At 45.2% G+C, this 138,309-nt stretch overlaps 2 protein-coding genes across 17 annotated transcripts; one reads left to right on the top strand and one right to left on the bottom strand.

Annotated features, from left to right (window-relative positions):
• Positions 1 to 30,402: 30,402 nt before the first annotated feature.
• Positions 30,403 to 85,896, bottom strand: LOC309648291 (uncharacterized protein; the record flags this gene model as incomplete). Its single annotated transcript, XM_082436794.1, has 6 exons — positions 30,403 to 30,909; positions 32,862 to 32,920; positions 34,517 to 34,612; positions 81,303 to 81,749; positions 83,867 to 83,961; positions 85,803 to 85,896. The coding sequence occupies 6 exons, from the start codon at positions 85,894 to 85,896 to the stop codon at positions 30,807 to 30,809; spliced, it is 894 nt and encodes a 297-aa protein (XP_082292920.1). The 3' UTR covers positions 30,403 to 30,806.
• On the top strand, positions 81,478 to 108,554 carry PSEN2 (presenilin 2). 16 transcript variants are annotated; one of them, XM_082470738.1, is made up of 14 exons: positions 81,481 to 81,558; positions 82,438 to 82,582; positions 86,527 to 86,611; positions 87,186 to 87,221; positions 91,406 to 91,566; positions 93,620 to 93,834; positions 95,110 to 95,251; positions 97,821 to 97,888; positions 98,586 to 98,806; positions 99,828 to 99,926; positions 102,441 to 102,524; positions 102,894 to 102,995; positions 106,419 to 106,537; positions 107,832 to 108,554. In XM_082470738.1, exons 5-14 carry the CDS (start codon positions 91,426 to 91,428, stop codon positions 107,985 to 107,987), a joined length of 1,347 nt encoding a protein of 448 aa, XP_082326864.1. In that variant the 5' UTR covers positions 81,481 to 81,558; positions 82,438 to 82,582; positions 86,527 to 86,611; positions 87,186 to 87,221; positions 91,406 to 91,425; the 3' UTR covers positions 107,988 to 108,554. The 16 variants fall into 16 exon arrangements, 14 of the variants coding, with proteins under 14 accessions (XP_082326859.1, XP_082326864.1, XP_082326865.1 ...); XM_082470739.1 differs by having other exon boundaries at positions 81,489 to 81,558; positions 82,459 to 82,582; XM_082470740.1 differs by lacking the exon at positions 82,438 to 82,582 and having other exon boundaries at positions 81,542 to 81,558.
• Positions 108,555 to 138,309: the final 29,755 nt, after the last annotated feature.

Genomic DNA, 138,309 nt, shown 5'->3' on the forward strand with positions numbered 1-138,309 from the left:
CTCTTGCTGCAGTATGCAGTCCGTGCAGACTCCCACCTCTGGGAAAGAGAGGCTTGCCTCAAGTGCACCCCAAACATGTTGGCTTCCTGCCGCAGGCGTCTCCCACCCTGGATACCAGTGGGGCACACATAACAGCACCTGCACAACTAGGAAGTGGAGGCGAGTGTAGCGTCTGGGACACTCCTGCCCAACAAGGAACCATGGATAGATGCCTCTCATTCTTCATGTGGGATTGAGCCCCAGTTACTATTAGTTTTTTCTCTTTCTTTGCTTCACTCTCTGTATTAGTCAGGGTTCTCTAGAGAAACAGAATCAATAGGAGAATATATATGTTTTATATATATATAATTATATAATATGTAATTATAAAATATATACTAGAAAATATATTATTTTATATTACGTATTATATAATAATATTATACAATAGAATATATATTAAATATATATAGAGAGAGAGAGAGGGAGAGAGAGAAAGAGATTATTTATTATAAGAGATTATTTATTATTGCAGCTGAGAAGTTCCAAGGTCTGCAGTCAGTAAGCTGGAGTCCTGGGAGAGCCAATGGTGCAGTTCCATCCAAGTCTGAAGGCTGAGAGGCGGGAGAGCTGATGGTGTTTCAGTTTGAATTCAAGTCCAAAAGGAGCAGAAGGCCAATGTTCCAGCTCAAAGATAGGCAGAGAGAAAGTTGGACCCAACCAACTCAGCCTTTGTTCTCTTCAGGCCTTCAACAGATTAGATGAGGCCCACCCACACTGAGGAAGGCAATCTGCTTTACTCAGTCAGCCAGTTCAAATGTTAATCTCATCCAGAAGCACCCTCACAGACACACTCAGAATAATGTTTAACCAAATATCTGGACACTCCATGGCCCAGTCAAGTTGACACATAAAATTAACCATCACATACTCTTTGCTTCCTGAAATCACCTCCTAAATAAACCACACATAAGCCTATACTTCAAGATCTGCTCTGGGGACAACTCAAACTAGAAGAACAGGATTTTTACCAACATTGATGTCAGATAAGACATACACAGGTCTTGCAGGACTATAGACAGTTCTCTGCTGTGTGGAATATTCTACACATTGCAGAATATCTAGTATTCCTGGCACCTACAAACTAAATGCCAGTAACACCTAACATCCCCAAGCACTATGACAGCTGAAAGGGCCTTATACATTTCCAAAATGCCGCAAGGGGTAGTATTACCCAATCATCCCCACAAACTGAGAACCATTTGTCTGGAGGATGTGAGCTTCAGATAAAGTCACTTTTCTGCCCCAATTGATGCTTTATTTGGAGTATGGAATTTTTAATGGATTTTTGGGGGGCCAGTCATGGTTCAGTTTGGATTGGGAGCTGCAGATGGAGTCAGTCTCCCTGAAACCCACGGGGTGTGCGTGGCTGATATTGTAATAACAGTTTGAGCCTTGTTAGGAGGGGAAAGGTTACTGGATGGGGAACCAACAAATGCACACAATAGGCAATGTGGTACATCCATGGAAACGCAAGTTGTTTGGTGTGACTGTGGTGTGGGGAACAGGAGTGAGAAGATAATAGACCATTTAATTTAATGAATGTGATCCGTTCCCCTTGTTCCTCAGCCATGTTTACCAAGCAAAGTCCCAGTGACACTTTCACTTCCCACATCACTCACCCATCAACTGGGAATGCTCTGACTGGTCCTTCCGGTGACTGTATTCTCACTTTGAATGAGGGCACTCTGGTCTATACATCAGTCTCTGTGAGCCAGGTTAGTGTGAATTGGCCCTTGAGAAAATGGGCACACTCATTGTGACTGACATTAGATTCTTGAGCCTGAATGATTGAACCTGACCTGTGGCGAATTTGCCAAGTTAACTGTGACCCCAGGAGACCTCCTGCTGTACACTCACACCCACATGGACATATGCACACTCTATCTCACACACACACCACCCATCACAGCCCTGGAGGAGGGAGCCTATTAACAAATAGGGGAGGGGGAGGCTGACCTGGCCTGTGTCTAGGTGCCTGTGAAGGGCCTCGAACAAGCCCTGACTGCACTGGGCAAGTTGGCCTGAGAAGCTCTGGTCTTCATCAGGCGGCATCCATCCATGCCACAGCGCCTGCCATAAACCGTCCAGCTGTCTTTACCCCTAAGCCGGAACAAGTGGAGTCACGAATCTCTCTCTCAGTCCCTTAAAAACAAGAGCTCTCTCCTAGGCACTTATAACAACACCAGGAGGTTTCTGGGGAAGAAAAGACTGGCCAGGGTGGTGAAATCCATCGATGGACATCCTCATAATTTGGAGGCTCTCAGGACACAAAGCCATCTCCTGCCTTCCTGCCTCTGTCACAGACACCACAGAGCAGGTTCCGTCCCCAGGCCCAGCAGCTGAGCCAGCCTCCCCCCAGCTGTGATAAGGGCTCCAGCGACGCTGAGGACCAGGCTAGGACGGCAGAGCCCCTCAGACTTCACGTGTCCACAAGACGAGGTTCAGCTTTCTCCATTCTATTCTCCGAAAGCTCAGCTGCCCAGACTGTGGAAATTTCGATTCCATTTCCTGCAGCTTCTTGTTCATCTCGTCCTAAGAAGGTGCTATGGATTATCTCAACAGTGTCAAGATGTGAAATAAATTTTCATGCAAGCAAAAGGCCAAAAACCCCAGGGCTGGGGGTGGAGTGGGGGGGATCGGAGAGGGAGAGGAGAGGGAAATGGAAAGTCTGAGGCTGATATTTTGCAGACCAAAGGAGCATCGTTTGCTCTTTTCCGGCCCTAAGAGTCAAGACTCCCTTAAAGCGCCGCTCTCCTCTTCCCTATTATGGAGATGCAGTTTGGGCTGGAGGAGCAGTGCTCCCAATAAACAGATGGGCAGGCCGGCTCTCCCTTTCTTTTCCTCTGGGAGTCATTCAGGCTCCGTCTGTGGCCCTTGAACCACTCCCTGCCACGGATTACACTGTTTAAATTCACAAAACCTTGTGGGGTTTATTGCTGTTTTGAGGGCCCAGCTCCTTTTCTGGTCTTTGGAAGAGGAGTTTTCCTGCGGATTCACAGCCCTCCCATCGTTCCGGCACAAGGAGGAAGCTGTGAACGAGGGGACACAGCCTCGCTGAAGCAAAGGCTTGAGATGGGCACGCGCGTCCGACCTCTGTCCTTGTGTTGTTCAGCACGGTCGCTCATGTGAACACAGGGACAACTTCTTTCACGGGAAGGGGGCTTGGGAGCCTCAGAGTTTGTCCTGTTAAGGCATTGCTCACGTCAGGAGAGGCAGGGTGGTGATGATGGGAGACTTGTGTGGTCAGACACATTTGGGCTCAACTCTTGGCTTCTCGCCTATTGGCTGTGTGCCCCAGGACAGTCGTTTAACTTCTCTGAGCCTCTGTTTCTTTACCGGCAGAATCGGACAAAGACCACTGCACAAGGTGGATGGCCAATGAAATATGGCAGTTTGGAGAGGGGTCACGAGGTAGTAGGGAGAGAGCAAGCACGTGTGTGAGTTGATCTATCCTCGCTTTCTTCAGGGCGCATGGCTAAACTGTATTTCCCCACCTCCCTTGCAGTTAGTATGCTCATGGGGTGAAGTTCTTGCCGATAGAATTTGAGCAGAAGTAATGTGTGCAACTCCTGCTAGGCCTCAAGGCAGTAGGCTTTCCTCCTGCACGCTTCTTCTCTCTTTCCACCAGCTGGCCAGTTGGAACTCGCAGCAACTAAGCTTTGACATGCAGATGACAGCAATGTCTCAGTGATGACACAGCAATGACTAGGAAGGAGCCTGGGTCTTATTTTTTTTTGTAAATTAATTTTTATTGGAGTACAGTTGATTTACAATGTTGTATTAGTTTCTACTGTACAGCAAGGTGAATCAGTCATACATATACATATATCCACTCTTTCTTAGATTCTTTTCCCACGTAGGTCATTACGGAGTATTGAGTAGAGTTCCCTGTGCTATACAGTAGGTCCCTATTTGTTATCTATTTTATATATAGTAGTGTGTATACGTAAATCCAATTTATCCCTCCCCGCAGCTCTCCCACCTTGGTAAAACCATAAGTTTGTTTTCTACATCTGTGACTCTATTCCTGTTTTGTAAATAGGTTCATTTGTACCATTTTTCTTTGAATGACCAGGAAGAACAAAGATGCCCACCAGCCTAGAATGCTCACGTGAAACTGTACAGGAGAGAGATTTAAATGTATTTGTTCTTTTTATTTTTTTTAATTTTTAAATTTTTAGAAATTTTCTTGTTATACCTCCTACTCCCTCACCCCTATACTGCCTCTCCCCACCCCCCACTGGTAACTACAAGATTGTTCTCTATATCTGTGAGTCTGCTTCTTTTTTTGTTATATTCACTAGTTTGTTGTATTTTTTAGACTCCACATATAAGTGATATCATACAGTATTTGTCTTTCTCTGTCTGACTTACTTCAGTTAGCACAATGCCCTCCAAATCCATCCATGTTGCTGCAAATGGCAAAATTTCGTTCTTTTTTATGGCTGAGTAGTACTCCATTGTATATATGTACCATGTCCTCGTTATCCATTCATCTGTTGAGGGAAACTTAGGTTGCTTCCATATCTTGGCTATTGTGAATAATGCTGCTATGAACATTGCGGTGCATGTCTCTTTTCGAGTTGGTGTTTTTATTTTTTTCGGATATATACGCAGGAGTGGAATTGCTGGGTCATATGGTAGTTCTATTTTTAGTTTTTTGAGAAACCTCCATACTGTTTTCCACAGTGGCTGCACCAATTTACATTCCCACCAGCAGTGTATGAGGGTTCCCTTTTCTCTACACATATTTGTTCTTCAAGCCAGCAGTCCTCAACTTTTTGGCACCAGGGACCAGTTTCGTGGAAGACAATTTTTCCACGGACGGCAGGGGGTCCAGGGGATGATTCAGGCGGATGGTTCAGGCGGATGGTTCAGGCGGTAATGCGAGCAATACGGGGCAGCAGATGAAGCACTGCTCGCTCGCCCACCACTCACCTCCTGCTGTGCGGCCCAGTTCCTAACAGGCCTCGCTCCAGCCCGGGGGTTGGAGACCCCTGCTTTAAGCCACTGACATCTTGGGATTTCTGCTATAGCTGTCTGGCCTCCACCCTAACTAACGCACATAGGAAAGCTCTGCTTCCCCTTTCTCTCCTAGAGACAGGGGAAAAGCACAGGCTCTGGTCTATTGATGGCCACTGTTGCATGGAGACTTTGTTTTTGATGCAAAGAGAATAAGCTGCCTAGCAGAAAAAGTTGCAAAAGATTCAAAAGAGCTCTGAGCCAGTTCATTTGTCCATTCATTCATTCAGCCCACAAACATTGCCTAAGTGCCTCTACGTGTAAAAGGCATAGTGCTGCCTGCTTCCATTCAGAACGTTCTCTGCCCACCCCACGCCCACCATGTCCAGGATGCCATCTTCCCAGATCTACAGGAAGCAGGATCCGCAGAGGTGAAATGGGAATTCCTGCTCAAATGCTTTGATGCGTGGGCAGCAGATGGAGAACAGCGAGGATGGAGTGTTGGATAGAGAAAGGCATTCTCCGTCCTCGGTACCAATGTCATTCCTGCTCTTACAGAATTGCAATTGTTCACTTCCATTCATTTGCCACCAGATTTATTCCTGACACGCAAATCTCCCTCCCACCCAGGTCTTTGTCTTTCACTGTGGTTATTGTTAGTGGTAACCGTTTAAAGGAGGTGAGGGATAAATTTGATCACAAGGACTGGGTGTGCCCTGACAATGAATATTTCCCAGCCAGGTCATCTGACTTCTAGTCTCTGGAATTCAGGTCCCTCATCTATAAAACGGGGATAAGCTTTTCTGTCCTGATTGTCTCACATAGGTGGAAAGTTGGGAAGCAAATATGGAGTAGAATTATAACGAGGTTTTCTGAGTCCCACCAGTTATACCCCAGGGGCACTTGAGTGCACTAGACACTCCCAAACTGAGAGTGATATGGGCTGACATGGTGACCCTAAATGAACCGCTGCCCCCTCCCTATGAGACCTTGTCTGTAAATCCCAGATCTGCAAATCTTTCCTTTTATAGGTACCTTGCCGAAAGTAAAGGTCCATCAACAGATGAATGGATAAACAAATTCTGTTATATACATAGGATGGAATATTTTTCATCCATAAAGAGGGAGAACTAATACTTGCTACACTGTGGATGAATCTTGAAAATATTATGCTAAGTGAAAGAAGTCAGACAAAAATGTCACATGTTATTTGATTCCTTCTTTTACATAAAATATTCAGAAGAGATAAATCCATAGAGACATAACACAGATGGGTTGTTGCCAGGGGTTAGGGGAAAGGTGCGATGAGGTGAAACTGGGTGTGGGGCTTTACTTGGGAGTGGTGGAAAAAGTTTGGAGCTACTTAGAAGTGGTGTCTGCAAGACATTGTGAATGATTGGATGCCACTGAATTGCTCACTTTAAAAAAAAGGCTAATTTTTTATATCATGTGAATTTCACCTCAGTAATTTTTTTAATTAAGGGAGACAATTAAATGACAGTGTTTCACAATGGAACCTCAGCAGTGGCTGCCTGAGGAGGAGTTATTCGTTAAGCTCTCTGAGAAAGCCTCTTCCATTCTCTCCACTCAAAGCCTGTAATACACTAAAGCCTCCTGTACTTATCATTTCTTTGATGCAACAATGGTCTTTTTCAGGACTTGGCTCACTTCACCAGCTGGCTGCCCACCTCAGCTTCTGGGTCCATGCTCAGGGCAGCTTCAGTCAGAACACTCTGAAATGTATATATCTTCATGCATTCTACAGATATTGGGATGGCCATTCCAGAAAAATTAGACCCAGATTTCCAGGTCAGAATCAAAAAAGTGAAACCTATATGTGTGACTGTGTGAGGATGTACACTAAAATATTAAGAGTGGTTCTGTCTTATCTTTGGATTGTGGGATTAAAAATGGGAATTTTAATTTCCTTTTTTGTGTTTACCTAGATACTTTATTTTTTAAAACAATTGGCCTTTCAATGAGCTCAATATGGTTATTCTAGATTTACAACAACTTATTTAACAATTTATTTATTTATTTATTTATTTTTGGCTGTGTTGGGTCTTTGTTGCTGCACACCGGCTTTCTCTAGTTGTGGCCAGCGGGGGCTACTCTTTGTCGCAGTGCGCGGGCTTCTCATTGCGGTGGCTTCTCTTGCTGCAGAGCATGGGCTCTCAGCGTGCGGGCATCAGTAGTTGCAGCACGCGGGCTCAGTAGTTGTGGCGCATGGGCTTAGTTGCTCCACGGTATGTGGGATCTTCCGGGACTGCAGGGGCTCGAACCCGTGTCCCCTTCGTTGGCAGGCGGATTCTTAACCACTGCACCACTATGGAAGTCCTTACTTAGATATCTTAAAATAGTTCTACAATAAATGTGACTTGTTTATGTAATTTTAAAGAAAATATTAAGTGGGGATGGTTCATTAAAAGATGTAGTATGTACACTCATAAAAAATTATATTCATTCATGGTAACTTTAGAAGCTCATGTAGGCGTGGGGCTTATAAAAATGAGGATGTATCACCCTCCTGTGATATTAGAAGCATTCACAAAGCTATATGGACTTACTTCACTTAGTATGATAATCTCTAAGTCCATCCATGTTGCTGACAATGGCATTATTTCATTCTTTTTTATGGCTGAGTAGTATTCCATTGTATATATGTACCACATCTTCTTTATCCATTTTAAAAGAATATAAAAAAGAATGTATATATATGTGTGTAACTGAATCATTTTGCTGTACAGAAGAAATTAACACAATATTGTAAATCAACTACACTTCAATTAAAAAAAACACACACAAAGCTACACAGAAACATAGCTATGTGGAAAGATGGATTAATTCCACCTGGGGAAGTCAGGAAGGGCTTTACAGAGACGTCATTTGAGCTAGACTTCTCCCCCAGCCAACTGGTAGACCCATTTCCTTCTTTTCTCTAGCCTTCATTGTCATTGCTCTTTTTCCTTTATCAGAACTGTATCCTTCTTCCAAGGACTGTAGTTGCTCCCTCTTCTGAATTACCTTATCACTTGCTGATTGCATTGTTCTTATGACACATGTTGTATGCTACTGATCTTTTCATGTCTATTGCCCTAATTATATCATAATTTTTTTTTGAGGAAAGGCACTGCTATTCTATACCTTTCAGTAACCACAGCATCCTTAAAAAAAAAAGGTGTGTTATTGATGGTTATATCATACATATATTCTGAATCCATCAATAATATAATGGACATGCCAGAAAAATCTTTACTATTTGGTTTTTAAAATACTTAAGACATGTTCTTAAAAGAACCACTGTCATAAATTAAGAGTTGGTGGGCACCAAGCTAGTCTGCTCATAAATGCTCTTTGGGGGAGACAAAAGCAGACTAAAGAAGTGGCTGAAAAATGAGAATTTCAAAAAGTTACCAAGTTTATTAGTTGTGTCAGAAAATGGAAACTGAATAAAATATGTTTCCACACAACTAGCTTTAAAAAAAAAATACTACGTATATGGTTAGGCCCTGAAAGAGTCATCGCCTAGGTCTGAAATGATTCTTTCTCTAGAATGAAAGATGATTTCTGAAAACTCTTCAGATAAACAACACCATTTTCGATTTATCTTCAGAAAGCCTTGCTGCATTAGTTTGGCTTACGCCTAGTGGCAAGTAACATAAACCCAGAATAACAGTAGCTTAAGTAAACTACAATTTTATTTCCTTCTCATATGTAAGAAGTCTGGAGGTAGTCATCCTAGGGCTGGTGCAGCCTTCCATGCTGTCAAGGAACCAGGTCTTCTATCTTGTTGCACTGCCATCTGTGCCTTCCATTCCCAAGGCCCAAGATAGCTACTGGAGCTCCAGCCATTATGTCTGGAATCCAGGAAGCAGAAGGGAGGAAGAGAGAAAGGATATATTCCTTCTTTTTAAGGACTCTTTGAGGGAATTGCAAACACCATTTCTATAGCATTACACTTGTCAGAACAAACTGGAAAGTATATCTCTATTCTACACAGCAACATGCCCAACTAAACATCAAGGGTATAGGGATTTTTATCCTTTTGTTGTTGTTGTTGCCATGGATCCCTTTGGCAGTCTAGCGAAGCTTTCGGACACCTTCTCAGAATAACGTTTTTAAATGAATAAAATAAATACATAAAACTACAAAAGAATCCAATCATACTGAAATATGGTTCTATTGACAAACCCTTTAAGGTCTGTAGACCCCACGTTAGGAATCCCTTCTATTATTTAGAAAAAGAGGGATGGTTATCAGCCTCTGACACTTGACAGAGAAAAACTCTACAGAATGGCTTTATTCATCCATTAAGCAACTGTTAAGATCCTATTTTAAGCCTCGCTCTGTGTTGTAGAGTATGATGAATACAAGAGAAATCTGGCCTCTCCTCTTGGTCATTCTCTAATTCATCTAAATGCTTAATACAGTGGAAACCTTCAACTTATAAAAATGGGTAGTCATATCGGCCAGGTTTTGTATATCAGTGTTAGAGGAGTTCAAAATAAGGGGGAAATCATGTGGAGTGGGCTTGGAGAAAGGGAAGAAAGAAAAGTACAAGGTTTATTCTGCAAGAAGGGAGAGGCAGCTTATTGGGGGAGGGGCAGGGGACTGTGAGGGGAGGTAATGGGAATGGCAGGAGGGTCCCAAGGGGGTCTAAAGAAAATGGCTGAGGACACATGGTTGGCAAGGAGAGGGTTGTATTTGAGCTAATTTGAAGTAGAGAATTATTAGTTCTTGAAACTAAAAGGATGAAAAGAAGTCAAAAAAAGGTCAAAAATGTATATAGGTTGGTATGTAAAAATATTTAAAATGGTCTAGAAAGACAGACTTCAAGTTTCTGATAGTGATTGTGGTTGCTCCTGGGGAATTGGATGGGGTGACAGTCAAAAGGACTGAAGTTTTACATACAGTATTTTATTTCTTTGAAAATAAAAAGAGATGGGACAAATATGACAATATATGAAAAATTAAGAATAAGTTTTTGTTATATCATTCTTACACCACCCCACCCCCTGGCATTTTTAAACATTTCACAAGTTTAAAAAGGTAGTCATCACTTTAAAACGTTTAAATGCATTTTTACTCTGTACTAGATGTGATTTAACTTACCCAGTAAGTTCTGGCTACACGTATTCTAAAGTTTTATGTTGACTTTGAAGAGGCTGGTCTCTTCACATCCCCCTGAAACATGTCATGGTAGTACTTTCCTCAAGTTCTTTCCTTAGTCTGGAGTGTATTCTCACCTCCTCCCGGCCCAGCCATTGTGTGACTTCCTTTCAGGACCTCCCAGCCGGTTTTGATTTCTCCCTCACGGGAACTCCAGTAATAGCACTCATTTTAGCACATATTATTTGACTTTGAATTTAATTTGCTTTCACCATAGAATCATTATGCTCCTTGCAGGCCTAACCATCTTATAATCAGGCTGGCAAAGGACATTCCATTCCCCATCCCCATTCCGTTCCCATGGCAGACATAACTAATCAACCACATGACTTTTTCCCAGTGAACTTGGACGTGACTCAGAGTCCTCCTCAGAGCACCTGCAGCTGCAGTCACCAATTGTATAGATTGAGCATGCAGATGAAACCTCTTTCCACCCCTGCCTGTGCTTCCTTTGTGGCTTCCAAAGGACCAGTGTTGTTCCCAGGACAGACTCAGAAAGAACAGCACCATCTTGAAAACCCAGAAATTATAAATGTCTTAGGCAAGTAATTTTGAAGAAACTTCACAACTCATTTTAGTGACATGCTGACGGCTGAGTCAACTGTTTGAAATGTCAGCTAGTCTGGAAAGGGACAGAAAAATTGGAAAAGAATAATAGTGCAAGAGATTAACATAATGCCAAACACCCATACACCTGACACCCAGCACCAGGAGAGCTTGGCTGCCAGCTACAGGGGAAAAGCTCAAGTCCAAAGTCGCTTCTTCATTTCCATCATTAAGTGGAGGGCAGCCTTCCCAAGGCTCGTCAAGGCCTTGGGATAGCGCTAGGACTAGAGCAGGGGAGAAGGGTAAGGAATGGTTCCCTGGTAAATTGGAGAAATGGCTGTGAGTGAGGCAGCTGGGAAGGAGGCCTGAGAACAAGTCCTGAGGCCAAGGCCTTTGAAATCTTATTCTGCCCCTAAGAGATGTCAGAGTCCTGAAGGAAATACACCAACAAACTGACTATTGAAGCGTCTTCATGATGGGGTCATGAGTAATTTTTTTTCCAGCTTCTTTATGCTTTTTTCTACTTAAAAAATTCCTATAATGACCATGTTTTATTTTCATGGCCAGAGGCTGAAACAGGAAAAAAAAGAACAAAAAAAGATTCCAGAGGAATACCAATCTTTTTTTTTGGTCCAAATTTATTTATTTATTTATTTTTATTTTTGGCCGCGTTGCGTCTTCATTGATGTGCATGGGCTTTCTTTATTTGCGGCAAGCAGGGGGTACTCTTTGTTGTGGTGAGCGGGCTTCTCATCGTGGTGGCCTCTCCTGTTGCAGAGCACGGGTTCTAGGTGCGCGGGCTTCAGTAGTTGTGGCTCACAGGCTCTAGAGGGCAGGCGCAGTAGTTGTGGCACACAGGCTTAGTTGCTCCGTGGTATGTGGGATCTTCCCGGACCAGGGATTGAACCCGTGTCCCCTGCATTGGCAGGCGGATTCTTAACCACTGCGCCACCAGGGAAGTCCCACCAATCTTTTTTAAAAGTGTTACTATTACTCTACCTTTGGAAGCAGAGGGAAAGAGAAAAACATATCATTTCACCCACCGAGAAAGTGGACATTGGAAAACTAAAAGCAAATATAAAACTCCTTTATCAAAGTGCCCAGTTTGGTCACTGATCACTTTTTCCCTCATTCATTCATTCTTTCATTCGTTCAATGGTCATTTGTGGAGTGACTTCTAAGTGCTGGGGATACAAGACAAAAAAATAGGGGAAGGATACATTGGGAGATAGGGATTGACATATATGCCCTACTATATATAAAACAATAACTAATAAAGACCTACTGTATAGCACAGGGAACTCTACTCAATACTCTGTAATGACATACATGGGAAAAGTATCTAAAAAAGAGCGGATATATGTGTATGTATAACTGATTCACTTTGCTGTACAGCAGAAAGTAACACAACATTGTAAATCAACTATACTCCAATTAAACAAAAAAAAAAGACAGAAAAATATACAACCCCTGCCGCCGCAGAGCATTCAGTCCGGGGGTGGGGGAGGGGAAGGTCCACAGACCTTCATCAGATGACCACACATGGAGGTTAAGTTACCACTGGGCCAAGTGCTGGGGAGGAGGGGCTGTAAGTGGCCCTGTGAACGTGGGTGATGGCCTGGGCTGGGGGTGGGGCTAACTTCATCGTCAGCCCCAGCTCTGGGCTGTCCCCATCATCACCGCATTGGCTGTGGGCTGTGACACGCCTGCTCCCAGGCTCTCCCTCTCCAGTGCATCCGGCAGCCCCTCTCACTGGTGGCTTCCCCCAGCCTGTCTCGGTACTCAGTAGCTCCATGACACACAGTGGCTCCCTATTACCACCAATTGTCTCAACATTAAACAACTCTGTCTGTCTAGCTTGCCCAGTCCTGGGGAATCTCACCTCTGAAGGTCTTTCCTCGTCCACAGAGTACCTTTGGTGCAAGTTTTAAAAAGGCGTCTCTTCCAACCCCTACCAGGGCAACTGCTACTTGGAGAGCAGAGCTCAGGCTGCATTTCAGTCCCTACTCTGTTTTCTAGCTTTATCTCCACGTGTAGACCACATACCTCTTGAGTAGGAATTTTGTTCTTTTGTGTTTTAATTCCCATGGTGCCCAACTCAGCACTGGACACATGGTGCCAGGCCTTCTCAGGGACAGACAGGCTGCCAGATTGAGTCTTAAATTATAGAAACTTTCCGGCTAACCTGTCTTCTATGATCTTGGAAAGTGTCCTTATGTCCTGAAGACCTCCATTTCTTCCTCTTTTTAAAAAAATATTTATTTATTTATTTATTTTGGCTGCACCAGGTCTTAGTTGTGGCATGTGGGATCTTTGTTGTGGCACGCATGTGGCATCTAGTTCCCCAACCCGGGATCGAACCCAGGCCCCCTGCATTAGGAGCACAGAGTCTTACCTACCGGACCACCAGGGAAGTCCCCCGAAGACCTCCATTTCTTCATCTGCAAAGTGGGAGGACTCACTGGGCACTTCAGGCATGCAGCGAGCTGGGAAGAGAGAGCAAATCAGGGCTGAGGGGAGACAGAATGAAGATGGGGGCGGGGGTGGGGGGAGGGCGGAGGAGCAGGAGGAGGTGACGGGTTCCTTCTCCCTTGATCTTCTCGAGTTTACCACAGGAGCTGAGAAGTAGTTGGGGCCGCCTGCCCTGGGGAGAGCGTGTCTCTCAAGGGCGCCTTTGCAAGAGGCGCCTCCTTCCTGGGCCCCAGCCACCTGTGGTTGACGGGAGCTCGCACGTGAAGTTGAACCCAACCAAACACCCACCTGAAGACCACAGGAGGGACTGGATTTTCCAGGGAAGTCCCGATTTTGAATCTTTTGTCTCACTGTCTAAACATGATATATTGCACCACGTGTTCCAGTTCGGGGCCCAGAAACCTGATCAGCGATGGACTGGGGGGTCCCTAGATGGAAGATGGAAGTGGAGGCCTTGCACGTCTGTACTCACCCACGGGTGCTTCGAGCTGCCCTCTCTGAGCTGCAGCCACCTTGCCTGCTGGCCCTCTATTGCCTTAGCGCAGCCTTGATGCCATGAGCCTGGGCCTTCCCTCACACCGTCCCAGGACCCACCTGGCCGTCAGGCCAATGGCGGGTTCACTGGGTCCTGCGGGAGACCGGGGCCCTCCTGTCTGTGTCATTAGGGACTCTAGCAGGGGGGCTTTCAAGTCTTGGCCAGCTGCTGAGAGGCGAGGGGAATGTTTGGGGACGATGGACACTCAGGTCATATCGGGACAGAGGTGAAAAGCAGGTAGCAGCCAGGAGAAGCTCCTCTTGCCTCTGATCCTGCATGGGAGGACAGAAGCAGGAAGCAGAGGAGTGTGATGGGTTTGGAGGTGCCAGAACTGAGCTTGGTCCTTGCTCTGCCGCTAATACCGGATCTTCCTCGGGGTCCATTTCCTCACCTACACAAAGGGCCAGTCCCTGACCAGGCTATGGTGCTGAGCAGCTGCCCAGCTGTGTCTCTTCATTAAGCAGCTCCCGGCAATTTCTCGAGCATGGGTGACCCTGTTCTGCACATGTGACCCCACCACTGATTGGACCTGGGAACCTCCAAGGCAGCCCTGTGGGAGCTGCAGAGGCCCTGAGGGGGCCCTGCAGAAAGACTCTGCCTGCTGCACCGGAGGGTGGCTGCGGAGAGATACACGGAGGGGACTCCGGGGGCTGAATGTCAGCCAGGAAAGGACAGTGAGGAAACCCACGAGTCAGCAGAAGCCTTGAGGCAGCAAGAAGGTGCTTGAAGAGAAATGGAGAGAGCAGGGGCAAGAGAAGCAGCTGCAGATACTACAGAGACCCGGATAAATTGAATCACTGTCGGGCAGACACTCAGGTGGGACCCAGCACGTGCACGCCTGCTTCTGAGGGCACACCTGATCCAGAACAATCTCCCTGTTTTCCTTGAGGTTCCATTGTCTTGACACCCAGAGACCCTGTGTTTCTTTACTTCCAATACGTCTTTACAGTAGCCCTCCCTGGCCTGGGGCAAATAACATTTGTCTATATCCCTTGCAATGTGAAAACAAAGATTTACCTTGCAGGATTCTTATGAAAATCAATCAAAACCATAGATTGAAAATGGCCTCCAAGTGGCCCACGTGCACAGCAGGTAATCAGAAAGGGAGTTGTTATCGCCAAGGAACCAAACACAGTGCTTGACTGCAGAGCCCGAAGAATTCAGGAGGCCACACAGAAGCCAGGGTGTTAAGAGCCCTGAGCAGACCTCAGTGAGACAGGCTGCGTGGACCCAACCTCATTCTCCTGGTCTGCCCCATAGAGACCTCACAGCTATATGAACGGCGTTTTGGAAACAAAACACAGGACTTATGCTTGAACAAGGCACACTTGTGCTAGTTTCCCATATGAGAGGTAGTCTGAGAGTCATTGGATATATGCTGAAATATTGGATTTCTCAACAATTTTGATGTTATATGAAGATACCTGCAGAGAACATTTGAAAGGAAATCGGGGCTGTCCTGACAATCCCAGAACACGTGGGATAGACCAAAGCTGTCAGGACCGTCCCTGACCTTGGTCTCACTGGAGAAGGTGGATGAGACAGGAAGAAGCATTAACTGAGCCTCAGGGGGGCCAGGACTGTAGTGGGCAGTTTGACAAGTGATTCCATTGGCAGCCCAGTTATCTTGACGCTGGGCTGATTTCCCACGTCTTTACTCGCGGTGTATTTTCAGGATGACCCCCTCTCTCCTGTCCCAGCATTTGTCACTAACCCTTCCAACCTGGAAGAGTCAACAGTTGGGCTTGATGGTTCAGCTCAACTTTACGGAGGAGGAAACAGAGTCAGGGAGGTTAAGTGACCCGCCCAAGTTCACGTGAGCGGTAAATGCAGGAGACAGGATTCGAACTCAGATCTGCTTGATTCCTCCTCACCAAGCCCAGGTATTTCTGCTGAAAAAAGCGAAACCTAAAATGTCACAGCACACAGGGTAGAGATGAGTTCCAGACATGACCTTGTTCTCACAGCACATAGACTCACTTTGAACCTGAAGGTGGAAAGTGGACAAATGCCAGGTTGGTTTGGGAAGGGGTGGGGAGAGGAAATGGGGGAGTGTCGAGTTGAAAATGTTCTCTGCTGCGTCATTAGGAGAAAAAAGGGGTGCTCTTCTTATTTTTCTTGACAAAAGCAACACAGGAAGAAAACAGTTCATTAAAACACTGCATACTTAAGCAGGGAAGCAGAAACACTTATTTCAGTTCTTGAGAAGAAATTTTTGCAAAGAAGAAAAGGGGTTAGTCAATACTTCGTTTTTTTTTTTTTTAAAGAAACCTTGAGTGGGTTCAAGTGAGTGAGGGCATGTTTGGAGGACTTTGTTTTGCTTGAGATCATCAAATTACACATAATACACTGTCAGCCTCTCAGGGCTGAGGGCTTGTCTGCTCACACATGGATCCCACTGCCTGGGACAGGGCTTGGCACACAGTAGGTGCATAAAAAATGTTCAGTGAACAAAAGTGCCATCCACCAGGCTCCACCAGCTTGCAGGGGTATTGAGGTCACAAATAGACAAACCCAGTGTCTGCTGGTCCAACAGCCCCTCTCAGAGGTTACCAGTTCTGAAAAGGACTTGGCTCAGAATGATCTTAAAAATAGGCCTCGGAGGTGGCTAGTGAGGAAGGACATGAACACTAGGGGTCTTTAAAGGGTTCTAACAACACTTCCTGCCTTCCATACCCCAGATGGCTCCATTCTTGCCCACCTCGCCTAGGTGGGACTTCCAACCTATGGGATCCGACTTGGTGGTTAGATGTCAAAGGCGAGAGGCAGACCCATTCTCACTCATCTTTCAAAATTGAGTTTCGCTGCCTCCTCCTCCAGGAAGCCCTCCTTGATGCTCTCTTTCCTCTTCTCACTCAGGATTAAATCTCTCCCTGTGTGTCCCCAGATCTCCCTGTGCAGCAGTGCATCTCCATCCTGGTATTCATCATCCCTGATGACGACAATCACTTCTCACTACAGTGTCAGGTCCTCAGGGATAAAAGGTAAGTCTTCTTTAACTTTACATCTCCAGTACTTAGCCCAGGGCCTGGCATGTAGTAGGTGCTCAACAAGTGTTGTTATATGAATAAAAGGAAGGGAGGAAGAAGGGAAGGAAGAGAGGAAAGGAGACGGGACACTCTGGGAACTACATTTTCTTTTTGAAATTCGTCTCATAATTATCTGCCCATCTGTCCATAGATGGCAGTTAAAGTCAGGATTCTGTTTTCTGTAAATGGTTGCGCTCCTCTACTCTCAGCTGTGTCTTTGGCACCAATGGCAGGAGGAGACTGGGGTGGATTTAGAGGGATTTGGGAGCACAGTGTCTGAGAAATGTATGCGTGTCCTAACACATTGCTGAACTAAATGTATGTCTCTGAACCACATACAAAAGGCACACGCAGCCACATTCTTTCTACCTGGAACTTAGTTACTCAGCAATTTCACCTTTGACACCACAGCCAACCGCTAGGAAGCAAGCTGGGTGTGGGAGGGCAGAGAGCTTGCTCTCCTGTTCGCTGTTGTAGCCATGGTGCTCAGAAAAGGCCAGGCAGCAGCTGGTAGGTGTTCAAGAGCTATTTGGTGAGTGATTGAATATGTGAGAAAAGGACTTGAGGCAGCTTAAATGCCACAAAATTTCTATTTTAAATATCCTGAACTTCACTCATGGGGAGCCTCTTTAAGACACTCACTCAAGTCATGTTGACACTTAATTTACAAATAGTTCTATCAGACTTCATCATCTTGTTCTCTATCTACTGCAGACTAAAAACTGGAAGAAAAGAAAGGTGTTTTTACTCTACCTATGTAAATATATATATTTTTTATTATCGAGAAAGAATTAAGAAAAGTAGACTTCAAAAAACATAGTAGACTAGCGGCCAATTGTCACAACTGTTTTTTCTAAATAGTTCGTGAGGGCGTTCCAATATATCACAGACCGTTACCAATACTCAAAGTGATAACAGAGTCACGAAAAGTAGGTAAAATCAATTTCAACTTACTCTTCTGGGAAGACAGGAAAGTGAATTAAACATTTTAAAAAGAACTCTATCCATGATGAATAAAACTGGGAAAAGTGAGGTACGTAAAGAAGTAATCTTAAAGCATTTCCATTAGCTGAGGCACTGTGGAATCTGAGTATTTTCGATTCCCAAGTTTGTTGTGGTAAATGGTCTCTGTCCTTTGGCTTCTCGCCATGAGTGTGGGTGGTCACAGCGTGCCTCCTGCCCATGGGTGCGTATGGGGGATACCCTATGGAGACCCCCAGCTGGAGCCCACATTCCGAACCACTCCTTAAATGTACTCATTTCTGGTTTTCTCCAAGGGGCAGTAAGAACAGGGCTTCTTTAGGACATGTGGAACACTATGCTGATTGAACAAAAATCTTGGTTAAAATTAGAATTAGTGGCTACCTAGGAGGGCAAAATAAGGTAGAGAAACACAGAGCCAGAGCCAAGAGTGGGAGGGGAGGGCCTTGGATTCCTACCCTCTGCCTGGGGGGTGAGGTGTAGGGATGTGCAGGTACCAGCCCCATTACCCCCATCTCCAGGGTGGAGCTGAAGGAGCCCCTTCTTCATCCAGAGCCCAGTGGGCACAGCGCGTGATGTAGCAGAGGGGTGGCAGGGCCAGGCGGAAGCTAAGGGAAAGGTGGCACCGGCAGATGAGTCACAGGGCAGCCATCCTCTCACGCTGCGGGTCCAGGGAGAGCACCGCTCCACTCCCCAGCAGGCTTCCAAATGCCACCTTTCTGTCTCGGTGGACGGTTTCCTGTACCGCCACTGATTCCTACCGCCATCAGGTCTAGAAGCATCCAGAAGACTGACAGATCAGATCCTGGACAGTGGGGAGTCGGGTGGGGAGGGAAGAGACTTGCATTGCCCTGGCCCTCAAGACACCCGGCCAGGCATAGAATCCAGCAGGTTGTCTCACCCAGTAGGAGCACTCTGAATATTATAATGAGAACAACGACAAAACAAAAGCTAATGGTACCTTCTAGCTGAGAAGGAAGGCGTGCCCTGAAGCAGCCGTGTTTTCCCTTTGAAGATAGATAAGGACTGGGTCTGATGGCCTGTGGGCCCCCTTGGACTTTAGAATCAATTTGTCCTGCAAGCAGCTGGGCCCCATGAAATCACCTTAAGGAATCAGCCCCCAGCATCTTTCTCCAAGAGGGGCTCTGAACCCCGCCCCCCCCAACATCCCAGCCTGGGCCTGTTCCCCACTACCTCCCCAAACTGGGGGCCTGAGACACCCGAAGGCCTCAGGCTTCTGCTCACCGAGGAGATGTAGGACCCATGAAGAGGCAGGAAGAGAAGGCAAGGCTGCACAAAGAACTCCTGAAACGTACAAACTGCTTCCACCAATCATTTCTAAGCCCCCTCCCCCTCTTGCTCCCTACTTCCACTATAAATATCCCACCTCAAAAGCTGATGGGGAGATAGATCTGAGCATTACTTCCTGTCTCCTTGCTTGGCCGCCCTGCAATAAAGCTTTTTTCTTTCCTCAAAAGACTGTTGCCTCGGTATTTGGTCTTTCTGTTGCGCAGAGGGCAGCGAACCCACTTGCTCAGTTAATTACTAAGTGTCTATCACGTTCCAAGCACTGTGCTGGTCACTTTTTTGTACCTTATCCCATTTATCCTTTCAAAACGTACCCAGGCAGATTTTGATTTCCCTCACCTAGAGAGGAAGGGTCAAGCTGGCGTGGGGTTTTGGAACTGGGTCTGTCCGTCTGCTGACAGCAGTGGAGCTGTCTGGCCACTGTCCCTTTTCACCTGTGTCAGGGCTGTAGCATCTGTCAGGCCCAGGTTCTTACCTGGGACCTCAAGAGGGAACCCAGCTGCTCACCTTCTCAGTGATCCAAAGACAGGCCCTTGGCCGTGGGGAGGGATACCAGGGTGAGCACTGAGTAACCGGCCCACGGCCATCAAAGGTGAGCACTGTGGGCTTCACCCCTCCAGCTGGCACCTCCTGCTGAAAGGAGCTTCTGCTGGCTACCTGCTCTGTCTGGGGAGCCGAGTCCCACGCCAGGACATCCCTCAGAAGTTGTAAGGGCCTCCGGGGCCTGGACTGGGTTCTCATTCTCGTCCTTGACTGAGTACGTATTAGTTCAGCCAGATCAGGCCTTGAGCACTCAGCAGAGCCACTGTTGGAGTACTCCAGGAAGATATATTTTACGGCAAAATCTTGCTTCCTTCTATTTTATGTATGACATTTTCCCAAAAGGAAAAAAAAAAAAAAAAGTTGGAATAACTAGTATCATTATTCTTTTCTTTCTTTTATTTTCCACCACAGAACCATCTGTCATCAGAAAACAGTTTACTTTATACCTCTCAGGCTGATTTCCACATCCAGAGGAGAATGGACAGGGGACAGAGGTGACCTCTGGACGCCCTGCTGCAAGGGGCTGGGAAGTGGGGGAGGGGAGTGAATCATCAGCCCCAAGGCTGCTCAGGAGAGAGCTGAGCTGAGCGTCTGCAGAAGCAGACAAGGGAGTCTCGCCACCGTGTTGGATGGTACAGGGGATGGTGAGACGTTATGAGACAGGCATCTTCTCCCTGTGTCACTTCTCACTCCACTCAGTTGGGTGAAAACACAGTTAAAGTTCTGCCATTGTCGGTGCAAACATCACCTGTGACATGGAGCTGGGGGGAGCACATGTAGTGGAAGCTAGCACAGAATACTTTGAGATTTGTTTCATCCTCAAGTCCATGGGGTCCAGTCTGTGAACCGAGAGAGAAGAGGGCCTGAGTAGGCAACAGTTTGTTATCAGATTTTGACCTTCTTGCTCCATCTGAGAAGGACCAGGTGAGAGACTCTAGGCTGAGGCCGCTGCTACAGACCCGAATGTAAGGAGGGATGGTCATGTCAGATATCCAGCCATTGAAAGGGAGGTATTATATCTTTGGGTTTCTGGGTTGATGCTGAACTGAGGAATCTGAATTTGATCCTTCCTTTGAGCTTAGATGAACTTTACCACAAATTTTTTGAGCTACATTTTCAGGCAACCCAGATTGAGTAAATTCCAATCCTGGCAACCAGAAACCTATCCTCACACTGACCCCTCCACTGGAAGTTCTGGGCTCTTATCCGGCAGGGGTCACGCTAATCAGATTTTTATTTTGTAACTGGCGAGGAGCCTACTGCGGGTTTTAGCAGCAGAGTCACATGGTCAGATCTGTGTTTTTAGAAAGATCACTCTGGGTGCAAGTGGGAGGTTGATTTCGAGGGGGAACTGGCTTAGGGACACTAGTAAAGAGCTGCTATGGTCTGAAAGTTTGTGTCCCCCTAAAATCCGTAGTTTGAAACCCAAACTCAACGTCATAATATTGGAAGGCGGGGCCTTTGGAGGTGACACCGTCATGAGGGCAAAGCTTTCATGAATGCGATTAGTGCCCTTATACAAGAAGCCCCAGAGATCTCCCTCACCCTTTCCACCATGTGAGGACACAGCAAGAAGACAACCATCTATGAATCAAGAAGTGGGCTCTCACCAGACACCAAATGCGCCGGCACTTTGATCTTGGACTTCCAGCTCCAGAACTGTGAGAAATAAATTTCTCTTGCTTATATTATATGCCACTCAGTCTATGGAATTCTATTATAGCAGCCCAAACTGACAAAGACAGGAGCCCACTGGAGTAACACAGATGGGAGGTGATGACAAAGGCCTGAAATTCTGCAGCAGCAAGAGGGATGACGGGTTTAGGCATGATGGTGGGCCTGGGTACTGTTACAAGGTTATCAAGACCGAGAACCCAGGAATGTCTAACCTTGCTCCAGCCCAACCACCTGCTGACCTACAAAGCTCCCAGGGAAACATCCAGGGAATGGAGGCTGGGCAAGAAAGAGGAAATACCACTTTTGTTAAGTTGCCATATTAATTCCCCTTTCTTTGTGTTTCCTTCCAAGCTTAGAAGGATCAGTTGTCCTTGTATCAGTTAGCACAGTACTCTGGTCTCTTGCCACTGCTTCCCTGATTCCTCCCAGGGGAGAAAGCACACACTGCAGTCTGCTGGTCCATGCTTCAGGTTTTATGGGAGCTGACATCTGCCAGTCTCCCATTCTGGAAGCTGCCCTGGTCCAGAACTGACTGTAGGGAAGAAATCCTACTTGCTTCCAGGATAAGCCACGTTCTCCAATATCAGCTTTATCTATAACAAAGATGACAATTTGACATCCATATGCCTTGTTCCTCCTTTTTTATCTCTAAATTAGTCCAGAAGTTGGATGAGGAAAACAAGCTTGTCATTTATTGTAGTCCCTAAGACTCCAAGTTTAATATAAGCTGGTGTTTGGGGTCCAAATCCCAACCTCTATTAAACTGGGCTGAACCATGTGCAATATTTTTTGGCCTAGGCTAGAGATCAGTGCTCTTTAGCTCTCCTAAATCCCAGCTATCAGAATAAAAGGGTAACTTTTATGTGAGGAAAAGCCTCAGGGCAGCCTCAGGAGGCAGAGCAGTAGAACATGTTTGCCTCATTAAGGATCAGGAATATCTTCGAGATGGCGCCCACAGGAATCATGGCCCAATTCATGTCTGGGAAACCAATCCATCAGACCAACATACTTGCCCTTTGGGAAGAAGTGAGTGGAGGGAGGGTGGCTTGGGGAGGAGCCAAGTGTGACTCGAGGCCCACAGAGGGGAGAGGAAAGGTGAGAGAGACCTGTTGAAGAAGTAGAACCAGCAAGGTACAGTGGGTGAGATCAGCGTCCAAATGCTCCCTGGCTAGAGAGGGAGGGGCCATTCAGGAGGCAGGGAACGCAGCAGTTTGGAGGGAGGAGAGATCTGTCACGGCTGGGCAAAAGGGAAAGCACCTCTGCAAAGTTCTAGAAGCGGGTATTGCTCATGCTTTACAGGACACCCCTTCATTCCAGAGCCCAGGGGGATCGCTGACGCTAACAGAATAGAAGAGATCGATCAAGCTGGGTTAATGGGAGCCATAAAAAGCTGGAAGTTTGATTGATTGACAGGTCTTTAGTGAACATCACAGTACGTCGGACACTGTGCTCGAGCCTGAAGACACACTCAGTGATGAACGAAACAGGTCTTGCTCTGCCCTTGGGGCTTTACCAGGGTTTCTCCAGGTTTGTCTTGTTTTTTGGTGCCTCCGAGGGTTGGGGAGTAGGAGAAACTAGTACTCCCTTTCAGGGGGTGCTGTCAGTGCCCGAGGTTTGTGTATGTTGACTCTCTATTGTTATGAGCCTTAGGGAATTGAGCAGGGAAACCACATCCAGTAACAAGAAATAGCTCAACTGGCCAGAAATGGAAAGTCTGTCTAAGTGGTGTCCTTTCTGTCCTCCTTTTGCATGATTAAGAAGCTATATATTAATACACATGTATGTACATCTCCATAGGGATGTGGATAAATGAGGTGGGTCCGGGGCCCAGGTCCTGAGTGTGAAATAAATGTCAACTTGTCCATTTCCTCTCCCCCACTTGTGCTCCCAGTGAGCATGAGAGAAATCAGACCCAGGTGACTACACAAATGGAACCTTGTTTGGGAATGCACCTTGTTTAGAGAGGAAAGCACCCAGCCACCACTACCACTAAAAGCTGAGTGGCCGAGGCAAGACACCTCCCCTCCCGCGGCCTGTCTCCACCTCTGGAGTAGATGGAGTTGGCCTGGCTCAGTGGTTCCCACCCTGGGCTGTGCATCAGCATCCTCTGGGAGCGTTATAAAATACAGCTCAGGACTCCAGGTCTGGAGATTCTGATTCACTATGTCTGGGGTGAGACCTGGAAGTCAATATATGATTAATAAGCAGCCTCTCTCCTCTAGTGATTCTGGTGCAGCATGGAACCCAGACAAACCTGGGTAAAAATAGACCACCCAAGCCATACAGATTATGTGGCTTGTCAAAAGGGAGGCTGAGGACACAGCTGTGGCTTTAGCGAGGGTATCAGGATGGTCGTGGGGCCTTCAGCCTTGAAAGCCCAGTGGACAGTCAGCGCTGAGCGAGAACAAAAGTGAGACAACAGGAAGCACCGGCTTCCTCCTTCTGGTGTCTGAGGAAGTCAGTCAGCCCCGCCCATAGGGGATGCTCCGGGTACCTGTGCCCTGTGAGCCCCAGACGGATCGGTTGCACGTTTCTGGGTGACGGGGTCTGTTGTTTGGGATTCCCCTTGTTGGGAGCATTGGAACACAGCTCGGAGTCATGAAGATTTAGGACAGCAGTCACTCCAAAGGGCTTGTAAGGAAGATCTCTCTTCCTGCCGGCTGACCACCGCTGGTGGGGAACCAGATGCTTCCTTCAGCTTTTTTTTCTTTAATAAATAAATAAATAAATAAGTTTGTTTACTTCTGGCTGCGTTGGGTCTTTCTTGCTGCGCGCGGGCTTTCTCTAGTTGTCGCGAGCGAGGGCTACTCTTCATTGTGGTGTGCAAGCTTCTCATTGCGGTGGCTTCTCTTGTTGTGGGCTTTAGGCGCACGGGCTCAGTAGTTGTGGCACACGGGCTCAGTAGTTGCGTGCTCCCCGGCATGTGGGATCTTCCCAGACCAGGGCTCGAGCCCGTGTCCCCTGTATTGGCAGGCAGATTCTTAACGACTGCGCCACCAGGGAAGTCCCTTCCTTCAGCTTCTTATAGAGGCACTTTTGTCCCTTTTGCACTCTTCCTCTGTCAGCCTCCCATCTTCCTGGAGCTCTGGACTCTCTGCCGGAGCCCTCAGTTTCCTGATGCTGGATGAATCCAGAGAGAAATCTGAGCAGCCCCTCTCAGGCTGGAGCTGCAGCCACAGCTTGCTGGCCGACATTCAGATACCCCATTTGGTCCAAACTGCTGTAGCCAGGGGCAGGGCCCTGGAGCTAAATTATGAGCTCAGCTGGATCCATTCAGCAGTGACGGGGATGGAGGTGGGAGGGGTGAATGAAAAGCAATGATCGGCACCTCTGGAGAGATCTCTGCAGCCTGCCCCGTGCTGGGTGTTTGAGCGAGGTGGGGACTGAGAAGGGCAATACACCAAGTATTCTAAGTTCACATCAGGGAAATTGTTAGCACATATTTAAGGCAAGCTCTGGGTGTCTGCATCAGGCCCTGCATAAGGGTGAGGTGTGTGGCCACAGAGCTGTGTGTCTAGGAGGTCTATTGCTTTCCTGGGAGATGGAACCTCGAGACAGGTGGGCACAGTTGATTCCAGAAAATGTTGGAGACCGAGTGGGTTAGCAGGGGATGCAGCGAGCGTGCAGTGCCCGGTTCTTAGGCTCTCAGCCGGGGCTGCTCCACTGCATGTCTGCTGTGGCCTCCTGGCACAGCTCCACCCGCAGGCTGGCGGCAGAAGTGCTGCCACCCGAGACGCAAGCTGGGTCGGGTCCGGGGGGCAGGGAGGCTCCCGAGTTCTGTCTAACTTGGACAGGGGAGTCTCTCCAAGGGATCGTGGGAAGGAGTGAGAGGTGATCCTGGATTCCTGATTCGCTGTGCTGTGATGGGCCTTTCCTCTGAGCCTCCTTCCTGCCCTTGGCCACATTCTCTGGTCCATTGTACCTCCTCAGGTCACTTTTGAAGTGCCCTTGGCCTAAGCTGCTCGGAGGGGTCAGGGGCTGGGCTAACAGAGGCTCTCCTGGAGACAGGGCCGGGGTTCCCTCCTCCTCACATGCATGGAAAAACTGGGGGTCATCTGACTCCTAGGAAATCTCCCCCTGAGAAGACTGCCCGCTGAGACCGGAGAACGCATTCCACGCCGGCTTTAGTGGTCACCAAGGAAACTGCCTAGGAACCAGTGGTGTGACATTCTGCCTCACATTTAAACAGCTTGCCCAGCAGCTGAAGGGCAATGACCTTGAGCCACTTCACTTGTGATTTCAGGTGTTTCACGACAAAGCCCATGCAAAGCGGAGGGTGGTCAGAGACACAGCACCAAGAGAGGCAAACTGCGGGGCCCCAGGACCCCTGCAGAGCAGCAGGGGTCATCCGGCTCTATCTGCATCTCGGGGAAAGGCCTCTGCAGCCACGCAGGTGTTGTCAGAAGTTCCGTAACGTGAGGCAGAAATGGGGCACAGGCCTTGCAGGATGTGGGTTCCTCCCTTCTCACCTTGTGGCACCTCAGAGACTCCAGCCAGTCCCAGGAGCTACAGTGGCTCCGTCCTCCCAGGTGCCCCGGCTGTGGGGACCAGGCCTGAAGGGTCCCTCCAGCCAGGCCTGGGCCTCTCGGGACACCTGAGGCAGGCTGTGGCCTCCCAGCCTGCTCTGTTTCTACTGGATCACCTTAGCCACCAGGAGGAACTTTCCTCACTCATTACTGGAGGTAAACCAGCAGCCACGGGGCTCTAGTGGAGTAGATTTACCATAATTTATGTAACCATCTCCCTGCTGCTTTGTTTCTGTTTTCGAATTTTCACTCTTAATAATTCCGTGCTAAATACCATGGGCACACAGTATCTTTTCCTAAAGGGAGACTCCCCAAAGCGAAAAAACTGGGTCAAAGGATATAAGAATTTTTATGACCCTTGGCAAATTACTTTCCAAAATATTTGTGCCACTTTACAACGTCATCATCAGGGTGTGAAGAAGAGTACCCATTTCACCCTGGCTCCACTGGGTGTTGTTTTTAAATTTTTTTCTAATTTAGTACTTAAAAATATACTACCTCATTCATGTTTCAAGTTTCATTTCTTGGATCTAGTGAGAGTGAATATTTTCCCAGGTTTGTTTATTGATTATATTTTCCTTTTTCTAAATTGTCTTTTCCCATCCTTTGCCCACACATCTGCTGGAAGTCGTGTGTTTTTCTTGTCAAGGTATCCAATACGAATGCTTTGTGATATTTGCTATGCACGTATTAGAAGTTGTAAGGCAAGCTTGGATGCCTAATGGGCCATTCAAATTTAACACATCTTGAGATGGGACCCTCAATATTGCTCCCTAAACCTGCTGTACCTTTGCTGTTCTTCCCCATCTTAGTAAATGGCACTACAATCCACCCTAGCCCGGAATCTGAGTCCTTCTGGCTTCTTCTTGTTCCCCGAAGCCTTGTGTCTCCTCCACCAGCCAGGCTCCGTCCCCTAGCTCTCCCCAAGCATCCAATCTACCTAAGTCACTATTCACCACAGAGCCCTAGATTTTCTTCTTTACAGTGCTTGCCGCAGTTGGAAACTCCCTGGTTTATTTATTCATTAAAAAAAAAAAATAGTCTGTACCTTCTCTAGATTCTAGAGTCTAGAACATAAGCTCCCTGAGGTCAGGCGGCTTGCCTGCCCGATTCATCACTGTATGCCCAGGGCCTAGAGCAGTGTCCATCCCTTAGTGGGAGCTCAATAAATACATGTTGAACAAATGAGTGAATGAACTTGGCCCTTTTAAACCCATTTGAATGTATATGAAGGAGACCTTACGATATGGAGGATTAGCGCACTGGCTTTCAGGATAGACAGTTCCAGGTAAAACGGCTCTGCCACGAACTGTGTGATCTTGGGCAAGTTACTTAATATTTCTCTGCCATAGTTCACTCATCTTTAAAAATGAGAATAATAATACCATTTTCATAAGGTTGAAAGATATATTAGATTATGTGGACGAAGTGCTTAAAAATAGAGACTGACCATAATTAAGCACTCAATAGATGTCAACATTTCTTTGTTATTTTTCTCTGTGCTTTCTGGGCTTAGAAGCTATTCCCTTTTTTCATTAGCGTCTCAATTAACATTAAGTGATATTTTATTTTAGTTTTTATGGTATACTTTTAAAAACTAGTTAAAAATGTATACCTTTAATTAGTTTGGAGTTTATTTTGGTTTATTAAGTAAAATGAACTTCTAAATGCTATTGGCACCATTTGTTGACTAATCTTTCCCATTTGTTATGCTTTATCACACATTTAAGTTTTGTATATAATAGGGTATTTTTTCTGGCTGTCTCCCTGTCCCCTCTTGGGCTGGGACTACACCATTTCACTGAGTGGGTCAGACCCAGCTGGGTCATAGAAGATTCCGATATTCTCTGCTGGCAGATTCAGAAATGGGATGTCTGTTTGGAACGTGTGTTTGTTCTGGTTCTAGGCCCTCGCAAGACTACTTGCCCTTCTTACCCTTGGGTTCCTGGAGACACCAGTATACCCTGATACAAATGTCCCCTTTTTACTTGAGCCAATTTAAACAGGTTTCTGTAACTTGTGACTAAAAGAGTCCGAAGGTAAACTTCACTTTTATAATGGCCCAAGGAACATCCCCAGCCAGTGAGGCTGTATTCCTACATGTCACGGAGATTAAAAAAATGCTGTCCCTAACACGTCGTCAGAAAGTCACCGGCCAACAGGGTCAGCAAAAGACAGGAAAGCCGTCAGGACATCCACATGTCCAGCCACATATACCCACCCTGCCACCACCTTGATGGTGGTAGGTGCCCCAACACTGTGCTCCAGATTCAGACAAAGCCCAAAAGGCAGGTTGTCTTTGACCCATTCAAGACTCCACCAGTTCAACAGGCCGTTGTAAGACCAAAGATCAAAGAAAATAAAGTATGTGGAAGTACTTGCAAAAGCCTTTAAAATATATTATTATTATTGCCTTGTTTCATTCCAAAAAGGATATGGAACAGCATGCAAATTAAATAATAAAATATTACTTTTGAATATGTCTGAGGATCTCTGTGATGAAGTCATCACATTAAGAATATTAGTCTCATTTTTCAGCCTATAAAAGTATTAAGGGTAGGATGGCTCTGGACTTGTCTTTGACCCTACGTTATACTTCACCTCTTGTTTTCTTTTAAAAATCCTTGATAATAGCTTGGTTTTGCCAAGTGGTTGGCTTTTGTTTTGGGAGGTGTCTGTTTGCCATGTGACCCTTTTTCTTAGATATTAAGTATATGAGGGAAAGTCTGTTAAAGTAAGTGTGTTCTGGATCCTAGTTATGTTTAGTTTGCTGTCCTACAGAAGGCAAGAGTGCTAAGGGGAGGGAAGAGAAGGGCTGGCAAGACAGAGCAAAGAACTTGTGACTTCACTCCCCCAGGCAGAGGGAAGAGTGACTCAGCCGGACGCTCCATCTAGGCAGGAAAACCGTCCAAGCTTGCTCATTTCCCATCAGCCCTGCACCTGCTGGGATCTCCTGGCTGGCGTGGACTCTGTACGGTCACCTGGTGTCCCCAGCACAGGATACCCTGGGGCCTTTTTCCTACTCAGTCAGATGCCAGCGGGTGTGGCCATCTTCCAGTTACAGACAGAGCTAATAACAGCAGTCACTCTACCTGTGGTTCATGCAGCACTTAAAGCATTTCAAAACAGCTTGCATACACGGAGAGATGTTGCATAAGCAGAGGAACACGGCCTTTTGATTTGTGCAAAAAGGCACAAGCCAATTTAGAAAGTGAAAACTCTTTTTGACACCCCCCTTTGTGCTGCTCCACATTGACTGCTGGCCTGTGCCCTGGTCTCCCTTGCCTTTACCACTCGCTCATGGCCCTTCTTGCAGAAAGACTCCCGTGGTACCACATTTCCACCTCTTTCCCCTTCCTCTGTTTTCTGAGAGGTGACTCTATGGAAACCCACCTCAAATGCATGCACGGGGAACACGAAGACCCAGAAAATGGGCTGGGGCCATTCTAAACACTGAAAGATTAAGATGAGGGAGAGAAGCATCTTCTGGCCCCAATACAGGGAACTCCTCTTGTTCCCTGTCTTCCTTCTTCTCAGGGGCTTGTCAACCAGTGGCTACTTCGGGTGAAACAGAGGCAAAGCTGTTTTGTTCTCACTGCTTACCATATCCAATTCAAAACAGCTTCTGCTGGCAGCTGACTGACTATATTTATCAGGAAATGCTGGTCCCCTTGCTTTTACCACCTGGTTATTCAAACATTTAGAGCAACAATTTACATACATCCCATTAGGAGCCCTCCCCAATTCAAATGAGTAACTGCTAGAGGAGATCTTTTTTCCATGACCTGGAGACTTGGTTGAAGATGAGGGGGTCTTCAGAAAAGAAATGCAAGTGATGGGCTTATGTTGATGACCCAAGCTCACCCCACCATGTGGCTCAATGGTAGGTGAAGGTCAAGTCTACAACAGGCCAACAATTCATCTCCAAATTAAATTTCCTGTGGCTCTCTCTGGTCTGGAGAGTGTGTATGATGCCCCAGGAATTGTCCAAGTGGATTGTCCATGCCTGGGGGATACCTTAGAACCGGTCTTGGATTCCCTGAACCTAATGAAATATCCAGATAACTCAGGCAGAAATTGATTGATTTAACACCTTTGTGAGTAACTGTTACATGCTACAGATCATGCCAGGCCTTGAACATGGGAACTCCTGCATTATTTCTCATCTGGGTCTTCCTAAGGAAACTCGGCTCTCAGAAGCTCCTAAACTCCTATAGGGTCCTAGGTCTCCTTAGAGACTCAGATTCTTCAGCTATGACTCCTTTCTGTGTGAGACCCTCCCTTTGAAAGGCCACAGGGAGAAGGGGAACTAAGAGGGTCTGGGGCCCCTTTCTTCCTTGAACCAACCCTCACATTGAGTTCTCGAGAGCCCCTGACGAGGCCCCTCTTGGCCCGGGACTGCACCCTGGGTTCTGGTTCCTCTAGTAGGAGTGAGTTTAATGCACATCTGAAAATTCACAGAGGAGCAGACAGGGCTTCAGGGCGTTGTGGAAGCTGTGTGTCCTTTCCTTTCTCCAGTGTTGTTTCAAGTGTTTCTAGGAGGGCATTACCCTCCATCACTGTTCCTGACTGCATTAGATATCTGCTTCTGTACAACAAACTATCCTAATACTTAGTGGCTTAAAACAATAAAAATTTATTATTTTTCATGATTCTGTGGGTTGGCTGGCCTCGGCCAGGCAATTAGTTCTTCTGATCTGTATTGAGTTGGCTGAGGTCACTCACGTGGCTGCATTTAGCTGAGAGCTTGGCCGGAGCTGGAACATCCAGGATGGCTTCACTCACATGTCTGGCTCCTTGGCTGGGGCTGGAAGAGCAGGGAGCTGACCGGGCCTCTCCCTCCCCAGGCAGGCTCTTGCTGTTCAGCTCTCTGGCCTGAGCTTATCCATGGTGGCCAAATCCCAAGAGGCCAAAAGCAGACACTATCAGGTCTTGTAAGGCCTGGGCCTGGAACTGGCAGAGCATCCCTTCCTCCACATTCTTTTGGCCAAATCAAGTCACAAAGACAGGCTCGGTTCAAGGGGAGGAGAGGTATCTTCCACCACTTGTTGGGAGGAGTGGCATGAGGTCACAGGGAGGATGGAATTGTTGGCGCCATCTTTGAAAACAATTTGCCACACTAAAGAAAGAAAGGAAGTCAACAGAGGGGTAGATTTTATGTGGCTCAAATAACACACAAATTGCAATTTTTTTCAATGTTAAAATTGTCTCATGTTGTCCCCTTGAAGGGTTTTGAGCAGAATCATGTAGAATGTTACTTTATTGACCACAATATATTCTCATTAAAATCAAAGCTCTTTAAAACTAATCTATAGTGACAGAAAGCAGATCACTAGTTGCCTGGAACTAGGGGTGGGGAGGGGGGTTGACTGTGAAAGGGCATGAGGAAACTTTTGGGGGTGATGGAAAATATTCTATATCTTGAGTATGGTGGTGGTTACACAATGAGTTTGTCATATCTCATTCAACTGTACACTTAGAACAGGTGCATTTTATTGCATGTAAATTATACCTCAATAGAGTTGGTTCAAAAAAAAAAATCAAAACTGACTTACTAAGAATAATCAGAAAGGCTAAGTTTGAATAAGTGGTTAAACAAAGCCAGTGTTAAGAGTATATTATATTTACAAACAATAGCAAATTCCTTCAGGGAGGGAAAGGAAGCAAAGGGCTAAAGGGGATGTTTTGTTAGTTCCAAAGCAGGATACACGTTACCATGTCCTCCTGCTGTAATACTTAAAAACGTTTGCTATCATTTTCAGAATGTTGAGTAGGTGATTCTTGGTATTTTATAGATTACTGAAGAGTGACTACATCCTGCTTCCTGGGGTGCAGGAAGGGCAGGGGTCACCTCAGAGCAGAAACAAACAACAAAATGTGTTAGACCATCTTGGAATTAAACTGGCACCAGCATTGGGGAAAGCTGAGTGGTGACCCTCCAGGATCTTCCTAACTTCAGGAGTCCAGATCCTGCAAAGCAGGTGATCCGTGTAAAGCTGACACATTATTTGGGTTCTGAGTGTCAAGTTGGGTGCTAAGAGTATCAGGAAGGGCTGTCTTGGAGGATCTGGGGTTGTGGTGGTAGATGGGTGTGTTAAGTGAGTTCTATTTGCCAAATGCATCCCACCTGGACACATGGTGACAGCACCAGGGACTGCCCAGCTCTGAGATCCAGCTCTGGAGAAAGAGACTGTCTTGAGTGAGCAGGAGAGGAACAATGTTTAGATTCTCTTGTGTGGTACAAAGTCTGGCCAAGAATGCCCATATCAGAAAAGCAATGTAGGGACTTCCCTGGTGATGCAGTGGTTAAGAATCCGCCTGCCAGTGCAGGGGACATGGGTTAGAGCCCTGGTCTGGGAAGATCCCACATGCCATGGAGCAACTAAGCCCGTGTGCCACAACTACTGAGCCTGCGTGCCACAACTACTGAAGCCCGTGCACCTCGAGCCCGTGCTCCGCAACAAGAGAAGCCACCACAATGAGAAGCCCACGTACCACAGCGAAGAGTAGCCCCTGCTCGCCACAACTAGAGAAAGCCCACACGCAGCAACGAAGACCCAACGCAGCCAAAAATAAATAAATTAATTAATTAATCAAAAAAAAAAAAAAGCAATGCACTTGCTGCAGACATGGAAAGGGGCAGGGATCCTCCTCCATGGGTGAATTGGGTGGCTGGGGGACAAGGGGACATCACTCAGGGATCCCTTGATTGGGAAGGGTGGCCCTTGGTCTCCTGTGTTCACCACGTGTACCAAGTGGTTGGTTGGACCTGGAGCTAGAGTCTTCTTTAAAGACTCTGGTTTAAATGAACATGCACTTGGGTAAAAGAGGCATTAAATAGACATTATTGTTCACATACAACTCACTGTATCCACATCCGCAATGATTTCGATTTATTGCAGCCGTATCAGCAAAGCACGATTAACACGGATCACTGATTCTTGTATTGCACTGGGTAGTAATCTTAGTTACTATCAGAATTCTACTTGAACTTTTAACTAGTAGGGTCAGGCCCAGAGCAAACCCTATCTGGGGCTAAACTTCCCAGGGTAATGAATAAAGCACACGTACCATAAAGGAAGGGAGGATGCGTCCAAGACATCTTTCCAGCTTTCCTCTAGAAAGGGCTCCTTGGGAATGAACAGTTTTTCCCTAAGTGTAATTAGCTCATCAATTAATGTCCTAACCTACCCACGCAATCAAAACTTGAAATTTATTTCTTGGGAAACTGTTCTGCTGAAGGGATGTTGGAAAGGATCTGATCAAATCCTTATATTGATTACTATTATTAGTAATTATTGGGAAGGTCGTAACGTTTACCCTCTAGAGACTTTGGATTAGGATGTTTTAGCCTTAAATCAAAGGAATAAAAATGTCTAAGGGTAGATCAGGCAATGGTAATCAGAAAACCTCTCCTCAACAATATTTTGTAAGGAAGAAAAATCTTCCTGGGATTAGCATTCTTCAAATGAAACCATATATAAAACCACTCTACTTTACTTGCCCCTTGTAGGATCCAAGAAAACACAAACAGCATTCCCGGGAGGATGTGAGATCATCTAGAGACATGGATTTGATTTCCTAGTAGCTAAAATTCCTATGCCTTCTTGAATGTCCATTCTCAGTTTCCCCTTCTCTTATGCTTCTTAAATTCTCAAAAGTCTCTATCTATGTAACATTTAATTTGGGGGTCAACGTTCTTGGTTCAGGGTTTCCAGAGCATCCTCAGGAGTAAAGGCACAGTATAAAATTTCATGCACAGAGACACTCAGTACCTCTGGTTCCCAAAGTGCTTATAAACTGTCAAGTGACTCAGAAATACCAAGAACTAATCCTGACAGAGTCCAGAGGGAAAGGAGACTTCATCTGAAGCTGACCCAAAGAAGAAGGCACATCTGTCATCTCCTTGACAGTGTTCCAGGATGAGCATGAGCTCCTGGAAGCGGGATGGGTGTCAAGGCTCAGCTCACATTTGGCTGCCTCATCCCTGAGAGCTCTCAGCCCCAGAAAGGTCAGGAACACTTCAGGCATTTCTCCCCAAACCGGAAATGGGGACTGGCTACCCGCCCCTGGGGGAAACTGACTCGGAAAGATGTTTCTAGCAGCTCCCTCACCTGTGTCTGAGGAAACTATTTTAGTAATCCCTCGCCTCCTCCAGATGGGCCCTTCTGCAGCTCAGGAAAACCCATTTGGAGCTTTCCACACTCATTATGTGAACCCTGGTCTCTCTCCATGGCCGCTCAAGGCTTAAAGAGGACCAGCTGTTCTGCGGTTGCCCTGATGCTCTGCAGCTGTAATTGGGAACTAATGTGCACTTTGGCCTCCATCTCCTGATCCTACAAACAATTCTGCCTGGCTGGAAGAGCAAATTGCTTCACCTTCCAGCTGCTAAAATTGACCGGCTACTTACCACAATGCCATGAAGTGATGTATCATTCAGAGTCCTTAACTGCAACCAAGAAAATCCACACCGTAAGATTAACTAGCAAACTGATTTATTGAAGGATAATTGTGTGGCTTACAGAATTTCTAGGAAGGCCAGAAGATCATGCCTGGAGGCTCTACAGCCTGGAACAATACCCAAATCACCTTCCCACCACTGCTGGAGTGAAGGTGCCATTGGCACTTTAGCTACTGAGATAGGACACCACCACCTCTGCCCCTGCTGCCCTGAGATCTCAATGACTGCTCCCCTGAGGCCCCTAGGAAAGAATTCCTCCAGGTACCTTCTCACAATGGTGCATCTGATTGGTGGAGTCTGGGTCACATGCTTGTGTTCTAGCTGCAAGCGATCCTGGGAAATGTAGTTCTGGCCTAAAAGTCTGACAATAGGAAAGTTATTTATTCAAAAGATGTTAAGCAGTCACAAATATGACACATATCCACTCTACATGGCCCTTTATTTTAGTCACTATGACCTGAAAATAGGTATTATATATATATATAAAATTATATTATTATATATATAATTATTACTATATTATATATTATTTCATTCATTTTAAATCTGCTATTTTTAAAAATTGAAATATAGTTAATTTACAATATTGTATTAGTTTTAGGTGTACAACATAGTATAAATCTGCTATTTATTGCCTCTTGAAAAGGTGAGGTGGTGCAGTTGGTTTGTGTGTTGGTTTCCTATTACTGCTGTAACAACTTACCACTAACTTAGTGGCTTAAAACAACATGAGTTTATTATCTTATATTTCTGGAGGTCAGAATTTTGAAATCAATATCACTGGGATAAAATCAAGGTGTCAGCAGTCTGGTAATTCTTCTGAAGGCTCTAGAACAGACACTGTCTCTTTTTCTTTTCCAGCTTCCAGAGATTGCCCACATCTGGAAATTGGCGCCTTCCCTGCATCACTCCAATCTCTTATTTTTGTTGTCACATCTACTGCTCTCTGCTTCTCCTTGTCCCTCTTTTAAGGACCCTTGTGATTACATTGGTTCCACTCAGACAATAATCCAGGATGATCTCCCCAACACACAGTCCTAATGTAATCACATCTGCAAAGTCCTTTTTACTACATCAGGTAACACAGTCACATGTTTGGGGGATTAGGATATGGACATCTTTAGCAGCCATTATTCATCCCTCCACATCCTACTAGGCCAGCTGGCTGTCTACACCAGGGCCTCTGAGAGCAGAGTGGAGTTTCTCTGGTCCAGGGTCCAGTCTCCAGTATCACAGAGCTGATCAGCTTGGAGAGGTTGGCTCAGGAACATCAGGCATCCAGGACATTGTTGGGTAAACTACAATGCCAATTCATTTACTCATTTTTAATTGGCACTATTCCTTTCCAGAGGGATCTGCCTGGCATCTGAATGCCCGTGTGTCTAATTAACCATCCGAAGGCTGTTAAGTGAGCATGAACTCAAACAAACCGTGCTGGATGTTCCCAAGAGGTGTTTCACCCAGGTAGTGGGAAGGCCAGTGAGCTGTCCTGACCCATAATAGAGCTCACCTTTCTGCTGGCCGGATGCTGCATTTTCCCTCAGCAGAGCTGGACAGCACCCGACGACTAGCTTCCACCCGCTTGTAGAATGAGCCAGGATCCTGGAGTCATCCTCAACTCCTCCCTCACACTCCACATTCAATCCATCACCCAGTGCCACTTCTCCTTCTTCCTGTTTTCCACCATCAATCACATTTTTGAATCCCCACTGCCGCCCCCTAGTCTAAGCTATCTCACCTGGGCCACTGTAACAGCCTCCTAATCGCCTTCCTGGCCCTACTCCCCATCCTCTCCTACCAAATTCTTCACCCTGCAGCCACATTGTTCTTTTCCAGATATACTCTGATCGTGTCACTCATTTAAAACCCTCCACCACTGGCCATGATCACGAGGATAAAGCCTCAGGTGTTCGTCCAGATCTTCCCAGAAGCAGACACAAAGTTAATATTAAACATGTAAGGATTTTCTTTGGGGGAATGTCAGTGAGAGAAACGTGAGAGACTGGGAGAGCCGTCAGACTGTGATGCGAGTCTGACCCCCAGTGAAGGAGAGAGGCGAGAAGGGAAGGTAGAAGTGTCCCAGACTGCTGTGCAGTCTAAGGAAGGTTCAGCAAAGCCACTGAGTCCTTGAGCCAAAGCTGGCATCGCGGGAGCCCCGTGCCTCCCGGGAATGAGCCTGCCCTGCATTGTACCCCGAGGTGCCCAGGCACTGCCTGGGAGCAGCCAGGGAAGCCACGCTTTGGTGTGAATGGATTTTAGAGCGTGGCAGCGGGAGCTCTCGGCCAATTACACTCCACGGAGCTGGAGGTTTGCAAGGTGCATTCATCCGGCCACCACATCCCAAGTCCTCGACGTGCCGGCAGCCCACCTCTTCAGCTCCTCTCCTGCTGCTCTGACACAACTCACTCTTTCCCACACCTGAGTCTTTGTAAATGCTGTTTGCTCTGCCTGAATTATCCTTCCTCTTACCTCTCCTGCCCCTCTTCCCTTTACTCAGTGAACTCTTCAGATCTCACTGTAACATCACTTCCTCCAAGAGGCTGCCTCATTCCTCTGCCATGTGCTCCCATAACCCTGGTCCTTCTCTGTCCACACTATTCATCTCATGTGTTTAATGCCCAACTCGTTTTTCAGACTTGACTCCAGGAGAGCAGGAACCATGACTATTTTGCTCACTGTCAAATCCCCCAAGCCTGGCATGTAGTAGTTGCTCAGTCAAATATTGGTTGTTGAGTCAGCAAGGTCACCTGAAAGACAGGGTACCTTCCAGGACAGCCTGGTGTATGCAAAGAAAGAATGTCACAACTAGGGGAGTAGTCAACCACGGAGGCCCAGAAAAGGAAAGCCCAGGGGCAAACGTGGCAGAGCCCAGCCGGCCACTATCAGTTGTTTGAGCTCAACATCACAACCACCTATTATGTGCCATTGAGCACCTACTATGTGTTAGATGCTAAATTAACCAAGGAGTACAACCTTGTGAAGTCTAATGAGGGGCTTATAGTCAGTCCGGGGGAGAGACAACCTGTCAGCCTCCCAGAAACTCTGACTCTTCCGGCAGGTGTTACACGCACCTATTATTAAGGGTAATGTTTAAAATGTTTAACTTATATGGCAGAGGTGCTGCTCAGTCAGAATAAGCTCCAGCCATTAATAATTTGTGGAGTCATGGAGGGTATTCTGCTGAATATCCACTCTGACTGAACGCAAGCAGAGACCCTTGCCACTTACACCAGAGTCGTACTTCCCACCGCACTTGTTCTGAGTCACACCCACAAAAGGAAGCCCCCCCCACCGCCCCACTCCCTGCCCCTGCCTGTTGAGTTGGTTGGGCTGATAGAACTAGCTGATCTTATTTCTCATTGTAAGTGATGGCTTCATGCATCGGCCTCTCGTGAGCCTACTTGGGTCCCAGCACCACTGAGCCATGGTGACCCACCTTCTTTAGGGCCAGGCTAACTTGTGAGCCCCCTTCCCTGCAACCCTGGACCTCTGTTGGCTGCCATTTGGGCCTATGAGTGGACGCTCCACTGGGAGCAGGTGGGGTGGCCTCTCAGAAGACAGGCCCCGGCGCATTCTTCCAAGAGGTTGCCTCTGATGTTGGAGTCGTGTGGGAGCTCAGTACCAGGTAATTGCAAACTGATGACGGATTTAGTCTTAGATCTCAATACCAGACCCAGAGTAGATAGCCAAGGGCTGCCACCCAGAGGCGTAGGAATTAGTATGAGAATCAAGCAAGAAAGTGCTGAAAGCGGGGAACCCGTAGTAGCAGGGAATGGGAAATCAGGCATTGTGTGTGTGTGTGTGTGTTTATTCTCATGTGTCGAAGATGCGGCAGTATGTGCTGCTATGTCTTAAAGACACCATTCGTGTCAGACTAAGAGGTGCCAGAAGCCCCCCTCCCAATTCCTTGTTGCTTGGGCTTCAAGTTCTCCAAAGTGGATATTGGTTCAGCGGTCCTAATCCTGGCACTCCCAGACACAGGTAGGGTAACGATTGATCCTCAAGCTTGTTGACATGAACTTTCACCCAGCACCCTCAGAGCAGAAGGCACCATGAAACGCCTAAAACTGAGCTACAGTCTGGCGGCTGGGCTGTACTTAGAGAACAGTCGTAGTTGCTAGAGCTGCACAGTGCGTGTGTGTGTGTGTGTGTTTGGAGTTGGTGTTGAGACAAGCTCCTATATGAGGGAGGGAAAGGCACAGCCAAACCCTCATTTGGGGGCTTCCATCCCAGGAGGAAAGGTTTCTCCCAAGAGCTATGAAAAAAATGAAAGCAATTTAGAAGGCTGCCTGGCCCCGGGGGAGTCAGGAAGCATCCGCAGCAGGAGGCTGAGGACAGAACAGGCAGCAGGGGTTAGAAGTGGGGTGGAGGGAGGCTGGGAGACACTACACTTCAGACCCTAAGATGGGGGCTGCCCAGGGGGCTCAGGGTTACACAAGAGAAGTGGCCTGTAACTGAAATATTAAAATGTATGGAATTCCTGCATGGATGGTTCCCACATGGAATAGGAAACTTACCTTAGAACTCTCAGATTTTGTGAATGGCACCAGAGGATGTAGTACAGTGGAAAGTTTCTCAAAGTGTGGTTTGAGGATCCTCTGCCTGAGAATCAAATAAGGTGTTTGCCAAAAAGGCAGATTCTTGGGCCACACCCTGGGCCTACTGAGCTGGAACCTCTGAGGGCGGGGCCTGGGTGTCTGCTCTTTTATCTGGTGACTCTTAAAGCTTCCATGGTCTAAATGCTACCAAGAGGTCACACAACCAAGTGAGGAAGCAGAGAGGACGGCTTCCTGTGCCTCCCACACAATTCTCAACTTTTTAGGAAGTACCATAGAGGAAGGCAAAGTAGATAAAGGCAGTTTTGTTTTGGTTTTTTTTTTTGGACTTTGCAATTTTTCTTTTATTTTAAAATTTTACTTTATTTTTGAGAACTTAAAATGTGACGAGACAATGGCATGCTTTCCCCCCACCAGCCCCCAACCCCCAGGGGCCTTGAATGCTCTGTGCAAGGTGACCTGTCTTACCCCACCCTCACAGCCTGCTTTCCGGCAGGAACTTGACACCCAGAGGGGGTCTCGGCCAAGGTCTCCAAGAGAATATGCCGTTTCCTGACTTGGGGAGGTGGGGGGTCTCCAGGCCTGAACACTCAAGGTCAACACAGAGGGCCTAAAAATAGAGGCCGGAGGCCCAGTCCAACATAAAAGAGCAAGAGGCCTCCCTGGATTTCCAAAGAATGATCTGAACAAAGGAGCCTGACGCCCTCTAGTGGAGAGAAGCTGCTTCCCAGCCAGACCAACAGGGCTGGATGCTGAGCCACCCTGCAAAGCAGTAACCAAAGGGGTGACATGGCCCTGGAAACACCACCTCCCTAAGATCCCTGACTCAGGGTAGAAAGAGGAAAAATTGTACTCCCTGCGTTTGCTAGCTTCCATGTGATTTTAGAATGCTTTCCTAGGGGCTTCCCTGGTGGCGCAGTGGTTAAGAATCTTCCTGCCAATGTAGGGGACACGGGTTCGAGCCCTGGTCCGGGAAGATCCTACATGCCGCGGAGCAACTAAGCCTGTTCACTACAACTACTGAGCCTGCGCTCTAGAGCCCGCGAGCCACAACTACTGAACCCGCGTGCCACAACTACTGAAGCCTGCACACCTAGAGCCCGTGCTCCGGAACAAGCCACCGCAATGAGAAGCCCTAGCTCTGCAACGAAGAGTAGCCCCCGCTCGCCACAACTAGAGAAAGCCCGTGCACAGCAACGAAAGACCCAACGCAGCCAATAAATAAATAAATAATAAATAAAGTAAATCTATATTAAAAAAAAGAATGCTTTGTTATAAGGCACACGGTTTTAATAATGAGTGCCTTCCATTATGACCGGATTTTAGACTCTTTTCATTATTTCTCAGTGACATTGAGACTGCTACCACTAAATTCACACACACAACATATAATCTGTAAATGTATCCAAGTACCTCAGACTGCTGCACAGAGAGGTCTGTCTGGGAAGGCTATTCTCTTGGAGGGACATCAGTCAGAGCTTTGGGACAGGTGTCCGGGAATGGTGTAGGAGGAAGGGGACCCGTCCAAACCAGGAAACCTGGCTGAATCATTCCAGGTACTCTCCATGGGGGCAGGTGTCTCTGCTGGCTAAGTTGTCTTCCCATCTGAAGATATCAATTCAGTTATGCTTAAATCAGAAAGACAATGCACTCCTGTTGTACACATTTTGAGAAAGAAAATGTACAGATGAACATTTGATATACAAGTAGATACACAGAAGATCCTAAAGTGCCTACTTCGGATTTGAAGGAAATCAGATCGTGACTGAAAGACACCAGGCTTTTAATAAAAGCTTAAAAAGTAAAAGTGCACAACACCTCACACCCATTAGGACAGCTACTATGAAAGAAAGAAAGACCAAAAGAAACAGAGAAAATAAAAAGTATTGCCAAGGATGGAACTCTTGTGCAATGTTAATGGGAATGTAAAATGGTGCAGACATTGTGGAAAACAACATGGCAGTTCCCAAAAAATTAAACATAGAACTATCATTATCATATGATCCAGCAATTCCACTTCTGGGTATATACCCAAATGAATCGAAGTGAGGTGTCTCGAAGAGATATTTGTCCACCCATGTTCATAGCAGCATTGTTCATGATAGCCAAGAAGTGGAAGCAACTCAAGTGTCCTTCGATGAATGAGTGGATAAACACAATGTGGTCCATCTATACGATGGAATATCATTGTCTTAAAAAGGAATGAATTCTGACACATGCAACAACATGGATGAACCTTGAAGATATTATATATGCTAAGTGAAATAAGCAAGGCACCAAAGAACAAAAATTGTATGATCCCACTTAAATATGAGGCACCTAGACCAGAGAAAACCATAATGCAAAAAGACACATGCACCCCAATGTTCACTGCAGCACTACTTACAATAGCCAGGTCATGGAAGCAACCTAAATGCCCATCGACAGACGAATGGATAAAGAAGATGTGGCACATATATACAATGGAATATGACTCAGCCATAAAAAGGAACGAAATTGGGTCATTTGTAGAGACAAGGATGGACCTAGAGACTGTCATACAGAGTGAAGTCAGTCAGAAAGGGAAAAACAAATATCGTATATTAACGTATATATGTGGAATCTAGAAAAATGGTACAGATGAACCGGTTTGCAAGGCAGAAATAGAGACACAGATGTAGAGGACAAACGTATGGACACCAAGGGGGGAAAGGGGGGTGCGGGGGGTGGTGGTGGGATGAATTGGGAGATTGGGATTGACACGTATACACCGATATGTATAAAATTGGTAACTAATAAGAACCTGCTGTATTAAAAAAATAAAATTAAATTAAATTAAAAAAAAAAAAAGAGGCACCTAGAGCAGTCAAATTCATAGCGACAGGAAGTAGAACGGTGGTTGCCAGGAGCTGGGGGAAGTGGAGGATGGGGAGTCGCTGTTTAATGGGTACGGAGTTTCAGTTCCACAAGATGAAAACGTTCTGGAGAACTTTGGGTGATAACGATGCGTCAGTGTAGGTACAGGGATTGTAACAAATGTACTACCCTGGTGCAGGATGTTGATAGTAGGGCAGGTTGTGTAGACAGCGGTATACGGGAACTCTGCACTTCCCGCTCAATTTTGCTGTGAACTTAAAACTGCTCCAAAAAATAAAGTTTAGTAATTTTTAAAAAAAGTTCTGGAGATGGATGGTGGCGATGGTTGCATAACAATGCGAGTGTACTTTAGCACTACTGAACTGTATACTTAAAAATGGTTAAGATGGTAAGTTTTATGTTATGTGTATTTTACCACAACTAAAAATAAAAATAAAGTAAAAAACAAAAGGCCAAAGGAGAGATGGGCTAGAAAGGGATTGTAATTTAGGAACCTTAGAACACTGTACATTTTTAAATGTCATAAGTAGATGTTACAGTGTTTCTAAAATATATTTTAAAGTCTATCTTATATGAACAAGAAAAAATTTTTAATTTCGGTAAATAAAAGTATACAGAATAGATGCTTATCAGGCAAAGACAAGAAGAACATGTGGTAGGCAGAGGAAAGGAAGCAGAGGGAATAAACATTTTGGGCCTTTGCTCTGCAGGGAACATCACTGGGGGCCTGGAGGAAAGCAGAGAAGGAGGGAGGCGTGAAACAGAGGGAACTCAGCCCTCACCTGGGATCCAGGTGAATCACCATGACTGTGCTGATGTCATCTGGTGAGGAAAGTGGTCATCTTTTAGGTTGGAAAATTGCGGGTACGGAGATATGAGAAAAGCTTTTGTTCCTTCCACCCCTCAGAAATCTTTTATCACCTCTCGTCCTCCAAACCATCAAGTGGGAGCAGGAGAGGAAGAAAGAGTTAGAAAAAAAGGCAGAAATATTAGCGGCAGGGTTGACGTTTGTTTTTCACTTTGAGCAGAAGGGAAATCTGTAAGTGCTGATCAGGTCCAACCCTAAAAGAATATGGCATGCAGGAGAAGTGCGGTGACAAGCCAATAGGACCGATGTGTCCAATGAGAGTAGTCCCTTCACAGTCAGCTCCGTGCGGAAGGCAACCAACCACCTGATGTCCGTGGAGAACTCTGATGGCAAACATTTCAAAAGAGTGGACCGGAATTTCCTTTAATACCTTCACTGTTGGCCAATCTTTGTCCTTTCTGGGGGTGGACTGAATTTTTGGAAACAGACACAAGTTATTCACAACCAACTGATGCGAATTAAGAAAACCAAGCTGATTTCCCCCTTGTGGATCATATGCTGATTCTTACATCAATTTGAACAGAAGAAATCTAAAGCATGTTCTAAGCCAGGCACCCACGTGGTGCTTCCTGCGGTGATTTGGGAGGGTAACATTCACTTAGGGGTGTGAGCTGGAGACAAAGTTTCACACAGCTTTATCCTATCATCACGTTTTGCAGCGTTCACAAATCCCAGATAATTCTGGTCTCACGGTTTTAAACACCCTCAAATAAATGCTATGAAGATCTATGGAAGATCAACAATAATTGCCTGGCTGCTTCTTGTATCTGCAGATGTTGCCATTGCTGACAGTGGTTGCCATGTAGACCTAGCTTTGAAAAAGGCTCTGAGACCAAAGTTCTCTTCAACTCGTGCCAAGACCAGCTGCTCTTTAGTTTAAGAACAGAGTGTAGATGCCACTAAGCCTGGCACTGAAATGACCCTGTAAGTCAGACTCAGGCACCTCTTACTGCGTGTACTTCCAACTACCCCCGGCTCCCCAGGGCTGATGCCCAAAGACCAGAGCCAATCATAGAATCATCCTTTCCCCAAAGGTCCATATTTATCAGATGTACGACACTCCATGCGTTTCACAGGATGGGTATAAAATTCCATTTAGAGCATTTTCCTATTTTTTCAGGTAACTATTTCTGCTTTATCTTCTTTTGAGCGTTTCCGGGACTGTACTTTTGTTTTAATTTCAAGGAAACGGGCCAATTTTGAGCTGTATTAATCAGAAAATGAGGTCATTTAGACAAAGACAGTCATGAGCAGGAAAAGGACAAGTGCCCTTTTGTGGAGAGGGCGACACTCAACTCTCACCCTGAATAGCCACCTCACACTTTTCTACTGCCTCTTTCTTTGGCCAGAAGAAGCAGGCACCTAGAAGCGAGGAGGGAAGGGGAAAGAACGTGGAGGTGAAAAGAAAGCCCTTTCCTCTCTACTGCTAGAATCAGGCATTCTCCTCACTAAATTCTGGATGGATTAAAGAGAAATTCAGAAAAAAATATATAAGAAAAATAAATATGTTTTTCAAATTTCTATCTCAGCAAGACTCTTTAAGCTTTGATTGGATAGAATATTTAAAAAGACAACGAAATTTTTTCAATCTTTATTATTTATTTTAACTTAAGATATTGCATATTTACAATAGACAAGGAAAGGGGAGGGGAAAAACAAACCCAGTTAAATGTATTTTATTTTACTTTTGAGCTTCACCTTAAGTAGCACTTATTTTTGAGATAGTGGGATGCCCATAACAAATATAAATATATATTTTATATTATCATACAATATATAAAAATGTACATACAGTGAAATGCAGATATTAAATATACAATTCAATGAGTTTGGATATGCGTACACATCCGTATAACCACTACTCTGACAAAATACACAACAATTTTATTACCCAGAAAGTTCCTGATACCCGCTTCCAGTTAATCTTCACCCCCCAGAGGAAACCACCATTCTGATTTCTAGCCCATAGATAAATTTGCCCATTCTTAAACTTTTTACAAATGGAATCATACCATATGTACTCTTAATGTGCCTATCTTCTTTTACTATAATATTTTTGTGATTTATTCATGCTGTTGCATGTATCAGTACATTTTTTTTTTTTAAATGGTCTTCTTTTTTCTTGCTTTTGGCTTCGTTAGGTCTTTGTTGCTGTGCGCGGGCTTTCTCTAGTTGTGGCGAGCGGGGGCTACTCTTCGTTGCGGTGCACGGGCTTCTCACTGTGGTGGCTTCTCTTGCTGCGGAGCATGGGCTCTAGGTGCGCAGGCTTCAGCAGTTGTGGTACGTGGGCTTCAGTAGTTGAGGCTCACGGGCTCTAGAGCGCAGGCTCAGTAGTTGTGGCACTCGGGCTTAGTTGCTCCGTGGCATGTGGGATCTTCCCGGACCGGGGCTCGAACCCATGTCCCCTGCACTGGCAGGCGGATTCTTAACCACTGTGCTACCAGGGAAGCCCAGTACATTACTTTTTATTGCTGAATAGTCTATTGTATAAATATACAATAATTTGTTTATCCATTCTGTTGATAGATATTAGAGCTGTTGTCAATTTTTGACACATGAATAGAACTGCTATGAATATTCTCATTAGAAACTTTTTCTGGACATTATGTTTTATTTCTTGTGGAAAAATACTTAGGAATGGAATAGAACAGCTGGGTCATAGTATGGACGGATGTGGAACAGTTTTTCATGATGACTGGACCATTTAACACTCTCACCTGTATGAGAGTTCCAGCTGCTTGCTGTTCTCACCGCATTTGGCATTGTCAGGGGGAGAAATCGTATCTCATTGGGGTTTGAATTTGCATTTCCTTGGCAACTAATGATGTTGAGCATCTTTTCATGGCTTTTTAAACCATTTGTTTATCTTCTTTTGTCAGGTATCTGTTCAAGTCTTTTGCCCATTTTTAATTGGGTAGTCTGTCGTTTTGTTATTTATTTATAGGAGTTCTTTATATATTCTGGATATGTCTTTTGTCAAATACATGTATTGCAAAAATTTTCCAACAATCTGACTTGTCCTTTTGTTTTTTGTTTTTTTATAAATTTATTTATTTTATTTATTTTGGCTGCATTTGGTCTTCATTGCTGTGTGCAGGCTTTCTCTGGTTGCGGCGAGTGGGGGCTACTCTTCATCGCAGTGCACGGGCTTCTCATTGTGGTGGCTTCTCTTGTTGCGGAGCAGGGGCTCTAGGCACGCGGGCTTCAGTAGTTGTGGTGCACGGGCTTAGTGCTCCACAGCATGTGATTCTCCCCAGAGCAGGGCTCGAACCCATGTCCCCTGCATTGTCAGGCGGATTCTTAACCACTGTGCCAACAGGGAAGCCCTGTCCTTTTGTTTTATTGATGGTGTCTTTTAGTAAGCAGAAAATTTCAACTTCAAAAAAGTCCAATTTATCAGTTTTTAATTTTATGTTTAGTGCTTTTTTTGTGTCTGCTCTGAGAAAATGTCCCCAATCCCAAGGTCATGAAAATAATGACCTAAATTTTTTCTAGAAGTTTTATAGTGTTAGCATTTACGTATAGGTTTATGATGGGGACAAGGTTCATTTTTTCATATACATTTATCCAATAGTTCCAGCACCATTTCTTGAAAATACGTTCCTTTCCTTATTGAATTACCTTGGCAACTCTGTCAAAAATCAATTGATTATCTATGTGTGGACTCTATATATTCTGTTCCATTGATCTATTTGCCTTTATGCCAACACCGTTCTGTCCTGACTACCACAGCAGTCTTGAAATCAGATTCTGTGGAGCCTTCAATTGTTCTCTTTCAAGATTGTTTAAACTATTATAGGTTCTTTACATTTCCATTAGAAAATTTTAATCAACTTGTCATTTTCCACCAAAAAGATTTTAATTTAATTGAGACTTTAACTGGCACATTGAATTTATAGATAGATTTGGAGAGAACTGACATCTTCTAATCCACAAACATGATATATTTCTCTATTGGTTTAGATTTTCTTAAATTTCCTCATGATTGTCATGTGGTTTTCATGGTAGAGTTCTGCATGTATTTTGATAAATTTTTTCCTAATTTTTTTTGTTTGTGGATACTATTAAAAAGAGATTTTTTAATTTCCATTTTAAACTGCTTGCTGTGAGTATATAGACATACACTTAACTTTTGTATACTGACCTAGTAATCTGTGACCTTACTAAACTCACTTATTAGTTCTAGTGGTTGTTTCATAGATGTCATATATGGTTATGTCAGATGTAAATAGTTTTTCTTCTTCTTTCCCAATCTTTACACCTTTTATTTATTTTTCTTTGCCTGATTGCAATCATTATGGCTCTAGTACAATGTTGAATAAAATTGAGACCATTCTTGCCTTTTTCCCAGTCTTAGGGAAAAACATTCAATATTTCATCATTAAGTATGTTAGCTATAGGTTTTTCATAGGTGGCCTTTATCAGAATGAAGAAATTCCCTTGTACCCCTAGTTTTCTGAGATTTTTATTATGAATGAGTGTTGCATTCTTTCAAATGTTTATTCTACATCTACTGAGATCATATGGTTTTTCTTTATTCTGTTGATACAATGAATTACTTTGATTGATTTCCAATATGAAACCAATCTTGCACTCATGGGATAAATCCCATTTGGACTTGATGTATTGCTCTTTTTACACATTGCTGGATTCAATTTGCTAATATTTTGTTAAAGATTTATATATCCATATTCATGAGGGATATTGATCTGTAATTTTCTTTTCTTGTAGCAGCTTTGTCATATTTTGGCTTCAAGATTATTTATTGCTGGTGTCACCAAATTGGAAACTCTTCCTTCCTCCTTTGTGTTCTGAAAGGATTTGTGTAAGATTGGCATTATTATTTTTTCCTTAAATGTTTTATTGAATTTACCAAAGAAACTATCTGGTTCTGGAGTTTTGTTTGTGGGAAGATTTTTAATTAGGAATTCAACATCTGTAACAGACAATATTTGTAAAAAGGGACCATTAAATTTTTGTATTTATTTTTGTGTCAGTTTTGATAATTTGGATTTTTCAAGAAATTTTCTCATTTCATCTAAGTTTTCAGATTTAGTGTCATTGAGTTATTTATAATATTCATCTATTATCTTTTTAACATCTCTAGAATCTGTGATGATACCCCTCTTTTATTGCTGATACTGGTAATTTATGTTTTCTTTTTTTATTTTTCTTCTTAATCAGTCTTACTGGGGTTTACCAATTTTATTAATCATTTTAGAAAACCAACTTTTGGAATTTTTAATTTACTCTATCATTTGTTTTTTATTTTGTTGATTTCTGTTCTTATCATTATTTTTGCTGCTACTCACTTTGGGTTTAAATCACTCTTCTAGTTCTGGAAGTAAAACTTAGATCATTAATTTTAAATCTTTCTTCTTTTCTAACACTGTAAGCATTTAATCCTATAAATTTTACTCTAAGCACTGCCTAGCTGCAACCCTCAGTTTTTGATAGGTTGTATTTTTATTCAGTATGAAATATTTCCTAACTCTCCTTGTGATTTCTCCCTTGTCCTATGGGTACTGCTTAATATCCAGATATGTGGGACTTTTCTAGTTATATTATTATTGATTTCTCATTTATTCCTGTTGTCAAAAGAGAACATACTATGTAAGACTGAAATGTACTAAGATTTATTTTATGGTTCAGCATATGGTCTATTTTGATGAATATTCCATATGCACTTGAAAAGAATTGACGGCATTTGTGATAGACTGAACAATGGCCCCAAAGGTATCCAGGTCCTAATTCTTGGAAACTGAATGTTACCTTATATGACGTATTAGTCAGGTTCTCAAGAGAAACAGAACTAATAGGATGTGTGTGTATAAATTTATATATATGGAGAGAGAGATTTTAAAGAATTGGGCTCATGCAATCATGGAGGCTGGCAAATCCAAAATCTGCAGGGTAGTTGGCAGGCTGGAGACCCAGAAGAGAGTTGCAGTTTGAGTCCAAAGGCCATTTGCTGGCAGAATTCCCTTTTCTTCCAGGGAAGTCAGTCTTTTTCTATTAAGGCTTCAACTGATTGGATGAGGCCCATCCACATTATGGGGGGTAATTTGCTTCACTCAAAGTCTACTGATTCAAATGATAATCTCATCTTAAAAATGCCCTCACAGAAACATCTAGAATAATGCTTGACCAAATATCTGGGTACCGTGGCCTAGCTAAGTTGACACATAAAATTAACCACATATGGCAACAGAACCTTTGCAGATATGATTAAGTTAAGAATCCTGAGATGGGAAGATTATCCTGGATTATCCAGATGGGCCCTAAATGTGATCATGAGTGTACTTCTAAGGGAAGCAGAGGGAGATGTGATTACAGAGACAGAAGAGAAGGGGATGCAATGATGAAGCAGAGAGAAATCTGAAGATGTTATGCTGCTGGCATTGAAGATGGATAAAGGAGCCATGAGCCACAGAATGCAAGCTGGAATCTGCAGGAGAAACCCCACTAAAAGCTGCAAAAGGCAAGGAAATGGATTCTCCCCTAGAGCCTCTGGAGTGTGCACTGCCTTCTGACACCTTGGTTTTGGCCCTGTGAAACTAATTGCAGACTTCTGACCTTCAGAGGTAGAAGAGAGTGAATGTATGTTGTTTTGAGCCAACCGGCTTGTGGTAATTTGTTACAGGGGCCATACGAAACTAATACAGATTTTACTGCCTGGAAGCGGGGTCCTGCTGTAACAAATACCTGAAAACACAGAGTAGCTTTGCATTTGGGGAAAGGATAGACTCTGGAAGAATTTTGAGAAGCATGACAGAAAGAGCCTAGATTGCTGTGAGTAGACTGTTAGGGGAAATATGGTTGTTAAAGACTCTGTCAGTGGGCTTCCCTGGTGGCGCAGTGGTTAAGAATCTGCCTGCCAATGCAGGGGACACGGGTTCGAGCCCTGGTCTGGGAGGGTCGCACATGCCGCGGAGCAACTAGGCCCGTGAGCCACAATTACTGAGCCTGCGCGTCTGGAGCCTGTGCTCCGCAGCAAGAGAGGCCGCGATAGTGAGAGGCCCGCGCACCGCGATGAAGAGTGGCCCCCGCTTGCCACAACTAGAGAAAGCCCTCGCACAGAAACGAAGACCCAACACAGCCATAAAAAAAAAAAAAAAAAAAGACTTACTGCCTGTTAAAAAAAATAATGATAAAATAAAAATTGTTGATGATTAAAAAAAAAAAAAAAGACTCTGTCAGTGATGGCTCAGATGGAAGTGAGGAGCACAGTAGAAAAGCCCACACAATCTTAGAGAATACCTAGATTGTCATAAACAGACTGTTGGCAAAAAATATGGATGTTAAAGGTGCTGCCGGTGAAGGTTCAGAGGAAATGAGGAGCATGTGATCAGAAGGGAGGAGGGTCCTTATTATATCATGGCAGAAAGCTTAGCTGAATTATGTCCTCCTGTTGTGAGGAAAGCAGAACTTGTGAGCAAGGCACTTGGATGTGTAGCTGAGGAGACTTCCAAGCAAAGTGCAGAGGATGCAGCCTGGTTTCTTCTTGCTGCTTATAGTAAAATTTGAGAGGTAACAGATAAATTGAGGGAAGAACTGTTAAGCACCAAGAATTGATGATTTGGGAAACTCTCGACCCATCCAGATTGCAAAAGATGCTAATTAGGAGAGTCACTGTCCAAAAAGCAGACTGTAGAGAGAAGGCCAAGGGTGTGGCTGGAGAGCCATTTGCTAGTGCTGAAGAGATGAGACGTGTCACCATGGATCCCCCCAGCCATTTCAGCGGAAGCCAAGAATAGAGATGGGAGACTCCAGGGAAGCTCTGTGGAAGAACCTCTTGTTTCATGGTGTGATTAATGTCCTTGACATACACAAGGGTTTTGAGAATGTTATATTAGCAGAAACACTGCCAGCTCAAACTGAAAGAGAGAGGGTGAAATGAAACAAGGCTGTCACCAAAATTCTAGAGGCCGGTAACAGGCTGATAAAACTACTCTGCTGCAAACACGTGCTACCCTTCAAGAAAAATGAAGATGGGGAAGCAGGGGGCAGGGTAGGGGCGGAAGCCTCAAGCCACAGAGGATAACTCCTGGGTCTTGAGACCTAATGGAGTTTGGCCAGTTGGATTTCAAAATTGCTTGGGGCTGGTGACTCTTTCTTCCTTCCATTCTCTCCCTTTTGAAATGGGAATGTCTACAGCTGTTATCCTGTGCCTGTCTCACAGTTGTATTTTGGGAGCAGGTAACTTGTTTTCTAATTTTACAAGTCCACAGATGGAGAGGAATTTTGCTCCAGGATGGATCACACCCAGAGTCTCACCCATACCTGTTTTAGATGATATACGTGATGAGATTTTGAGCTGATGATATTTAGACAAGATTTGTGGCTTGAGAGGATACTGTCATAGGTTGAGACTTAGGAGGATGCTAGGATGAGGTGACTATCTTTTCTCTGTTTTGATAGACGTGACTCTTTGAGGGCTGAGGGTTGGACTGTGGTTGACTAAAAAATGGTCTCCAAAGAGATTCAGGTTATAATCCCTGGAACTTGTGAATATTACCTTATATGGCTTTAAAGAAAACCTCAGTCCTCCTCTTTTTTGTCTCTCCTTTACTCTCACACTACTATCACACTCACAACACTTCTGACACCAGATGTGTGAGAGTTTTTCCCACACCAAGCAATTGTATGACACCAGATGAGTGTCCTACAATTCAACTCAATTCTGACACTATCTACCTGGAGACAGCATCAGATCCCATAAGACTGCCCGCCCCCCACCTTCCATCTCAGATGCCAATCAAAAGTCCACACTGTTACCTGTGCTTCTGACCAACCAGCTGTAAATTGGAGGTTCCCACAACGCTCCCCTTGGTTTTGATTAATTTGCCACAGTGACCCACAGAACTCAGGAAAACCGTTTACTTACTGCTTACCAGTTTATTATTAAAAATATGATAAAAGATACACACGAACATCAAGATGGAAGAGATGCATGGGGCAAGGTATATGGGAAGGGGCATGGAGCTCCCATGCCCTCTCGGGGCCCACCACTCTCCTAGCACGTCCATGTGTTCACCAACCTGGAAGCTCTCTAAACCCCAAACTACTGGGATTTTTATGGACACTTCATCATGCAGGCATGATTGATCACTAACTCCACTTCCAGCTCCTCTCCCATCTCTGGAGAATGAGGAGTGGATCTGAAAATTGATTTAAAAATTGATCATACCTACATGATGAAGCCACCATGAAAATCCTAATAGTGTGGGGCTCAGAGAGCTTCTAGGTTGGTGAACACATCCATGTGCCAGGAGGGTGAAGCTCCTCAACTCCATGGGGATAGAAACTCCCATGCTTGGGACTCTCCCAGCCTTTGCCTTATGTATCTCTTCATTTGGCTGTTCCTCTGTATCTTTATCATATCCTTTAATAAATGGTAAACATAAGTGTTGCCCTGAGTTCTGAGAGCTATTCTAGCAAGTAATTGAATCCAAGGGGGAGAAGGTCATGGGAATCACTGATCTGTTGTCACGTTGGACAGAAGTTGTGGGTAACCTGGGGACCAACTACTTGTGAGTGGCATCTGAAGTCTTGTGGGACTGAGCCCTTCACCTGTGGGATCAATGCCATCTCCAGGTAGATAGTGTTAGAATTGAGTTAAATTGTAGACACCCATCTGGTGTTGTGGAGAATTGCTTGGTGTGGGGAATAACCCCACACATCTGGTGTCAGAAGTGTTGTGAGTGTGGTAGTCATGTGAGAGCAGAGGAGAGACTCACAAGAGTGGTGTGGGTTTTCTATACAAGGGCAAAAGGGGCTTTACATGTGTGACTAAGTTAAGGATCTTGAGATGAGAAGATTATCATGGGTTACCAAGGTGGGCCCTAAATGTAATCACAAGTGGTCCTTGTAAGAAGCAGGCACAGGGACATTTGACTACAGAGAAGAAGGAAATGTGAAGGAAAATGCTACATTTCTGGCTTTGCAGGTGGAGGAAGGGACTACAAACCAAGGATGCAGCTCTGGAAGCTGCAAAAGGCAAAGAAACAGAGCCTCCAAAGGCAGTGCTGCCCACTGGCACCTTGATTTGGGGCCAGAGAAACTGATTTCAGACATCTGACCTCCAGAACTGTGAGAGAGTTATTCTGTATTTTTAGCCATCAACTTTGTGGTAATTTGTTATAGCAGCCATAGGAAACTAATACAGTGTTGTTCCGATCTTTATCATTACTGTTGTGTGCGTGTGTGCGTGCGTGCGTGCGTGTATGTGTTTTGTCTCATTTTATCAATTCCTAAGAGAGGACGGTTAAGCTCTCTCCAACCATGATTGTGAATTTTTCAACTTCTCCCTTCAGTTCTCAGTTTTTGTTTCGTGAGCTTGGAACCTCTATTGTTAGATACATACATAATTAGAATGGTCGTATCTTCCTGATGAATTATCTCTTTTATCGTTATAACATGCCCTTCATCTCTGGTGATACAGTAATACAGTTCAGGGGTCAGCCATGTCTTTGGGGGGAATTTACATGCAGATTTGGGAGGGGGCTCTCCCCTCTGTGGCTCCTTCTTTCCAGGATGGCCTCCCCCGATTTCTAGTTACTCTGCCAGCCTCAAACTCCATGCTCCGGTACCTAACTTTGTGTCTTAGGATACATTTGACTGTGTCTGTGACTGACTGTGGCTTCCTACTTGACTTTTAGTCACCCCAAGCTATTACAGATTGGTCAGTGCCTCCAGGGGAAAGTCACAGAAAAGAGGGATTTACATAGTGCACCTCCCTCCTCAAGAGTCAAATACCCTCCAGTTTCTGCCTGCTTTCTTTGCTCTCCAGTGTCTTAAAATAATGTATTTTTAAAATATTTTGTCTAGAGTTTATAACTGTTGTCTGTAAGAGGATTAGACTAATATAAGCTACTCTGTCATTGTTGAAACCAGAAACCCCCTTAATTACAGTACAATTTTTAAGAACTTCTAGAGTCCAAAAAAAAATTTTTTTTTAATGCAAACAGCTACCTTGGGAAATGAGGAAGAAAGAAGTTAAGCAGCTGGCTTGGACCCACTCCTCTTCCGATTAGTGGGGGACATTCCCAGGGAAAGAAAGACCAATGACCTGGTCTAATCTCCTTGTAAATATACTGACAACTGGATATTTTCTAGGAGGAGAGTGCTTATAAACTAAATTCTTTCAGCATGATGTCTCTGGTTTAGAATTGTTTATCATAAACAGACCTAGACTCTGGATTTATGACTGGAAAAGGTAATATTATAGTTGTACAACTATTGGGTATAAAATAGAGATGACCTACATTTAGATGACCTAAATGCCACTCCTCCCCCCCACCCCCACTGTGTGAGGTGCCCTGCAAACCTCATTAGAGACTTCATATATTATTCTGAGCCAGGGAGCACATGTCCAAGCAGGAAGGACAGAACCGGGAACCACCGGGGATGTCTCAGACTTCCCCCTGCTTTGCAGGTGCCTCTTGATTATTATATTCATAAATTTGTTACTGGCAAGTTCTCTGCCTCAGGTCAGTCCAGTTTCATCTGATCCTTTGTGTTAGCTCAGAAAATATTCATAGCAAATATTTGAATGGGGCCAATATCCTTATTACAAAAGCTCATATAAATTATTAAGAAAAGCATCGAGAAACCAAAAGATACATACACATGACTCAATAGGCAATTCACAAAAGAAAAAATGTAAACAAATATAGAAAAAGATTCATACTTCCTAGCAATCAATGTAATTTATAACAACATGGAGTTGTTCTTGTATTTTTTTAATCTTGAAAAATTAGCAAAGATGACACAAACAGATGGAGAGATAAAAGATGACACAAACAGATGGAGAGCTATACCATGTTCTTGGATTGGAAGAATCAACATTGTGAAAATGACTATACTACCCAAAGCAATCTACAGATTCAATGTAATCCCTATCAAATTACCAATGGCATTTTTTACAGAACTAGAACAAAAAAAAATCTTAAAATCTGTATGGAGACACAAAAGACCCCGAATAGCCAAAGCAATCTTGAGGGAAAAAAAGGAGCTGGAGGAATCAGACTCCCAGACTTCAGACTATACTACAAAGCTACAGTAGTCAAGACAATATGGTACTGGCACAAAAACAGAAATATAGATCAATGGAACACGATAGAAAACCCAGAGATAAACCAAGGCACTTTTGGTCAACTAATCTATGACAAAGGAGGCAAGAATATACAATGGAGAAAAGACAGTCTCTTCAATAAGTGATGCTGGGAAAACTGGGCAGCTACTTGTAAAAGAATGAAATTAGAACACTCCCTAACACCATACACAAAAATAAACTCAAAATGGATTAAAGACCTAAATGTAAGACCAGACACTATAAAACTCTTAGAGGAAAACACAGGAAGAACACTCTTTGACATAAATCACAGCAAGATCCTTTTTGACCCACATACTAGAGAAATGGAAATAAAAACAAAAATAAACAAATGGGACCTAATGAAACTTAAAAGCTTTTGCACAGCAAAGGAAACTCTAAACAAAACAAAAAGACAACCCTCAGAATGGGAGAAAATATTTGCAAATGAATCAGCGGACAAAGGATTAATCGCCAAAATATATAAACAGTTCATGCAGCTCAATATTAACAAAAAAAACACCCAATCAAAAAATAGGCAGAAGGAGGAGCTTCAAGATGGCAGAAGAGTAAGACGTGGAGATCATCTTCCTCCCCACAAATACATCAGAAATACATCTACATGTGGAACAACTCCTACAGAACACTTACTGAATGCTGGGAGAAGACCTCAGACCTCCCAAAAGGCAAGAAACTCCCCACGTAACTGCGTAGGGCAAAAGAAAAAAGAAAAAACAGAGACAAAATAATAGGGACGGGACCTGCACCAGTGGGAGGGACCTGTGAAGGAGGAAAGGTTTCCACACACTAGGAAGCCCCTTCACGGGCAGAGACTGCGGGTGGCAGAGCGGGGAAGCTTCGGAGCCACGGAGGAGAGTGCAGCAACAGGGGTGCGGAGGGCAAAGCGGAGAGATTCCCGCACAGAGGATCAGTGCTGACCAGCACTCACCAGCCCGAGAGGCTTGTCTGCTCACCTGCTGGGGCGGGCGGGGGCTGGGAGCTGAGGCTCGGGCTTCGGAGGTCAGACCCCAGGGAGAGGACTGGGGTTGGCTGTGTGAACACAGCCTGAAGGGGGCTAGTGCGCCACGGCTAGCTGGGAGGGAGTCCAGGAAAAGGTCTGGAACTGTTGAAGAGGAAAGAGACTTTTTCTTGCCTCTTTGTTTCCTGGTGCGTGAGGAGAGGGGATTAAAAGCGCCACTTAAAGGAGCTCCAGAGACGGGCGCGAGCCGCGGCTATCAGCGCGGACCCCAGAGACAGGCATGAGACACTAAGGCTCCTGCTGCTGCCACCAAGAAGCCTGTGTGCAAGCACAAGTCACTATCCACACCTCTCCTCCTGGGAGCCTGTGCAGCCCGCCACTGCCAGGGTCCCGTGATCCAGGGACAACTTCCCTGGGAGAACACACGGCGCGTCTCAGGCTGGTGCAATGTTACGCGGGCCTCTGTTGTGCAGGCTCGCCCCGCACTCCGTACCCCTCCCTCCCCCCGGCCTGAGTGAGCCAGAGCCCTGGAATCAGCTGCTCCTTTAACCCCGTCCTGTCTGAGAGAAGAACAGACGCCCTCAGGTGACCTACACGCAGAGGCAAGTCCAAATCCAAAGCTGAACCCCGGGAGCTGTACGAACAAAGAAGAGAAAGGGAAATCTCTGCCAGCACCCTCAGGAGCAGTGGATTAAATCTCCACAATCAACTTGAGGTACCTGCATCTGTGGAACACCTGAATAGACAACGAATCGTCCCAAATTGAGGAGGTGGACTTTGGGAGCAACGATATATAAATTTTTTTCCCTTCTTTTCTTTTTGTGAGTGTGTCTTCTGTGTGTGTCTTCTGTGAGTGCTTCTGTGTGTGATTTTGTCTGTATAGCTTTGCTTTTACCATTTGTCCTAGGGTTCTGTCTGTCCATTTTGTTTTGTTTTGTTTTGTTTTGTTTTTAGTATAGTTTTCAGTGTTTGTTATCACTGGTGGATTTGTTTTTTGGTTTGGCTATTCTCTCCTTTCTTTCTTTCTTTTTTTAAAAATTAATTTAAAAATTTTTTAATAATTATTTTTTGTTTTCTATTTTAATAACTTTTTTTTAAAAATCTTTTTCTTTCTTTCTTTCTTTTTTTCTCCCTTTTATTCTGAGCCATGGGGATGACAGGCTCTTGGTGCTCCAGCCAGGCGTCAGGGCTGTGCCTTTGAGGTGGGAGAGCCAAGTTCAGGACATTGGTCCACCAGAGACCTCCCAGCTCCACGTAATATCAAACGGCGAAAATCTCCCAGAGATCTCCATCTCAACACCAAGACCCAGCTCCACTCAACGACCAGCAAGCTACAGTGCTGGACACCCTATGCCAAACAACTAGCAAGACAGGAACACAACCCCACCCATTAGCAGAGAGGCTGCCTAAAATCATAATAAGGTCACAGACACCCCAAAACACACCACCAGACGTGGACCTGCCCACCAGAAAGACAAGATCCAGCCTCATCCACCAGAACACAGGCACTAGTCCCCTCCACCAGGAAGCCTACACAACCCACTGAACCAACCTTAGCCACTGGGGACAGACACCAAAAACAAGGGGAACTACGAACCTGCAGCCTGTGAAAAGGAGACCCCAAATACAGTAAGTTAAGCAAAAGGAGAAGACAGAGAAACACACAGCAGATGAAGGAGCAAGGCAAAAACCCACCAGACCTAACAAATGAAGAAGAAATAGGCAGTCTTCCTGAAAAGGAATTCAGAGTAATGATAGTAAAGACGATCCAAAATCTTGGAAATAGAATACAGAAAATACAAGAAACGTTTAACAAGGACCTAGAAGAACTAAAGAGGAACCAAGCAATGATGAACAACACAATAAATGAAATTTAAAATTCTCTAGAAGGGATCAATAGCAGAATCACTGAGGCAGAAGAACGGGTAAGGGACCCGGAAGATAAAATAGTGGAAATAACTACTGCAGAGCAGAATAAAGAAAAAAGAATGAAAAGAATTGAGGACAGTCTCAGAGACCTCTGGGACAACATTAAACACAACAACATTTGAATTATAGGGGTCCCAAGAAGAGAAAAAGAAAAGGTCTGAGAAAATATTTGAAGAGATTATAGTTGAAAACTTCCCTAATATGGGAAAGGAAATAGTTAATCAAGTCCAGGAAGCACAAAGAGTCCCATATAGGATAAATCAAGGAGAAACACGCCAAGACACATATTAACCAAACTATCAAAAATTAAAAACAAAAAAATATTAAAAGCAGCAAGGGAAAAACAACAAATAACACACAAGGGAATCCCCATAAGGTTAACAGCTGATCTTTCAGCAGAAATTCTGCAAGCCAGAAGGAGTGGCAGGACATATTTAAGGTGATGAAGGAGAAAAACCTACAACCAAGATTACTCTATGCAGCAAGGATCTCATTCAGATTTGACGGAGAAATTAAAAGCTTTACAGACAAGCAAAAGCTAAGAGAATTCAGCACCACCAAACCAGCTTTACAGCAAATGCTAAAGGAACTTCTCTAGTCAGGAAACACAAGACAAGGAAAAGACTTACAATAACAAACCCAAAACAATTAAGAAAATGGTAATAGGAACATATATATCGATAATTACCTTAAATGTAAATGGATGAAATGCTCCAAACAAAAGACGTAGACTGGCTGAATGGATACAAAAACAAGACCCGTATATATGCTGTCTGCAAGAGACCCACTTCAGACCTAGGGACACATACAGACTGAAAGTGAGGGGATGGAATAACATATTCCATGCAAATGGAAATCAAAAGAAAGCTGGAGTAGCAATTCTCATATCAGACAAAATAGACTTTAAAACAAAGACTATTACAAGAGACAAAGAAGGACACTACATAATGATCAAGGGCAATCCAAGAAGAAGAGATAAGAATTGTAAATATTTATGCACCCAACATAGAAGCACCTCAACACATAAGGCAAATACTAACAGCCATAAAAGGGGAAATAGACAGTAACACAATCATACTAGGGGACTTTAACACCCGCTTTCACCAATGGACAGATCATCCAAAATGAAAATAAATAAGGAAACACAAGCTTTAAATGATACATTAAACAAGATGGACTTAATTGATATTTATAGGACATTCCATCAAAAACAACGGAATACACTTTCCTCTCAAGTGCTCATGGAACATTCTCCAGGATAGATCATATCTTGGGTCAGAAATCAAACCTTGGTAAATTTAAGAAAATTGAAATCATATCAAGTATCTTTTCTGACCACAACGCTATGAGACTAGATATCAGTTACAGGAAAAAAATCTGTAAAAAATACAAACACATGGAGGCTAAACAACACACTACTTAATAACCAAGAGATCACTGAAAAAAACAAAGAGGAAATCAAAAAATACCTAGAAACAAATGACAATGAAAACACGACGACCCAAAACCTATGGCATGCAGCAAAAGCAGTTCTAAGAGGGAAGTCTATAGCAATACAATCCTACCTTAAGAAACAAGAAACACCTCAAACAAACAACCTAACCTTACACCTAAAGCAATTAGAGAAAGAAGAACAAAAAAACCCCAAAGTTAGCAGAAGGAAAGAAATCATAAAGATCAGATCAGAAATAAATGAAAAAGAAATGAAGGAAACGATAGTAAAGATCAATAAAGCTAAAAGCTGGTTCTTTGAGAAGATAAACAAAATTGATAAACCATTAGCCAGACTCATCAAGAAAAAAAGGGAGAAGACTCAAATCAATAGAATTAGAAATGAAAAAGGGGAAGTAACCACTGACACTGCAGAAATACAAAGGATCATGAAAGATTACTACAAGCAACTCTATGCCAATAAAATGGACAACCTGGAAGAAATGGACACATTCTTAGAAACACACAACCTTCCGAGACTGAACCAGGAAGAAATAGGAAATATGAACAGACCAATCACAAGCACTGAAATTGAAACTGTGATTAAAAATCTTCCAACAAACAAAAGCCCAGGGCCAGATGGCTTCACAGGCGAAATTCTATCAAACATTTAGAGAGGAGCTAACACCTATCCTTCTCAAACATAGGAAGAACACTCTTTGACATAAATCACAGCAAGATCCTTTTTGACCCACATACTAGAGAAATGGAAATAAAAACAAAAATAAACAAATGGGACCTAATGAAACTTAAAAGCTTTTGCACAGCAAAGGAAACCATAAACAAGACAAAAAGACAATGCTCAGAATGGGAGAAAATATTTGCAAATGAAGCAACTGATAAAGGATTAATCTCCAAAATTTACAAGCAGCTCATGCAGCTCAATATCAAAAAAACAAACAACCCAATCCAAAAAAGGGCAGAAGACCTAAATAGACATTTCTCCAAAGAAGATATACAGATTGCCAACAAATACATGAAAGAATGCTCAACATCATTAATCATTAGAGAAATGCAAATCAAAACTACAATGCGATATCATCTCACACCGGTCAGAATGGCCATCATCAAAAAATCTACAAACAATAAATGCTGGAGAGGGTGTGGAGAAAAGGGAACCCTCATACACTGTTGGTGGGAATGTAAATTGATACAGCCACTATGGAGAACAGTATGGAGGTTCCTTAAAAAACTAAAAATACAACTACCATACAACCCAGCAATCCCACTACTGGCCATATACCCAGAGAAAACCATAATTCAAAAAGACACATGAACCACAATGTTCATTGCAGCTCTATTTACAGTAGCCAGGACATGGAAGCAACCTAAGTGTCCATTGACAGATGAATGGATAAAGAAGATGTGGCACATATATACAATGGAATATTACTCAGCCATAAAAAGAAATGAAATTGAGTTATTTGTAGTGAGGTGGATGGACCTAGAGTCTGTCATACAGAGTGAAGTAAGTCAGAAAGAAAAAACAAATACCGTATGCTAACACATATATATTGAATCTAAAAAAAAAAAAAAAGGTCATGAAGAACCTAGGGGCAAGACGGGAATAAAGACACAGACCTACTAGAGAATGGACTTGAGGACATGGGGAGGGGGAAGGGTAAGCTGGGACAAAGTGTATATATGGACATATATACACTACCAAATGTAAAATAGATAGCTAGTGGGAAGCAGTCGCATAGCACAGGGAGATCAGCTCGGTGCTTTGTGACCAGCTAGAAGGGTGGGATAGGGAGGGTGGGAGGGAGGGAGATGCAAGAGGGAAGAGATATGGGGATATATGTATATGTATAATTAATTCACTTTGTTATAAAGAAGAAACTAACACATCATTGTAAAGCAATTATACTCCAATAAAAATGTTAAAAAAAAAAAAGGCAGAAGACCTAAATAGACATCTCTCCAAAGATGGCCAAGAAGCACATGAAAAGCTGCTCAACATCACTAATTATTAGAGAAATGCAAATCAAAACTACAATGAGGTATCACCTCACACGGGTTAGAATAGGCATCATCCGAAAATCTACAAACAACAAATGCTGGAGAGGGTGTGGAGAAAAGGGAACCCTCTTGCACTGTTGGTAGGAATGTAAACTGATATAGCCACTATGGAGAACAGTATGGAGGTTCCTTAAAAAACTAAAAATAGAATTACCATAAGACCCAGCAATCCCACTACTGGGCATATACCCAGAGAAAACCGTAATTCAAAAAGACACATGCACCCTAATGTTCACTGCAGCACCATTTACAATAGCCAGGTCATGGAAGCAACCTACATGCCCATTGACAGACAAATGGATAAAGAAGATGTGGTACATATATACAATGGAATATTACTCATCCATAAAAAGGAACGAAATTGGGTCATTTGTAGAGATGTGGATGGACCTAAAGACTGTCATACAGGGAGGGAGGGAGAAGCAAGAGGGAAGAGATATGGGAACATATTGTATATGTATAACTGATTCACTTTGTTATAAAGCAGAAGCTAACACACCATTGTAAGGCAATTATACTTCAATAAAGATGTTTAAAAAAAAAAAAAAAGACTGTCATACAGAGTGAAGTCAGTCAGAAAGAGAAAAAAAATATTGTATATTAATGTATATATGTGGAATCTAGAAAAATGGTACAGATGAACTGGTTTGCAAGGCAGAAATAGAGACAGAGATATAGAGAACAAACGTATGGACGCCAAGGGGGGAAAGTGGAGGGGTGGTGGTGTGATGAATTGGGAGATTGGGATTGACATATATACACTAATAGGCATAAAATAGATAACTAATAAGAACCTGCTGTATAAAAAAAAATAAAATTCAAAAAAAATTAGCAATTTTATAAAAATGGTAATTTCTAAAAATAGCCAGGGTAGAGGGAAGAGACAGTCTCATGCCTTGCTGGAGGGGAGGAAACCTTAATGCAAATCTTTTGAAAAGCAATTTCATAATATTCTTCAAAAGCGCCAATAATTTCATTTATGCAGATTTATCCTAAAGGAAATAATTCTAAATACAAAGAAATCTATGCCCTAAAATTTTTTTAAATTGGAAATAATCTAAAAAGTACAATAGTAAGTGAATGGTTAAACATAGTGTGATGTATCTATTCACTGGAATATTGTCCCACTATTTCAAATAATGTTTATGAAAACTACATAGTAATACATGAATATAATGCAATGTTAAGGGGAAAAAAGTAGGCTATAAAATGGTTCACATAATGTATTTTTTAAAAAGATTGGAAGGAAATGCACCAAAATGTTATCATTCATCATCATTGGGAGGTGAGACTATTCATTACTCTCTTCTCCTTTTCACTACTTAGAATTTAAAATTTTTCTTTAATGAATATGTATCGCTTTACCATAGAAACAAACGTTGTAAAGCCAGAGAAAATGATGAGTGTTGATTAGCATATCACAATCCAACATTACCATATGATTTAGGTGTGGAGGAAAACAAAGTGTAATGAAACTAAATATTGTCCAGACATATGCATGTTAAAAGGTAAGCTGAGGCACATTAACTTTTTTTTTTTAAAGAGTTTATTTGAGTCCACATTGATTTAATTGGGCAGCACCAAACCAAAGGTGATTAGGAGCTCTCAATGACAGGACCTAGGGGAGGGGTTTTACAGAGAAGAAGCAAAGCAAGGAAATTATTTGATTGGCCACAGTTTAAGCAGTTAGTTGCCTTATCTGAGAAAGCCTAGTTGACTGTTTGTGTTGGTGGTTCTTAAGTTTCATTTTCTCTGGTTCAAGTGCATCAACTCTGGCTTAGGTTTTGGTTTGCTTGCGTGGGGCACCAACGCATTAGAGCCAATTCAGTCTAATGGCCTCCTTGTTTGATTACCTGAACGTGCATCACACCTTTTCCCTCCACGTTCAGTAAAGTAATTCCTCCCTCAGTGGGCATGACTATTGGATAGCTACTACATTCCTTCCTAAACCAACACATGTAGAGTGGTACACACAACCAAAGAAAATAAGAAAGTGGTAGCCAGGCTATTAAAAAAAATGTTTGCCGAGTTGTCTACAAAGTATAATTTAATTTCATAAATCTTGTAAGAAAAACGACAAGGTGATATGCACATCCTAGAAATGGTTTAAAGAAACAAACATCAAAATGCTGCGCCCGTCCGCTTCATGCCATAGAAATATTGAACGAAGGTGGAGCCCTGAGAGAAAACGGCTTCAAGTGGTGGTTCTCCAAGTGCGATCTGCAGACCCCTAGGGTATGTGTGTGGGCAACATGGTTTTCATACTAATACTAAGATTTTATTATTACTCTTTCTCACTATGTTGACATGTGCACTGATGGAACAAAAGCAATGGCAGGTAAAACTTCTGGTGTCGGAGTGTAGAAGAACTCAGCAGCACCAAACAGTACTGGTAGTCATTACATCAGTCACTGCCACAAATTAGTAACTTTTTAAAAGTGCCAGATTCAACTGAGAACGTACAAAAGAAATCAGTAAAGGTTATCAATTTTATTTAATCTCTACCCTTGATTTATAATCCTTTTAATATTCTGTGTAGTGAAATGGGAAGCAGGCATCAAGCATTTCTGCTACACTCTGAAGTGTCTTGGTTGTCTCTATGAAAAGCACTTATGTGACTACACTTACACGTAAGCTGCACTAGCTGCTTTTTCTAGAGAACATCATTTTTGCTTGGAAGTATGATGGACAACTGAAAGTTATTCAGACTTATGTACCTGGCAGACATTTTCTTGAAAATGAACAAAGTGGGCCTGTCATTTCAAGGGAAACAAGTCATAGGAAGGTACTGATGGTATGTGTTGCTAATGACAAAATTTGAGCTTTCAAGTGAAAATGAGAATTCTAGAAAACTTGTATCTGCCATAGTGACTTTTTTTTTTTTTTAAAGAGATTGGAGTTTATTTATTTGTTTATTTATTTTTGGCTGTGTTGGGTCTTCGTTTCTGTGCGAGGACTTTCTCTAGTTGCGGCAAGCGGGGGCCACTCCTCATCGCGGTGCGCGGGCCTCCCACCATAGCGGCCTCTCTTGTTGCGGAGCACAGGCTCCAGACGCGCAGGCTCAGTAATTGTGGCTCACGGGCCTAGTTGCTCCGCGGCATGTGGGATCTTCCCAGACCAGGGCTCGAACCCGTGTCCCCTGCATTGGCAGGCAGATTCTCAACCACTGCGCCACCAGGGAAGCCCCTGCCATAGTGACTTTAATAGCTTCCCAGCACCTAAAGATGTTTTGGATGAGATTGGTGGTGACATTAAAAATTTGTGTTGTTTATATTGTAAAATGAAGTGTGTTAACATTTGGAAGATCTGCATAATTCAGTGAACCAATGTTTTTCTAAATGGTCAGTACATGATGTTATAAAATCATGCATGGGTAAAAGGATCCATTAAAGTTCAAGAGAGATCAATGGATTTTAATGTAACAGATACGAAAAGTTCATTGATATCATTTCAGACTCCACTCTGCAACTATAAGAAATTACAATTGTTAAATTTAGCATAGTATCAGAATAATCCACAATGATCTGAGAAGGCTATTGAAACACTCTTATGTTTTCCAACTTTAAATCTATGCAAGGTCAAATTTTCTTCGTATACTTCCGCCGAAGTGGCATATCACAAAAGACTGAATGCAGAAGCAGATGTGAGGATCCAGTTGTCTTCTTATAAACCAGACATTAAAGAAATATGTAAAAATGTTGTATTAGTTTTCTCTTGCTGTTATAAAAAATTACCACAAACTTAGTGGCTTAGTAACACATGCTTATTACCCTACAGTTCTGTAGGGCAAAAGTCCAGCACACGTCTTGCGGGACTAACAGGTGTTACAGGGCTGTGCTCCTTTTTTGAGGCTCTAATGGAGAATGTGTCTCCTTGCCTTTTCCAACTTGTTGAGGCCACGCTCTTTCCTTGGCTTGAGGTCTCTTTCCTCTATATTCAAAGCCAGCAACACTGCATTTCCCTCTGACTCTTCCTTAGTTGTTGCATCTCCTTCCGACCACAGCCAGGAAAGGTTCTGCACTTTTAAGGATTTGTGCGACTAAGCCCACCTGGACAATCCAGGAAAACTCCCCATCTCAGGGTCCTTAACCCTAGTCACATTTACAAAGTCCCTTTTGCCATTTGAAGTAACATATTCACAGGTTCTAGGGAATAGGGTATAGACTTCTTTGGGGGACATTATTCTACCTACCACAAATGTAAAACAGTGCCACTTTTCTCACTAATTTTTTTGGGTAACATATAGTTATTTTTCATTAAAATGTTATGTTGGGGCTTCCCCGGTGGCGCAGTGGTTGAGAATCTGCCTGCCAATGCAGGGGACACGGGTTCGAGCCCTGGTCTGGGAAGATCCCACATGCCGCAGAGCAACTAGGCCTGTGAGCCACAATTACTGAGCCTGCGCGTCTGGAGCCTGTGCTCCACAGCAAGAGAGGCCGCGATAATGAGAGGCCCGCGCACCGCAATGAAGAGTGGCCCCCACTTGCCACAACTAGAGAAAGCCCTCGCACAGAAACGAAGACCCAACACAGCCATAAATAAATAAATTAAATAAATAAATAAACCCAAAAAAAGTTTTAAAAAAATGTTATGTTAATATGTCATTGGTTATTACTTTAAAATGAATAAATTTTTTAAATTTCTCAGTTTTAATTTCTAATACCGTAAATATTGATAGATATAGTCCACATAAACAAAAGCTTTTTGGAGTCCTCAGTTTTAAGAGCATAAAGGGGTAGCAAAACCAAAAAGTTAGAAAATGTCTAGCTTAAATTATTGAAATGGTAAAAGCAGACATCATAGGAACTCCTTTAAAATAACACAAACATCGGGAATTCCCTGGTGGTCCAGTGGTTAGGACTCAGTGCTCTCACTGCCAGGGCCCCAGGTTCAATCCCTGGTTCAGGGAAATAAGACCCCGCAAGCTGCATGGTGCATAATAATAATAATAATAATAATAATAATAATAATAATAATAAAATAATAATAATAATACAAACATCCTCTGAGGAGAAATGAGCCATCCTAGCTATCATGCAGAGAAAATGATATAAATGTGAGTCATTAAGCGAATTGACATAATCTTTCAGACAATTGCTGGCAATTTCTAAACATACTGGCAAGAGCTGTTTCAGGGTGTCATTCAAGCATCCCTTCTCTCCACAGTGTCACCCATGACTGGCAATACTGCAGATCTGTTGCCAGCAACTGGCCCATGGCTGGGTTTCATAGCTGGCAGACTGGCTCTGTCCTGAAACCCTACTGGTGAGACTATCCAAACATGGTGTATCATGGAAAGTGGCTTTGCATGGCTCAAAGGGGAGGCAAAGAAACTGTTCCAGACTTGAAAACACAACAATCCAAAACCTATGGAACACAGCAAAAGCAGACTTGAGAGGGAAGTTTATAGCGATACAAGCCTACCTCAGGGAATAAGAAAGATCTCAAATAAACAATCTAAACTTATGCCTGAAAGAACTAGAAAAAAGAACACACAAAGCCCAAAGTTAGCAGAAGGAAAGAAATCGTAAAGGTCAGAGCAGAAAGAAATGAAACAGACACTTAAAAAACAAAAGAAAAGATGAATGAAACTAAGAGCTGGTTCTTTGAAAAAACCAATAAAATTGGTAAACCTTTAGCCAGACTCATCAAGAAAAACAGATTGAGGACCCAAATCAATAAAATCAGAAATGAAAGAGGAGAAGTTACAACTGACACCACAGAAATGCAAAAACTCATAAGAGATTACTATGAACAATTATATGCCAATGAAATGGACAACCAAGAAGAAATGGATACATTCCTAGAAACATACAATCTCCCAAGACTGAACCAGAAAGAAATAGAAAATATGAACAGACTAATTACCAGTAATGAAATTGAATCAGTAATTTTAAAAAAAAAAAACCTCCCGACAAACAAAAGTCCAGGACCAGACTGCTTCACAGATGAATTCTACCAAATATTTAAAGAAGAATTAATATCAAACTATTAATGTCAAACTATTCCAAAAAACTGAAGAGGAAAGAAAGTTCCCAACCTCATTTTATGAAGCCAGCATTTACCTGAAAGCAGACAAAGACACCACAAAAAAAGAAAATTACAGGCTAATATCACTGATGAACACAGATGCAAAAGTCTTTAAGGAAATATTAGCAAACCAAATTCAACAATACATTAAAGGGATCATACATATACCATGATCAAGTGGGATTTATCCCAGGGATGCAAGGATGGTTCATTATCTAAAATCAATCAATGTGATACACCACATTAACAAAATGAAGAATAAAAATCACAGTATCATCTCAATAGATGCAGAAAAAGCTTTTGACAAAATCCAACACCTCTTTATGATAAAAACTCTCAATAAAGCAGTTATAGAGGGAACATACCTCAACATAATAAAGGCTATATATGACAAACTAGCAGCCAACATTTTACTCAAGGGTGAAAAGCTGAAAGTGTTTCTCTAAAATCAGAAACAAGACAAGGATGCCCACTCTTACCACTTTTATTCAACATAATACTGGAAGTCCTAGCCACAGCAATCAGACAAGAAAAAGAAATAAAAGGAATCCAAACTGGAAAGGAAGAAGTAAAACTGTCACTGTTTTCAGATGACATGATACTATATATAGAAAATCCTAAAAACATCAACCAAAAAACTATTAGAAATAAGAAATAAATTTAGTGAAGTTGCAGGATACACAATTAATATACTGAAAGCTGTTGTATTTCTATACACTAATAATGAACTACCAGAAAATAAAATTAACTCATTATTGACTGGGGGATTTTTGCAGAAACTAATGCCTGTGGCAGGTGATTTTTATTCTGGCCAGCTAAAAATCAATTATGTTATTTCACTAACACTTAGAGGGTTTATTATATTCAATAGTTACACCTGACACACCTGTAAAGTCTTCTAATTTTCATGAAATGTTATCTTCAATCCACTCTTCTGTAGAAGCAAAGGAGCATTCTCCAGCACCATGAGTTTCATTTTCACTTTCCATATCAGAATCAATCACTAAGGTTTTTTGTCTTTTTTTGGCCTAATATTCACATCGTCTGAATCAGAACTATATTCTGAAGAACTATCACCTTCTGAGACACTAGTATATATGTCACTCGGACAATCAGAGAAAGTATCTGCATAAAATTCGCCGAAAAATTCTTCTTCACTCAAAATTTTGTGATGCGTCATGTTAGAAAATTTTACATTTATAATATACATAAGGTTGGAACAAAAACCTAATGGAGCAAAATGTGAATGATAACGACAATCATGAGTTCTATAATGAACCCTTGATCAATTTTAAGTTCTAACAACTTTGCACGGTGATGTTAGTTGTATCACTCTCTAAAAACGGATTAATACATCTCTGGTCAATAATGTGTTAAGAAGACAATCCCGTCTACAATTGCATCAAAAAGAATAAAATACCCAGGAATAAATCTAACCAAGGAGGTAAAAGACCTATACTTGGAAAACTATAAGACACTGATGAAAGAAACTGAAGATGACAAAGACAAACGGAAAGATATAACATGCTCATGGTTTGGAAGAATTAATATTGTTAAAATGCCCATACTCCCCAAGGCAATCTACAGAGTCCATTCAATCCCTATCAAAATATCCATGGTATTTTTCACAGAACTAGAACAAATAATTCTAAAATTTGTATGGAAACACAAAAGATCCTGAATAGCCAAAACAATCTTGAGAAAGAAGAACAAAGCTGGAGGTTATCACAATCCCTGATTTCAAACTATGTTATAAAGCTACAGTCATCAAAACAGTATGATACTGGCACAGACACATAGATCAATGGAACAGAATAGAGAACCCAGAAATAAACCCACCCTTATATGTCAATTTACCTATGACAAAGGAGGCAAGAATAAACAGTAGGGGAAAGACAGCCTTGTCAATAAATGGTGTTGGGAAAACTGGACAGCCACTTGGAAAAGAATCAAACTGGACCACTTTCTCACACTATACACAAAAATAAACTCAAAATGGATTAAAGTCTTAAATGTAAGACCTAAGTCATAGGTTTTATAAAACCATAAAACTCCTAGAAGAAAACATAGGCAGTAGGCTCTTTGACATTGGTCTTAGCATATTTTTTTGGATCTGTCTATTCAGGCAAGGGAAACAAAAGCAAAAATAAACAAATAGCACTACATCAAACTAAAAAGCTTTTGCATGGCAAAGGAAACCATCAACAAAATGAAAAGGCTGCCTGCTGAATGGGAGAAAGTATTTGCAAATCATATATCTGATAAGGAGTTAATATCCCAAATATACAAATATAATATATCCAAAATATACAACTCAACATCAGAAAAATGAATAACCCAATTAAAAAATGGGCAGAGGAGCTAAATAGACATTTTTCCAAAGAAGATATACAGATGACCAACACTCATGAAAAGATGTTAACATCACTAATCATCAGGGAAACGCAAATCAAAACCACAATGAGATATCACCTCACACCTGTCAGAATGGCTATTATCAAAAAGAGAAGAAATAATCAGTGTGGGCAAGGATGTGGAGAAAAGGGAACCCTTGTGCACTGGTGGTAGCAATGTAAATTGGTGCAGCCACTATGGAAAACAGTATGGAGGTTGCTCAAAAAATTAAAAATTATTTACACTTAGGTTGCTTCCCTATCTTGGCTATTGTAAACAATGCTACAATGAACATAGGGGTGGATATATCTTTTCGAAGTAATGTTTTCATTTTCTTTGGATAAATACCTAGGAGTGGAATTGCTGGACCATAGTTTTAATTTTTTGAGGAAACTTAAAATCCCCTGCACACCAAAACCTGAAGCAGAGGCCACCCCTTCTGGAACTGAGATCAGGCTCAGGAAGGCGCTTACTCATCCTTCACAAACGAGCATGTGAAAAGCAGCTGAGAGTGACAATCTCAAAGGAGAACCATGAAGGGAATTAATTCATCAAAGATTACTCAGCCACAGCCCAGCCGATGCACTGACATGGAAACTTATAAGTGGGCTAAAGAGGGCTGCTGCATCAGGTCAGACAGACTCTAGGTCTACACTTAATTCTGCCCCTCGTTATCCAAGGATATTTGGGAAACAGCTTTGTCTCTGTTGACTTCCATTTCCCCATATATAAAAGAGCAATAATAATGTTCCACCCCTCACAGAGTTGTTCTAATAGTTCAAGTTAAGACAAATAAAATGTAAAGCACATACAAATGGGATCCAAGAACTGTCCATTCCCTATTCCTCTTTTTCTTGCCTTAAAAAAGTTGACATGTCAGGAATCCGAGAAATGTATAGGTCCTGCTCTAGAGATGTTCACAGGAAGTGAGGGAGACAAGTGACTTGTCTGCAGTAGATGCTGTGCAAAGGAATGCTAGCAGAGAGAGCTGCACGTAGCTTAGTACAGCCAGTGGAGCAATGGTGCAAGGGGAATAGGGCTGGAACAGTGTTGTGCATTAAGCAAGCTTTGGTTTAGTTTCATGTGAGGGAGTCACAAAATAATAACGGCCTGTTGAACAAGATAAAATTGGTTTTCCCTCCCTGAGACAGAGTAAGGAGGTAAGCAATTCTAAGCTAGTGGCTCCACAATCATCAAAGACAGAGCTGATTCTCCATCCTCATGGTCGTCATGGTCCAAGATGGCTGCTTGAGCTCTGGTTATCACCTCCACGTTCCAGATAGCAAGAAGAATAAGAGTAAGGATGTACCTCTTCTCCTTCCATCCCATTAGCCAGAACTTACTCACACGGCTTCACCTAGAGTGACCCGTGGGATTTCTGAGTGGAGCGGTCCATGAGTAGTGGTCCACATGTCTGGGGCTCTGGGGAGAGGACTAAGTTGGAGATTCATCAACATAGAGGTGGCAGCTTGGGTCATGGGTGGATTCCCCAAGAAGAGTGTGCACAGTGAGAACAGAACTCCAGTGACGCCTGGAAGCAACAATGGGCAGAGGAGGTGAAGTCTGCCATGGAGAGAAATAAGGCGAGCACGGCATCAAGGAGAAAATTTTTCAGTCAATAGTGTTCAGTGGTAAAAGTGAGGCTACTTAGGAGTGATGTCATGGAAAATGGCAGACCAGGAGCTCCAAGAATCAGTACCTCCACTTAAGCAACCATTAAGCTGATAAAATCTGACAGAATCAGCTTTTCTGGAACTCTGGAATCTAATAATAAATAACTTAGAGCAACCAGGGAAGTGACTCATGAAGAAAGAGGCTGCTATTTCAGTAAGAAATTGTTGCAGCATTTTTGCTTACCCACCCACCATCTCCCATTCCCCAGCCCAGCAGCAGCCAGGGGGACAACAGCCTGAATCTGTTGTGGCTTGCTGGTGCCAGGGTGGGCAACACAGACCTTGTTCTCAAAAATGTGGCTGTACATGTTGGCCCAGCTGGCAGTTCCGTGAGGGTGCAGAGGCTGACATTTGCTTCACCCCCCTCAGACTAGAGCAGCTTCCCAGGTGGCGTCTTTTGAAAGGATTTAAAGACATACAGTACCCATAGTTGTCTGGGGCAAGGGGCGGCAGATGGGGTTAAGCAGCAGACAAACCAAAAAGCCTGGAAAGGGGAAGGCTGAGGAGGAAGATACTGGAAGAATAAGGGCTTTGAAGGGCTACTTCTTATATCAGGGAATCCAGACTACAACACACATGTCCCGGGCCAGACACATGCTCAGAAAAGACCTGAGAGGACCCTAGGCTTGCACTTTTGGCTGATCTTCCAAGCAAGCAGGAAATAAAGACTAAGGCAGAGTTGCAGGTGGCCTGGTTAAGTGCAGCAGGCGTACTCAGCTCAGGGCCAATCTACAAAGACCAGGAGAGGTTTCTTCTAATTTGGGGCAGTGGGGGGGGAACTCCAGGTATTTAAGGAAACCTGTGTCAAGTCAGTGGCTGACCAATGAGATAATGGAACAGAGACCTCAGTGACCACACATGATTGGAATACATTCTGCACGTGGAAGCAACCTAAATGTCCATCCACAGAGGAATGGATAAAGAAGATGTGGTACATATATACAATAGAATATTACTCAGCCATAAAAAAGAATGAAATAATGCCATTTGCAGCAACATGGATGGACCTAGAGATTATCATACTAAGTGAAGTCAGTCAGACAGAGAAAGACAAATATCACATGATATCACTTATATGTGGAATTTTAAAAGATGATACAAATGAGCTTATTTACAAAACAGAAACAGACTCACAGACTTTGAAAACAAACCTATGGTTACCAAAGGGGAAAGGGGATAAATTAGGAGTTTGAGATGAACAGATACACACTACTATATATAAAATGGATAATCAACAAGGACCTACTGTATAGCACAGGGAACTATACTCAATATTCTTTAATAACCTATATGGGAAAAGAATCTGAAAAAGAGTGGATATATGTATATGTATAGCTGAATCACTTTGCTGTACACCTGAAACTAACACAACATTGTAAATCAACTATACCCCAACATAAAATAAAAATTAAATTAAAAAAAGGAATACAGTCTGCAAAAATAGTTTGGAAATGTCACTAAACAAATGGATGATTGTAACCCTTAACAAGCAATAACGGCAAACCTTGCCAAGGGGTACAGTATCTGATTTCCAGAGCTGCCACAATATTCAAATTGTCTAGTTGTCAACAAAAAATTACAAGGCATACAAAGAAAAAGTATGACTCATTCACAGGAAAAAGAATTTGGCCGAAACCATCTCCAAGGAAGCCCAGAAATTGGACTTGTTAAGACAAAGACTTAAATGAACTGTCTTAAATATGCTCAAATAGCTCAAGGAAACTGTGGACATAGAACTAAAGGAAACCAGAGAACAATCAATGTATAAACGAATAGAAGATATCAACAAAGAGACAGAAATTATAAAAAGGAACCAAACAGAAATAATTCTGGAGCTGAAACGTACAATAACTAAAATGAAAAATTTGAAAAGCTCAATAAAATTGACAAACCTTTAGCTAGACTGATAAAAAAGAGAAAAGGTATAATTAAATAATTAAAATCAGAATGACAGTGGGGACATCATTATGACCCTTGCAGAAAAAAAAGAATTATAAGGGCATACTATGAACAATTATACACCAACAAATTAGATAATCTACAGAAAATGGACAAATTCCTAGAAACACACAAATTACCAAAACTGACTCAAGAATAAATAGGAAATCTGAACAAACCTATAAAAAGTAAAGAGATTGAAGTAAGAGATCGAATCAGTGATCAAAAATCTCTCCAAAGGCAGGATCAGATGGCTTCTCTGGGTGAATTCTACAAAACCTTTAAAGAAGAATTAACACCTAATCCTTCTCAAACTCTACCAGGAAATAGAAGAGAGAATACTTCCTAAACTCATTTTACGAGTCTTTATGCTCCACATTAGGGGCTGAAATTCAACCTCTCAATAAAGTACAATACTGAAAGTTCCCAAAACAACGACAAACCTGGCTGGGCAGTCCTTTCTTGGGGATTCTGCAGAGATGACTCATACATCAGTTGAGTTTGTGACCCTCAAGGATCTTTACATTTTAAAGAACCTATTATTTAATCATTGTTTCTGTTACTTGTAATTCATTTCTCTAATTTATCGAAGGTCATTATTTGGATCATTATTTTGTCTGTCAAAATGCTGACCTGCCCCATTTCCATCATGGGTTAATTTTCATTTAAATAGCTCTTTTTAAAATTTGTTTTTTCACGTTTATCTATAGCCCAATGATTTTTGACAAGGGGGCCAAGACCATTCCCTGGGGGAAAGAACAGTCTCTGCAACAAATGGTGCTGGGACAACTGGATAACCACATGCCAGAGAATGAAGCTGGACCCGGACCTCACACCATATACAATAGTTAACTCAAAATGTATCAACAATCTAAATGTAAGTGTTAAAACCATAACACTCTTAGACGAAAACACAGAGGTAAATCTTCATGACTTTGGATTTGACAATAGATTCTTGACTATGACACCAAATGCACAAGCAATAAAAGAAAAAATTGATAAACTGGACTTCATCAAAATTAAAGCCATGTATGCGTTAAAGGACATTATCAGAAAGTGAAAAGACAACCTACAAAATGGGAGAAAATATTTGCAAATCATATATCTGATGGGGTCTGATATCCAGAATATATAAAGAACCACTTACAACAACAAAAAGATAACCCAATTAGAAATGGGCAAAGGACTTGAATAGACATTTGTCTGAAGATATACAAATGGTCAACAAGCACAGGAAAGACAATCAACATCACTAGTTAACAGGGAGATCCAAACCAAAACCTTCATACCCATTAGGAAGGCAATAAATAATAATTTTAAAATTTAATGGAAAATAACAAGTGATGGAGAATGTGGAGAAATTGGAACCCTCTGTTCATTGTTGGTAGGAGTGTAAAATGGTTCAGGCTCTGTGAAAAACCATTTGATGGTTCCTCAAAAAGTTAAAAATAGAATTTCCATATGATCTAGCAATTCAACTCCTAGGTATGTACCCCAAAGAAATGAAAACAAGTACTCAGACAAATATATGTACACACATGTCTACAGCAGCACTACTGACAATAGCCAAAAGGTGGAAACAGCACACAGGCCCATCAGTGGATGAACAGATAAACAAATTGTGGTTTATACATGCAATGGAATATTATTCAGCCATAAAAAGGAATGAAGTGGTGCTCTCACTCCCTCTTGCGAGAACACCAGAATCACAACTGGCTGCTGGACAATCATCGACAGGAAGACACTGGACTTCACCAAGGAGGATACCCCACGTCCAAGGACAGAGGAGAAGCCACAGTGAGACAGTAGGAGGGGCGCAATCAGAGTAAAATCAAATCCCATAACTGCTGGGTGGGTGACTCACAGACTGGCGAACACTTATACCACAGAAGTCCACCCACTGGAGTGAAGGTTCTGAGCCCCACGTCAGGCTTCCCAACCTGGGGGTCCGGCAACGGGAGGAGGAATTCCTAGAGAATCAGACTTTGAAGCCTAGTGGGAATTGATTGCAGGACTTCGACAGGACTGGGGGAAACAGAGACCCCACTCTTGGAGGGCGCACATGGAATAGCGTGCGCATCAGGACCCGGGGGAAGGAGCAGTGACCCTGGGGGAGACTGAACCAGACCTACCTGCTAGTGTTGGAGGGTCTCCTGCAGAGGCGGGGGCTGGCTCTGTTTCACCGTGGGGACAAGGACACTGGCAGCCGAGGTTCTGGGAAGTACTCCTTGGCGTGAGCATACCCAGAGTCTGCCATTAGCCCCACCAAAGAGCCCAGGTAGGCTCCAGTGTTGGGTTGCCTCAGGCAAAACAACTAACAGGGAGGGAACCCAGCCCCACGCATCAACAGTCAAGTGGATTAAAGTTTTACGGACCTCTGACCACCACAGCAACAGTCAGCTCTACCCACCACCAGTCCCTCCCATCAAGCCTCTTAGATAGCCTCAAACACCAGAGGGCAGACAGCAGAAGCAAGAAAAACTACAATCCTGCAGCCTGTGGAACAAAAACCACATTTACAGAAAGATAGACAAGATGAAAAGGCAGAGGGCTATATACCAGATGAAGGAACAAGAAAAAACCCCAGAAAAACAACGAAATGAAGTGGAGATAGGCAACCTTCCAGAAAAAGAATTCAGAATAATGATAGTGAAGATGATCCAGGACCTCGGAATAAGAATGGAGGCAAAGATCGAGAAGATGCAAGAAATGATTAACAAAGACCTAGAAGAATTAAAGAACAAACAAACAGAGATGACCAATACAATAACTGAAATGAAAACTACACTAGAAGGAATCAATAGCAGAATAACTGAGGCAGAAGAACGGATAAGTGACCTGGAAGACAGAATGGTGGAATTCACTGCTGTGGAACAGACTAAAGAAAAAAGAATGAAAAGAAATGAAGACAGCCTAAGAGACCTCTGGAACAACATTAAACACAACAACATTCACATTATAGGGGTCCCAGAAGGAGAAGAGAGAGAGAAAGGACCAGAGAAAATATTTCAAGAGATTATAGTCAAAGACTTCCCTAACATGGGAAAGGAAATAGCCACCCAAGTCCAGGAAGCGCAGAGAGTCCCATACAGGATAAGCCCAAGGAGAAACACACCGAGACACATAGTAATCAAAGTGGCAAAAATTAAAGACAAAGAAAAATTATTGAAAGCAGCAAGGGAAAAATGACAAATAACATACAAGGGAACTCCCATAAGGTTAACAGCTGATTTCTCAGCAGAAACTCTACAAGCCAGAAGGGAGTGGCATGATATACTTAAAGTGATGAAAGGGAAGAACCTACAACCAAGATTACTCTACCCGGCAAGGATCTCATTTAGATTTGATGGAGAAATCAAAAGCTTTACAGACAAGCAAAAGCTAAGAGAATTCAGCACCACCAAACCAGCTCTACAGCAAATGCTAAAGGAACTTCTCTAAGTGGGAAACACAACAGAAGAAAAGGACCTACAAAAACAAACCCAAAACAATTAAGAAAATGGCCATAGGAACAAACATATCGATAATTACCTTAAACGTGAATGGATTAAATGCTCCAACCAAAAGACACAGGCTTGCTGAATGGATACAAAGACAAGACCCATCTATATGCTGTCTACAAGAGACCCACTTCAGACCTAGGGACACATACAGACTGAAAGTGAGGGGATGGAAAAAGATATTCCATGCAAATGGAAATCAAAAGAAAGCTGGAGTAGCTATACTCATATCAGGTAAAATAGACTTTAAAATAAAGAATGTTACAAGAGACAAGGAAGGACACTACATAATGATCAAGGGATCAATCCAAGAAGAAGATATAACAATTATAAATATATATGCACCCAACATAGGAGCACCTCAATACATGAGGCAACTGCTAACAGCTATAAAAGAGGAAATTGACAGTAACACAAAAATAGTGGGGGACTTTAACACGTCACTTACACCAATGGACAGATCATCCAAAATGAAAATAAATAAGGAAACAGAAGCTTTAAATGACACAATAGACCAGATAGATTTAATTGATATTTATAGGACATTCCATCCAAAAACAGCAGATTACACGTTCTTCTCAAGTGCGCACGGAACATTCTCCAGGATAGATCACATCTTGGGTCACAAATCAAGCCTCAGTAAATTTAAGAAAATTGAAATCATATCAAGCATCTTTTCTGACCACAACGCTATGAGATTAGAAATGAATTACAGGGAAAAAAACGTAAAGAACACAAACACATGGAGGCTAAACAATACGTTACTAAATAACCAAGAGATCACTGAAGAAATCAAAGGGGAAATCAAAAAATACCTAGAGACAAATGACAATGAAAACACGACGACCTAAAACCTATGGGATGCAGCAAAAGCAGTTCTAAGAGGGAAGTTTATAGCTATACAAGCCTACCTAAAGAAGCAAGAAAAATCTCAAGTAAACAATCTAACCTTACACCTAAAGAAACTAGAGAAAGAAGAACAAACAAAACCCAAAGTTAGCAGAAGGAAAGAAATCATAAAGATCAGAGCGGAAATAAATGAAACAGAAACAAAGAAAACAATAGCAAAGATCAATAAAACTAAAAGCTGGTTTTTGAGAAGATAAACAAAATTGATAAGCCATTAGCCAGACTCATCAAGAAAAAGAGGGAGAGGACTCAAATCAATAAAATCAGAAATGAAAAAGGAGAAGTTACAACAGACACCACAGAAATACAAAGCATCCTAAGAGACTACTACAAGCAACTCTATGCCAATAAAATGGACAACCTGGAAGAAATGGACAAATTCTTAGAAAGGTATAACCTTCCAAGACTGAACCAGGAAGAAACAGAAAATATGAACAGACCAATCACAAGTAAGGAAATTGAAACTGTGATTAAAAATCTTCCAACAAACAAAAGTCCAGGACCAGATGGCTTCACAGGTGAATTCTATCAAACATTTAGAGAAGAGCTAACACCCATCCTTCTCAAACTCTTCCAAAAAATTGAAGAGGAAGGAACACTCCCAAACTCATTCTATGAGGCCACCATCACCCTGATACCAAAAACAGACAAAGACACTACAAAAAAAGAAAATTACAGACCAATATCACTGATGAATATAGATGCAAAAATCCTCAACAAAATACTGGCAAACAGAATCCAACAACACATTAAAAGTATCATACACCACGATCAAGTGGGATTTATCCCAGGGATGCAAGGATTCTTCAATATACGCAAATCAATCAATGTGATACACCATATTAACAAATTGAAGAATAAAAACCATATGATCATCTCAATAGATGCAGAAAAAGCTTTTGACAAAATTCAACACCCATTTATGATAAAAAGTCTCCAGAAAGTGGGCACAGAGGGAACCTACCTCAACATAATAAAGGCCATATATGACAAACCCACAGCAAACATCATTCTCAATGGTGAAAAACTGAAAGCATTTCCTCTAAGATCAGGAACGAGACAAGGATGTCCACTCTCACCACTATTATTCAACATAGTTCTGGAAGTCCTAGCCACGGCAATCAGAGAAGAAAAAGAAATAAAAGAAATACAAATTGGAAAAGAAGAAGTAAAACTGTCACTGTTTGCAGATGACATGATACTATACATAGGGAATCCTGAAACTGTCACCAGAAAACTGCTAGAGCTAATTAATGAATTTGGAAATGTTGCAGGATACAAAATTAATGCACAGAAATCTCTTGCATTCCTATACACTAATGATGAAAAATCTGAAAGAGAAATTACGGGAACACTCCCATTTACCATTGCAACAAAGAGAATAAAATACCTGGGAATAAACCTACCTAGGGAGACAAAAGACCCGTATGCATAAAACTATAAGACACTGATGAAAGAAATTAAAGATGATACCAACAGATGGAGAGGTATACCATGTTCTTGGATTGGAAGAATCAATATTGTGAAAATGACTATACTACCCAAAGCAATCTACAGATTCAATGCAATCCCTATCAAATTACCAACGGCATTTTTTACGGAACTAGAACAAATCATCTTAAAATTTGTATGGAGACACAAAAGACCCCGAATAGCCAAAGCAGTCTTGAGGGAAAAAAACGGAGCTGGAGGAATCAGACTCCCTGACTTCAGACTATACTACAAAGCTACAGTAATCAAGACAATATGATACTGGCACAAAAACAGAAACATAGATCAATGGAACAAGATAGAAAGCCCAGAGATAAACCCACGCACCTATGGCCAACTAATCTATGACAAAGGAGGCAAAGATATACAATGGAGAAAAGACAGTCTCTTCAATAAGTGGTGCTGGGAAAACTGGACAGCTACATGTAAAAGAATGAAATTAGAATACTCCTTAACACCATAGACAAAAATAAACTCAAAATGGATTAGAGACCTAAATGTAAGACTGGACACTATAAAACTCTTAGAGGAAAACATAGGAAGAACACTCTTTGACATAAATCACAGCAAGATCTTTTTTGATCCACCTCCTAGAGTAATGGAAATAAAAACAAAAATAAACAAATGGGACCTAATGAAACTTCAAAGCTTTTGCACAGCAAAGGAAACCATAAACAAGACGAAAAGACAACCCTCAGAATGGGAGAAAATATTTGCAAATGAATCAACGGACAAAGGATTAGTCTCCAAAATATATAAACAGCTCATTCAGCTCAATATTAAAGAAACAAACACCCCAATCCAAACATGGGCAGAAGACCTAAATAGACATTTCTCCAAAGAAGACATGCAGACGGCCACGAAGCATATGAAAAGATGCTCAACATCATTAATTATTAGAGAAATGCAAATCAAAACTACAATGAGGTATCACCTCACACCAGTTAGCATGGGCATCATCAGAAAATCTACAAACAACAAATGCTGGAGAGGGTGTGGAGAAAAAGGAACCCTCTTGCACTGTTGGTGGGAATGTAAATTGATACAGCCACTATGGAGAACAGTATGGAGGTTCCTTAAAAAACTAAAAATAGAATTACCATATGACCCAGCAATCCCACTACTGGGCATATACCCAGAGAAAACCGTAATTCAAAAAGACACATGCACCCCAATGTTCATTGCAGCACTATTTACAATAGCCAGGTCATGGAAGCAACCTAAATGCCCATCAACAGACGAATGGATAAAGAAGATGTGGTACATAATACTACGGAATATTACTCAGCCATAAAAAGGAACGAAATTGAGTCATTTGTTGAGACGTGGATGGATCTAGAGACTGTCATACAGAGTGAAGTAAGTCAGAAAGAGAAAAACAAATATCGTATATTAATGCATGTATGTGGAACCTAGAAAAATGGTACAGATGAACCGGGTTGCAGGGCAGAAGTTGAGACACAGATGTAGAGAACAAACGTATGGACACCAAGGAGGGAAAACTGTGGTGGGGTGGGGATGGTGGTGTGCTGAATTGGGCGATTGGGGTTGACATGTATAAAGTGATGTGTATAAAACTGATGACTGATTAAAAAAAATTTAAAAATTAAAAAATAAATAAAAAAAGGAATGAAGTGCTGATACATGCCACAATGTGGATGAACCTTGAAAACATTTATGCTAAGTGAAAGAAGCCAGATACAAAAGGTCACATATTGTTATGATTCCATTTATATGAAATATCTAAAAGAGGTAAGTAGGTCGCCAGGGACTGAGGAGAGAAAGAGATGTGAAGAAACTGTTTAAATGGGTAGGAGATTTTATTTTGGAGTGATGGAAATGTTTCAGAATTAGATAGAGGTGGTTGGGATTGTACCATACCGTGAAGTACTAAATGCCATTGAACTGCACACTTTAAAATGGTTATGTTGTGTGAATTTCACCTTTTTAAAGTGAAGCCACTCAGAAATATCAGATTATTGACAACTCACCCCTTGGACTCCAAATCCTGGAAACAACGTTCCAGGTCAATTCTCAGGTCATGGGTAGCAATTTCATCCCTGTTCAATTTTATCCCTGTTCAATTTTACCTGGTAGTTTTGAAGCTCTAGAATACAGACCAGGAAAACTCTCAAGATGTTAGCTCACCCCAGGCCACTAGTGCTCCCTTATTGTGAGTAAATCCCGGGGGTGGGGTGGGGGGGTTGGAATGCGGGGACCTTAAACTACAAGACAGGAGACTGTCCCCGAAGCAAATGCGCTACCGCCCTATGGTGCTGCTGCCAAGGCCTTCTTACATTACAGGCCCAGCCTCCACTCACTCTAAGGTCAGTGCTCAGTCCAACGTCAGGTCCACTCCGGGGTCCCTGCGGCGCAGAGAGGTAGGCCCGGCCCCTCTCGCGCCCCTTGCCTTTCCAGGGCCGCGCCTCCGGTCGGGGCCCCGACGTGGACCCGGGAGCGTCGCGTCGCCGACGGGGCGGGGCCGGGGCGGGCCGGGGGCGGGGTCTGCGCCGGCGCCGGGTCCGGCGGGCGCTTTGCCAGCTGCGTAAACACTGACGGAGCGCCGCGGCGGAGCAGGTGAGTGGGCTGGAACGCGCGTGCGGGTCGCGGCCCGGTCTCCCGCGGCTCGAAGGGCACGGGGTGGAGCCGCAACCCGCTTGCCGGGCCCTGCCCTCCGCACGCCGTTTGCGGCGGCCGGTCGTGGCCCCTTGGCGGGTTCCTGGGCTGCGGCCCCAGCGGCCGGGGAGGGGAGGGCGCCGGGACAGCGGCTATGGGGGCCGGCCCGGAACTGGGGAGTGGAAGGAGCGCGGGGAGGGGCCCCAGGCCTTGGGCCTTCAGCAGGGCCCGGTCCACCCGGCCGCCGGAGCCCCCGCCGGGGTGGGCGCGGTGCGAGCTGTTAAAGGGCCGGGGCATTTAAAGGAGCAGTGCACGTGGGTCTCGAAGGCGTGCGGACGCGGCATTGTGTTCCTCTCTCCTGGCTGGCACCTAATGGGCGCCCAGTCCTGCCTGCCTGTGGCACCCGGCCCGGGCACTGCTTGGAGGGGGCTGGAGGGGAGGCGGAGGTCTTCCCGCGTACGTGAGGAACAGGACCTCAGGTCCGGGCTTGGAGACCCCAGTTTCGTTATCAGCGGTATTTGGCCGTTTTATCAGGCATTTACAGCTGCGAGGAGACTCGCAGAATCTAGCTTTTGAAGCTGAAGAAGCCCGAAACAGAAGCTAGTTCCCATCCCAAATTTTATCAGTGAAGAAACTCAGCCTACAGAGCTAAAGTGACTTTGTTCAAGGTCACGCAGGTCGGATATATGAGAGCGAGGCTTAGAACCCGTTGTCCTGGACTCTAGTTCTGTTGTCCAGCCCTGGGACTAGACCTCAGCCCTCTGACAGTTGGATGAAATGCCCCCGTCTGTGACTTAATGAGTATTCCCTTTTTACGGTACGAACTGTGGATTGGTGCAGTACCTGCATCCTCATTTCCAGACGGAGAACCTGAGGGGCATCCATCCCATCCAGAACGATTGCAGAGCCAACTTGACCCAAAATTGACAGCTTGGGTTGCCAGCCTGTCCTGAGAGTAACTGATCGGTACAGACCCCGGCTTCCGGTATGGATGCCCCTGACTTCTACATAGACCCCATTCTGTAGACACCTGAGTCTCCAAGGGCTTCAGCCAAGACCTTTGGCAGTAGTTACAAGGCTTCGTATAAGCTGCTTCTGGTGTGTGAGCCTCAGGTTCCCCTCTGTGTGAATGTGGCTGTGTGGGACAGGGAAATGTGTTAGCAGCGGTGTTTTCTGAGCCCGGCTGGTGAAAGGGCCTCGGGTCCTGTCTCCAGCTCAGAGTTGCAGCTTCAGCCACCCATCAGGCAGGCCATCCAGGTTTGTGCCCTGGGTGTGCGAGGGGGAGCATTCAGGGCAGAGGCTGGAGGTGGGGGGGCTTGGTGGAATGTTGCTGTGGAGTGGGATGGACGTTGTGTCAGGTTTTTAGGAAAAATTCTGTATCGTTTGGTGTTGAAGTATCCGTGCACCAAGTCTAGAGTCTGACATGTGCATGCATGGGAGGTGAATGCCCTGAGCCTGTCTGTTTGAGGAGGAGGAGGACAAGGAAGAGCGTGGCCAGGGGCTGCCGCTCAGATGTGCCTGGGGGCCCGTCGCCCCTCTCCCCCAGCTCCTCTGTGGCTACTCACAGCCCCGCTGCACCCCCGGGCTTTGCCAAATGAGAGGCTCCCACCTACCTTGGCCTCTCTCTAAGTCACTGATGATAATAATGACAATAACATAACTTATGTTTGTCATATACAATAAAAAGCCATTTTGTACAGTAGTTGTCACAGTTGTCTTAAGAGCGTCAGTCACACTGAAGCCATTCTTAGTTTTACCCTTTTACAGAAGGGGAAACTGAGGTTCAGGGAGACAAGCGGCTTGTCCTATTGTGTGGCTTCCGTTGACTGTGAGCACCAGGATTTGAACCCAGCTGGCTGTGTCTCCTTCATCTTTTGAGTGTTTGCACAGCAGGCTTCCCACACTCACGCCCTACCCATGTCACTGCACTACCGCCCAGTACATTGTTATGTGGTCTCCATTAGCAGCTACCTGGCAAAGCAAAAAAAAAAAAAAAAAAAAAATTTTTTATAAAGAAACCAAAGCAGTGTGTGTGTAGGTCACATTATGTTTCTATTGAAGACATGTTTGGCTGTTTTTCAGCTGTTGATTTGACTTTTAGACACTGTTTAGTTGGGGACTGGCAAGACAACAAATGTTTCTGCCAGTACTTCCACCTGTTCCTGGACTGCAGCAGCTGGGGGTGGGGCTGGGGGTGGAATACAGGGGCTCTGAGGCTGGCACACCCTCCACACTTGCCCCTGGCCAGGGCCTGAGAGGTTCTCCGCACCTTGAGCTGGCTGGATCTGACAGGGGCTTCAAGCCCTGTGTAGTCAGTGTTGGCTTCTTGACCTGGAGGTGGTGAGGCTGCTGTGTTATTACAGTCTGGGGAAAAGTAATTTCAAATTGATCCTCAGGGAGAACCAGATGTGAGGGAGGGAGATCATTTCTGTCCAGTTTCTTCGTTGCCTGGGAGAATGGGTTGCTCATTTGTCTTTGCTAAAATACAGTCTTCTGGAGCAGTGGGAAGAAAAATTAAAGGGTGCTTGCTTTCTGCGGTATCCTATCTGCTGAGACATATCCTGACCTCATCTGTGTTTTGCAGGCTACCTGTGTGACTATGGCCCTGGGCCACTGAGTATGTGACCCTCACAAGTACTTTGAGCAGCAGGGAAGAGCTCCTTGTTGGTAATTTGGAGACCTGAGCTGTAACTGTGGATTCTGGTCATGGGCCCTTAACCTTTTGTCCTTTTGTCCCTCTGGGCTTCAGTTTCCCTAAATGGAAAATGGGGTGCTGACCGGATGGCCTTTAAGGTCCTTGCCAGCTCTGACATCAGTCTACGGACTTGCCCTTTTGTTTGAAAGAATGTTCACATTGCCAGCGTGCCCTGGGCTGGGGCTAAAGTGGAAACACCCAGGGCCTGGATGAGGCGTGACCTTGGTGCTCGACTCGTGTGTCTGGTGGCTTTAGCAGATCGTAGCTTTCCAAGAGGGTCATCAACAGGCTTCTGTTATCCTTTCTCACTGAGTCCCCTGCCTTTATTTCATCTTCATTATAACTGCCGTTTATTGAGCTTTGTGCCAGACACTTTACACATGATCTCTAGTTTTTACAGTAATCTTGCAAAGTGTGCCTATCCTGCTTTTTACAGAAGGGGACAGGGGCCATGTGAAGTGGCCCGAATGTGCGGGCCACTTGTCGCAGCGTGTGGTTTGCATCAGTCAGCTAGCTGATTTGAACTCTGTCCGTTTCTAAGGCTCAGCTTTTGACCACTGGCTTACTATTCTCATTAAAACAAACAAACAAACAAACAAAAACCCACAATTTTTTCTGGGCCCTACTCAACGGTGGCTACCTTCACAGCTTCCCTCTGCCACTTCCAAGCCACCCCTTTTCCAGGCTCCTTCAGGAAATGAGAGAAAATGTTTCCTGGGAACTTCTGAGTAGGAAAGGGCAGACAGAGGTAAATCTAGAGCCTGGGTCAAGGTTTCAGGAGGCCCCATAGGGTCGCCTGGGGCCTGTGACTTGGGAGGGCGGAGTGGGACTTCAGGGCCTCCCTGTGGGACTCAGGCCCTGGCTCCGGCCGAGGCCACCTCCCTGTGCTGGGGAGAGCCATCTGGCAAGTGATGTGCATCAGAGTACGGGCAGGGTGGATGGACAGGTGGATGAAGGTCAGCCAGGGCCAGTACATGGTCAGGGGGAGACAGGCAGGCAAGCTGTGGGAATTTCTAAGGGAATTTCCTCAGCTCAGCTCAGGAAATTCTTCCCTGGTATGAGGGAAGGCAGGGAACACCCCAGGGGTCATGCGAGCTCTGTGAAGTAGCCGTGTGACCATAGAAAGAGGCCCATTTAAAACCAATGCCACCCTCTTTGAGGGGAGCACTGAAAAATAAAATGAACAAATGTGACAAAACAGAAACAGACCAACAGAATAAACCAGTGGTTACTAGTGGGGAGAAGGAAACGGGGAGGGACAAGATAAGGGAAGAGGATTAAGGGGTGCAAACAACTATGTATAAAATAAATGATACAAGAATGTAATGTACAGCACAGGGAATATAGCCAATATTTTGCAATAACGTTATATGGAATATCTATAAAACTATCAAGTCACTATGTTGTACACCTGAAACTACTGTAATATTGGAAGTCAACTATCCTTCAATAATGAAAGAAAGTGAGGGGCACTGTTCAGTTAGGCCTGCGAAAACAAGAAAACAAGTACCCGGATCCAAGCCTTTCTCTGCTGACCACCTGTTTGTCTTAAGTGCAGTGACTCCCAATTTTCTTTTGGAGCCGAAATTTCCATCTTTTTGCATGAGGCACTAGTGTTTACTATGACATTTAAAGATCGATTTCCTACTTAGGTAGGAATCGATTTCCTACTTAGGTCCATCGGCCTTAAATTTTAAGGTAAAAACCTTTGCATTTTTCTGAAATGAAAATCAGGTTGAGGAAATTGGGTCACCAGGGTTTCTATAATAATTGCAGGAACTGCTGACATAAGCAAGGTTGGGGAAATTCTCTGGGTCAGACTCCCTTGGTTTGGCTCATTCAGCATTTGGATCCCATTCAGCTGATTAATGAGGGGGGGGGGATGAGCAGTGGCTTCCTTGGATGTTTGATTTTACATCCTAATCCAAGGAGCTTTCAGCCACAGTGCTTTGTTCTGGGAAGGGTTTCCAGAATGCAGTCTTAGGCACCTGTTCCTCCCATTAGCTTCTCTGCATTTTCCCGCTGCTCCGTCAGAGAGAACGGAGAGCCGGTTGCTATGTGGTTGATAGGACTTGACATCAGCAGTAGGAGAGTCACCCAGTCCCACCAGCACCTGCCTGTGAGTCAGCCTCCCCGCAGGAGTTCTTGGCGTCACTGGTGCTCTGATGTGGACAAACATCTAGCAAGAAGGTTGTTTATCTGCATACATTTGAGTGGTGATTTTTCCCTCCAAGGATTGCAGAGTATCATCAGTCTTCAATTCCAACTTAGAAGCAAAAGGAGTACATCCCAGCTGCTCTGTTCTCCTTCAGGAACCAGGTAATAGGAGGGGTTAGGAGAAGGTGTAAAAGCGGCTTCCTGAGTCCATCTGTTCCCCCCCAGTCCAGGGAGAGAGGATGTGGGAGAAGGCGGGATGGAAGAAAATCTGTCTAAATGTTGATACGTGTTATTTCCCTTTAAAAAATTAATAGCTTTACAAAAAACGCCAGGCACAATCCATGTTTATTATAGAAGCTTTGAGAAATGCAGAAAAATATAAAGTATCACCCACATTCTCACTATCCAAAGATAACCACCTTTAATGTTTTGTAATATTTCTTGCCAATCCTTCATATACATGCATTTTCTAAGACAATTCAGATAATTATGTATGTCAAGTTTTATATCTATTAGATTTAACATCTTGTTTTTTTATGTTAGTAAATATTCTTTTTTTTTTTTTTTTTTTTAGTAAATATTCTTTGAAGTGAGATCTTTAGTAGTCATATGTTAGACCCCATCAAATGGATGTATTATCATACAGAGTCAGGCATCTTGGTCATTTTCACTTTTTTAAAAAAAATTATAAATGCAACAACCATGTTTTTATGTAAATCTTTTATTATTTTCTTAGGACAAATTCCAAGAAGTAGCATTTCAGGATCAAAAGGTATGAATGTTTTTAAAGCCCTCGATTTTTACTGCCTTCAGAAAGGCTGGTCCAGTTTGCACCAGCGACGCTTGAGCCCGTTTTACCACACCCTCCTTCGAGGTGGGCATTGCTTGGGGACTTTTTCAGCCAGACCACTCTCTTCTCCCCCTGTGGCTCTCCTAGTCTGAAAAGCTCCCGCTCATCCGCCTCCCCAGTGGCTCTCTGACCGGGCACAGGGTATTCAGGAGAAAGGACTGTGCGTTCTTTCACGCCCCCATTCAGCGAGCAAGTTGTACAGAGCAGTAGGTGTGCCAAGGTCGGTGAGCGAGGTGCCCCGCCCCTGCGACAGGGAGGGGAACTGTAACTGGGCGCTTCCAGTGCCAAGCCTGGGCCCTGGCTGGGGCATCTGGTTACTCGGCAGCAGCTCCAGGGAAGGTCTAACACCAGCCTAAGAATTGCCCAGGGACCATCTCAAAATGCAGATCCCTGGACCTCTGGCCAGGATGGAACTTAGGCTCTGCATTTTAAATAAGCACCCTAGCGTAGCATTTAAGAGCCCAGAACCTGACTACCTAGATCCAAGGATGACTTTGAACCTATCACTTTTTAAATCTTGTTTCCTCATCTGTGAAATGGAGGAGGATAGCAGTACCTCGTACCTGACTGTTGTGTTTAGTGCATAGTGAGTGCTCAGCAGCTGTTCTGTCACCACCCCTCAGGTGGCTTGGACCACTTTGAGCATCTCAAGCATCTTACAGCTTTCTGAAAGTCCTAAGCCGTGCCCTCAGGTGCTAGGAGCTCCGAGAGGCACCTCCACCTGGGCTCATGACCACCAGGCGCAGAGGACTGTGATTAGAGCCACAGCCAAGACCAGCTCTTCCCTGCTGCAGCCCCTCTGTGCCCTGGTTTTCTGGGAGTCCTGGGCAGAGCGCAAGGAGGGAAGGAATCTGCTCAGGGAGCATTTGTTTTCTGGTGAGGAGGCCATGAATTACATGTGGTGGATGGAAAAGCATGTTTTGTAGTTTTCTGACTTCCTGCCTCTGTGCACTGCAATGCCGCATGGAAGGGATACAGTCCTTTTTTAAGCTCACTCTCCCTGGGCGCGTCCTTCACAGACTTTGGGGAGGCAGAAGTGCTTTCCTGGGATCTGGTGACTGGCTGAAGAAATGGAAATTGGAAGGACTTTACTTGATCCGGGTCCCGTGCTTTTCTGTCCCGCACCCGCCCCGTAGCTCCCTTTCTCCTTCCAAGAAGCATCTTCACTCCTTGTTTGCCCATTTCCCTACTAGGGGAAGAGGCAGCCAGGATGCTGCAGCTGTTGTGGTTCTGAAGGGTGAGCTTGCCCTCTGCCCTGGGGGTGCAGCCCTGCCGTTCAGATGCAGGGACTCCTGATCTGCCCCTCCAGTCACGGTAAAGACAAATCACAGGCCCTCCAGAGGCGTGGGAAGAATAGAAGGAGTGAGATCGTAACTAAATTATTAATTCACACCCCAGACAAATCTGACGTGCTACAGAATAAAGTATGGAAAGAGCCACTGCACTGCTCCAGTTGGAATGTCCTGGTTTAGCTTGAAGAAAGGCAGCCAGCTCTGTGTGCGGGTACCCCTTTTTGAGTAAGGATGGACTCACCGTTGCCAGAGTGGGCAGCGAGGGGATCTCCTGGGTCCAGGCAGGTGTCTGTTTGGGATTTATCTGGCAGGGCCCCGCCTTGCAGAGGAGGAGCGCTTTGAAGTTTTCCCTCCTGGGTCTCCATTAAGTAGTTTCTTTCGTTACCGTTACTGCAGATGAAGGAAGCCAAGAACTTCCCAAGGTCTCACAGCCTGTGGGGCTGCAAAGCCGTGTCCCCTCAAATTGGGCTCTTAGGTAGCCTCTGCTGGTCCCAGGTCTGGGCACTGAGGAGCAGATCCGCCTCCTGGGCCCTAGGCCACACTAGTCCTGGGGGCTCCCGGGAAGAGGCAGGAGGGCTCAGCTGGCCCTCTGCTCCCACAAAGTGCACTCTGGTCACAGCCCTCTTCAGCACCAAAACCCTGGCTGGCCCCCTCTGCTAGCTTCAGCTCCCCCTCCCCGGTCAGGCCTCTACGCCCCTCCCTGGGATGGTCCCACCTCCCACCGCTGCCTCCCTGGTCCCCACGCTTCAGCCACATCAGCCTGCTGGCTGTTGTCAGGATCGGCCCCATCCGGTCACCCATCCCACCATCTAGTTACGAGGCTACTTCCAGGTGCCCCACCTCCTTCAGTCTCTGCCTGGCAAGATATTCCTAACCTTCGAGGCCCGTTTCACGTCGCTCTTTCTCCTGGAGATCTGAGACATCTGCCCCCGGCAGCTGGTAGACTCCCCCCGCCCACCCCGCCTTAGTCATAACTGCAGTAGCACAGCGCCCTCGTCTCCCCTCCTGGCAGCTACTGTACTTTACTTCCTACTGATGTCACTACTGCTGTCACTCCTGTGCTTGTCTTATCTCTGCTGAGCCCTGGGGAGCTTAGCTTGTTCATTCTGAAATCCCTGTGAGAGCCACGGGGGAGCCTTCTGTGAGGGCCCGAGTCCGTGGGGTGAGCAGAGTCAGGCTCTGCCGTGGGCCTGTACTTGGGGATGGAGTTGAAGTCCAGCTGGGCGTAATCCAGGCCACGGCCTGGGGCACTGTCTTCAAAGAAAGCAGCAGCCTCGGACCCTGCCAAGATGAACAGAACTGGGGCTGACTCAGTAGAAGGAACCTGCCTCTCCACTTGAAAATCATAAATTCTTGGGGGCAACTGACGTGGAGATGAACTTTGAGCTGAGAGCAGACCTGACTGTGCCGAGTGGCATGAGGCCGCCCGAGGGTCCCAGGAAGCAGGTGCTGGGGGAGCTGGCCCTGCTGCTAGCCCAGCTGACCTGCCCAGGATGTTGGTAGGGCTTCGGGCTGCCCCGGCTTCCTGGTGGTGCTGCCCTGTCCACAGCACTGCGGCACAGCAGTCCCGGGGGACAGGCTCCCTCCCATATGGTCCCTTCAGCCTTGTTTTTTCCTGTGGGTCCCACGCTCAGCTGTACTTCCCCAGCACGCGCGCGCGCGCGCACGCGCACGCGCACACGCACACGCACACACACACACACACACACACACACACACACACACACACACACACACACACACACGCCTCTCGTGGTCTCAGCTCACTGCTCCCGTGGCCGCCACTTCTAAACTCATGACTCTCATCTCCCTCCCCTCCACCTCAGGCCCCAGCGCTCAGCTGCCTCCCAGGCATCTTCCCCCTTTTAACCCATTTACATTCAACAGATTCCTGGATCAAATTCACAGTCTTTCCTCTGAAACCTTGTTCTCCCGCCTCCCCCATCCTGCTCCCTGTCTGGCCGTAGTCCTGGACTCTGTCCCGTTTTGTCCCCCACATCTGGTCCTGTCTGTCTACCTCCTACCCTTTCTGGATTCTCTCTCCTTACTCCCATCCATTCTTGCCACCTTAGGCCCTCTTCACTTCCCACAATTGTCTCCAGGGAGGTCACCTTTCCTCCTTTTTACTCCTTTTTCAGTCAGTGGCCAGACTGATATTTCTAACCAGAGATCGATCTGTCACCTCTGTCCTGGGGGGATGAAGCACACCTCCTGAACTCGGCACCAGGGACCCTTCACACCTCCACAGCATACAGCATCACCACCCCAACCCCGGCAGTGCTGGGCTCAGGCTGGAACATTCTTCACGCCCTCTGCCATTCCCTCCCACCTGGGAAAATCTGTCTCCATCAAATGCTGTTATCTTCTCCAGAAAACACTCCTGATCTCTGAGTTTTAGTCCCTTCTTTGTGCTTCTGTACGTCTTGGTGAACACCTGGATTATATAATTTGTCACATTGGATGGTTGGTTTTTAATTTTTTACGACAAAAGTGTTGTTGGCACACGATAGGTGCTGAACAGATGTTTGTTGATTGAATGAGTGAGTGTGCTGACAGTTTGGAGTGGCTCTGACATTTCTAGTTGGGGGTTTTGCCCCCTGTGGCCTGGATCTCCTCTAGCCAGTCCCTCTCGAGGTTGCTGCAGCCTCATTAGTGGCTCCTGGGGACTGTTGCTTTATAGCAGTCCTTTGACAAGCGCGTCTTGGGTCGTCATTGCGGGCAGGACCTGTGTGCAGGTCTTAAGGCCGCCTCTCACCTTCCGCGGCCTTTGCCTCGCAGGAGAGTGGAACGAGGTCCCCTGTGCTCCTTTTCCAGGCACTTTCGGAGGTAGGGTCATGCTCACATTCATGGCCTCTGACAGCGAGGAAGAAGTGTGTGACGAGCGGACGTCCCTGATGTCAGCTGAGAGCCCCATGCCGCGCTCCTGCCAGGAAGGCAGGCAGGCCCTGGAGAACGGAGAGGGTGCCGCCCAGTGGGTAGGTTCCCATCAGCAGTCCAAGGCCTCCGGACAGGTCCCTGGGGTCCTAATGGCCAGAAATCAGGCATTCCCTGATGTGGGAGGGAGGGGAAAGTAAAGGTGAGAATTGGCCAAAAGGGCGGGTGGCCCACCGTGGTGGATCCTAGGTCTGTGAAGGCTTGAGAGTAGACTCTGCACAGAAACAGCCTATTACAGATCGACTCCGCAATGGACTGAGTGATTCTCTCCATCCTGGCCCTGCCCCTTAGGTTTACCTTCCTAGTGCAGGTTACTATTTCCACAGGAACCTGAGAGTGAGTTTGGATGCCAGGACAGGCAGCGCAGAGACGAAAGGATGGTAGGAGGAAACTGCTAGAGGGAACCTTTTTGGTAGATGGCCAGACATGGTCACCAAGAGGTTACCTGATTCATGTTTGACTTTTGAGCTGGGGATGTGTTTTAGTTCATTCAGGCTGCTATCACAAAAATACCATAGACTGGGTGGCTTACAAACAACCGAAATTTATTTCTCACTGTTCTGGGGGCCTGGGAAGTCAAGATCAAGGTGCCGGCAGATCTGATGTCTGGTGAGGGCCCACTTCCTGGTTCATAGGCAGCTGTCTTCTCTCTGTGTCCTCACCTGGCAAAAGGGGTGAGGGAGCTCTCTAGGGCCCCTTTTATAAGGCACGAATCCCATTCGTGAGGGCTCCCCCCCTCGTGACCTAATCATCTCCCAAAGGCCGTACCTTTTAACACCATCACATTGGGAGTTAGGCTTCAGCATGTGAATTTGGGGGACACAAACATTCAGCCCATAGCAGGAGGGGTGGGCTGCACTGCGATTTTACCTCTGCAGCCCGCAGGGCAGGAGATTGCAACAGTATGAAGTGGAGGATATACTTGGGAGAGTCATCTAGCCAAGCCACCTCCCTTCTCATGAGGGTAAAACAACATCTGAATTTGCCTAAATTCCATTCTTCGTTTTGCCCATTGTAGTAATTTTTTCTTCCAGCCAGCCTTATTTCCCTTTGCTGAAACTTGAGCTCACTTCTCCTATTCTCCTCTGGGCTCTGAGAGAGATCTCACCAGCTCAAGGCCACTGCACAGCTACTCCTTAGCCCGTTTCTTGCTAGTGGCTTTGTCTTTTATCTCCTGGAGTTCTTGTGCATTTCAGCTATTTCAGTTCCTGTTCATTAACAGTTTTCCTTTCTTAGATGAATATATAGGTGGAATTCTCTCTGCAAAGAACTGATAACAAAGAACAGCCACTTTTGATTTTTGTTTCATTTGGCTTTGTCTTGGCTGTTAATGTAATTAACAAGCAGCTAATGATCCTGAATTGCCACAATTCCAAAACAAATCCTTGCAGATCAGTGTGTGCCAGCGCCTGGCAGGCGTCCTGTCCTCCTTCGCTGCCTCCTCATTTATATGTAACCCAGGTCCTCCCAGATGCTTGATGCCCAGTTAGCCCCTTTGCTTCAGAGCTGCAAATCTTGCATGCTTGCTTTGGGGGGCGGGACGGGGTGCAAAAAGTTCAAAGTAATCTCTTCCTCTGCAAATTCCCAGTGTCTTATTCACAATCAGAGAGAGTCCCCACGTCCCCATGTGTGCTGACCATTCTAGTTTGTGATATTTCAACCAACAGTGTTTAATTTCTGCCCTCCTCCTATCACCTGGCCTGCCAAATTAGTGTGGCCATGTGAACAGAACTGAGTGGCATCCTGAGTCCCTATACTGAGGGAGGGGACGGATCTTTAGACATGCTCCAGACCCATTCTGCAGACCGTCCTCTTCCACAGCTAAACGGACCGTCCTCTTCCACAACAAAGCGGCCTCCCTTCCTGCATCTGTGGTGGTCAGCGCCAACTTAAATCTCTCGTTGTCCTCGTAAACTTTTCAAATGTCCTGCAATTCCACCACTCCCACATCTAAGCTACAGCCCATAGACTGGCTCTTACATCTGGAAAGCAACATTCAAACTTCTCGTTTCGGGTTCCAAAACACCCATGCGCTATGTCGCTAAGGCCTCGGGGGAGGGCATTCCGTGGCCCTCACAGCGTGGTTTCCCACAGAGAGGCCAGGAGAGCGAGGAGGACCATGAGGAGGACCCTGACCGCTACGCCTGCAGCGGGGTCCCCGGGCGGCCACCAGGCCTGGAGGAGGAGCTGACCCTGAAATATGGGGCAAAGCACGTGATCATGCTATTTGTGCCCGTCACGCTGTGCATGATCGTGGTGGTGGCCACCATCAAGTCCGTGCGCTTCTACACGGAGAAGAATGGACAGCTGTGAGTTGGGGGCTTGGCGGGGCGGGGGAGGGGGAGCTGGGGGAGGGGAGTGCAGCCTGTGTTGGCCACTGCACCTGCGGCCCCATGCCAGCAGTGAAGAGCAGGGCTGAGGAGCTGCCTGAGTCCACACCCTGGTCCGTCCACTGCCTCCTGGCTGTGTGACCTGCCTGGGCACATTCCTAACCTTTCTCGGCCTCAGTTTCCTCATCTGTATGATGGGTTTGATAACAAGGTTACCAGGAGAATTGAGTGAGTTAATCCACGTAAAGGGCTTAGAGGAACACCTGCCACCCTCGGGGCAGGGCTCCGGCACGTTGGGTCTCACTGCAGGAGGCAAGCTCTCCGTCCCCGGGTGTGGCTGTACCACCCATCACTGGGTGACCACGAGCAAGTTGCTTTCTCTCTGGGCCTCTCATTCATATCCCCATGAATGTAAACCAAGGAGGACCAGATGATTTCTTAGCTCACTTCCAGCCTTGCACAGGAGATTTTGTTTATTTTAATGAAGAAAACGCAGGCAGAAGCAGCGGCCTGGGAAAATGGGAGGGCTCCCTGTGCTCCCTCCCCCAGCCTCCCTGTGGTAATTGCTGCTGAGTACCTTCTCTAAACATCTTTTTTTTTTTTTTAGGGAGTTTTTGTTAAATTTTGTTTATGGTTTTTTTAATGAAAAGAGTAGAGAAAGAAGCCCTTGCCCTCAGGAAGCTTGTAGTCTGTTGGGGACTCAGAGCAGCTCGGGTGAAAAACGTTAAGAGACCCTGAGAACTTCGCAGGCAGTTTGTTTCCCTATGTCCAGAGCGAGGGATCAGTGAATTGCCTTCTGAGTTTATTAGCTGCCTGTGCACCTCCTGGGTTACGCTGGGTGTGCGTAGGGGAAGCAGGGGGGGCGGAGGCATCCTAGGCTGGATGGGGCCGATAAGGAAGTGGATGTAGGGAACTGGTGGGTCTCCCTGGACCAGAGCTGGGGATTGGGGTCAGCAGGGAGAAGCACTTCCAGGGGAGGGTTGAGTTGGTGTGGGGGCCAGGGGAGGCCTTGGTGAGGCCAGCCAGGCCCTTCCGTGCGGCTACATCGGCTCAGTCATAGGCCAAAGTCAGGAGCCAGGAGACGGGAAGGCAGGGCAGCTCATGGGGATGGCGGGCAGCGCTCGCCGGGGCAGCCAGAGCACGGTGCTGAGGGGCAGGGGCGCCCAGGGCACCTGCCCCCCAGGTCCAGGCTCCCTCGGGGTGAGGCGTGTAAGCAGGCAGGGCACAGAGACCTAGCCCTTGCCCCTCCCTCAGCATCTACACACCTTTCACCGAGGACACACCTTCGGTGGGCCAGCGCCTCCTCAACTCCGTGCTCAACACCCTCATCATGATCAGCGTCATTGTCGTCATGACCATCTTCCTGGTCGTGCTCTACAAGTACCGCTGCTACAAGGTGAGCGCCGGTCCGCCTGCTCTCCTCCTCCTGCCTGCCACGCCTCAGTGCCTCTTTGGCAGCAACCCTGGCTCTTTTTTTTTTTTTTTTTTAACAGAATTCATTTTTTTTCTGTAAAATAGACCCTGATTTTTGGTGCAGGCATACCTCGTTTTATTGGGCTTCACAGACACTGCGTTTTTTACAAATTGGAGGTTTGTGGCAACCCTGCATTGAGCAAGTCTGTTGGTGCCATTTTTGCAACAGTATTATTATTATTATTTTTTTTTTTATTTCCAAATCTTTGCCAACACTTGTCACTTGTTATTTTTCTTTTTTATTTATTTATTTATTTATTTATTTTTGGCTATGTTGGGTCTTCGGTTCGTGCGAGGGCTTTCTCTAGTTGCGGCAAGCGGGGGCCACTCTTCATCGCGGTGCGGGGACCGCTCTTCATCGCGGTGCGCGGGCCTTTCACTATCGCGGCCCCTCCCGTTGCGGGGCACAGGCTCCAGACGCGCAGGCTCAGTAGTTGTGGCTCACGGGCCCAGCTGCTCCGTGGCATGTGGGATCTTCCCAGACCAGGGCTTGAACGAACCCGTGTCCCCTGCATTAGCAGGCAGATTCTCAACCACTGCGCCACCAGGGAAGCCCCAGTATTATTTTTTAATTAATGCTGTTTTAAAATTGTTTTAGACATAATGCTATTGCTAATACTAATTAGCATAATGCTAATGCTATATATTGCACACTTAATAGACTACAGTATAGTATAGACGTTAACTTTTACGTGCAGTGGGAGACCAAAAAATTTGTGACTCACTTTCTTGCGTACTCTCTTTCTTGTGGTCCGGAACCCAACCCTAACCTCACTGAGGTTTGCCTGTACTCTTTCCCACCCCACCTCTGCCCCCCCATGGATTACCTAATACTCCTGTCCTTTGAACTTACACATAATCCCACTTACTTGAGTTCCTCTTTGCAGTGTTCATAGGGTTATTTCTCACATTCAGAAGTTAATTTTATTTTGCTTCTCCTTCCGAAGAAATGAGATGTTCTATTTTAGGCTCCTTTCACCCGATACTTCTCCTCCAAGTTTATTTTTATTTTCCCATTTCCCTTTCGGCTGGAGATGTACAGCTGCTGTGCCGAGGTCTTCCAACACTGGGAGATGTTCGGGTGGGCCCCCTGCACTGCGGGGCAGTCCCAGGGAGGAACAGGGGAGTTGAGTCCCACGTGGCCCAAATCATCCGTAGAAATCCGTAAGCTTCTAGGCACGGGTTTCAGGCTTTTCTCCCAAGGAAGGCTTTGAAACCCTGAAGACCGAAGGGAAGTTGAACTAGACATTATCTGATTTAAAACCGTTCACACGCAGGCGTGCGCAGCACTTGATATTAGGCTGCCGCCATCTGTGGAGCAGGTAGGGACAGATGGGGAGGCTCCGTCTAGAGGGATGAGCCCCGTCCCATCTGGGGGTGACCATGGGGGGTGAGCGGTGGGAGGGGAGTGTCCGAGAGCTGGAGCTTCTCAATAAATAGCTACCTGTATAAACAAGGCAGAGTTCGTAACTGGGGCAGGGATGGCCGTGGATGGCAGGAAGCAGGGTAGAGGGCTTTGTGTTTGGAGGAGAGGATACAGCACGCGTAAGGACAAGCTAGAAGGAGCGTGGCCAGTGAAAAGCTGGCACCGCTCTGGTCAGCAGGTGTCACGCGACCACTCCCAGGGACTGTTATGAGGCAGCTCGACCCTCCGTTCAGTAAGATTTACTCCATGACGCGGGCAGGAGATGACGGTGGACTGGGCAGGCCCAGGTGGGATGAGGGGGGTCAGCACGTTCCGGAGGCGGCCCCTTCCCCTTTGGGTGGTGCGCACGGCATGGCAGACAGACCAGGTGGCTGCTGAGGTCCCCAGCGGCCTGAGCTGGTGACTGATGGGTCTGTCCTCCAGGGAGGCTGGTAGCGGTGACCACCACGCCGCTGACGGCTGGCTAAAGGACTGGTTTAGCATCAGCCCCACCCTCGCCCTTGACCCTCCCTTATTTGGCCAGGGGAGGAGGAACGTGTCTTTCTGAAGACCTGTCTATAGGCCCTCAGGTGGGCAGTGACTCCCCGTGCTGACTCTTCTAAACAGGCTGCCTCAAGAGTCTTCCCTGACCACTCTGTCTAATAAAGTAGCACCCCAGTGGGTCTCCTGTCACTTTACCCAGCCAAGGTTTTTTCCGTAGCTCTTATCACTTCATGCTAACATGTGTCTGTGTGTTTGTTGTCCCACTGCCCTCACACCGGGTTGCAGCCCCTGGGGGCAGACACCTTGCCAGCTTTATCTCCAGAGCGTGGAATGTGCCTGGCGTGTCCTTTCCAAGTGAACCAGTAGAGTGCTAGGTGTTTAGACCTGAAGGAGCTCCAGCTCCTTCGTATGCTTGCTGGGTTACCTGGAGAGAACTCCTTGAATTTCTGTGCCCTCCTTATCTGTACAATGGCCGCCTTCCACCATAGTCAGGGGGGAAGGAGCCTAAGGAAGAAGGGTTTCCAGGCCTGGGCGTCAGTCCCGAGGACCGGGGCCGGCGGTCATGCTGCCTGTTTCCGCCTAGTTCATCCACGGCTGGCTGATCGTGTCCTCCCTGATGCTGCTGTTCCTCTTCACCTACATCTACCTTGGGTGAGTGGCAGCCGGTGGGCAACAGGGTCCTTCAGGAGCCCTCCCCTGTGGTACAGGTGGGCCTGAAGGACCTGGGAGGGAAGGGCGCCCCTTGGTCTCCACACCTTCCCCACGTTGCTGCTCCAGGAGCCCGGCCTCCTCGACACGGGCGTGGAGCTGCGAGTTGGGCCACACGTTTCCTTCTGGTTCCTGATTTTAAACAAATAACGCAGAGCCATCACAGAGGAGGTTCTCTGTGAACCCCAGCGGGAGGTGGGTTCAGGGGCAGAAACCCCTCAAAATTTACATTCTGATCTTCGGGCTGGGCCTGGCTGCCTCCTAGTTTATGGGGAAAGGGATCTCTCTTGCCCTGGATTTGGGACATCAGCCTGACCCAGGGGCCGAAAGAGACTGGAGGGACAGGAGAGAACACTTTTCCAAGGACCTTTTCCACAGGCGGAGGGTCTTCCGGGTCGTGTCAGCGCACGTTTACGGGAACCAGCCCAAGGATGAGACATTGGGGTACTCCCCACCGTTTCATAAATTTTTCAGGTGGTTACATGTAGGGCTCATGGAAACGGAAGGAGATGTCAGCAAATGAAGCCAGAGTTTGGAAGAACCCAGGCTGGGACTTAATGATGGAAGGGTGTTGAACTGTGTCAGGGTCTGACATCTCCACTGAGTTTCCCAGCTCACGGCCTTGACTGTGGTCCCGCAGGGAAGTGCTCAAGACCTACAATGTGGCCATGGACTACCCCACCCTGTTCCTGACCGTCTGGAACTTCGGGGCGGTGGGCATGGTGTGCATCCACTGGAAGGGCCCCTTGGTGCTGCAGCAGGCCTATCTCATCATGATCAGCGCGCTCATGGCCTTGGTGTTCATCAAGTACCTCCCAGAGTGGTCTGCCTGGGTCATCCTGGGCGCCATCTCTGTGTATGGTAGGTGGGCCATGAGCTTGCAGGGGTGGGCCATGGAGCGACGTCCAGGGCTGAGTCCTCACTGCTGGACAAGGGTGATGGGTGTTGAGAAGTCCCCCCTTCCCCCACCCCCGCCCCGGGAGGCCTGGATGGTCCCCTTTCTAGAAAGTTCACCTTTGTAAAATAACAAACGGGGTCCTGTGGAATCATGACTGTTGACATGGTTGCTAATAACAGCAGATGTTTACTGAGCACTCACACCGTTAAGCACTTTGCACACTGGAAGTCATTTGTTCCTCAGAACAACCCTGAGATTGGGCGCAGTACCGATAAATGACGAGCACCCGAAATGTTAGCTGCTCTTCAGTTAGTACAGTCGTCCCTCGGTATCCTCGGGGGACTCAGATGCCAAAATCTGAGGATGCTCTAGTCCCTTACATAAAATGATGTAGTATTCGCATATAACCTACGCACATCTTCTCGAATACTTTAAATCATCTCTAGGTTACTTAAATGCATAATACAACATAAACAATATGTAAATAGCTGCCGATGTGCAGCAAATACAAGTTTTGATTTTTGGAACTTTCTGGGATATTTTTCTGAATATGTTTGATCCACAGCTGGTTGAATCCATGGATACGGAACCCAGAGATATGGAGAGCCGACTGTATTAGTGTGATAACCATCACCAGTACTGCTTCTTACGTTGCTAGGATAAGGAATTTGGGGCTCAGAGAAGTGGGACTTCAAGCCCATCCTCTGGTCTCTGAGGCACACAGCAGTTCCCTGTTTGCAGCTAGCCTGTTTAGACCCCGCTCAGACCCCGCTGTGGGCTCCAGCCAATGCAGGCTCTAGGGATCCTGGCTGAAACCCCGGGGGTGGGATTGCTGGAGCAGCAGGGCGTGGTCTGAGAGCCTCGTCCTGGGGCTCTGGGACACACTCGCTCTGACGCCTGGTGTTAGAGGGCTGGTTCCTCTCTGGGGACTGCTTGGGAGTAAACATGTTTCTTAACATGCCAAGGGCATCTTTGCTTTCCCAGATCTCGTGGCTGTGCTGTGCCCCAAAGGGCCGCTGAGAATGCTGGTAGAAACTGCCCAGGAGAGAAACGAGCCCATATTTCCTGCCCTGATATATTCATGTGAGTATATGATACATACATGGCTTTCAGAGGTGATGAAGAGATAGTTAACCCTTTCCCTGACGAAAGGAGACGAGGCAGCCTCGGTGACCCCAGGAGGGCTCCACCTTCCGAGACGAAGGTGGGCTGTGTCTTGCTCTTAGACAGGAAGAAACTTGGAAAGTCACAGCAGGAAGAGGGCACCAGGGGATGTGGTCCTGCCCCGCAGCTTCCTCCCACCTAGCTCCAGTGGCATGTGGTGGCTACAGGCCACGTTCCCATGAGCCCAAGGCCTCAGCCCTCCAGGCCCCTGATAAGGGACTTTGGAGAGGGACTCTTTAGGGTGGGGGTCTGGCGGGGGAGGGTGCGCCTGCCTTTCCCTGGGCTGCCTCAACAGCTTCGTGGCTGGTTGAAGTGAAGTCTCTGAAGGGAATGCCCTCGGGGTTGCTGCTGGCCTCGGGGCCAGTGCACTCGGGGATTTGTACTTATAAAGGCATCAACAGACATGCATCAAATTCATACTTTGTGGTGGGCGCTGTGCTGGGCAGTGGGGTTGCCATGGAAACAAGATCCACAAGGTCCCAGGCCTCAGGGAGCTCACAGCGCTGTGGTTTTCATGCCCTCCCCTTTGTTATTCACGTAGAGAGCCTGAATTTCTGGGGCTCAGTTGTCTGCAGGGTGCACTGGGAAACAGTCTATGAATGGCTAGAGTTGGCACTCTATACAAATGAAGAACCGAGCTCGTTGTGGAGAGCCCTTGGCGGCCTGGCCCCCGGGTGAGAAAGCACATTCCAGGCACAGCCTAAAAAATGAGCAGAGACCGTGTATGGAAAGACTGAGCCGTGTCAGACTTCCGCTCACCATCGCTGTGCTCTGATGGAGCTTACGTTCTAGGAGGGGAGGCAGACGGGGACTCAACAGGCCAACAGAAGTCAGGAGGTGAGAGCTCCATAGAAAGATAAAGCGGGGGGGCGTGAAGGACTCCAGGGTAGTGAGGGGTGCTGTTTTACAGAAGGTGGTCAAGGAGGCCCTGTGTCACAGGTGACATTTGACCAGAGACCTGCCTTAGGAATATCTGGTGACAGAACTCCAGGCAGAAGGAACAGCGGCAAGTGCAAAGGCCCTGAGATGGGTGTGGGCCTGGTGTGCTCGGAGCGCCCCGAGGCCAGGCAGAGGGAGCCAGCGGGGAGCGGGGGAGGTCAGGTCCTGTTAGGCCATGGTGGGGACGTGGCTTCTATTGCTGAGTGAGATGTGATGCCACTGGAAGATTGTGGACTGACCTGACTACGTTTTAACAGGACCGTGAAGGTTGTATCAGGGACAAGAGTGGAAGCAGGAGCCAGGTTTGGAGGCTGAATAATAATCCGGGAGAGAGATGTTGGCGTTTGGCCCCAGGGCAGCAGTAGAGGCGTTGAGGTGTGCTTGGACTCTGCAGACATTTTGGAGGCAGAATTGGCGAGATTTTCTGATGGTTGGGGTGCAGGTTGTAAGAAAGAGAGTCAAGGTTACTGTCAGTTTTTTGGGCCTGAGCGACAAAAAGGATGGAGTTGCTGCTTACTGAGAAGGAGAAGGCTGGTGGGCGGGTCAGAGGGCAGTTGTTGAGAGCGTTTAGGGCATGTTGAGTTTGAGATGCTCACTGGACATTCAGATGGAGAGCTGGAGAGATGGGATAAGAGTTCAGGAGAGAGTTTCTAGGCCAGAGAGAGAGAACATGTTAGTACCACAGGATCCAGCAGTCCTGCTTCTGGACATAGACCCAAGAGGACTGAAAGCAGGATCTTGAACAGATTTTTGTGCACCCATGCTCATAGCAGCACTATTCACAATATCCAAGAGATGCCAGCAACTCAGGTGTCTGTGGATGGATGAACAGATAAACAAAATGTGGTATATACATAGAATGGATTATTACTCAGCCTGAAGAAGGAAGGAGATTCTGACACGTGCTCCAACATGGATGAACCTTGAGGACATTGTGCTAAGTGAAATAATCCAGTCACAGAAAGATAAATACTGTATGAGTCCACTTATACGAGGTATCTTAGGTAGTCAAAATCACAGAAACAGAAAGTGGAATGGTGCTTGCCAGGGGCTGGGGGATGGGGAGTGGGTACAGCGTTTCAGTTCTGCAAGACAAAAAAAGTTCTGGAGATCTCTTTCACAGCAGTGTGAGTATACTTAACACTGTTAAACTGTACCTTAAAGATGGTTAAGATGACATATTTCATGTTACATGTTTTTTTACCACAATAAAACGAAAACATAATTAGTTCACCAAACTTGTTCACTAATAACATTATCATTGTTTTTGTGAGAAGGCAAAAAAAGACAGGAAGAAGCATCGTCTGCCCACACCTGGTCAGTGAGTCTGGACCCCCAGCGGCCCCCTAACAGTGGGGCATAAGCAAATACCCACAGGAACTGAGGGTCCTGTGCAGGCTTTCTGGGGACACAGACTGGCTCGCCTGCCTCCCAGGCCCTGGGGGCAGCCACAGGTAGTACTGCCTGAGGCCTGACCCTTTTCTCCCTCCCCAGCTGCCATGGTGTGGACAGTGGGCATGGCCAAGTTGGACCCCTCCTCTCAGGGAGCCCTTCAGCTCCCCTACGACCCAGAGATGGGTGAGTATCAGGGGGCTGACAGCCTCTCATCATCGGGGGTGGCTTTTCACCACATCCAGCTCAGCTTGGCCTGGCCTCTGCGGGGAGGCACGAGGACCGGGGGGGCAGGTGGGAAGACCAGCCCCCCTGGACATGCACGCCCTGGGGATCGAGTGCGGTGGGACTGCGCTCCTCTGCCTCGGCCCCGTTCCTCTCCCTTCCCTTCCCTTGTGTGTGGACTGGAGAATCCTCTTTGGGTCGGGCTGGGCGTGGTGGTGGGGGGCGGGGTAGGGGGATGGTGAGGGCAGGGGAGCCCTGGGCTCAGAGGACCCTCTGACGGGCTGTTGTCTCTCTCCCTTGCTCTCTGCTCACACGACGCCGGACACCCAGAAGAGGACTCCTGTGACAGTTTGGGGGAGCCCTCGTACCCTGAAGTCTTTGAGCCCCCCCTGCCTGGCTACCCGGGGGAGGAGCTGGAGGAGGAGGAGGAAAGTAAGGTGTCCAGATGGGCTGCGTGGGCCCGGGTGGCGCTCCCTGAGGTCAGGGGAGGAGGGCGCGAGGGGAGGAGCCCCTTTCACATCAGAGGTGGCTTCGCAAAGTCGAGGAGCTTGCAAAGGCGCAGCCTTGTTGGCAGGCCGCGGGGACTTCTACGCCCAGGCTGCACCTCGCGTGTGACCGACGTTGGCCGAGTACCAGCTGTGTGCCCGCTCTGCCCTGGGGGGCGGTCGTGCGGACACGGCTCTGGGGGACGCAGCCACGCGGGCATGGGCACTGACTGCCCTCCCCGGAGCCGGGAGGACCGTGAAGGAGAACACGGGGTGATGGGGAGCACTGACGGGGCTCTTGACCTGTTTCAAGGGGTCAGAGGAAGTCGCCTGAGGAAGTAACTTCTGAGCTGAGCTCCAGAGGCTGAGCCACTGGAACTCGGAGAGGGGGACGCACAGCGGGGGTGCGTTTCCAGCTGAGGGGACCTTGGGAGCAGAGACCCTGAGGCAGACGGCACGGTGAGTTAGAGCAAGTGAAGGCAGGACGCTGAGACCCGAGTGCAGAGATGGGGCAGGGAGGCAGGCAGGGACTTGAGGGGCCTTCTGGATCAAAACGGGGATGCTGGTCTGTGTCCCATGGGGGGTGGGGGAGGGTTTCGAGCTGCGTGGGAGGAGGGCCATGAGGGAGAAGGGCAGGCCTGTGGCCGGCGAGATGTGTGCCTGTGTGGCCGGCGGGCGTCCCAGTGGCTGGGCAGGTCGGCGCCAGCAGCGCAGCTCCGTGAGGGGACTGACAGTGGGCTGTGGAGCTGGGGTGGAGACTCCCCCAGGCAGAGCCCCGGGTGTCTGGGAGCAGGGGGAGCTGGTGTGGAAGGCCGTCTTGAAGACGCACCCAGAGACGTTCTAACATATGCTTGTGATCCCAAGGGGATTAAAATAGCCATTCCATCACACATTTATGGACCACCTACTATGTGCCGGGTGGCACATGGGAACAGGGAGGTGCTGCAGGGTTAAAGCAGCCTCTGCCCTTGAGAAGTTCCCGTGGGAGCAGCCCAGGCCGGGGGAGGTTAAAGTACTCAGGGCAGACATGGGGAAGAAGATAATGCCGAGGTGGGCCTGGAAGGACAAGTTGGCAGTCACCCGGCCGACAGGCTGCCAGGCTGCAGCCCAGGCCTGGCACTGAGCCCCTGGAGTCAGCACGGATCCCACCGGGGCGCAGTCCACAAGGCCACCCTCCCTTCACACGCCAGCCACAAGTCCTGGGGGTCTCCAGGCCACCCGCACTTCTGACCGACTGGCTACAAATCTGGGGGTTCCCACAACCCCCCCAGGTTGGAAAATTTGCTAGAACGACTCACAGAGCTCAGGAAAGTACTAAACTTACAGTTACAGTTTTAGTACAAAGGGTACAGATCAAGACCAGCCAAATGAAGAGCCGCATTGCTCGTGGGACTGGACTCATCTCCAGGCTCCCTCTTCTCCCCAGAGCTTGGTCTGGCCCAGAGTCCCACCCCCTTATCTCATAACCACGTGGTCTTTCTGGTGACCAGCGCCATCCTGATCCTCTCATTTGCATAAATGATCCAAGGGGCTCCTGAATAACAAAGACACTCCTGTTACTGGGGAAAGTCCAAGGATTTGGTCTCCCTCCTGGAACCGGGGACAAGGGCCAGTTAGATTCTTTGTTACACAGCAGCACTGGCAAAGGCTCAGATGAGAGAGGAGGAGGCCTTCAGGGAGCTCGGGGCGGTTGGGTGGCCCAGGCAGCTGGGGGCCAGGCCTTTAAGGGTGAGCAGTGCCCACGGGAGCTCGAACTTCATCCTGCAGGCTGTGGGGAGCTGTGAGTGGTTTGTTGCAGGGAACTGAAGTGAGCAGAGCTGCATCCCGGGCAGCAGCAAGGAACACAGACTGCTGGGGGACCAGGTGCGGGAAGAGCCATGAGGGCCCAGCTCAGGCAGCAGGCTGAGGAGGTGGTGCCACCACATACATACCTGGGATGCAATGGCAGGACTTGGCTGGGCAAGGGATGGGCAGGGAGGCGTGGAGGGTGACGGGGGAAGGTGGGAGGCTCTGCAGGACATCAGATGGAGACGCCACAGACACACGAAGGGGAGGGATGCTCAGGAAGGTCGGGGTTGGAGGCCCAAGTGGGAGTCACCAGGATATACATGTTGTCAGAACTGTGGGTCCCCAGAAGGTACCCGGGGAAGGTGTAGGGTCGGAATGGAGAGCGAGAGGGACAGCGTGGGTGGCGTTTACGGGATGAAGGGAAGGGCGCTTGTGGAGGACCCCGGGGAGTAGGCAGCCGGGGGACAGGGCGCTGAGACAGACAGGTAGCGTGAGGGTGTCCACGGGGGCTGGGCGGTGGCCTGGCCAGAGCACGTTGGCTGGGGGATGTGGGACCTGCCGCCACAGATCTCTGAAGTGCCTGGGAGGTGAGCGCAGTTCCTTTGAGAAAGAACTGATTGAAAAAGAAGAGAGAAGGGAGGGGAGAGAGCAGGGAAGCAGGAGTGGGGGTAGCGGCGAGAGAGAGCATGGCAAGAGAAGTCACCGCTGTAAGGTGACAAAACTGGAGTGTTTGCTCTGTGCCGAGGCAGGAGCCAAAGTGAGGAAGCTGAAGTCAGAGAAGAGGGGGCGTGGAGGAAGGGACAGACGAAGGTGAGGTGCCTCTTGCTTGGAGCCCAGAAGGGAGGCGAGGGGGGCAGACGGGGCAGAGCATGTTTCCTTGATGCAGACCTCCTCAATTCAAGTCTGTTTCGTAAACATTTTTATTGTCGGTGATGAATAAAATTATCCTATAAACAAGCATACAGGGCGGTTGTACTAAAGGAAACAAATGAAAGCATTCTAGAAGCTCTTGTTTCCTTATCAGTAGTGGATACACTAGTTACAACTTACGTTTACTTATTTTTTTAATTGAAGTTCAGTTGATTTGCAGTGTACATTTACCTATTTTTGAGGGACATGAGTCTCCAGAGAACCTCAGGTGTTGTACATGTTCTTGAAAGTAGTGAAATTAAATTTCCTAAAAAGCATTTATAATTCAAACTGAGTGCCCAGTTGGGTAGCCTCCCATCAGCCCCGGACAATGCATTTTATTCGCTCTTGTCTTAACTCGAGTAAAACTGGTGCTTGGCACTTGGTTATCAGAAATGCTGGCTTTGCACAGCCCAGAATGCAAGTCACTCAGGCTACAGGTTCCCCCTTTCTCCCACTGGCTGCTGTTTTTCCAAGGCAGCCAGTCCTTGTCCCAGAGTCCAGGTGAGGTGAGCTGGGCAGTGACACTACCCCATCTGCCCTCTGCGTTCCTCAGGACTCTGGCCCCTGGGCTGGGCAGAGAACCTGGGCTGTTTGGCTGGGGTCAGCCTTCTCTGCCGCTTCCTCCTGGGGCTTCCGAGACCTATGGGTTCCCTCTGTCTCCACCACACAGGGGGCGTGAAGCTCGGCCTCGGAGACTTCATCTTCTACAGCGTGCTGGTGGGCAAGGCGGCAGCCACGGGCAGTGGGGACTGGAACACCACGCTGGCCTGCTTTGTGGCCATCCTCATCGTGAGTGGGCTGGGGGATGCTCCCCGCCCAGCCCTGGGCAATGGGGACCCTGAGGGTCTGGTGGGGGGCCCAGGAACCCAGGGGAATTTTCAGGTGCTGTTATCCCTTGGAGGGGCTGGGCAGGGTTGCCAAGAAGATCCTCAAGATGAGACCGAGGTTTACAGGAGGTTCTGGTCATCAACAGATGCAGGCACAGCACAGGGGAGGAGCGACCAGGGGCTCTGACATTACTGAGCTTGTACGCCGGGTGCCAAGGTCTTGGCTAGCTCCGTGCATTTGTCTCACGGCACCTGTGAGGCAGGGATGGTGACCTGAGATTTACAGAAGACGGAACAGGTTGAAGGCCTGGCCCGTGGGCACAAAGCTGTGAGGGCCGAGCTATGATTTGAACTCGAGTCTCTGAAGCCAGGGCTGTGTGTTTTCCCTCCATGCCACCCAGGCACCATGGGGTTGTGAATCCCCATGGGATCTCCTGGGACTTGAGACGGGGGCCCATCACGTTGAACCCCAGCAGTGAAATTTGGAGACCTGTATGTCACTTAACATGGCCAGATACACATGGTGGGGAAGCGTCTTATGGCGATTGGTGAGGTGGAGGCTCTGAACGGTGCATACTCGGTGTTCTGCCTGGTGAAACCCGGGTGGCACGTGGCACGTTAGGGCTGAGGCTCCAGTTCTTTGGACATTTTGTATTTGCCCAGTGTGTGTCAGGGATGGGGTAGTGAACTCCCAGGCTCCTCCACTTCCAGATCGTCTGCCCTGAATCCCTGCTCCCCCCAGGGATAGGGCAGGCACTCTGGTTCCCTGTCCCCACCCTGGACCACTGCCTGCATTGGCTGGGGGGGAACAGGATAGGCAGCCGCTGTGCCTGCTTCCCGGGGGGGGGGGGGGGTCACATGGCATCTTGGTTCCCTTGATGTCAGCTGCTGAGAACATTGCTGGCTTTCAGTCCAGCCCGTCCGGTTCTTGTATAAATATACGTCCCCTTGGGGGAAGCTTCCCACCATCAGGCCACACGTCCCTACAGCAGCCAGCCAGGGGAGGTAGTCTGGTAGTGGCAGCCCCGTTCTAGGGGTCAGGAGGCCTGCTTTCTGGTTCGGCCGTCCACGTGCAGGGCGTTGCTACGGGGTGAGAACTCCTGCCCTCAGGCACCTCACAGAGCTGTTGAGAGGACCAGGGAAGACGGCGGGGTGTCCAGGGCTCCTGAACCCGGGACTGCACCATCACTGACTGCTCCCCGTCCCCCGTCCACGCCCGTGGTCACCACCAGCCCCCTCACCTTTGTGTCCTGCAGGGTTTGTGTCTGACCCTCCTGCTGCTCGCCGTGTTCAAGAAAGCGTTGCCTGCCCTCCCCATCTCCATCACGTTCGGGCTGATCTTCTACTTCTCCACGGACAACCTGGTACGGCCTTTCATGGACACCCTGGCCTCCCATCAGCTCTACATCTGAGGGGAAGCCTGGGCACCGTGGCCTGGAAGCTGGAAGAAATGGTAACTGGATGCAGTTGTACAGTTTTACACTCTAGTGCCATATATTTTTGAGACTTTTCTTTCCTTAAAAAAAAAAAAAGAGAATAAAAAAGTGTTGTGTTTACTTTGAAGCGGAAGGACAGCTTTTTGGTGCTGGTTGTTTTGTCACCAGGCCGTGGCTCACCCCTTCGTGAGCACTTGCTTCACCAACAGGAGACGTGGGAAATCGTTCCAGAGGAGCTGCGGAAGGTTCCGAGACGTGGGAGGGGCTTGGGGAAGGCCCCTGCCCTCGCCCCACAGCCTGGAGTCCTGTGAGGGCCCAGCCGGATGACGGGGCGCATATATTCAGGACTGGGAGGTCACGCCCGGGACGGCATGTAGCGCCTGGTCACTCTGGCCAGAGAGGAAAAGCCAATTTTCTCTGCAAGGAATGTTCCCAACGCTTTGTCTATGATGTTGTCATCATTTTATTACCTTTAGAGTCCTTGTTACAGCAGTTACTGCTGGGAAGTGTCTTAATATCAATAAATAGACGAATCCTGTTGCAGTGTTGGGGTTTGGTCTGTTCATCAGTGTGGGCCCCTCTCCCGGCATCCTGGGATAACGTGCTCTGGGCACGAAAGGGAAGAGATTTGCCTAGTTGTGAGGAGAGAGGCTTAACTGCCCCCCTCTCTGCAATCGTTTCTTTAACTAGGTTTCCTAAACAGAGGTGCTCACAGACTCCCGAGGCCCGCTGTCTGACAGCTGGGCGGGTGCCGGGCTGGCTGTCTTCATAAACACTGCAAGGCTGTTGCCAAAACACAGAGAGCAGGGCTGGTCCCTAGCGGAAGCAGCGCAGCGGGGGCCAGGTGGGAGCTCAGGAACCCGCTCTCCTTTCCTTCTATGGCCATGTCTCTGGGCACTGCCGGGGGTGGGAGGTGGGCAGAGGGGTTTTTCCTTTGTTTCTCTACATCTTTCACGGGCTGCAAAGAGAACCTCAGCCTCCAGACCGGAATTTGAGCCCCTTGAGGCCTTGCAGAGCAGGCCGCTGGGCCCGCGGAGAGCGCGGCTGTCAGACACCCGAGAAACGCAGGAGCCTGGGTATCAGGAGGCTGGGTATCACAAGGAGATAAAAGAATCGTGTACTTTGGTGTTTGACTTAGCTTCCTTTTCCCCTGGGCTGAGGCGTGGAAGCCTGGAGGCCAGCGTGCTTGGCCTGGGGGTGACAGTTCAATCCGGACAGCTGTCCCTGGCTTGTGACTGCCTCGCAGGTGACACCCAGGGTGGCGGCATCACAACCTCGAAAGCTGAAGGTAGGGAGAATTTTAAGACGATGAGGGCTGGGCCGTGATAGTAAAAGCTCCCTGGAGATTAAAGGGGAAGAAAAACTGGGAAAAACTCTTCAGTTTGGCAAGTAGGGCAATGTTTATCTTTGAAAGAGGGGTCTCAGGGTGGGGCTTCCAAAGAGGAGATCTGACAAGTGTTTTGACTTGTTAGGCTTAAAAGGCCTTTGTGAAAGGCCTGACCAGGGTGCTGGGGGTGGAGCCTCATTTAGAGGTAAAAGCAGAAGGTAGAGATGGACAGTGAGGGGAGGAGAGGTGAACGGTGCCCTGATGAGGTGCTAAGATTAATATGAAGACCGGGGAGGAACAAATGTGAGAAGGCAAAAGGGCAAGAGCCACTGGTGAGAAAACAAAGATGCTTGAGGAGACTCTACACGTGGAAGCGTGGTTCCCTGAGTCGCTGGGAGACTGGGGAACCCAGCACCCAAGTGGAGGAGAGGAAAAAAGAGGATGAAAAAAGGTAATTCAGGCATGCTGAGAAGAACAGAGAAGTGGTATGCAAACCCCTCTGTCCCCCACCTGGTAACCAATCAATTAATCTTAGTATTTTTTCCATACTCACTCCAGATTTGTTTGTACAAATAAAACCTTACTGTTCTGCAGTGCTATTTGTATTCTGCCCCAATTGCATTTACTCCCTTCCACTGTCCTGAAGTCAGCTTGTGTCCTTCTCATCCATGTTTACTTTAGTTTTGCATGTTGGCATGTTTTTTTCAACTTTATAGAAATGGTATCATACTGTACATACTTGACATTTAAAAAAATTTTAGTATTACATTCTGAGACATTCATGTATGTAGATGAAGCTCTGGTTCTTTGTCTTAACTATTGTTTAGTATTGCATTGCGTGATATTCCACTGTTTATGCCTGATGTTATTGATGGACACTCCAGGTTTTTGCAGGGTTTCTGTATTATAACTACTGCAACGAGCATCCTGTTTTGTGAATTTGGGTGCGTACCAGCAGTCCTCTCATTGACTGGATGTTCCCACTTGCTTCCCAAGCACTTGAATCCCTTGATCCTCCCATCAGCCATCTGAGAGTTCCCCCTTTTCCCCCAGCTCTGCCAACACTTGGCATTATCAAATTTTTCACTTTTGCTCATTAGGTAGGTGTTACCTCCTGAGGTTTGAGTTTGCAATGAAGTTAAGCATCTTCTCACGTTTTGACTGTGTGGATTCCCCCACCTTTTTTTTTTTTTTCTGCTGCACTGCGCAGCTTGTGGGCTCTTAGTTCCCCAACCAGGGATGGAACCTGGGCCCTTGGCAGTGAGAGCTCGGAGTCCTAACTACTGGACCACCAGAGAATTCCCCAGATTCCCTTGTTTTTTGTCCATATCCTTTGCCCAGTTTTTATTTGGATGCTTAGCCTTTTACTTACAGATAGTTAGGCCTCTTGAGATATATATTCTGGAGAGATGCTAATCTTTGGTCAATTATATGCATTTCAAGTACCTTTCCTAGGCTGTGGCTTGTCCTCCCTATCCTCCCTTTGGAGTCTTCTGTGATGCCAAAGTAATTTTTAAATGCTAGTGTTGTTAAATGTAGCAGTCTTTCACCTCTATGGCTTATGCCTTTGAATCTTTAAAGAGATCCTTCCCTACCCTCAAGTTTTTCTAAAAGCTTAAATTTTTATTTTCGTATTAAGATTTTTAATTCATCTGAAATTTATTTTTGTGTACTTTATTTAGCAGGGGCCCAATTTTGTTTTTCTGCATCTGAACAGTTGTCTCAGCACTATTTATTGAACAGTTTCTGCTTTCCCCCATGAGCTTATAGAACTATCCAGATATTCACCAAGTTTCCATAAATGGCTTCTGGGCCATCTGTTCTGTTCCACTGGTACGTGCACTCTCCCACGCCAATACCTCACCAAGTGATTCTAAGCAGAGAAGTCCAGTGGTGAAAAGAAAAGATGGAGCTCTTTCTGGGAGCTTCCATTCCTGGGATTCTAGAGGCAGAGGGTATGTAAATCTGATTACACCACATCTCCAAAAGTAGTACAAAACTACATTATACCAGTGTCAAGTTGCTGTAGGAATCAACGTCTGTATTCATTGGATAAAAAGACAGTCCTGGAATGAAACCTGGTGTAACTAGTTCAGCCCAAATGCCAGCTTTCCTCTCCCTCTGTCTCCTTGCTCAGTGCCATGGGAAGGAGGATGCAGAGTGTACGGGAAGGCTTATCCAGTCCCTCTGCTCTGTGTTCCTCTTACTCCCTTTTCTTCCTCCATCACACACTCTCTCAGCTTCTTGTTGCCCCCTGGAGCTCATGACTGCAGTCCCTTGGGCTGTGCCCCCTCTGTAAGGCCCTCGAGATGGGGCAAACCCCACTTTCATGAGTGTCCTTATGGGCTCTGGAGTAAAACTGCCAACGTTCAAATTTTGCCTCTGCCAGTTACTTACTGTGTGACCTGAGGGAAGTCTCTTAAACTTCCTGAGAACAGGATTAAGTTAAACTGTATATAACAAAAATAGCAGTGATTTAAACAATATGGCTATTGTTCTCCCACAAACAGGCAGCTCAGAGAGGTCATGATAGCTTGTGGTCTCAGGGGTCAGTCTTCTATCTTCTTGTTTGATGTCCTCAGTATGTGGCTTTCACCTCATGGTCCAAATTGGCTGCCGGGCTCTAGCCATCCACACTCCATCTGACATGAAAGGAGGATAAGAAAAGGATGCACTTCCTCCTCTTAAAGTCGCCCACAGCACTCCTGCTTATATTCAGTTGGCCATTATTCACATGGCTACAAGGGAGACTGAGAAATATCTTTATTTCAAATGACCATATATCCATCTAAAGAAGAGAAGGAAGTATGCGGTTATGGTGTGTCTTCTGATTCACCAACATAGACCTTGAAGTTACCAAAACAGTATGAGAAAATGAGGTCATGAGGGATCATGTGGACCACAAGCTGGTGTCTTCGAAGAAGGTAGAAATGGGCCCTGGGAGATCACAGATGACAGCCAGGGATTACGGTAGACAGTCATCCTGGAGTTAAGACCGGCAGGAGAGAGAGTGATGGAGGTGCACTAGCACAATACCCATGAACTAGGAGACCCCTCCTGCTATCCACTGCGTTACAGAGTGCCTGCCAGCAGCTTACACTTATGAAGGATGTGGTGCAAATCTATGGCCCCTGCTAGGGGGCATCTCCCTGCCTCACAACACAGCCTTTAGGCACTGCAAGCTGACCAAACTACCCGATGCAGAAATGCTCCGGGGGTCTGTGATTCGGTGATGTGGGATTATTTATGTGAGTTGAATGGGGAGAGGGGGTCCTGGGGTCATCTGCTGAGAAGGAAGGGCCCTGTAAGTCACCACCTTTCTTCCAGCTGCTCGGGAAAGGTAGTGTGCAGGACATGGGATTTCCGGACAGCTTTGAATGATGCTAGGTAGGAAGGGTCTGAGCAAGTGGCCAGAGGGCTTTGAGGAAGTTGGAGGAGCTTCCTGGGGACAGACAGGAGACCCGTGGGTTGAGGAGGGTGAGCGTGGAGCACCTCTGGAAGGACCTCGAGGCAATGCCTGAGAACTTTCTGGAGAGTGATGGTGACAACAGCAACGCTTTACCCAGAGTTTGCTAAATGAGTTCATGTGTTAATGCCTTTAATCCTCATACACTAGGAGGTAGAATAATAATTCCTGGAGGAGAGTTTGGCATCTACTTGATGAGGGAAGAAAAAGAGCCAGTGGGAGGCCCATGGCCACACTCTGTGATGTTACCTCACCCCAGAACCCCCCAAACCTTTGATCACGTCAGCCCAACCCTGAAATAGTGTTATGTGCAGATGACAGAAACCAGGGATGTGAATTTTATCTTCTCTCCTCCATCCTGCTCAGTATTCCTTGTGTCCTTTCAGTATGAATAGTTGTGTCTTTGTTTAGATCTCAGAAATGTTCTCATATTTCCCCTATTCTCTCTTTTAGGTTTTTGTTTGTTTGTTTGTTTGCTTTTTTGAGACTGCTGTTAGATCTTTCAAATTGTTCCTTAGTAGTGTGCAGGACATGTCTCTAAACTATTCACTTGTGCTCTCTCTTTGTCTCTCCTCCTGCCTATATTCTAATTTATCTTTCAGCCTTCCAACACTTTATTTTTTGGCAATCACATTTTAAAAAATTAAGTGACATATAATATTATATTAGTTTCAGATGTACAACATAATGATTTGATATTTGTATTGTTAAAAAAACCAAAATTTAACTGAGTACATGTAAAGATCTAATTGGCTTTACTCAATGATTTTTGAATCAGGCAGCATCCCATCTAGCGGATAGAAAAGAGGTCTGAACTGCGGTACAAAATGGAAGACTTCTATAGGCAGAAGGAGACAGGACAAGGAAGTTACAAGCAGAGAGTGGATTGTTTCAGGGAAGGTCACCTGCCTTTGGGGGATGGCAGGGGTCTAGCTGGCAGATGACCTCAGTAGTGCTGACCAGGAAATTCCAGACAGACTGGTTAAGATTACAGTTCTGGACAGGCTGACTGCAATTAGGTTAGACATTAAGTCTCAGTTTGGTGACGTGGGTTTAGCACAGGTGACTCTATTTGGGGCCTATTGTCTCTTTTTTAAGAGTATACATTGTGAAATGATCACCACAATAAGCCTACTTAACATCCATCACCACACACAGTTAACAGAATTGTGTGTGTGTGTGTGTGTGATGAATGGCATCATATTTTTAAAAATTTCCTGGAAGTGTTCACCTCTACTTGTTCCTTTCACAGCTGACCTGTTAAAGTTTTGACATAGATAATATCATCTCAGATCTCTCTGGAAAAATTAATCAATTTAAAAAGTTTTCTACTCTCTGAATCCTCCCAGTTTTCTTGGGGGTTATCTTTTTCTTCATCTGCTCATCCTTTTCTTTTTTTATACCTGTTCTAAAATGGCCAATGATCCCTGCTTGATGGCTCATATTTAGGGATGAAGGACTAGAATAGGATCGGGGAGTGACTTTCCTTTGCAGATGTAGGAGTCGGGGTGGGTTGGGGAATTGTTCAGTCAACACTCCCTGCCCCCCACTGGCCTCCCCGCCAGAAGCCTGATGACGCACCTTGACCCGCTGCCGCCCCCGCTCCTTCCCCGCCCCACCCCTCCCCCTCCCCTCCCCACCCCTCCCCCTCCCCTCCCCTTCCTCCCTCCCCTCCCCCTCCCTCCCCCTCCCCCCCATACTGGAACATCCCCCACAGTGCACAGGAGCTGCCTGCTCTCAATCCTCGTCTCAGGCTGGCTGTTGAGGGAACCAGATTAAGACAAGACCTGCCCCAGCGTAACCAATGTCTCCCTCTACCTTCTCATTAGGCTAAGAAATTGTATCTTCCTAAAGCAAATACACATGGGATTCTCCTATAGTCACAGTTTCCTGACAAAAGAAGAGTGTAATACAGTAAAATGTATGGCTGTTTGGGGCCTAGAAAGTCGATTTATAGTCAGCTACCCACAGCCATGACCAGCTGGCCAATTTACCTCTCTGGACCCCAGTTTCTCACATTTATAAAGTGAAGGGTTTAAAACACATTAGTGATTCCCAAACTAGTGATTTGAAGAGTAGTAAAAGTGATCCAAATGGTATTTTAACAGTTTTTAAAAAGCTACGGCAAGGCCACTTGAACTATTAGCTAATAACCACAGCGAGTCTGGTAGACCAGAATTAAACATGGCGGGGGGGGGGGTGACACAGGGCTCTTGGGAGGGAGGAAAGTGGGACCCTTGGCACGAAGGGAACTCTGCCTGCCCTTCAGCCCCTGGCCTGGGACTTGGTTAATTGTCCCAGGCTCATCCCTATTGGTCCAGGCCCTGTGCATTGAGGGTAGTTGGAGGGGCTGGTACAGGCAGAGTTGTCAGTTGTCACCACAGAAGGAGACTTTTCTGGGCATGGTCTGCCCTGGTTCAGGAGGAAATTAATTTATTCCTACCAGAGAACTTGCTACCTCCTTGGTGTATTCCAGGCAGCATGGAGATCTAGAAATGAAAAGATTCAGGTCTCAAGGGGCTTGGAGTCTGGCCACTAAAAGAATTTTTAGTTTCCAGAAGCACAAGTCAAACCCAAGAGGGCTGCAGTGGGAAAACAGACAGCAAAGCAGAGCTGGTCAGAGGTATGGGTGCCGGAACCTCAGAGAGGTAACTGAGATCCCTGAGGGAAAGGTGACCCTCCCTGATTCCAGATGGCCATGGTGCAGAATGAGGGGGACTTATTTTACACCATGTTTCCAGATGTGAAAAAATACAGAAAACCACCAGGATGCTGTGGCTACAAGTATCTGAAGGCCTTAGTAGGGGACTTTTTTTTTTAATTGTTTAAATTAAATTAATTTGTTTAAATTGGGGTAGGTCTTGTCTTAATTTAGGCTCCAATGGACTTAAACAGTCAGGAGTTTGTTATCTCACATGACAAGAAGTAGAATATGGTGGTTCTGGGTTTGGTTTATTCAGCAGTCCAACGAAATCATCATTGATTATTGTTTCATTCTTTCCATTTTCTTCTCTGGCATTCTCACCTGTGCAGAGCCAGATGCAGAGAGAGAGAAGAGGGGAGGGGGAGAGAGAATGAATATTCCTGTGTCATTTTTTAAGGTCAATGCAAATCATTCTTAGAAGCCCCCTGGGCAGATTTCCCCCTAAATCTCATTGGCCAGAATTGTGTCACATCCCGACACCTAAACCAATCACTGGTTTAGTGTGGGATTGCCATGGCCAGCCTAGACCAATCAGAACTGAACCCTGAGTCTCACGAGGGAGGGGTGGATATCTGAATAAAATTGGAGTTCTGTTAGTTAAGGAAGAAATGGCAGAGGAGCAGGGAAGGTTCTAGATAGACAACTAACAGTGTTTGCCACAATAACTTTCTTACTTTTTCTGTAACTTAAGTCCCATTGTGCCTATTGTTAGAAAATAAAACTGATAAACTCAGTTTTATGAATTGTCATCTTCTCCCTTCTTCTTGGAGTAGCGCCTAAGTGTGAAGGGATGGGGGAAGCACATGTAGTCCTTGATTGGCACCTATATGCTTTGATTTCCTTTTAATTGTGGTAAAAAACATAACATAAAATTTACCATCTTAATCATTTTCAAGTGCAGAGTTCAGTAGTGTCAAGCATATTCACATTGTTGTGGATTAAACCTCCAGAATGCTTTCATCTTGCAACCCTGAAACTCTGTACCCATTGAACGACTCCTCATTTTTCTCTCCCCGCCAGCCCCTGGCAACCATTGCTCTACTTTCTCTATGATTTTGATTGCTCTAGATAACTCATCTAAGTGGAATTCATACAGTATTTCTCTTTTTGTGGTTGGCTTATTTCTCTTAGCGTAAAGTCCTTCAAGTTCATCCATGTTGTAGCATGTGACAGATTTCATTCCTTTTTATGTTAAATAATATTCCATTGTATGTACATTACACATTTTCTTTATCTATTCAGCTGTCAATGAGCATTTGGATTGCTTCTACCTCTTGGCCGTTGTGGATAATACTGCAATGCACATAGCTGTGCAAATATCTCTTTGAGATCTTGCTTTCATGTCTTTGGGATATACACCCAGAAGTGGGATTGCTGGATCATATGGTAATTCTATTTAATTTTTTGAGGAAACAGCATACTATTTTCCATAGCGGCTACACTATTTTACATTCCCACCAACATTGCACAAGAGTTTCAATTTCTCCACGTCCTCACCAATGCTTGTTATTTTCTGTTTTGTTTTGTTTTGTTTTGATAGCAGCCATCCTAATGGATGTGAGGTGATATCTATTTGTGGTTTCGATTTGCATTTCCCTAATGATTAACAGTGTTGAACATCTTTTCATGTGCTTGTAAGCCATTTGTATATCTTCTTTGGAGAAGTGTCTATTTTATTTCTTTGCCCATTTTTCAATCAGATTATTTGGTTTTTTGTTGTTGAGTTGTAGGTGTTCTTTTCATATTCTGGTTATTAAACTGCTTATCAGATATATGATTTACATATATTTTCTCCCATTCTTTAGGTTGCCTTCACACTTTGTTGATTGTTTCCTTTGATGCACAGAAGTTTTCAAGTGTGATGAAGTCCCATTTGTCTCTTTTTGCTTTTGATGCCTGTACATTTGGGTCATATCCAAGAAATCGTCAAATCCAATGGCATGAAGCTTTTCTCCTATGTTTTCTTCTAGGGGTTTTATAGTTTGGGCGTCTTATGTAATCCATTTTGAGTTAATTTTTGTGTATGATGTAAGGTTAGGGTTCAACCTCATTCTTTTGCATATGGATGTCCAGCTTTCCCAACACCATTTGTTGAAGAGACCATCCTTTTCCCATTGAGTGGTCTTGGCACCCTTCTCATAGATCATTTGACCATATACACAAGGGTTTATTTCTGGGTTCTCTATTCTGTTCATTGGTCTGTCTTTATGCCATACAACCCTGTTTTGATTACTATAGGCTTTTAGTAAGTTTTGAAATCAGGAAGTATGAGGCCTCCAACTTTGTCCTTTTTCAAGATAGTTTTGGCTATTTGGGGTCCTTTGAAATACCACATGAACTTCAGGATGTTTTTTCCTATTGCTGCAAAAAATGTCATTGGGGTTTTGGTAGGGATTGCACTGAATCTGTAGATCACTTTGGGGAGTATTGACATCTTAACAATATTAAGTCTTCCAGTCCATGAACATGGATGTCTTTCCGTTTATCTGTGTCTTCTTTAATTTCTTTCAGCAATGTTTTGTAGTTTTGCCTCCTGGATTAAGTTTGTTCCTAAATATTTTATTCTTTTTGATGCTGTTATAAATTGGATTGTTTTCTTAATTTCCTTTTTGGATTGTTCATGGTTAGTCTACTTTGGTTGTGACTGAGATGATCTCTGGCCTTAGGATGCATACCACACTCCCTTGTCCCAACTAGGGGACCCTCTCAGTTTCTCCCTCCCTGCCCCTCTGCTGGCTTCTGTGCCCTTCTCCGGGCACAGGAAGGGTGCTGCTCTCTGGGACCACAGAAAACCCAGAGGAATCTTGGGTCCTTCTGCCTGTACCTCCATGTGGCCACCTCTTCCCTTGAGTGTCCATATGCCAGGTAGGATAAGGACCTCTGAGCACCTGTGGTCCCCAGGGTCCTGGGCAGGAGGGGGCAGGTCCCCTCTGTTATCTGGGGTTCAGCCACCTCCTTTAGAGAGAAGCCTAATGAGGGAGAAGAGGGGGGCCACGGGGCCTGGGCTCTTCCCACAGACTCTGCCAGAACCTCTTTCTATTCATCTCCTCTTGCACACTCTTCTCTCCCTCAGCCTGGAGAAAATTTAAAAATCTTGTCTCTGATGGAGGAACACTGACTCTTTCCCAATTTTTCTGTCTCACATCAGTCCAGCTCTTTTAAATGTAAAAGAAAAAAAAAATCAGAAGGCTTTCCTATCTATTTCTGTGGAAGTTTCCTCTTGGAGTAGAGGCCACCTAGGGTGCTTCCCTTCCTGGCTTCCCTGGCCTTGGGCTCTTGAGCTGATAGAGGAGGACCCTGAGTCAGGACTAGTCTCAGAATGTGGTTCCAGGGCCCCGTAAAGTCAAGACTACTTCACAGTAATACTAAGATATTCTTTGCCTATTTCGTTCTCCTTCTCTCGCGAATGTGTGCTAGAGTTTTCTAGAAGTTTCATGACACTATACTGCAAGGGACTGAATGCAAAAGAAATGAGAGTCCAGCTGTCTTCTGTTGAACTACTGTATTCTATTAAAGAGAATTGCAAAAATGTAAATAAATGCCACTCATTTTATTAAAGTTTCCTTTTGTTTTGCAAAATACACCTCTTTTGATAACTATGTTATTTATGTTAACATGAAATGTTTATTGTTACTTCTAAAAGAACTGACACATCAATATTTTAAAAATATTCTCAGTTGTAATTTCTAGGAGAGAATCAATCACATAACAAAAGGTCTTTGGGGTCCTCAATAATTTTTATGAGTGTAAAGGGGGTACTGGGACCAAAAAGTTGGAGGACCACTGCCTCCCCTCCTCCCCCCACACACAAGGCTGCTACTTTCACCTGGTGGCTCTCAGTTCAACTGTCCTTCCCAGCCTCTCAAGGGTTTCAATTTCCTCTTCTGCTATCTCTGAGCCAGGATGGCCACATGAGGGCAGCAGATTCTGCCAGAAGCCACCGTGAGGCCCTCAAGCCCCAGTGTTCAGGGTTCAGCCTGCAGCACTGAGTTCCTGTCGGGTGTCTGGCCAGTGGTGCTGGGGAAGCAAAGGTGATAAACCCAAGTCCTTGCCTGTAGAAGGTGCAGCACCCCTGTGCTCCCTCCCAGTGAGCCGAGGAGCCAGGAGAGGACGAGGTTTGATCCAGGCCCAGGCCAGACATTGACCACACGGCAGAGGTTGACATGTTTGGGAATGAACATGACCTCGATGTCGAGCTGAGCTGAGAAGCCCATTTTCCAGGTTCTCAGCTTTAACCTGGACGTGCTCCCTTCTCATCAGCACTGCCCGCAAGGAAGGAGGATCCTGCTCTCCTTGCTGTTAAGTAGCGTGTAGTTAACACAGTAAAGGGGTAAGTAAGGCGAGAGAGGGAGCAAAGGAATTCTTCTCTCCTTTTATCGCATCTTGGATGAAGGTAGAGGTAAAGGGCATATGTGAAGGGCCTCATTTTTCAACAGCCATGGAAACCTCTAGCAAAGGAAAAAGAGAGCCTGTGGTCATTTAACACAGACAATCCTCTCACTTTCTGTTAGCTAATGACCTCTTCCCAACAACCTTAAAGCAACCTGGCATGAATAGCTGGCTTGAACATTGGTCAGTAGAAAGGGCATAAGATCTAAATTTGTACGACAAGCCTTCAAGTCCCAAGTCTCTTGGCTTCTGGACTGTGTTTTCTCCCTTTTAATATTATGCCAACCCCACATTGTTTTTTTTTTTTCCCTAAATAGTCATCATCATATTTAGTCAACCCACTAATGCACAAAAAATCAGCAGTTTCTGCTGAAGCAAGGCCTAGCCGTTAAGAGCAGGGCTTTGAAGAGCAGGAAAAGTTGTATTCCTGGTTCCACCATGTGTTAGCTGTGTGAACTGGGGGAAGCTGCTTAACCTCTGAGTCTCAATTTTCTCAACTGTAAAAAGGGGGTGATGAAATGTCATAGGGTTACTGTGAGAATCATGTGACAGGTATCTAAAGTGCTCAAATCAGCGCGTGGCTCATAACAATTGCTCAATAAACAGTAGCTGTAAACTTCACTGCATTTGAAATTCACAACTTTTTCAGATGTCAGGGTCAGAAAGAATCTCAGAAATCATCTAATTCAGTATTTCCTAAAATGTGTTCAAAACACTCTCTTCCCTCAAATGTTCTAAGAAAAAGGGTTCTGTGGCCAAGTATGATGGGGATTTAAAACTCAGGGTAGTGTATTAAAGGCTCAGAGAAGTCACAGAGTATAAAGAAACCTGTTGAATTTCGACAGCATTTTCCAGCATTTGTCAACTGATTTGATCACAGAATCCTTTTCATACATCACCTCTTAAGTTCCAGGTTGCTAGTATTGGCACAGCACATCCTAACCATCTACCAAGGCAGAAATCTGTCCTATGATTCCAATCAGTAATCAGGCAGACTCTGTTGGAACATCCAGAGACAAGGAGCTTGATCACCACGAACAATCATAATGGCCAATAGGTAACACTGATGGAGGGTTTGCCGTGTACCAGGCACTACGATAAGCACTAGAGATGCATTAGCTTATTTAATTCTTTTTTTAAAATAAATTTATTTATTTATTTATTTATTTATTTATGGCTGCGTTGGGTCTTTGCTGCTTCGCGTGGGCTTTCTCTAGTTGCGGCGAGTGGGGGCTACTCTTCGTTGGGGTGCGTGGGCTTCAGTAGTTGCAGCACGCGGGCTCAGTAGTTGTGGCGCACGGGCTTTGTTGCTCCGCGACATGTGGGATCTTCCCGGACCAGGGCTCGAACCCATGCCCCCTGCATTGACAAGCGGATTCTAAACCACTGTGCCACCAGGGAAGTCCCTATTTAATTCTTATAGTAACACTAAGAGTTATTATCTCTTTTACAGGTGAAGAAACTGAGGCTTAGAAGAGCTAAGTAACTTGCCCAAGGTCACATGGCTAGAAAGTTCCAGAATGCAACTCAGGTTGGCCTCTTACTCGGCCTTCCTCACCCCGGTACTACTTCCTACAGCCACTCCATCATCTCTGACTGTTGGAAGGCCCTTCCTTGTGTTGAGCTGAGATCCAGTTCCCATCACTCCCCTTTCTCCCAGGTGTACACACAGCAGTTTCTGTTCTAAATATCTTCCGTAGCCATTGTTTCTAGAACTTTATCCACTTTGCTCCTTTTTCTCTTGACTTGCTCAAGTACTCCAGCATCCCTTTTGGACTGAAATACCCAAAACTGAATACAATTCTGTCTACTCCACTATAATATGATAGTTGCATTCTGGGGAAATCACACATTATCAAAAAACAACTTTTTAAAGAGGAGTTCTAAACTAACGTAAGAACTGTTTTCTTTAAATCAGGGTTAGGGAATAGAAAGTTTTAGATGTACAATAACAAAATTAATTTTCTTGCAAACAATTTGATAACAAAGCTGTTTTCATAGTTCTGGTAGGATTGCTATAAAACCTTAAATATCACTTGATCACCTCTGGCATTTGCTCAAGGGTAACAGTCTCAGTTTCTCTCTCTCCACGCTACCCTTTCTCTCTCTCTCTCCCCTCCCACCCCACATACAGCAGCACCATGTTAACAGTTTCTTGCCAGTCTCACAACTTTGACTTATTATCTCATGGTTTAGTAAACAAGGCACAAAGCTGTTAAAACCTAGTAGCTGGATTCTTCCTAACAGTTTTTTCCCTCCCATACTCTGTGCTAATTCCCAATTGAGATCTGCTCATAACCAACAGCAGTCTCCAGTGATGCAAAATATTTTTTCTATTTCATCAGTTTCATTCTGGCCAATTCTAGTTCTGAAACACCACTGAAGGAAAAACACTTGCATTCTCAATGTAGTTTGACCAACGTAGCTTGGAACTATCACTTTCTTGTTCTGAACCTTATGCTTCATTAGTTCAACTCAGAGCTCATTATTTTGGTTAGCTGCAGTACCCTCACAGATACCTATGGAGGTTTTCTTCAACAAAAATTAACGCCCCTCCATTCTGCTATACATCTGCAGTCATATTTTGGAGCCCCCATGGAGGGTGTTATGCTTATAACTGTTCAAGTTCATCTGTCTAGACCTGGCTCGTTGTGCCAGCCCGTGGTGATCACCTGGGAAGCTGACTCTTCTTCAGCCTGTGTCCTCTGTGAAACTGATAATCATTACCCATAGATCAGCACTTTCCAACAGAATGTTCTATAGTGATGGAAATGCTCTATATCTAAGCTGTACAATACAATGGTCACTAGCCACATGTGCCTATTGAACACTTAAAATAAGGCTAGTGCAACTGAGGAACTGAATTTTAAATTGTATTTGATTTTAATTAATTTAAAACCAATTATTCACACATGGCTAGTGGATAGCATATTGGATAGTGCAGATGTTCGCCTGAGACAAGGGTAAAAATATTGAACAGGAAACCTAATTCTGGATGGGGTATGGTCATTCTGTGATTATCAACCACCTATATTCATATTGAGTCACAATCTTATCTATCAGTGAAGTGAGTAGTGTTGAAGGACATTGTCAAATGCCTTGTGAAATCATGATGTCCTATTTTTTTTTTTTTTTTTTTTTTTTGGCTTTGTTGTGTCTTCATTGCTGCGCGTGGGCTTTCTCTAGTTGCGGCGCACAGGCTTCTCACTGTGGTGGCTTCTCTTGCTGTGGAGCACGGGCTCTAGGTGCACAGGCTTCAGTAGTTGCAGCAGGCGGGCTCAGTAGTTGTGGCTCACAGGCCTAGTTGCTCTGTGGCATGTGGGATCTTCCCGGACCAGGGATCGAACCCGTGTCCCCTGCATTGGCAGGCGGATTCTCAACCACTGCACCACCAGGGAAGCCCCATGATGTCCTATTTATATGTGTGGTTGACCTGCTCTACCAGCTCGGTGATTTTTTTTTCAGAAAATAGGTTTTTTCCCCTTTTTGTAGAAGTAATACACGCCCACTGTGGCAAAATATAGGCAAGTATGTAGAGGAAATTAACAGTGACTAATAAGTCTACTATCTGAGATAACTACTGTTAACATTTTAGCATATTTCCTTCATCACATTTCTGTGCTGATATTTTTCACATCACTGAGAGCATATATTCTCTGGTATTTGCATCCTGATTTTTTCATTGACAGTATTTCATATGTATTTTCTCATATCATTAAACATTCTTCAAAAACAGTTTTAAAGGCTGTATAATAGTTCATTGTATTAATGATTAATAATTTACATAACCATTCCCCTATTGCTGTACTTTTAGATTGTATCTAATTTTTTGCTATTATAAATAAAATGGTGACAACATCTTTTTGTGCAAAATAACTTTGTCCATAATTTGCATTGATTCCATAGCACAAACTTCCTGAAGGAGTATTATTAAGTCTAAGGATATGAACATTGTTAAAGATAATTCTTTCAAAAGAGAAAATGAGGTTAGCCTGGACCACATGCTGGCTATTAGTGGTCAATGCTTTCCTTTTCAGAGTTCGAGACCATCCATCTGATTATCTCTTTGAGCCACTCATCCCATATTAATGTCAAGTTCACCCTTGTATACTTTTTAGATTCCAATTTCTTAGTCTTTATGAAAATCAGGATGACAGTGCCTGCCTCTTCAGCCTTCTAGGAGCAGTTCTGTTTTTTACAGTTCCCCAAAGATAAGTTAGCTTGTCTGCAAGCCCCCTCAGTACCCCTGGGTATAATTCATCCAGGTCAGAAGACCTGAGCTCTTCTGGGGCATCAAGGTGCTGTCCTTCTACCTCCTTCCGTACTTGGACCTCCAAATCTTCTTACCGATGTTGTTCCTCAACTTTCCACACTTAATAAGGAAAATTGAAAGAGTATGTGGCAGAGACTGCTAGCTGCTGGACAAAATCGTGTTCTTCCCTCCCTTCTGAGCACACACCTAGACTCCATTCCCAGATTCCCCTGCAGGTGGGTGTGGCCATGTGATTGAGTTCCAGGAGGGAGCGTGAACAGAAGTATGTGTGCCACTGCCAGGCCGGGCCCACTAATCTCCCACACTGAATGGAGAAGACTCCCACGGCAACCTTGGAAGTCACGTGATGAAGATGCCAGAGCTCTTGTCAGCCAGTGTGGAAAGGAACACCTTGCTGACCCATTCACCTACCTACAGGTGTATTTGACTGTGGACACTGTTTTTCTCTTTTCCCCCTGTGGGATCATTTGTAATTTACAACTTCACTTGGTCCTGCTTGAGCTGTCTTTCCTTTATTCTTGGATCACAAGACCAATCACACCTAACTTTTCTCCAAATACTTTCGGAGTCTTCTTCCTGAGTGTTGGCACACCCTGGACCGTCTAGCAGGCCCTTCCCAGCTGTCCCAGACCCCTGGGTGACAGTGAGCTTTCTCTCACTTTTACCTGACGAGCAAATTTCCCTGGTTGTGCAGAATTAGATCCAAAACGCTGCTCCTCTTTATTTTCTCTGCTTTCTAAGAAATGGAATTGTCATTTCGGCAGAAGAATTTAGCAGAAGCCGTATTGCGATTTTAATAGAGTGAGAAAAAAACATGTACAGCCACAATTGCCTGGTACAGAAGGAAGGTTGATCTTGCTGTCTGGAAGGGCCTACTTTACACCTTGATGAGTTTGAATGGCTGAGTTTGGCAGAAGAAATGGCAGAGAAATCAATGACTCTACAGAATACAGTGAGAATTTGGAGCTCTGGAGGCAGTCTAAAAGGGAAGCGATAAGTGGGAAAGATGGGAAGGTGAAGAGAGGAAAAAACCACTAAGCTGGACCACTCCATGAGTGAGATCAGCTGATAAAAGTCCTCATAGGATGGGATAGCTAAAGAACTTCCGAGGACAGAGGTGTCTCATATTTAATCTAACGTCATGTAGATCCCTTCCATTCCCCAAAGGAGTAGGCACAGCTCTGGGCAGGGACAGCACAGAGATGGCAAGACCGTCCACAAATGGATAGAACTCTGCACTTGCAGGGGCTCAGGGCCAGAGGTGACTGTGCACAGAAGCCTTCTCCCACCTTCCACCCTGGCATCCCAGAATTGGCCAAAATATGGGGGGCAGGACTTTAGGCTTCCACAGGATATGGAATGGTCGTTTGAACCAGTCTTATCTAGGGAGGCTTCAGCTGACATCTGAGTCACATAACAAGCACGGCCACTGCTAAAATAAAATAAAATAAAATAATAATAATATCTTAAGATTAAATTAAGAATTAAGTAGGTCAGGTATTTGGCACCTTAGAACACTGAAGCCCAGAGAGGTTATGTAACGTACCTAAGGGACCTGGTGTGACGGTAGAGCTCTGCTCTCTTCTCAGGTTCTCCCGCTCCTGGTCCCTTGTTCTCACTCCATGCCCAGGAGGACAGAACGATGCTGCAGAGCTGCAAGCAGGGTAGCTCCTCGGGCACCGTGTGCTCCTGGTCCCTCTTGAGCTCAGCTCTTCCCTGAGCGGCTCCCACAGGGACCTTAGGGTCAATCAATGACTCGTTCTGCCCATGAGCTAAGCTCAGGATTATGCCCGGTAGGAGTGAGGAAGAGGTTCCTTCCACTTGGGAGACAAATTTTCCCTAGTAAGGGGAAGCATGTGAGAAACAAATTCATTAATAAGCTCATCAGTGGTCATAACGATATTTCATCTGAATGTCAGAAGGTTTTCTTTGTTCCCATCAAAGGATTTGGGCCCCAAAACAAGAAGAATGAACCAAAGGTAGGGAGACATTGGGGCCATCTAAGCAGCCGTGGAGGAAGAGAGTTTGTTTATCGCCCCACTCTTCTCTTCTCTAGATAAGGACATGTGTTGACTGGTGAGGAGGGGCGGAAGTTTCTTGAGTGCAAAGTGCCAAGGCACAAATCCTGAGATAAGAAGTCATAAATAGACCGCAGACCTGACCCGGAGCCAGGCTCAGTGTACTTGGGCTGGTAGGACTTGCAGGCCAGGGCCCAGGCTAGGGGGCTGGAGCTGGGCAGATGCTGTGGAAATTTCCATGGGCTGTCCACCAGCTCTTGGGAAGCTGTGGAACTCCTCATGGCATGAGGAGGACACAGGTTATGAAAGAGGCACAAGATGTGGTCCCAGCTCACAAGGAGTTAGGCCCCTAGAGAGGAGACTCAGAGATGCTTGCCAAGAAAGCAAGTAAACAAGCAGACTTGTTGGAAAATCTTAAGTTGTAAATCAGGTCAAGACATGGAACCAGTCAAGAAAAAGTCAATATCGCCTTTCAATTATTCAAACCCCATTTCACCTTCGAAGAAAAATGTTGAAAATACAAACTTCACATAAAGGTAAAGGCTGATTTTATTACTTTAAGTACTATTACAGGGTCCCAAACAATATATGATTTTTTTTTTTAAGGAAAAAAATTTACACAATTTATTACCAGTTGCTAGAGTCTGAGATATCCTTAAGAATTCAGGTTAAAATTGCAAATCATTTTTAATACAGAAATCAGTTAAAACTTTTCAAAAGACATCAGTTCCATGTCTTGGTGATTGTTAGCAAAAGCTTTAAAGTGTTCACTTTTGTGTGTGTGTGTGTGTGTGTGTGTGTGTTTTCCCTCTTGCTGGAAAGATTCAGGCTGGGTGCTGGGGTAAGGGGTGCGTGTGCACACTGTGTGCACACAACACATGTGAACCCACAATGTTCACTGTAATGCTGCCTTCCCAATGCACCGGCTCAGATGCTTTGGGGTGCAAGTAAGAGAAACCATGAAGAGAATTTATTGGTTCACATGGCTGAAAAGTTAAGTTAGGGAAGCCTTCTAATATGGTTTAATTGGGGCTCCAGCTCCATGTCTCTGATTCTCTCTGCCCTGTCCACATTTGTGCGCCAGATTCCTTTTTAGGCTGGCTTTCTTCGTGGTTACAAGATGCCTGTGAACAGCAGCTCAGTTAGAACTGACCAACTCAGTTGAAATTTCTTAACAACTAATCTGGGGAGAAAAGGACTATTGCTTCCCTTAACCACTGAGGGTAAGTCCTAGCTTCATTCTGATTGGACCACCCCCAGGACCAATCACTGTGGGCGTGCTATGCGCTGACTGGCTCAGGCTCAAAAAAACCTATCACTTTGGCAGGTGCGTTGGGATTGGCCTACACCATAGAAGACCACCCCTGGAATTGGGGTAGGTCAATGCCACTCACATTATGGTGACTACACAATGGAGAGGAGGACAAGAGGTGTTGGAAAGACACTCCCAATGTCTACCACATCGTGGTAGCAATTTTAATTTTTTTTTTTTTAATTTAAGGGCTACTTTCTAGGTACAAGACACTGTGGGAGGTATTAAGATATGCAGTTTATAATATATAAGGTATAAAAAGGAAAGTTGAACGAGGCATGCAAATGCTAAAACAAAGTACGCTAAAAGTAAAGAAGAGAGACAGACTGTTTCTGGTTGAGGTGATCAGAGGGGCTGTAGCAGGTAACACTGGAATTAGGTCTTAAAGAATGAGTATCATTTTAATGATTACAGGTAGGAAGGGAGGACACTGGAGGCAAGGGCAATAGTTGGAGCACAAGTTCTAGAAGTTACTGCTTAGGCAGGACCTGTTACCCCAGTACAAAGAGATCTGGGGGTTCAGATGATACCTGAGTAAGTAGGATGAACTTCCCCACAAAGTTAGGGTGCAAGGTGAGCCTGTCTTTTATTTTCTCCCATAAAGAAAACCGGCTTAATTCCACATTTGCCTGGTTAACAGGAAGTTCAGTATCTCCTCCGTGGGGCTCCTTCACTCCTTAATTGTCCCCGAACCCAAAGGCTTACACAGTTCAAAGTAGGGAGTGGGGTTGGTCTGACTTTCACATGCAAGCAGGGACCACTGGTCTCTGGTCTGTCTAGTGGCCATATGAGTTCCCACGTCTCTGTGGCTCCTCAGGAAAGACAATCCCCTCCTGTCACTTTGAGCTTGGCGAACAGTGTTCCTCACCGGTGGTCCAGGACCATGATCTCGGAGCTCTGCTTCTCAGTTAAATTCACAGCTCCCCCGTCCACCCAGGCACCAGCTGCCCAGGGACTCTGGGTAAGAGGTAGTTTGGGGTCTCCTCATGGATGTAGAATGCCTATCCTCTATCATTCCCTGGGATCCACGGCACCAGGAGGCGGGAGTTTTTCCTTCTCAGCTACACTTGCCCTGTAACAATACAGCTATCTTCCTTCCCTTCTATGACTCCCTCCCTGCATGCCTTTCCCCACCACACACACACACACACACACACACACACACACACACACACACACACACACTCCTGGGGCTCTTGGGGTGGGGACAACTATGTGAGATGCTTTACCATGACCAGGGTGACTGGCTGACACCTCTCTCATTGGCTCAGAGAAAGAAAATAGAACCCAGAGTTTAATTACCTGTAAGACAAGCTGCCCTACCCAGACTTGTAGGTTCACGCCTCCTAGTCTCTTCCAGAGATTGTTTATTTCACTCGAGGGAACCAAGCACTCCTGCACTCGTACTGAAAGTTCACATTGACTTTCGACCTCCTTGATCATTGGCAAAATGGAGCCTTGTGTGTGCCCTTGGTCTGTCCTCACCTTTAGGCTGAAGTGTTTTTCCTTGCAGCCCTCCTACTTGCCTTGATTGAGGTTCCTGGCAGCAGGAGCTCTTTCTGTTTGGGGCACACCTCTCCTCTCTTTTCTAAACTCCCCTTCACAGCCTCGTTCTCTTAAACCCCGACTCTGGATAGCTCAGAAGGACGCGGTGCAAGAGATTGACATACAATTAAGCTCTGCTCCTGGTTCTCAGCTTCCAGTATGTTTGTTGCTGCTCTAGTCTACAAACTTGGGGCCCAGATCTGGAAACTACTCCTAAATTTAAGTGAATTTTTAAAAAAAGTTTAAAAAAGTATCCAGTGACTGTCTGAGGGAGAACAAAGTAAAAAAACATATTCAGCAGCTAGAATGGCTGCCCACACGTGCTTGAGAATTTAAGGACAAGAGAATGAATTACATACTCTTTTCCAACTCAGAGAGTGCTCTTTCCCAATCCGTGTCATATAATCAGTTATTTCTCCTTAACAACATTAACTTAGAATCAGAACAGTTGCCTGGAGCGAGGTAGGGGGTGATTGGAAAGAAGGGCATGAAGGACTTTTTGGAGGGAAGAAATTTGTTCTATATTTTAATTGGGGTGTTGGTTACATGATATATTCATTTGCAAAACCTTATAAACTATAGACTTAAGATCTGTGCGTTTTACTGCATATAAGTTATATTTCAATTTTATTTTATTTTATGTTTGTGGCCACACCTCGTGGCTTGCAGGAATCTTCTTCCCCCACCAGGGATTGAACCCGGGCCTCCGGCAGTGAGAGCGCCATGAAGTCCTAACCACTGGACCGCCAGGGAATTCCCTATATTTCAATTTTAAAGTGGAAAAATTAAACCAATGATTAGGCATACTTGGCTAATGTCCATATGCTACAGTGTGTTGAAAAGAAGTTAATCTGGAAAAGAAAAATCATAACCCTACGGTGAAGGCAGACATGTGCTGCAAAGGCTAAGAAAACGGAGAGGAAAGCAGCCGACATTGCTAGTGGGCTGAGCTGGGATGCTTCCAGTTGCGGGAGCTGAGCCTCTTCTGTAATGTGCTTAATCACTTCTAACTGTGCAGTCAGCTAATTACGGTCATTAGGCTTGCCTTAGTTGAACAGGCTTGGGAATCCCTTGAAGTCATTCCCTTAGCTGATTCAGTTGGACTTTTCTGAGTCCAGCAACCTCCTCAGATTGCAGCCTGTGATGGTGCATTCCTGGTGCTCCAGAAATGATCTGTTTTCACCATGGGGTGTTGGGGCATACGTGACTAACCTTGGAACCAGTGAGTCATGGGTGTCAGGTCTCAGAGCACAGGGGGGGCACTTGTGGGCTCTGCACTGGCTCTGCTTTCTTGGTGCACCAACCCAGGCTTGCTTAGGTCCAAATCAATCACATTTTGAAAACAGGATTATTCCTGTTGCTTTTGTTTGAAATAGCAAAAGAATTGAAACAGTCTGCATGACCATCAACAGGAGACTGGTTAAATAAATTATGGTTCATGCACATAACATAAAACTGAAAAAAGAATGAGGACACTTATCTACATACTAATTTGGAAAGAGCTTCAAGCTATACGTAATCTTAAATCAAAAAACAGAACATGGTGTGCAGTATGAGCGTCAGTATAAAATATAGGGCTGTATGTTTGTATTTGCTTACATATGTATGAAGAAACTTTGAAAAGAGACAAAAAAACTTAAGAACAGTGGTTGCATTTGAGTGGGAGGGTGTAGGGGTGTGGGGGGCATTGGGGTTGGGAAGTGGGTGGGAGAGACATGGAGTAGGGGGAGAATTTTCACTGCAAACCTTTCCAGAATAGTTGTTTAAAAATCCTGTGAATGTATTACCTAATGGAAGATTGAAATCTATTAAAACGTTCAAAATTTTTTAAAAGTAGGAAAAAGTTTTAGGGAAAGGTGGCTCACCCTATCCAGCGTTCCCACACAGTGGTTTGTGAAGGTGTCGTGGAAAATTCATGTACTTAAAACAGTAGTGGAGGGCTTCCCTGGTGGCGCAGTGGTTAAGAATCCACCTGCCAATGCAGGGGACACGGGTTCGAGCCCTGGTCCGGGAAGATCTCCCATGCCGCGGAGCGACTAAGCCCGCGTGCCACAACTACTGAGCCTGCACACCTAGAGCCCGTGCTCCGCAACAAGAGAAGCCACCGCAATGAGAAGCCCGCGCACCGCAGCGAAGAGTAGCCCCCGCTCGCCCCAACTAGAGAAAGCCCGCGCACAGCAACAAAGACCCAACGCAGCCATAAATAAATAAATAAATAAATAAATAAAAATTGAAAAAAAAAAAAAAACAAACCAGTAGTGGAATTTGTTTTCATTCCTACTTTCTTACATTTAAGGAAGAAAATAGATATTAAACAACGGTTTTCCTGTAACAGAGCCCTGGTGGTGTGGGGCGCTCACACTGGGCAGCCTGTGGAGAGGAGGCCTGCAGGCTCTGACCCAGTTGCTCAGGCATCTTCCCACTTTGAAACAACTCCTCCTGAACTGGTGGTTTTGACTATCACACAGTTATGAGTTGTTTTTATTCTTAGCCACATGCTGTTTAATATATACGCCAAACGGTCCAGGAATTGACAAAGATTCTTTGCTTGACTGTCAAGCTTCTTTGTTTGACCAGACTTTGGACAGGCTCCTGAACCTTCTCCTAGGCCCATCTGTGCATTTCCCTGTAAGATCCAGCTTTATCGAGAGCCCAGCTGAGTCGGTTTAGCAAGAACCCGCCTCCTCCACATCTGATCGCTCGATATCTGATCAGGCTCCCCATCCTCCACCATCCCCCAGGTGTTGTCTGATCACCCTGGCCTGTCTTCAGCAAGAATCCTGTTAGGTTACTTTAGCTAGAATCCCCTTTACCCCTAATGTTTCCTCTTAGTTATTTTCCATACACTCACCTCTTACCCTGCTCCTTGGCTGTAAATTCCCACTTGCCTACGTTATATTCAGAGTTGAGCCCAATCTCTCTCCCTCCTGCAAATTCCTACTGCAGTCGTCCCTGTACTTATAACAATGGGCCTGAATAATGTCTGCTTTACCATCTTTAACAAGTGCCATGAATTTTTTTTCTTTAACAGAATCAAAAAGAATACTGATGTTGAACACCACTAGGTAATGTGGAGCACAAAAGTCATAATTCTACAAAAGTGCCTCAGAATTTTTCCTCCAGGTCTGAAAGTTATGATTTATCAACCTCTTAGCTAGAAAATTAAGCTCTTCTACTTCAGAACCTAGTGTTAAGGAGAAAATATTGCAACCAGAATATACATTTTCTAAGTATTATCAATAAAGACTAAGCTTTGACTTAGAAATGAAAGATGCAATTATTAAGTAAACTAGTTGATTTTTACTATGGGTTAGTAATATCAAGATGGTCTAAAAGTACTTGAAACACCATAGCTAATAAATCAGATGAAATTGCAGAAAATGTGGTCCTTTTTTAATTTTTTTCATTTCAAAATCTAGAAATCATTTTCAGGTGTATGTATGGTAACAATTTAGTGAAAAATGGATATTAATATAGTATCTTGCTGAATACATGATACATGTTACAATGTTGGGTTTATCATTCATTTATTAAGCAAAAATAATAACTAGAATTATATAAAGTATACATGCGATAGGCACCATCTTAAGTACTTTATATATATTAATTCATTTAATCCTCAACAACCCTATTACATATAGATATTAGTATTATCCTCATTTTACAAAGGAGGAAACTGAGGCACAGAAAAGTTAAGTAACTACCTCAGGGTCACACAGTTAGTAAGTAGCAGAGCTGGGTTTCTAATCCACACATTCTGGGTCCAAGGTCCATGTTCTTAACCATAAACTTAGTATTTGCCAGGAACTGTTCTAGGTTCTGGGAATACAATGGTGAACTAAAGAAACAAAGATTTTGCTCTCATAAAACTTACATTCCAGTTGGGGGATACAGATGATTAAACAAACAAGTAAACAAATAGAAATATGTTAGGTGATAAAAAGTACAAGGAAGAAAAATAATGCAAGATAAGGGAATAAAGAATCCTCTTAAGACAAGTTAAGGAACAGGATAGGTCATGTTTTGGTAGGATGATCAGGAAAGGATTCCCTAATAAGGTGACATTTTGTCACAGAACCACATAAAGCATGGGAGTGAGCCATGAGGATGTCTGAGGGATGAGTGTTCCAGGCAGAAGGAAGGGTAAGTGCAAAGTGTGACATGGGACCGTTCTTGGCATGCTAGGCGAATACTGAAAGGAGGCCTTTTTTGGTTGGAATAAAATTAGAGAGGGAGAGGGCAATTGAAAATAACATCTGAAAGATACCTGGGGGTAAGATTATGCTGGGTCTTACAGAGCAATGTAATAATGTTGGATTTCATTCTGAGTGGGATGAGAAGCCATCAGAGGGGTTTGAGTTTAGAAATAACATGATCTGACTTTTGTTTTCAAGCAAAGAAACAAACAAACAAAAAAGGATCACTGTAAGATGATGTGTGGAAACAGAAGACCAGTTCATTGACTATTTAGAATAATTCAGGTGAAAGAAGATGTTGGTTTGAACTAGGGTGGCAGTGATGCTGAGGCAAAAATTGGCTGATCCAAGGTGTATTTTTCAGATAGAGTGGAAGAATTTGCTCATGGATTTGATGTGAAGTACGAAAGAAACAGAGTAGTCAAGGGGAATGCCAGGGTCTTTGGTCTGAGCAGTGAATGAAGGCCACTTATTTGAGGCAGGGAGCCTTAGGGGAGGAGCAGGGATGGGTGGTAAATCAAGGGTTCAGTCTTGGACATTTTGAGTTTGATATCTAGTGGACATCGTAGTGAAGATCCTTATAGGCTGTTGGATTTGTGAGTCTGGAATTCACAGGAGAGGTTCGTGCCGGAGGTAAAACTTTGGAAGTTATCAGGTTATGGGAAGTGGATGAGATCACTAAGAGAGTGGGTGCAGACAGAGAAGGGATACAAGGACTGGGTCCTGAGGCCCTCCAACATTTAGAAGTCAGGAAGATGAGGAAGACCCAGCAAGTGAAATTGAGGAGAAAAGGCTGGTTCTCAGAAGGATAACCAGGAGAGTATAATGTTCCAGGGGCTAAATTTAAAAAACTGTTTCAAGAAGGAGGGAGTGGGGTGATATTAGAGAAAATGGCAAAGGATGGGCATTTGAAAATTCTGTCCTCCACAAAAATAGTGAAAAAACTGGCAAAAATATTCAGAATCAACATTTTTTTTCAGAACTCTTAAAACTAACCAAAGGCTTGCAGTAACCTGGGGAGTGAAGAAAAATGGCTGAATCTCAGTAAGAAAAATGAGCTTTGTGGTGGTGTAACTTGCTTTAGTCTCACCTGTGCCCTGCCTCCACCCACCCACCCCCACCCCCCCACCTCCAGCTATGTGGTAGCTTGAAAAATAACAGTCCACATTCCTGGTTCAGCCTGGCCAAGGGAGCATAATGGAACTGGAACGTTTTCAAAGCCAAATTCTCAGAACATCGTCATTATTTTACCTGTCTGGTGGTTCTTTGGAAGACTCCACTTGCAAGGCTGTCTGTATGTGACCTGACTCAAGCTTACCCAGTGTGAAAACCATTTTTCCTAAGAAGCATCTGTCAAAAAAAAAAAATTTTTTTTACAGACATGTGTTTTAACTTTGCAGCTGCCTGAGGCAGTGGATCACAGTTGAGACAAACAATAGACTAACCAGAAAGCTTAAGGAGAGCTGGGGAATGAGACATCCACAGGGACTTTGAAAATCTAACATATTCTTGGGACTCTAGAAGGCCACACACATGGCAGGGCTGGGCATACGCTCAGGGAAGGCACTGAGACCTCACCTCTGACTGTGAGGCTCTGCACAAGCAGGAAGTTAGGTTGAGGAAGAGTCGTCAACCGCCTGGCTGAGTGTTGAAATCATGCCCCAGCGTGCACACGGAGTCCCTCAGCAAAGACTGGATGATTTATTAGTTCCAGGCATTTAAGGAAATCTCTGTCTATCATTAGCTCACCACTAAGCTAACTGAGTAGAGACTTCAGTGGCCACATACAACAAAATCAGACTTTATAGAATGAGTTCAGAAAAGTCACTAAGCAAACAAAGAATACTAGTACAATAAGCAGCAGCAACAACAAACCCTGGGTTTATATGCGAATGATGTCTCACCAAATAAGGAATATCAATAAAAAGATAGAAATTATTAAAAAATAGTCAAATAGAAGTTCTAGAGTTGAAAAATACAGTAAGTAAAATGAAAAATTCACTAGAGGAACTCAACAGTGGATTTGAGCAGGCCAGAGAAAGAATCAATGAAATTGAAGATAGGAACCAATTCAGATGATCCAGTCTGAAGAAAAGAAAGGAAAAAAAATGAAGAAAAATGAATACAACCTCAGAAATCTGTGGGATATCATCAAATATAGCAACATACCTATAATGGGAGTTCTAGAAGGAGAAGAGAGAGGGGAAAAAAAGACATAAAGAATACTTGAGGAAATAATGGCAGAAAACGTCCCAATTTTGATAAAAAACATTAATCTATATGTCTAAGAAGCACACTGAAGTCTACATAGAATAAACTCAGATAGGAGAAACAACTAGACACATGATAATCAAACTGTCAAAAGACAAAGACAGAGAGAGTCTTGAAAACAGCAAGAAAGAAGCAACTCATCATGCATGAAGATCCTTAATAGGATTGACATCTGATTTCCCATCAGAAACATGGAAGGCAGAAATCTGTGGCATGATATAAAGTACTGAAGAAAAAAAACCCCTGTCAATGAAACATTCTATATCTAGCAAAACTATTCTTTAAAAATGAAGGAGAAATTAAGACGTTCCTAAATAAACAAAACCAAGGGCATTCATCACTAGAACATACACTCTGTAAGAAAGAAAGTGTGTCCTTCAGGCTGAGATGAAAGGACAATAACTTGAATCCACATGGCGAAATAAAGAAAATGGAAAAGAAACTATATAGGTAAATATAAACGGCAGCATAGGTATATTTTTGTTGGTAACTCTTACTTTTTTGCCTGATTAAAAAAATAACTGCATAAAGCAACAATGATAAATCTGTGGGGATGGGCATAAAATGAACAGAGATACAACTTGTATAATAATAGTACAAAAGAGGGGGGAGAACAAAGCCATATAGGAGCAAAGTTTTTGTATATTATTGAAATTAAGTTAGTATTAATTTGAACTAGAATGTTATGTTAATTATACCCCAGGGCAACCACTAAGAAAAAAGAAGGGAGTGATCAACTGTGTCAAATGCTGCTGATAGTTCAAGATGAGATCTGAGGATTGACTACTTGATTTGGCAACATGGAGATCACTGGTGAGCAGTTTATGGGAATGATGGGGGGTAAAGCTGACTAGATTGATTCAGGTAGAATGGAAGAAAAGGAGGAGGAGAAAATGAACATAGGCAATTCTTCCATGAGTTTGCTGAAAATGGGAGCAGAGAAATGGAGATGGGATGAAGAGTGAGAGACAGTTAAAAGGTTTGTATGCTGATAGGAATAATTGAGTGGAGTGGGAAAAATTGATAATTGCCTTCTCTGTCTCTGCTATTAAGGAAGAAATGTTGAGATCAGAGGGGAATTGCTGCAGCATCATGCTTCTCACCCAAACGTCCCAGGCATTGGCATCTTTGATTATTGGGAGAATATGTATATACATACATGTGCATGTATGTATACACAGATTTGTGTGTGTTTTGAATAATACTGCAGTAATATATTATGCCCATTAGAAAAGATACACAAAAATGTAAATATTTAGACGTTTAAGATAAATTTTTTTAAAAGTCGATAATTAAGATGACGTATCATATAATCAATAATACCTCAGGCACTCAGACACTCAGAGTGAGGTACATAGTGAATAAATCCATGCTTCAAATATCTTCTTGCTAATTTTGAATTTTCTGGCTGTCTCTTTATCAGCTACAGTTAGATTCATCCTTGCTCTTACTTTGTAGTGAGTTTATACCTAGAAGAGTAGTAACGATTGTTATTCGTTGTTTTCTTGTCATTCATTCTGCCTTCATTATTAGTATTATCTTCCAACTGGGTATTTTTGGCCCAGATTTCTTTTTTATTTTAACTTTTTAATGGAGAATTTCAAACATAAAGAGACAGAATATGAACCCCAATATATCCATCATTCTCCTTCCTCAGTTATCAACTCATGACCCATTCTTCCCTCCAGCCCTGTAGCATTTTGAAACTAATCCCATGCATTTTATTATTTCATCTGGAAATAATTCAGTGTGTATATCTAAAACATAAGGACTCTTTTAAAAAAAACCTAACTACAATGCCATTATCATAACCAAAAAATAATTTGAAGGAATCTTTAACTTGAAGTAATGGGGGAATCTTTTTAAAAAAAAATTTTTATTGGAGTGTAGTTGATTTACAATGTTGTGTTAATTTCTGCTGTACAGCAAAGTGAGTCATTTATACATATATCCACTCTTTTTTAGATTCTTTTCCCATATAGATTATTACAGAGTATTGGGTAGAGTTCCCTGTGCTATACAGTAGGTCTTTATTAGCTATCTATTTTATATATAGGAGTGTGTGTATGTCAATCCCAATCTCCCAATTTATCCCTCCCCCTGCTTTCCCCCTGGTAACCATAAGTTTGTTTTTTACATCTGTGACTCTATTTCTGTTTTGTAAATAAGTTCACTTGTACAATTTTTTTAGATTCCACATGTAAGCGAATATTTGTCTTTCTCTGTCTGACTTACTTCACTCAGGATGACAATCTCTAGGTCCATCCATGTTGCTGCAAATGGCATTATTATTATTATTTTAAATTTATTTATTTTATTTTATTTATTTTATTTTTGGCCGCGTTGGGTCTTTGCTGCTGCACGCAGGCTTTCTCTAGTTGCGGCGAGCGGGGGCTACTATTTGTTGTGGTGTGCGGGCTTCTCATTGTGGTGGCCTCTCTTGTTGCGGAGCACAGGCTCTAGGCGTGCGGGCTTCAGTAGTTGCAGCACATGGGCTCAGTAGTTGTGGCTTGCGGGCTCTAGAGTGCAGGCTCAGTAGTTGTGGCACACGGGCCTAGTTGCTCCGCGGCATGTGGGATCTTCCCGGACCAGGGCTCAAACCTGTGTCCCCTGCAGTGGCAGGAGGATTCCCAGCCACTGTGCCACCAGGGAAGCCCTATTTTGTTCTTTTTTAATGGCGGAGTAATATTCCATTGTATATGTGTACCACATCTTCTTTATCCATTCCACTGTTGATGGACATTTAGGTGGCTTCCACGTCTGGGCTATTGTAAATAGTACTGCAATGAACATTGGG

This window comes from Balaenoptera physalus, assembly GCF_965194825.1.
Source record: "Balaenoptera physalus genome assembly, chromosome: 1".
In the NCBI taxonomy this organism is placed as follows: Eukaryota; Metazoa; Chordata; class Mammalia; order Artiodactyla; family Balaenopteridae; genus Balaenoptera; species Balaenoptera physalus.

Excerpts from the sequence above, each read along its gene's own strand:
- PSEN2 (XM_082470733.1), top strand. The coding sequence starts at position 91,426 with ATGCTCACATTCATGGCCTCTGACAGCGAGGAAGAAGTGTGTGACGAG. Across the intron at positions 91,567-93,619 it reads GAGAGGGTGCCGCCCAGTGG|AGAGGCCAGGAGAGCGAGGA; the intron begins GTAGGTTCCCAT and ends GGTTTCCCACAG. Across the intron at positions 93,835-95,109 it reads ACGGAGAAGAATGGACAGCT|CATCTACACACCTTTCACCG; the intron begins GTGAGTTGGGGG and ends CCCCTCCCTCAG.